General features: G+C 38.3%; 1 non-coding gene across 1 annotated transcript; it reads right to left on the bottom strand.

Moving 5' to 3' along the window:
- Positions 1–127,975: 127,975 nt before the first annotated feature.
- LOC124529480 (U6 spliceosomal RNA) lies at positions 127,976–128,084 on the bottom strand. The gene has a single exon (XR_006966372.1). It is a non-coding gene; the product is annotated as a U6 spliceosomal RNA (small nuclear RNA).
- Positions 128,085–144,179: the final 16,095 nt, after the last annotated feature.

Below are 144,179 nucleotides of genomic sequence, written 5' to 3'. Positions count from 1 at the left end.
ACTTGCCTTAAGAACCACCCCCTGCCCCGACAGCCTTGTTGAACTTCTCTTACAACTGCACTGCATCCTAAGATGCTTCCACTCAAACTTTCTTCCTTCCATCTCTCCTTCACCTTCATTGCAGTTTGATGGCTCTCCCATACTCTCCAAGCTCCTGCCCCATTTCTTTCATAGATATGTGTCTGAGCCTACTTTTTGGAGTGCCTAGACTAACATAAAATGATTATTTTGTGCATTGCAGACTCAATTGTTAAGGAATAGGTTGACACCTGCTATAATTTTGTAAACAGGAGGTGAAGGAAAACAACAGATGAAATGTCTAAAAAGTTTCTGAAGATGAAAAGTAGACAGCAGGATAGCCATTTACTTGGTAGGGCAGAGGAGGTTTCCACCTGAATCTGCAAACAGGATTTATGAAGCAAACTGCCACTTGACATGGAAGCTAGAAATGTGTCATAATCAGAGGTAAGCAAAAGACCAAGGTCAAAGTTCAAATGTGAGGAAGTCATATCCAAAAGTCTCTGGTTACGGGAAATTCCAGGTAGAGGGTGGGGGTGAAGTGATGGACTCAAGGGAATTAAGGGAGAATTTGCACACTGAATGATGAGACTTCTAGTCCCTGCTCTTTATTTTGCTCCCAGATTAGTGACTGCCAACCATCAACCTGAAGACTAGATAAAGCTAGAGAAGTGTGTTGGCCCTAAAGGGTTACTGATATTTGAGGATTATTCAATTGAAATCTGGTTTTGTGCCATTAAATATGTAGATGTTCAAAAGCCCTACCCATGTACCTTGAGTTTCCAATCAGTTTTCCCATGTATAAGTTGAAAATAAGACCTGACAGGCAAATGTCATCCTACATTTTGGGAAAGCTTCCACATGAAAGGCAGACAAAAGCAACTAACTATATAACTAAACAAAGGAAATCATTGGTCATCAAAATGTTGGGAATCAGTATGGCACTGAATTTTGCAACAGCAACTCTGATGCTAGAAGACAATTGAGTAGTGTTCTATCAAGGCGTCATGCCAACATAATCTTCCTAATACTTAAAATTGGTCATGACAGCCTTGCTTACAATTTTTCGGTCGTTTCCCATTATGTGAGGTTAAGGTCTAGGATCCTTGGAATGATGTATCAGATTATTCACAGACTGAATCAAGTATTTTTCTCATCACTTGTTGAACACATAAAAAACAGATTATTGTAGTAAACAAGTTATTTGTCCAATGTTTCCCTGAACATCTTCTACAGGTCCATACCTTCATCCTTAAATTAATCCTGAGAGAAAGTCCCAGAGCCTTACAGACCTTTTCTCATTATGCAACGCCCACTTCAAATGTCACCTCTTCCTTGAAGTTTTCAAAGTTAGGAATGTTCCATGTTTAGTAAGAGAACAAGGATATAAGAATGAGATCAGTTAAACTGAAAACAGGGTCAGTTTGAGGAATTTGTGCTCTTCTACCTATCCAAATCAGGCACAATTAATCACTCTGTCATGCCCCCATAATGTTAAAATAAAATAAGACAGTCTTTCCTATCTAATATCATCACATTACAATATAGTAACATGAACATGATTTTTATCCCCTTCTACAATTTTGAGCTCCTTGAGAATGTGGTTTGTGTTTGTCTTTTGTCATTATATCCCAGTACCTAGATTTGTGTTTGTACCCCCTTACCTGGATTTGTGCCTGTGTAAATTGATACTAAGTATCTATTAAATGGAAAGGAATTAGTAAACATTCTAAAGTAATAAAACAAAATAAAACCACTGCAGTAGGGCTTATAGGGAGTGTCTGATATCTTTCTCAGCCTGACCACTAGTGGTTGCTTGGTAGTTTGATATTAAAATTCAGGTTTTCTCTGGTCTGTGAACAGTATTATTTTTCCCTTATCCATTAGCCAGATGTGCTACATCAGCTAACTGGGATGAAGTGAAGTGTTGTACATCCCTTCTGATAGTTGTACATGTATTCCCTTCAATATAGGGAGCCAGAGATGTGATCATATTCTCCCCTTGTGTTTCTTTTTTTTGAAAAAAATTTTATTCTCTAACTTTGAGAGACAGAGAGACAGAGCATGAGTGGGGGACGAACAGAGAGAGAGGAAGACACAGAATCCAAAGCAAGTTCCAGGCTCTGTTCTGTCAGCACAGAGCCCAACGCAGGGCTTGAACCCATGAACCACGAGATCATGATCTGAACTGAAGTCGGATGCTCAGCCGACTGAGCCACCCAGGTGCCCCTCCCTTTGTGTTTCTTATTCTCCCAGGAAAGTTGCTGTAAGAAGAAAAAGAAAAGCATATAAGGATGAGGTTGCTTTGTGGAATTTAATAAAAATGATGTATCTTTATTTTTTTTCAATATATGAAATTTATTGTCAAATTGGTTTCCATACTACACCCAGTGCTCATCCCAAAAGGTGCCCTCCTCAATACCCATCACCCACCCGCCCCTCCCTCCCACCCCCCATCAACCCTCAGTTTGTTCTCAGTTTTTAACAGTCTCTTATGCTTTGGCTCTCTCCCACTCTAACCTCTTTTTTTTTTTCCTTCCCCTCCCCCATGGGTTTCTGTTAAGTTTCTCAGGATCCACATAACAGTGAAACCATACGGTATCTGTCTTTCTCTATATTGCTTATTTCACTTAGCATCACACTCTCCAGTTCCATCCACGTTGCTACAAAGAGCCATATTTCGTTCTTTCTCATTGCCATGTAGTACTCCATTGTGTATATAAACCACAATTTCTTTATCCATTCATCAGTTGATGGACATTTAGGCTCTTTCCATAATTTGGCTATTGTTGAGAGTGCTGCTATAAACATTGGGGTACAAGTGCCCCTATGCATCAGTACTCCTGTATCCCTTGTGTAAATTCCTAGCAGTGCTATTGCTGGGTCATAGGGTAGGTCTATTTTTAATTTTCTGAGGAACCTCCACACTGTTTTCCAGAGTGGCTGCACCAGTTTGCATTCCCAGCAACAGTGCAAGAGGGTTCCCGTTTCTCCACATCCTCTCCAGCATCTATAGTCTCCTGATTTGTTCATTTTGGCCACTCTGACTGGCGTGAGGTGATATCTGAGTGTGGTTTTGATTTGTATTTCCCTGATGAGGAGCGACGTTGAGCATCTTTTCATGTGCCTGTTGGCCATCTGGATGTCTTCTTTAGAGACATTTTTCTGCCCATTTCTTCACTGGGTTATTTGTTTTTCGGGTGTGGAGTTTGGTGAGCTCTTTATAGATTTTGGATACTAGCCCTTTGTCCGATATGTCATTTGCAAAATCTTTTCCCATTCCGTTGGTTGCCTTTTAGTTTTGTTGGTTGTTTCCTTTGCTGTGCAGAAGCTTTTTATCTTCATGAGGTCCCAGTAATTCATTTTTGCTTTTAATTCCCTTGCCTTTGGGGATGTGTCGAGGAAGAGATTGCTATGGCTGAGGTCAGAGAGGTCTTTTCCTGCTTTCTCCTCTAGGGTTTTGATGGTTTCCTGTCTCACATTCAGGCCCTTTATCCATTTTGAGTTTGTTTTTGTGAATGGTATGAGAAAGTGGTCTAGTTTCAACCTTCTGCATGTTGCTGTCCAGTTCTCCCAGCACCATTTGTTAAAGAGACTGTCTTTTTTCCATTGGATATTCTTTCCTGCTTTGTCAAAGATGAGTTGGCCATACGTTTGTGGGTCTAGTTCTGGGGTTTCTATTCTATTCCATTGGTCTATGTGTCTGTTTTTGTGCCAATACCATGCTGTCTTGATGATGACAGCTTTGTAGTAGAGGCTAAAGTCTAGGATTGCAATGCCTCCTACTTTGGTCTTCTTCTTCAAAATTACTTTGGCTATTTGGGGCCTTTTGTGTTTCCATATGAATTTTAGAATTACTTGTTCTAGCTTCGAGAAGAATGCTGGTGAAATTTTGATTGGGATTGCATTGAATGTGTAGATAGCTTTGGGTAGTATTGACATTTTGACAATATTTATTCTTCCAATCCATGAGCAGGATATGTCTTTCCATTTCTTTATATCTTCTTCAATTAGCTTCATAAGCTTTCTATAGTTTTCAGCATACAGATCTTTTACATCTTTGGTTAGATTTATTCCTAGGTATTTTATGCTTCTTGGTGCAATTGTGAATGGGATCAGTTTCTTTATTTGTCTTTCTGTTGCTTCATTGTTAGTGTATAAGAATGCAACTGATTTCTGTACATTGATTTTGTATCCTGCAACTTTGCTGAATTCATGTATCAGTTCTAGCAGACTTCTGGTGGAGTCTAAAGGATTTTCCATGTATAATATGTCATCTGCAAAAAGTGAACGCTTGACTTCATCTTTGCCAATATGGATGCCTTTGATTTCCTTTTGTTGTCTGATTGCTGATGCTAGAACTTCCAACACTATGTTAAACAACAGCGGTGAGAGTGGACTTCCCTGTCGTGTTCCTGATCTCAGGGGGAAAGCTTTCAGTTTTTCCCCATTGAGGCTGATATTAGCTGTGGGCTTTTCCTAAGTGGCTTTTATGATGTGTAAGTATGTTCCTTCTATCCCGACTTTCTCAAGGGTTTTTATTAAGAAAGGGTGCTGGATTTTATCAAAGGCCTTTTCTGCATCGATTGACAGGATCATATGGCTCTTATCTTTTCTTTTAGTAATGTGATGTATCACGTTGATTGACTTGTGAATGTTGAACCAGCCCTGAATCCCAGGAATGAATCCCACTTGATCATGGTGAATAATTCTTTTTATATGCCGTTGAATTCGATTTGCTAGTATCTTATTGAGAATTTTTGCATCCATATTCATCAGGGATATTGGCCTGTAGTTCTCTTTTTTTGCTGGGACTCTGTCTGGTTTAGGAATCAAAGTAATGCTGGCTTCATAGAATGAGTCTGGAAGTTTTCCTTCCCTTTCTATGTCTTGGAATAGTTTGAGAACGATAGGTATTATCTCTGCTTTAAATGTCTGGTAGAACTCCCCTGGGAAGCCATCTGGTCCTGGACTCTTATTTCTTGGGAGATTTTTGATAACCGATTCAATTTCTTCGCTGGTTATGGGTCTGTTCAAGCTTTCTATTTCCTCCTGATTGAGTTTTGGAAGAGTGTGGGTGTTTAAGAGTTTGTCCATTTCCTCCAGGTTGTCCAATTTGTTGGCATACAATTTTTCATAGTATTCCCTGATAATTGCTTGTATCTTTGAGAGATTGGTTGTAATAATTCCATTTTCATTCATGATTTTATCTATTTGGGTCATCTCCCTTTTCTTTTTGAGAAGCCTGGCTAGAGGTTTGTCAGTTTTGTTTATTTTTTCAAAAAACCAACTCTTGGTTTCATTGATCTGCTCTACCATTTTTTTAGATTCTATATTGTTTATTTTTGCTCTGATCTTTATTATTTCTCTTCTTCTGCTGGGTTTAGGCTGCCTTTGCTGTTCTGCTTCTATTTCCTTTAGGTGTGCTGTTAGATTTTGTATTTGGAATTTTTCTTGTTTCTTGAGATAGGCCTGCATTGCAATGTATTTTCTTCTCAGGACTGCCTTTGCTGCATCCCAAAGTGTTTGGATTGTTGTATTTTCATTTTCGTTTGTTTCCATATATTTTTTAATTTCTTCTCTAATTTCCTGTTTGACCCATTCATTCTTTAGTAGGGTGTTCTTAACCTCCATGCTTTTGGAGGTTTTCCAAACTTTTCCTGTGGTTGATTTCAAGCTTCATGGCATTGTGGTCTGAAAGTATGCATGGTATAATTTCAATTCTTGTATACTTGTGAAGGGCTGTTTTGTGACCCAGTATGTGATCTATCTGGGAGAATGTTCCATGTGCACTCGAGAAGAAAGTATATTCTGTTGCTTTGGGATGCAGAGTTCTAAATATATCTGTCAAGTCCATCTGATCCAGTGTATTATTCAGGGCCCTTGTTTCTTTATTGATCGTGTGTCTTGATGATCTATCCATTTCTGTAAGTGGAGTGTTAAAGTCCCCTGCAATTACCACATTCTTATCAATAAGGTTGCTTATGTTTATGAGTAATTGTTTTACATATTTGGGGGCTCCGGTATTCGGTGCATAGACATTTATAATTGTTAGCTCTTCCTGATGGATAGCCCCTGTAATTATATAATGCCCTTCTTCATCTCTTGTTACAGCCTTTAATTTAAAGTCTAGTTTGTCTGATATAAGTATGGCTACTCCAGCTTTCTTTTGGCTTCCAGTAGCATGATAAATAGTTCTCCATCCCCTCACTCTCAATCTGAAGGTGTCCTCAGGTCTGAAATGAGTCTCTTGTAGACAGCAAATAGATGGGTCTTGTGTTTTTATCCATTCTGATACCCTATGTCTTTTGGTTGTCGCATTTAATCCATTTACATTCAGTGTTATTATAGAAAGATACGGGTTTAGAGTCATTGTGATGTCTGTATGTTTTATGCTTGTAGTGATGTCTCTGGTACTTTGTCTCACAGGATCCCCCTTAGGATCTCTTGTACAGCTGGTTTAGTGGTGACAAATTCCTTCAGTTTTTGTTTGTTTGGGAAGACCTTTATCTCTCCTTCTATTCTAAATGACAGACTTGCTGGATAAAGGATTCTCAGCTGCATATTTTTCTGTTTAATACATTGAAGATCCCGTGCCAATCCTTTCTGGCCTGCCAAGTTTCAAGAGAGAGATCAGTCACGATTCTTATAGTTCTCCCTTTATATGTTACAGCACGTTTATCTCTAGCTGCTTTCAGAATTTTCTCTTTATCCTTGTATTTTGCCAGTTTGACTATGATATGCCGTGCAGAAGATCGATTCAAGTTACGTCTGAAGGGAGTTCTCTGTGCCTCTTGGATATCAATGCCTTTTTCCTTCCCCAGTTCAGGGAAGTTCTCAGCTATAATTTCTTCAAATACCCCTCCAGCACCTTTCCCTCTCTCTTCCTCCTTTGGGATACCAATTATGCGTAGATTATTTCTTTTTAGTGTGTCACTTAGTTCTCTAATTTTCCCCCCATACTCCTGGATTTTTTTATCTCTCTTTTTCTCAGCTTCCTCTTTTTCCATAACTTTATCTTCTAGTTCACCTATTCTCTCCTCTGCCTCTTCAATCCGAGCCATCGTTGTTTCCATTTTGTTTTGCATTTCGTTTAAAGCGTTTTTCAGCTCCTCCTGCCTGTTCCTTAGTCCCTTGATCTCTGTAGTAAGAGATTCTCTGCTGTCCTTTATACTGCTTTCAAGCCCAGAGATTAATTTTATGACTATTATTCTAAATTCACTTTCTGTTATATTATTTAAATCCTTTTTGATCAGTTCATTAGCTGTTGTTATTTCCTGGAGATTCTTCTGAGGGGAATTCTTCCGTTTGGTCATTTTGGATAGTCCCTGGAGTGGTGAGGAGCTGCAGGGCCCTTCCCCTGTTTTGTGGTGTATAACTGGAGTTGGTGGGCAGAGTCGCAGTCAGACCTGACGTCTGCCCCCAGCCCACCACTGGGGCCACAGTCAGACTGGTGTGTGCCTTCTCTTCCCCTCTCCTAGGGGCGGGATTCACTGTGGGGTGGTCTGGCCCTTCTGGGCTACTTGCACACTGCCAGGCTTGTGGAGCTGGGGATCTGGCGAATTAGCTGGAGTGGGTAGGCAAGGTGTCCGGGGGCAGGAGGGGCAGGCTTAACTCGCTTCTCCTTAGGTGATCCACTTCAGGAGGGGCCCTGTGGCAGCGGGAGGGAGTCAGACCCGCTGCTGGAGGGGTGGCTCCGCAGAAGCACAGCGTTGGGTGTTTGTGTGGACCAAGCAAATTTCCTGGCAGGAACTGGTTCCCTTTGGGATTTTGGTTGGGGATGGGCGAGGGAGATGGCGCTGGCGAGCGCCTTTGTTCCCGGCCAAACTGAGCTCTGTCGTCCTGGGGCTCAACAACTCTCCCTCCCTTTGTCCTCCAGCCTTCCCATTTCTGAGCAGAGCTGTTAACTTATGACCTCCCAGATGCTAAGTCCCGCTTGCTGTGGGAACACACTCCATCTGGCCCCTCCGCTTTTGGGAGCCAGACTTGGGGTCTCTGCTTGGCCGGCGGGCCGCCCCTCTGCCCCGGCTCTCTCCCGCCAGTCCGTGGAGCATACATCGCCTCTCCGCCCTTCCTACCCTCTTCCGTGGGCCTCTCATCTGCGCTTGGCTCCGGAGACTCCGTTCTGCTAGTTTCTGGTGGTTTTCTGGGTTAGTTAGGCAGGTGTAGGTGGAATCTAAGTGATCAGCAGGATGTGCGGTGAGCCCAGCGTCCTACTAAGCTGCCATCTTCCCAGTTCCAAAATGATGTATCTTTATAAAAACAATGTAATTTTCTTCTTCTTTGTATAGTTATAATTCTAACATCACAGGCATTATAGAATTTATAAAAGGACAGGTACATTTATTTTGGGGCAGTGTTCTGAAATTTCAAATGATAGGAAACATGCCAATTTCTAAAATGAATAACTTTTATAAAATGCAAATGAAAATGATTTCAGCTTCCTAAATCCAGAATAAAAAAAAATAAGGGCTATTTTCTTCAAATGTTGAACAGCATCATGTTTGAGAGAAGACAGTTAATTTAAAACATTAAGGAAAAATTGATGGAATTGTTAATGGAGAATGGAAGATTACAGCTTTTAGTGACATCTTAGACAAGCACATTTAAACAATTTAAAAGTACTTTCCCCCTGAAAGATCGTTTATGGCTTGTTTCTGAGTTGTCAGTGTCTTTAATTCTATCCAGCTGCTTCTGATTAGTTCATCTTTTTGAAGCAATGTAGTTTTATTGCGATGAGTGAAATATATCTTTTCTAATGCACATGAAAAACAGCTCTCAGTATCACCCATAAAGAGTCCTTATGATGATGTCTACCCCATTTTATTAATCTAAGCTACATTTCAGATGATGAGTCTGACCAAGTAATGAGGACAACAGGGATGAGATTTTCAAATGACTAAGTGTGTGTGTGTGTGTGTGTGTGTGTGTGTGTGTGTGTGTGTGTGAAAGCAAGGAATATATGTGCCATATCCTGGTTTATACATGTCACCCCAAACAATGGAAGAATGGTGCCAAGAAGCTGGAGTAGACCCATCCAAGGAGTGATGGTGGCAGCAATGCCTCCTCAGCTGGCACAAAACATGCTGGAGGCAGTGAGAATCTCACTCTCAAGTGTCCAAGTGTTGTAATGTGGGAGCTCTAGGACTAACTTTTACTGGGTGTTTATCACTATTGTCCTTATGGGACCGTTCCTGAAGGAAATATCAGGTGGCTTTCAGAAAGTGATTGTATTCCTGCACAATCTGACCTGAAGTTTTGGACAAAAGTTGGATTACCTTTGAAGAAGAAATATATACATGAGTGATTGTTTTTAAATGTTTTTTCATCTTTATTTTTATTTTTTTAACGTTTTCATTTATTTTTTAGACAGAGAGAGATAGAGCATGAGCAGGGGAGGGGCAGAGAGAGGGGGAGACAAAGAATCTGAAGCAGGCTCCAGGCTCCGAGCTGTCAGCACAGAGCCCAACATGGGGCTTGAACTCACGGAGTGTGAGATCATGACCTGAGCTGAAGTTGGACACTCAACCGACTGAGCCACCCAGGTGACCCTATACATGAGTGATTTTTAAAGGCAGTAGGAGTACCAAAAGCAACATCAGGTCCTCCAAAATATATCCAAATCATTGTCCTGTTCTGTCAATCTTTAGTGCTTCTATTGTACCTGAATAGAGGCAAACAATCTCTCAACATTTCAATACTTTTTTTCTTGCTTCCTTACAATCTACTCTCCCCATAGCAATCAGAGGGATATTCTTAAAAACAAAATTACATTACCTTCCTGCTTAAAATCCTTCATTGCCTTCTCATTTTACTTAGAATAAAACCCAAATTTCTTGTGATAGCCATTAAGCCCCCATGTGGCCTTATCCATACCTCTCCAACATCATCTGCTACAGTCTTCACTGGCCACAATGACTTTCTTGTAGTTCCTGCCTAGGGCTTTAGAATTTTCTGTTACCTCTGCCTGAAACATGCTTCTTGCAATCTTTCCTGTATCTGAGTCCCTCCTTCTTCTTGTCATTTAGGTCTTAACTCAAATATCTTAAACAAATCTAAATTACACATCCCCATCTCCTCAATCACATTATCCTCTTAATTCTTTTTCATAGTGTATATAATATTTGCTGTTATAGTTATCTATGTATCTATCAGTCATCTATGTATGATCTATCTATCATTCTAGCATCTGTCTCCGTCTGCAGTCTACTAGAATGTAAATTTTATTGAGTTGGTGGACTTGTCTGTCACTGTCCTTAGCTCCCAAACACTGCCAACTTCATAGTGACACTCAATAAAAATCATTAACTTGATTGTATGGGACAGTTTCATAGGATAATATACGTATCCTGTGGAGGCTTATCCATTCCCAAAATACTTAACAGAAAAAAACTCCCAGAAAACAATCAACAAACAAACAAAAAAAGTACTTAACATCACTGTCTGTCTCTGTTTCTGTATCAGTCTGTTTCTAACTCTCTCTTTCTTGTCTAAACTATGGTTATCACACCACCTACACTCTGTGAATGGAAATCCTGCTCTTCCTTTGATCCGATGAGGCTGACTCAATGCTTTTGGTTACCTAAAGCTACTAGACCAAGCCCACCTGTCTGTCCTCTGTCACACTAATGAATGATTCCTGCCCTCAATGAACTAGAGGAAAATGTGGACAAATGAATAGAAGGTTCAGGTAGAGGCAATTATAATCACTCCTGAGTCTCATAATCACTGCTGAGTGGAGTGAGCAAATGACCCAGGGAATGAAAGGAAGCCAGTAAAGAAAGCTGTCCTAAGTAGGCTATTACTGTGGGCAACTGGGACTTAAGCCCACTGGGATTCTGGAAGACAGTGTAAAACAGGTCTCAGAGTTGTCTCCTGAGGGGTGAGGAAATAAGTATTTTTACACCAACTCTCAGTTGTCATTGCTTGAGGGCTATGTGCAGTGTTTAACTTCCTGGTACCTGTGGCTACCAGGAGCCCTCAGGCAGCAGGGGGCAGATGCTAGCAGAAAGAAGCTCTCATGCCAGGTGAGTAGAGAGATGAACCCTAAGGGCATCATTGACAGGATCTGAGGCACCAAACTTCTGTTGCCTGGCTTTTCTTCTTGCTTCCATTTTTCTCCCTCCCTTATACTGAAAATATGTTTGTTGCAACCAACACAGGAATCCATTTAACCACAAATGTCAGTGCAACTTAAGAGCTGAAGGCTTAATACCCAGATGCTACCTATGCAATGTCTCATGCATCCACACCCTTGTACCTTCCCTTCTCAATTCAAGCCTCATGGCCTCTCACTGGACTATAGTAGCAGCCTCCTAATTATTTTCCCTGCTCCCAGTCTCTCTACTCCCAGTGCTCCACTTCCTTTACTTACTGTTGCCAGAGTAATGTTCCTAACACAGAGCTCACACTTGTGTTCACCTTGCACTCATTCACAAAACCTTTTGAAAGTATGGAATTGCTACTCAGTTTAGCATTTCAAATTCTTTAAAATACAGACCATATCTATATTTATAGCTTTGTTTTTCCACTGTTTCCCTAAAGGCTATACACATTCCCTACTAGTCCTAGTCCCTGAACTTGCCCTGTATTTCCTTATCTGCTTGTCTTTGTCCCATCTGAATTGCCAGCCTCACCTTACTCCTCCCACCATCTGTTTGTTGAAATTTTCACAATTTCCCTCAAACAGCAATTCTTCCATGAAGCTCTCTCTTCTTTGCCTCGGATGGTATTTTGTCTTCCCCCCATGGCCCTTGTCAAATTTTACCATGTATTATTGTCATTCCCCTGCTATGTGATAAGGCCCTAGTGGAAGAAAGAAACTAGCACACAGCACTTTGCACATAGAACATATTTGTTGAATTGAATTATATACATAATAACAATTTTTGCCAGAGGTGTATTTTCAAGTATATATTCGGCTTATCAGTAAATTTTTTAAAATATTTACTTATTTTTGAGAGAGAGAGAGAGAGAGAGAGGGAGCAAGTAAGTGGGGAGGGGCAGAGAAAGAGGGACAGAGGATCTGATGTGGACTCTGCACTGACAGCAGCAGGCCTCATGTGAGGCTCAAACTCACAAACTGTGTACTCAGATGTAAATGAGATGATCTGACTTGTCTCGCTTAGGTGATAGACATTTACACAATGGTGTTATTGTAAAGCACTAAGCAGAAGTCATAACATCATTAAATATGCTACAGATTCCAGATGCTATTTCAAATGTGTCATAGAAATGATTAGCTCATGGATAGGTAAAGGCTAATTTACTTCTTCTGAATTTAATCACAGGAATTAAAATACAGAACATCAGCTACACACAAACCCTTCTCCCCTACTCAGAGTGACCACAACCTTTAGCTGCCAACTGTAATCATATCAAGAAAGAGCAAAGGCCTAGCCAGGGACAACTCTGGATATGAGTAGGGCCTGTCTTGGGCACCTAAGACCACTCTTTCATTATCTTATTTTGGAGTCACCCTCTGCCTCCATGCCTGGTTTCTGGTGTCCCATTGATTGGTGCTCTGTATCCCCCCCAACAGTTTAACCACCCAGGTACTCATCACCCGCAGGCCACCCTACCTCTATAGGAATGTTAAATCAAGAAGGTGTGTTGTTGCCATTTAGGAAAAACGAGGTACCTTCTGTCTAACATCCCTTGCATGGGAGTTTCTGAAAGTGTAGTGTGCACCAGCATAATTTTTTTTTGTAGGAATACTCACAAAAAATTCAGATTCTCAGTCTCTACTGACATGACTACAAAATCAAAATCTTTGATGGTAGAAACCAGGGAATCTTTATTTGCAGAATATCCCTAGTGGTTTTTGCACACTAAAACTAGAAAACCACTTCTTTAAAGGTGTGTGACTTTGGGAATGAGACCACTATATATATATGCATATACATATGTATATATATATATATATATATATATATATATATATACACACATATATATGTATACATATATACGTGTGTGTGTATATATATATACATATACATATATATATACATATACACATACACATATACATATACATGTATATGTATATATGTATGTGTGTGTGTGTATATATATATGACTATGAGCAAGGTCTGTAATAAGCATATTTTCATTTTAGGAAAATCTCACAAAAATCTTTAAAGGAGTTTTTTTTTTTTTTATTATTTAAATCCAAGTTAGTTAACATACACTGTAATAATGGAGCGCCTGGGTGGCTCAGTCGGTTAAGTGTCCCACTTGGGCTCAGGTCATGATCTCACAGTTTGTGAGTTCAAGCCCCATGTCGGGCTCTATGCTGACAGCTCAGAGCCTGGAGCTTGCTTCGGATTCTGTGTCTCCCCCTTTCTCTGCCCCTCCCATGCTCATGCTCTGTCTCTCTCTCTCAATAATACATAAATGTTAAAAAAAAATTTAAACCATACAGTGTAATAATGATTTTAGTGTAGTGATTCATCACTTACATATAACACCCAGTGCTCATCCCTACAAATGGCCTCCTTAATTCCCATCATTCATTTAGCCCATCCTCCCACCCAAAATCCCTCCATCAACCCTCAGTTTGTTATATTTAAGAGTCTCTTATGGCTTGTCTCCCTCTCTGTTTTTATATGATTTTTACTTCCCTTCCCATATGTTCATCTGTTTTGTTTCTTAAATTCCATGTATGAGTGACATCATATTATATTTGTGTTTTTCTGACTAATTTTGTTTAGCATAATATACTCTAGTTCCATCCACTTTGTTGCAAATGGCAAGATTTCATCCTTTTTGATTGCCAAGTAATATTCCATTGTATATATATACCATGTCTTTTTCATCCATCCATCAGTCAATGACATTTGGGCTCTTTCTGTACTTTGGCAATTGTCGATCGTTGTTATAAACATTGCAGTACATGTGCCCCTTTGAATCAGTTTTTTTGTATCCTTTGGATAAATACCTAGTAGAACACTTGCTGGGTTGTAAGGTAGTTCTATTTTTCATTTTTTGAGGAACATTTCATACTATTTTCCAGAGTGGCTGCACCAGTTTGCATTCACACCAGCAGTGCAAAAGAGATCCTCTTTCCCCACATCCTTGCCAACATCTGTGGTTGCTTGAGTTGTTCATTTTAGCCATTCTGACTGGTATGAGATGGTATCTCATTGTGGTTTTGATTTTTACTTCCTTGCTGATGAGTGATGTTGAGCATCTTTTCATGTGTCTATTAGTCATCTGAATGTCTTCTTTATCCATTCATCAGTTGATAGACATTTGTGCTCTCTCCATAGTTTGGCTATTGCTGATAATGCTGCTATAAACATTGGGGTGCATGTACCCCTTTGAATCTGTATTTTTGTATCCTTTGGGTAAATACCTAACAGTACAATTGCTGGATTGTAGAGTAATTCTATTTTTAGTTTCTTGAGGAATTGCCATACTGTTCTTCAGAGTGGCTGCACCAGTTTGCATTTCAATCAACAGTGCAAGATGGTTCCCCCTTCTCTGCATCCTCGCCAACATCTGTTGTTTCTTGCATTGTTAATGTTAGCCATTCTGCCAAGTGTGAGGTGGTATCTAATTGTGGTTTGATTTGTATTTCCCTGATGAGGAGTGATGTTGAGCATCTTTTCATGTGTTAACCATCTCGATGTCTTCTTTGTAAAAGTGTCTATTCATGTCTTCTTCCCATTTCTTAACTGGGTTGTTTGTCTTTTGGGTGTTTAGTTTGATAAATTCTTTATAGATTTTGGATACTAACCCTTTATCAGATATGTGGTTTCTGAATCTCTTCTCCCATTCCATTGGATGCCTTTTAGTTTTGTTGATTATTTACTTTGCTGTGCAGGAGCTTTTTATCTTGGTGAAGTTCCAATAGTTTATGTTTGTTTAACTGGACACCTTTGTACAAGAGAAAAGAAGGAAACCTGAGTGCTAGTTATGACCCTTTTTAACTAGCTGTGTGAACTTAACCTTTATTTTCCTCAGTATTTCTTACCTGTAAGATTCTTTGATTTAATTGTGAGTTATCTATTGTTTCCAGTATTTCATGGTACAAAGATAGTCATTATATTTGCTACTCAATCCACCCAGCATATGGTAGGCACTTAGATATATGTCAAACACATGAATGAATGAATGAATGAATGCTATCAATGACATAGAAGGCATTTTTCCTTTGGGTACATAATTTAATTACGGGCAAACAGATATCTGAAGGGTGAGATATAGTCATTATATAATTAAGATAGTGTCCTCAGATCTATGATAACCCTCATGGTTTCCTCCCTAACAGGAAGGATGGAATTGTTATGACTGAAAATGAAGTGCTGTTGGCTTTATTGTTCTATTTTAAAATTTTCTCTTTAGTTCATATGTAGAAGTATAAATTCTACATAAATACTAGTATAATTAGTATTTCTTATAAGGTAGGTCTAGAGGTGATGAATTTCCTCAGTCTTTCTTGACCTCTGGTCTCTTGTCTAAAAAAATGAAGAAATGGATGAGTGAATAAGCTATTTTAAGATTTGGGTTGCAGCCAGGAATATATGGTTTCTGTTGAGAAGCAAAAACCACCAAACAGTAGTCACTGCTGCCTCTGATTTCAAAGCCTTCCATCTCTGCCAGAGTGAAGCTGGTACAGTCCCTGCTGCTGTGGCTTCTGAATGCCAACTACCAGTAGAGCAAGTTTCAGTGTCCTTTGGAGCTGCTTAATGGTCTCCATATGTCTCCTTCTATTAACCCCTTCTTACTTTACTCCAGTAAATCTCTAGCAGGTCTTTCATTAGATCCTCCATAACTCAAAAAACCTAACTAAGACTTTCTTTTCAGGAAGGAAGAATCAAGCCTAGGTTGTAACATTTTCTGAGCTGGGTTTAAACCAGGTTGGTAAACAAATTACAGAAAAGACTTCTGAGAAGCTAGTTATTCTCCAGGAAAGTAACCCCTTCTCTAAAGTAAACACTTAAAAAAATCAATTAGAGTGACTGAATATAGTTCCTGTTCCTTAGGTGCCTTATGTTTTATAGGAGCAATGTCTTTTGTAAGTATCATTTTGTTTTCTTACACTATATTCTAGATAGAGCCGTCAGGACCAAAAAGACTTCAGTGGTTCAATAGAACAGTTTGTTCTCATCAACATCTTGCATCCACTTAGTATAAATGGAGGAAAAAGATAATTCATTAGATTCTTACTCTATGGCTTCAATGTATGATTCATAAAAGAGCTTGAAAATTATTACAGTTTTCATAGCTCAGGTCTGTCCTGAGGGATGTACAGGCTAAACAGTAGGCAGTTAGAGTATAATCTCCAAGAGTTTTTGAGCTCTGACCTTGAAAGCATCTATGCTCTATGACACCTTAAGCTTTTTTGGGTGTTAGGTGTAGGAGAAACCTTCCCATGCTCAGACACACTCAGGCACAAATCCACAGCACCAGTTTGTTTGGTTGCTAAAACACTTTTGGTTATGTAGGCAAAAAATGTAGAACATAAGATGCAGAAACCTGAGACTCTCAGAACACCAGATTTGATTTTTTTTCCTTTTTGTTGGTGAGGAAAGTTTTAGAAGCTGGAGGGCATGGAGTCTCTGATGGGGAATGGTGCAGGGAGAGCAAAGGGATGCCCCTGTAAAAGAAAAGAGAAAAGCGGAGACCTCACAGTTCTGACTGTACCTGCTGGCTTATCCTCTGTGCCAAATGAGCTGCATAGCTGGAGAGGGGATAGATTGATTCCATCATTTAGGGAATCTAAATGAGACTGGGCCTGGCTACAATTGGCTCTAAATGAGAGCCTTTAAAGTCCAGTTTTGTAGCCCTGTCCTTTACTAAGTTATTTCTGAGGTAGATTTGGAGCTTAAAGTTTCTATCAGTTAAGCAATACATCAAGCACTTACTCCTTTTCTAAAATATTATTATATAAACTTTCAAACATATATCAACTTTGGAAGGACTTTAGAGTGAATATCACTACATCCATCTCCTGGATTTCACCATGAACACTTTGTACCATCTCATTCTAACCCATAAGTGTTATTCCTGGTTGCTAGAACCTGAGACCTATTAGCCAACCAACCTTGTCTCCTTTCCTTTCTGCAGAGGTTTCTCTTCTCACATAGGTGTCTGAAAGTGTATAGGACATGCAGGGAATCAGAACACAGAGTGAGAGGGCAGACAGCTCACCAAGTTCACGCTACTGGAGCCCAAGCTTAAAAAAGTATGTAGAGATATTTGAACGCACAGAAAGGAGCCAGTCTGACTTTTATGAAGGCGAGAGCACTGTCCGGTTCCTCAACAGGAGGAAAAAGATGAGATGCAAAAAAAAAAGGTCTTCCTATATTTCAGAACCTTTTGGTTTTTCTAACTGAACCTGTTTAGCTCCTCAAGATAAAACCTTAATAAGAACTTGTTTTCAGAGGAAAAAGTGGGTTTTTTTTAATGTTTATTTATTTTTGAGAGAGAGAGACAGAGCACAAGCAGAGGAGAGGCAGAGAGAGAAGGAGACACAAAATCCAAAGTAGGCTCCAGGCTCCAAGCCATCAACACAGAGCTGTGAGTTCATGACCTGAGCTGAAGTCTGAGACTTAACCAACTGAGCCACCCAGGCACCCCTCAGAGGAAAAAGTTTTGAAATTGGAATAAAAATCTAATTCAAATTAGCTAGATATCTCAAGTAAAGCACTGCTTCCATTTCTTAGTTTGTATTAGTAAGACAATTCAGAAGTAAAAAATTCTCACTGGAATGTAATCTTGCCTATAAATTACAGGAGGAGTTAGTGATGTGATATTTGCCATGTGTGCATGATCAGGTGTAACATCGCTACCTGTGTGAATGTTCTTTGTCCTTTGAGAGCCTGCCTGTTGAGTCAGCCACCTCCTGCACACGTGGCTTAGGAAAGATCAGCACAGGACCCAATGGTGGTCCTTCCACAGTATGCCCAAGAATGTCCCAGTGTGCCAGAGTTTGGACGAAAATGACAGAGGAAAGCGATGACCACTTCAGGGGTAACAAAGCATGTGCTGAGTTTATTTACTTGCTAGGTGAGGAAACAGAGTCCACTGAAACAATTCTCTGAGTTGTTCACTGAGTGGGAAAAAGTCAGGATGGTTTATGTGTTGGAAAATGATCGAAAAGTTTATACTCTGGAGAGGGCAGGATGGGTCCTAGAGTCTGTACATGGCTGATTCATCAAGTCCCATTGTACACTAGCTCTTCAGTTGGATCCAGGAGGATTCTGGCATATTCAGGGTATTATTTAAAGTCTTTAATCACTTGTCAACTTTGGTGGCTGGCTCAAATTTCATGGTGTTTAACAGCTTCAGTTGTGGTGAAACAAAGCATTCTGTTTTGTTACTGCCTAGATAACTGCTGTCATAAGTGCAATTCTTTCCTTTCAAAGTGTACAGATCTCCTAATTCAGAAGTTTTCTTTTTTTTTCTTTTTCTTTTTTTTTAATTTTAATGTTTATTTTATGCTTGAGACAGAGACAGATCATGAGCGGGGGAGGGGCAGAGAGAGAGGGAGACACAGAATCTGAAGCAGGCTCCAGGCTCCAAGCCGTCAGCACAGAGCCCGACACAGGGCTTGAATTCATGAGCTGTGAGTTCATGGCCCAAGCCGAAGTCCGACACTTAACCCACTGAGCTACTCAGGTGCCGCGCCCCCCCCCCTTATTTATTTATTTATTTATTTATTTATTTATTTATTTATTATTTTTTTTTAGAAGTTTTCAAGCACTATATCTACTTTTCTTTCTTTTTTTCTTCTTTCTCTTTCTTCTCTCTCTCTTTCTTTCTTCTCTCTCTCTTTCTTTCTTAGCAGTGGAAACTTTTCTCCAAATATATTCTTACACAGAAGTCCAGCATGTAAGACAGAAAACAAAGCTATCATGGTTATGGTGCAGACAGAGGTTTCTAAATCCCCTCCACTCAGCATCCAGCCTGGTCCCCTGCCCCCGCACCTTGAAGGGGACTGCTGGGTTGCGTGTAGTAGTGGCAGAACTAAGGAAACCAAGAAGTTAATGGACTTGCTGCCAAAAAACCTTGCCATTTTTATCATCATCACCGTCATCACCCTCAGAATCAAGGGGTCAAGAAAGTTCAGGCTTAAAGGGAGCCTTGAAGGTTCTTTATTCTCTCTCCCTTCAACCTTCCAGCTGAGCACAGATACAGCCTCTGCTTACATTCTCAGTGACAGGGTCCCCTTCTCTGAGGGTCCCTTGTCCTCAGTCAGCTCTGAGCATTAGCACTGTGAACAGGCAGTGCGTGTCAGTGGCAGCAGATGTCACCTGTCCCCCCTCATATTTAGTTCTTAAGGATCACACAGAATGAAATTCATTCTGCTTCCACAAGAAATCTTGGTATTATCGTTATCCTCCTCCTCCTCCTCCTCATCATCATCGCCACCATCATCATTATCACCAGATATGTCCTGTGTCAGAATTTAGTGGAAAGAGATGTATTTTTCAGTGAAAGAAATCCTAGTTTTGAATTCTGGTTCTCCGCTTAGAAGCTGTGTGACCTGGGGTTAGGTACTTACGTTTTTCTACTCTTTGCTTTGTTTTCTATAAAATGGGTAAGAAGGCCTGTGTCAGAGGATTGTCAGAGGATTATATGAGATGCCACTTATAAGGCATCAGCCACAGTGCCTACATGGAATGGACCCTTGGTCAGATGCAGCTGTTATTGGTTAAAGGGTTTAGACTGTGGTAGCTACACATCTGTGTCTAATTTGGTGACTATGTGCTGTCCCCAGGACTGAAGTGATTATGGTTTTCCTTTATTTTCACTGTGACATAATAAGGTATGAACATTAGAAATGATAATTCAATGGATTTTAGAAAACAAAGATATATACCTCTATGAAAATTTCCTTTTTCTTATCAGAGGGGATAGAATCTAAAATTTTAAATCTCTGGTTTTTCTCCTTTGGCTATGTTGTATGCACTGATAAGTCCTGCACTGAAGCAGTGTGCTGCAGTAGGAGCTTATGCTAGAGAAGCCAATGATAGAAAAGGGGAGCCGCTTTTCAGTCTTGTCTGCATGCTAAGCATTGGGATTGAGGCTGCTTCTTCCCTAACTTTTCTGCAAATCAGTACCTCTGCCAGGAATTCACAAATACTAGGCACTGCTCACATTCTTAGCTGAACAGTTATAGGAAAGCCCTTTGAAAGTGTGGTCAGGACTTGCTGCGACACTTTAGCCCATAGTGGGGCAAACACTGATTCTATTTTGTATTATGCTGGCTGCTGGTTTTCCATTTGAACAACATGTTCCTTCTACTAGCACTCCTGAAACTCTGGTTAAATGATTATGTTTAATAATAATACAAATATGCATATTTACATGTATTTTTTGTGTATATATATGTATATGTATATATAATTATGTACTTTGTGATTATACTTCACTTTGATGGTGAGATATTATTATAACAATATTATTCCAATTTTTAATGATTCCATTCTCTCTTCTATTATTTAGGGATACATAGGCTTTTACACAGTTGCAATTAGAATGTTCATGCAATTTTATGTGCTGATTTGCTTACATAAATATTTGCTATGTTGGCTGTGTTGCTTTCATGATGGTACTTTTAATAGAAGCATAATTATGCAACATCTTTTACTTAACATCTCTCCCACTGACATCTATTTAAGTTATTTTTTAATGCATTTCCTTTATAAAAATTCAAGCTTTAATAATTAGGGATCTGTGAGTTGTGATCGGCAGGAATTTTTCTTGAAATGGGTTGACTTCATGAATTGGATCCTGAGGCAATTCATGAAATTCAACAGGATTTTAGTAACCAAATCTTAAAAAAAAGGACAAAGATGAGGCTGAGTTTTAGAACCATTACAGGAGTTTGAGGTTTCTTTTCCCATTTCTGCATGTGCCTCTCTCTGTGCATCTGTCTAATTTTCCCCTCCTGCTTCAGCCAGATTTCCTAGTTGTTTTCAGCCAAATAACAGAAAACATGCCTGCCAACAAATTCCAGAATTTACACATTGCAGTTTGAGTCACTGATGAGAAACCACGTTTTTCTAGTTTTTAGTTGCAAACACCCAGTAAGGAAGGATGAAGGTGGCCATGGTGAAAGCACATATTTATCTTTGACTAACCCATGTGACCATAACCTGGTGTCTGGGTAAGGGTCAGGTACCCCCCTTGGCCATATTAGGGGTAGAGTCAGGTCTACATCTACACAAATATTGCTCCAATGGAAAGTTTATAAATGTGGGGGGGGGCAGCTGCCAGAAAGCAGAGGTATTGGAAAAATAAACTTATATGCTTAATATAGCAACAAAAACCTTAGTATTTATATTTTTTATTCTTTTGGTTAATTCATTTAGCAAAATAGAAGTTAAAAATTAATGGACTGAAGAGTATGACCCATCCAATGATTCTTTTTTTTTTAATTCTTTTTTTAAACATTTATTTGTTTTTTGAGAGACAGAGAGAGATAGAACATGAATGGGGGAGGAGCAGAGAGGGAGGGAGATACAGAATCTGGAGCAGGCTCCAGGCTCTGAGCTGTCAGCACAGAGCCCAACACCTGGCTCGAACCCGAGAGCTGCGAGATCATGACCTGAGCTGAAGTTGGACGCTTAACTGAGTGAGCCCAGCCCTTCCAATGATTCTTGAAATGATTTACCAATTTAGTTTGCCCAGACTCCCAATCAATCCAAGGGGTTCTTTCCTTTCAGTGCCACTCCTTCCCTGTCCTTCCTACTGACACAGAACACGTGGGTACAGCTCATGTTTTTTATGTTAGGAAGAGCAGTTAAGGTCAGAGTTTGAGTTTCTCTGTCCATTCTTTGAGCCCAAATACAGTTTGTGTGTGACTATTTGGGAAATACACAAGGGCTGCCCCTCTTCCTCCGCCCAACCTGCTGCCGCCAACCTGCCTGCCTTCTTTTCTGCTGCCATTACCTCATTTTACTTTCCGAACTTCCTTCTCTATCCAGCCTTGATACAAAAGTGAAGGCTTTTCACTCCTCCCTGCTGTTTCTGAAATAAGCAAAGAAATCTCACTTTGGCGATAAGCGTTCTTACTGCTGTGGTCACATCAAGGAAGCCAGCAGGGTTGGCCAAAATGACAAACACTGGTGAGGGCTTGGGAATAGTTTACAAATTCTGAAATTGTTTGAGGACTCCTCCGAAATGTTAAGGAACCTTAAAAGGAACAGTTTTATCCTCTTCCATAGATAATCTGATTCCCTTTCTTAGGTCACCTAACCAGTTCTATACTTTTAATTACATTTTAAAAGGCATTTAAAATATGCATGTATACGCTAATTGTAGAGAATTTAGAAAATATGAAAAGGAGTATAAAAATATCTCTATAACACCATTCAGAGTCTTTGCCTTGAAAATTAGCCCACTTGATCCTGTCTGGTGTATGCTGGTCTAAGGGACTGTCCTTAGACTGGGGTAGATTTGGTGCCGTAACCAAATCTTTCTCTGTGTGTGTATGTGGGTGTGTGTGCTGTGGATCGCTTTCAGAATCTACCTCCTGAGAGCCTGGAAAGACACCTTGACTATGAGAAGTGCTCATCTGCCTTCCCAGGGTCTTTTCCAGGCTGTCAGATCCCAGTATCCACCTCACAGTCCTCTGCACACATTGTGGCTATTTTTGTCCATATGTCCCTCTTCCTCTGTTCCCCTCATGAAGGGGACAGTACCTTCCGAGTTTCAGGCTGATCTGTAATGACCTAGCATTGCTTTCTTTCTCATTCCTAATGGTTTTCATGAGAAGTTGCTTGATCCTTATTGCTAGTTTATTGTTGACACTTTTAAAAAAGTTTTTATTTAAATTCCAGTTAGTTAACATATGGTGTAATATTAGTTCCAGTGTATGATTAGTGATTCAACACTTCCATACAACATCCTGTGCTCATCACAGCAAATACACCCTTTAATACCCATCACTTATTTAACCCATCCCCCTGCCCACCTCCCCTCAAAACCTCAGTTCTCTGTAGTTAAGAGTCTGTTTCTTGGTTTGTCTCCCTCTCTTTTTTTCTTTCCCTTTGCTCTTTTGTTTTGTTTCTTAAATTGCACATATGAGTGAAATCATATGGTATTTACCTTTCTCTGATTGATTTATTTCACTTAGCATAATACTCTCATGTTCCATCCATGTCGTGGAAATGTCAAGATTTCATTCTTTTGTTATGGCTCAGCAATATTCCATAGTGTATATATACCACATCTTCTTTATCCATTCATCAGTTGATGGACAGTTGGGCTCTTTCCATAATTTGGCTATTGTTGATAATGCTGCTATAAAAATCAGAGTACATGTATCCCTTCAAATCAGTATTTTTGCCTCGTTTGAGAAGATAACTAATCATGCGATTGTTGGATCATAGGGTAATTCTATTTTCAACTTGTTGAGGAACCTTCATATGGTTCTCCAGTGTGGCTGCATCAGTTTGCATTCCTACCAATGGTGCAAGGTCCTTTTTCTCCACATCCTCTCCAACACCTGTTGTTTCCTGTGTTGTTAATTTTAGCCATTCTGAAAGGTGTGAGGTGATATCTCATTGTAGTTTTGATTTGTATTTCCCTGATGATGACTGATGTTAAGCATATTTTCATGTGTCTGTTATTAGCTATCTGTATGTCCTCTTTGGGAAAATGTCTATTTATGTCTTCCACCCTTTAAACTGCATTATTTGTTTTATTAGGTGTTGAATTTGATAAGTTCTTTACAGATTTGGATACTAATCATTTACCACATGTGTCACTTGCAAATATCTTCTCCTGTTCCATACGTTTCCTTTTACTTTTGTTGATTGTTTCCTTTTCTGTGCAGAAGTTTTTATCTTGATGAGGTCCCAATAGTTTATTTTTGCTTTTGTTTCCCTTGCCTCAGTAGATATCTAGAAAGAAGTTACTATGGCTGATGTCAAAGTGGTTATTGTCTTTGCTCTCCTCTAGGATTCTGATGGTTTCTTGTCTCACATTTAGGTCTTTCAACCATTTTGAGTTTATTTTTGCATGGTGTAAGAAAGTGATCCAGTTTCATTCTTCTGCATGCTGTTGTCTACTTTTCCCAACATCATTTATTTTATTTTATTTTATTTTTTTAATTTAGATCCAAATTAGTTAGCATATAGTGAAACAATGATTTCAGGAGTAGATTCCTTAATGCCCCTTACCCATTTAGCCCATACTCATTCCCATAACCGCCTCCCCCAACATCATTTGTTGAAGTGCCTGTCTTTTTCCCATGGGACAGTCTTTCTTGTTTGTCAAAGATTAATTGACCATATAGTTGTGGGTCCATTTCTGGGTTTTCTATTCTGTTGTATTTATTTATTTATTTATTTATTTATTTATTTAGTTTAGTTTAAGGCTTATTTTTGAGACAGAGAGAGACAGAGCATGAATGGGGGAGGGTCAGAGAGAGGGAGACACAGAATCCGAAGCAGGCTCCAGGCTCTGAGCTGTCCACACAGAGCCCGACGCAGGGCTCGAACTCACAGACCATGAGATCATGACCTGAGCTGAAGTCGGACACTTAACTGAAGGAGCCACCCAGGCGCCCCTATTTATTTATTTTTTGAGAGCAGGGGATGGGCAGAGATAGGGAGAGAGAAGATTCCCAAGAAGGCTCTGCACTATCAGCACAGAGCCCAACATGAGTCTCGAACTCACTAACCATGATATCATGACCTGAGCAGAGATCAAGAATTGGACACTTAACTGACTGAGCCACCCAGGCACCCCTCTATTCTATTCTATTGATCTGTGTGTCCATTTTCGTGCCAGTACCATACTGTTTTCATCACTATTGGTTTGTAATATAACTTGAAGTCTGGAATTATGATGCCTTCAACTTTGGTTTTCTTTTTCAAAGTTGCTTTGGTTATTCATGATCTTTTGTGGTTCTATGAAAATTTTAGGATTGTTCTAGATCTGTTAAAAGTGCTGTTAGTATTTTGATAAGGATTGCATTAAGTGTATAGATTGCTTTGGTTAGTAGAGACATTTTAACAGTATTTGTTTTTCTGTTCTATGAGTATGGAATATTTTTCCATTTCTTTATTCATTTTCAATTTCTTTCATTAGTGGTTTATAGTTTTCAGAGTATAGGTCTTATACCTTTTTGTTTAGGTTTATTCCTAGGTATCTTATTGGTTTTGGTGCAATTGTAAATGGGGTTGATTATTTCTTTCTGCTGCTTTATTATTGGTGTATAGAAATGCAACAGATTTTTGTATGTTGATTTTATATCTTTCAACTTTACTGAATTTGTTTATCAGTTCTAGCAATTTTTAAGTGGAGTCTTTTGGGTTTTCTGTATTGAATATTATGTCATCTCTAAGTAGTGAAAGTTTTACTTTTTCCTTGCTGACTTGGATGCCCTTTATTTCTTTTTGTTGTCTGATTGCTGTTTTAAGACACCCAGTACTATGTTAAATACAGTGGTGAGAGTGAAAATCTCTGTCTTGTTTCTGACTGTAAAGAAAAAGTATCAGAGAAAATCTCCAGAAACAACAGCAAAACAAATACTAAAATGGCAATAAATTCATATCTATCAATAATTACTCTGAATGTAAATGGACTAAATGCTCCAATCAAAAGACATAGGGTGTCAGAATGGATTAAAAAACCCAAGACCCATCTATATGCTGTCTCCAAGAGACTCATTTCAGACCTAAAGACATCTGAAGATTGAGAGTGAGGGGGTAGAGAAACATATATCACACAGATGGATGTCAAAAAGAAAGCTGGAGTAGCAATACTTATAGTGGACAAAATAGACTTTAAAACCAAGACTGTAAAAAAAGAGGCAAAAAAAAGGCTTTATATAATCATAAAGGGGACAATCCAACAAGAAGATACAGTAATTGTAAATATTTATGAACATGAAAACACCCAAATATATAAAACAATTAATAACAAACATAAAGGAACTCATTGATAATAACCCAATAATAATAGGAGATTTTAACACCCCACTTACATCAATGGACAGATCATCTAAACAGAAACTCAATAAGGAAACAATGGCTTTGAATGACACACTGGATGAGCTGGACTTAACAGATATATTCAGAATATTCTATCTTAAAATAGCAGAACACATTCTTTTCAAGTGCACATGGAACACTCTCCAGAATAGATCACATATAGGTCAGAAATCAGGTCTCAACAAATAGATTGAAATTATACCATGCACCTTTTCTGACCACAAGCTATGAAATTAGAACTATAAGAAATTCAACTAAAAGAAAAATTTGGAAAGACCACAAAGACATGGAGGGTAAACAACATGCTACTAAACAATGAATGAGTCAACCAGGAAATCAAGGAAGAAGTAGAAACATACATGAAAACAAATGAACATGAAAACACAACCATCCAAAACCTTTGGGATGCAGCAAAAGCAGTCATAAGAGGGAAGTATATAGAAATACAGGTCCATCTCAAGAAGTAAGAAAAATCTCAAATACACAATCTAACTTTATACCTAAAGGAGCTAGAAAAAGAACTACAAATGATGCCTAAAGCCAACAGAAGGAAGGAAATAATAAACACTAGAGCAGAAATAAATGGTATATAAACTAAAAAAATAATAGAATAGATCAATGAAAGCAGAAGCTGGTTCTTTGAAAGAATTAATAAAATTGATAAACCCCTAGCCATACTTATCCAAAAGAAAAGAGTAAGGACCCAAATAAACAAAATCACAAATGAGAGAGGAAAAATAACAACCAATTCCACAGAATTACAATTATAAGGTAATATTATGAGACACTATATGCCACCAAATTGGACAATCTAGAAGAAACGGATAAGTTCCTAGAAACATATAAACTACCAAAACTGAAACAGGAAGAAATAGAAAACTTGAACAGCTCAATAACCAGCAGAGAAAAATGAATCTGCAATCAAAAGAACAAACAAAAGTCCAGGCCAAATAGCCTCCCAGGTGAATTCTACCAAACATTTAAAGAGTTAATACCTATTCTTCTCAAACTATCTCAATAAATAGAAAAAGAAGGAAAACTTCCAAATTCATCCTGTGAGGCAAGCATTATGCTGATACCAAAACCAAAGACTCTACTAAAAAACAAACTACAGGCAAATATCCCTGATGAACATTAATGCAAAATCCTCAATAAAATACTAGCAAACTGAATGCAACAGTACATTAAAAAAAAAACATTCACCAAAATCAAATGGGATTATTTCTGGACTGCAAATGTGGTTCAGTATTCATGAATAAATCAATGTTATACACCACATTAGTAAAAGAAAGGATAAGAACCATATACAGCTAATATAAACCTGGGGGGAAAACTGAGAGCTTTTCCTCTGTGGTCAGGAACAAGACAGGAATGCCCATTCTTACCACTGTTATTTAACATAGTACTGGAAGTCCTAACCACAACAACCAGATAACAGAAATAAAAGGCATCTAAATGAGCAAGGAAGAAATAAAACTTTCACTACTTACAGATGACACGATGCTCTATATAGAAAACCCAAAAGAATCCACTGAAAAATTTCTAGAACTGATAAACAAATGCAGTAAAGTCACAGGATATACAAAATCAACATACAAAAATCTGTTGCATTTCTATACACCAATAATAAAGCAGCAGAAAGAAATAAGGAATCAGCCCCACTTACAATTGCACCAAAACCAATAAGATACCTAGGAATAAACCTGACCAAAGAGGTGAAAGACCTGTACTCTGAAAACTATAAAAAACTAATAAAATAAGTTGGAGGATATAAGGAAATGGAAAAACATTCCATGCTTATGGATTAGAAGAACAAATATTTTTGACTCCTCTTATTTGCTGATAGCCAGGAGCCAATCATAAGCAAGTTTTTTTCTTCTCTGACTTTGGTTTCTCTGCAAATTATTCTAGTGAATTTTTTATCTTCTCCACTTAACATCATTTTGGTGTCTGTCTTCCTGGAAGTGACTCTCTTATGCCTTCATCTAACCCCTTTCTCTGTTTTTTCTTTCTTTCACTTCTATGAGATCCCCCACATGCTCTTGTACTCTCCTCTGCCACCCATCTGCAGAGGACCAGCAGTGAGCCCCTGAGACCCTATAGATTATCAAAGCTTCAGGATGGAAGGACCCTTGGGTCTCTATGTGATTGCACTGAGTGAGTTGTTTCCATCTTATCCCACCACTCACCCACAGTGGACTGTGATGTGAGAAATAAGTGTTTATTTTGGAAACTACTGAGTTTTGTTACTGTTGTTATTGTTTTAACAGTTAGACTGTCTAACTAATACTGATGTAGTAAGTCCAGGAAATTTCTACTTTTTTCCTTTGCTTCACAATAAATGCCCATTGCTGAGTCTGTTTTTGCTCTGAGTGACTGCTTTAGCTCTCTGTTCATTTTAGAGTTGAGGCAGTGGCCCACTGAGCTCAGTGATACCAACATGTGCCAGCCCTGCTCATTTCCCCCATCCTTTCTTCATTACCACCCCAGCTCTGCCTCCTATATCCACCTTCCCAGGTCTCCATTCCATTGCAGCCATCCTTCATAAAGCCAAACTAATTTGATACCATAAGAAATACTAATGCTAGCGTCATCTCCCTTGCCCATCCCCCAGCCAAAATCCCAAAGGGAACCGGTTCCTGCCAGGGAACTTGCTTGCACCGCCCAAACACCCAAAGCTGTGCTTCTGCGGATCCATCCCTCCGGCAGGTCTGACTCCCTCACAGTGCCACAGGGCCCCTCCTGAAGCGGATCTCCGAAGGAAAAGGGAGCTGAACTTGCCCCTCCCGCCCATGTGCACCTTGCTGATCCACCGCAGCTAATACGCTGGATCCCCAGCACCACAAGCCTGGCAGTGTGCAAGTAGCCCAGATGGGCCACGCCACTCCACAGTGAATCCTGCCCCTAGGAGAGGGGGAGAGAAGGTACACACCAGTCTGACTGCGCCCCACCCACCAATGCAAGTTATTCAAGACAGCACAGGGGAAGTGCCCCGAAGTCCCACACCACTCCAGGGACTATCCAAAATGACGAAATGGAAGAATTCCTCTCAGAAAAACGTCCAGGAAATAACAACAGCTAACGAACTGATCAAAAATGATTTAAACAATATAACAGAAACTGAATTTAGAATAATAGTCATAAAATTAATCTCTGGGCTTGAAAACAGTATGAAGAACAGCAAAGAATCTCTTGCTACAGAGATCAAGGGACTAAGGAACAGCCAGGAGGAACTAAAAAATGCTATCAATGAACTGCAAAATAAAATGGAGACAACTACGGCTCAGATTTAAGAGGCAGAGGAGAGAATAGGTGAACTAGAAGATAAAATTATGGAAAAAGAAGAAGCTGAGAAAAAGAGAGATAAAAAAATCCAGGAGTATGAGGGGAAAATTAGAGAACTAAGTGATGCACTAAAGAGAAGTAATATAGGTATAGTTGCTATTCCAGAGGAGGAAGAGAGAGGGAAAGGTGCTGAAAGTGTACTTGAAGAAATAATAGTTGAGAACTTCTTGGATCTGGGGAAGGAAAAAGGCATTGAAATCCAAGAGGCACAGAGAACTCCCTTCAGACGTAACTTGAATCGATCTTCTGCACGGCATATCATAGTCAAACTGGCAAAATACAAGGATAAAGAGAAAATTCTGAAAGCAGCTAGAGATAAACGTGCTGTAACATATAAAGGGAGAACTATAAGAATCGTGACTGATCTCTCTACTGAAACTTGGCAGGCCAGAAAGGAATGGCAGGATATCTTCCATGTGATGAACAGAAAAAATATGCAGCTGAGAATCCTTTATCCAGCAAGTCTGTCATTTAGAATAGAAGGAGAGATAAAGGTCTTCCCAAACAAACAAAAACTGAAGGAATTCGTCACCACTAAACCAGCCCTACAAGAGATCCTAACGGGGATCCTGTGAGACAAAGTACCAGAGACATCACTACAAGCATGAAACCTACGGACACCACAATGACTCTAAACCCATATCTTTTTAGAATAACACTGAATGTAAATGGACTAAATGCGCCAACCAAAAGACATAGGGTATCAGAATGGATAAAAACACAAGACCCATCTATTTGCTGTCTACAAGAGACTCATTTTAGACCTGAGGACACCTTCAGATTGAGAGTGAGGGGATGGAGAACTATTTATCATGTCACAGGAAGTCAAAAGAAAGCTGGAGTAGTCATACTTATATCAGACAAACTAGACTTTAAATTAAAGGCTGTAACAAGAGATGAAGAAGGGCATTATATAATAATCACAGGGTCTCTCCATCAGGAAGAGCTAACAATTATAAATGTCTATGCACCGAATACTGGAGCCCCCAAATATATAAAACAATTACTCACAAACATAAGCAACCTTACTGATAAGAATGTGGTAATTGCAGGGGACTTTAACACTCCACTTACAGAAATGGATAGATCATCTAGACACATGGTCAATAAAGAAACAACGGTCCTGAATGACACATTGGATCAGATGGACTTGACAGATATATTTAGAACTCTGCATCCCAAAGCAACAGAATATACTTTCTTCTCGAGTGCACATGGAACATTCTCCCAGATAGATCACATACTGGGTCACAAAACAGCCTTTCATAAGTATACAAGAATTGAAATCATACCATGCATACTTTCAGACCACAATGCTATGAAGCTTGAAATCAACCACAGAAAAAGTCTGGAAAACCGCCAAAAGCATGGAGGTTAAAGAACACCCTACTAAAGAATGAATGGGTCAAACAGGAAATTAGAGAAGAAATTAAAAAATATATAGAAACAAACGAAAATGAAAATACAATAATCCAAATGCTTTGGGATGCAGCGAAGGCAGTCCTGAGAGGAAAATACATTGCAATCCAGACCTATCTCAAGAAACAAGAAAAATCCCAAATACAAAATCTAACAGCACACCTAAAGGAAATAGAAGCAGAACAGCAAAGGCAGCCTAAACCCAGCAGAAGAAGAGAAATAATAAAGATCAGAGCAGAAATAAACAATATAGAATCTAAAAAAACGGTAGAGCAGATCAATGAAACCAAGAGTTGGTTTTTTGAAAAATAAACAAAACTGACAAACCTCTAGCCAGGCTTCTCAAAAAGAAAAGGGAGATGACCCAAATAGATAAAATCATGAATGAAAATGGAATTATTACAACCAATCCCTCAGAGATACAAGCAATTATCAGGGAATACTATGAAAAATTATATGCCAACAAATTGGACAACCTGGAGGAAATGGACAATTTCCTAAACACCCACACGCTTCCAAAACTCAATCAGGAGGAAATAGAAAGCTTGAACAGACCCATAACCAGCGAAGAAATTGAATCAGTCATCAAAAATCTCCCAACAAATAAGAGTCCAGGACCAGATGGCTTCCCAGGAGAGTTCTACCAGACGTTTAAAGCAGAGATAATACCTATCCTTCTCAAGCTATTCCAAGACATAGAAAGGAAGGAAAACTTCCAGACTCATTGTACAGGCTAATATCCCTGATGATCATGGATGCAAAAATTCTCAATAAGATACTAGCAAATCGAATTCAACGGCATATAAAAAGAATTATTCACCATGATCAAGTGGGATTCATTCCTGGGGTGCAGGGCTGGTTCAACATTTGCAAATCAATCAATGTGATACATCACATTAATAAAAGAAAAGATAAGAACCATATGATCCTGTCAATCAATGCAGAGAAGGCCTTTGACAAAATTCAGCAACCTTTCTAATAAAAACCCTCGAGAAAGTCAGGATAGAAGAAATATACTTAAACATCATAAAAGCCATTTATGAAAAGCCCACAGCTAATATCATCCTCAATGGGGAAAAACTGAGCGCTTTTTCCCTGAGATCAGGAACACGACAGGGATGCCCACTCTCACTGCTGTTGTTTAACATAGTGTTGGAAGTTCTAGCATCAGCAATCTGACAACAAAAGGAAATCAAAGGCATCCAAAGTGGCAAAGATGAAGTTAAGCTTTCACTTTTTGCAGATGACATGATATTATACATGGAAAATCCTATAGACTCCACCAGAAGTCTGCTAGAACTGATACATGAATTCAGCAAAGTTGCAGGATACAAAATCAATGTACAGAAATCAGTTGCATTCTTATATACTAATAATGAAGCAACAGAAAGACAAATAAAGAAACCGATCCCATTCACAATTGCACCAAGAAGCATAAAATACCTAGGAATAAATCTAACCAAAGATGTAAAAGATCTATATGCTGAAAACTATAGAAAGCTTATGAAGGAAATTGAAGAAGATATAAAGAAATGGAAAGACATATCCTGCTCATGGATTGGAAGAATAAATATTGTCAAAATGTCAATAGTACCCAACGCTATCTACACATTCAATGCAATCCCAATCAAAATTGCACCAGCATTCTTTTTGAAACTAGAACAAGCAACCCTAAAATTCGTATGGAACCACAAAAGGCCCCAAATAGCCAAAGTAATTTTGAAGAAGAAGACCAAAGCAGGAGGCATCACAATCCCAGACTTTAGCCTCTACTACAAAGCTGTCATCATCAAGACAGCATGGTATTGGCACAAAAACAGACACATAGACCAATGGAATAGAATAGAAACCCCAGAACTAGACCCACAAACGTATGGCCAACTCATCTTTGACAAAGCAGGAAAGCACATCCAATGGAAAAAAGACAGCCTCTTTAACAAATGGTGCTGGGAGAACTGGACAGCAACATGCAGAAGGTTGAAAGTAGACCACTTTCTCACACCATTCACAAAAACAAACTCAAAATGGATAAAGGGCCTGAATGTGAGACAGGAAACCATCAAAACCCTAGAGGAGAAAGCAGGAAAAGACCTCTCTGACCTCAGCCATAGCAATCTCTTCCTCGACACATCCCCAAAGGCAAGGGAATTAAAAGCAAAAATGAATTACTGGGACCTCATGAAGATAAAAAGCTTCTGCACAGCAAAGGAAACAACCAACAAAACTAAAAGGCAACCAACAGAATGGGAAAAGATATTTGCAAATGACATATCGGACAAAGGGCTAGTATCCAAAATCTATAAAGAGCTCACCAAACTCCACACCCGAAAAACAAATAACCCAGTGAAGAAATGGGCAGAAAACATGAATAGACACTTCTCTAAAGAAGACATCCAGATGGCCAACAGGCACATGAAAAGATGCTCAACATCGCTCCTCATCAAGGAAATACAAATCAAAACCACACTCAGATATCACCTCATGCCAGTCAGAGTGGCCAAAATGAACAAATCAGGAGACTATAGATGCTGGAGAGGATGTGGAGAAACGGGAACCCTCTTGCACTGTTGCTGGGAATGCAAACTGGTGCAGCCACTCTGGAAAACAGTGTGGAGGTTCCTCAGAAAATTAAAAATAGACCTACACTATGACCCAGCAATAGCACTGCTAGGAATTTACCCAAGGGATACAGGAGTACTGATGTATAGGGGCACTTGTACCCCAATGTTTATAGCAGCACTTTCAACAATAGCCAAATTATGGAAGAGCCTAAATGTCCATCAACTGATGAATGGATAAAGAAATTGTGGTTTATATACACAATGGAGTACTATGTGACAATGAGAAAGATTGAAATATGGCCCTTTGTAGCAACATGGATGGAACTGGAGAGTGTTATGCTAAGTGAAATAAGCCATACAGAGAAAGACAGATACCATATGGTTTCACTGTTATGTGGATCCTGAGAAACTTAACAGAAACCCATGGGGGAGGGGAAGGAAAAAAAAAGAGGTTAGAGTGGAAGAGAGCCAAAGCATAAGAGACTGTTAAAAACTGAGAACAAACTGAGGGTTGATGGGGGGGTAGGAAGGAGGGGAGGGTGGGTGATGGGTATTGAGGAGCGCACCTTTTGGGATGAGCACTGGGTGTAGTATGGAAACCAATTTGACAATAAACTTTATATATTGAAAAAAATAATAAAAATAAAAAAAATAAAATAAAATAAAAAAAGAAATACTAATGCTATTACTTCTATATGGAGAGGCAGGCATTGTTTCTTAATCTTTTGTCTAGATTTAAGAAAATTTGCCTCTTTGCTGATCTTTTACTGTCAATACTTAAAAACCACATTCTTTGTCCTCCTTAACATCATAATGGTACCTTCAGCTCATTAAGTAACTTCCATGTGATAGGTGCTATTCTTGATAATACATTATCCCTGTTAATTCTCTCAATCATCCTGAAATGTCAATATTATTGTCCTCCTTTTACAAAGAGGTTAAGTAACTGCCTAAAGTCATACAGCAAGAGAGAGGACCAAAATTATAACCTGGCTGGATCCGGGTCTTTCATTCCACTGTTCAACACTGTATTGTCCATTTTACCACTTGCTTCTGCAGATATAGGATGCTTTTTATTTGTTCAGGCTTCAACAAGGACTAGGGGGAAAAAACTTAACATAAATGTAAAAAAATTGGTAGCAGGAACTGTCTATACAGTTGTTCTTCAATATATTTAAAGGGAAAAAATATGTTGTATATTTGGGCTAATCATTTCCAAGATAGAGTATATCTTACCCAATAAATACCTATATAACTTGCAACCATATTCCTCTTCAATTCTTTCTTACAAAAGTAGTGTGAAAGATCTGTCTAAAATTTTATTTTTAAGAAAAATCATTCTTGGGGCGCCTGGGTGGCTCAGTCGGTAAAGCGTCCGACTTCAGCCAGGTCACGATCTCGCGGTCCGTGAGTTCGAGCCCCGCGTGGGGCTCTGGGCTGATGGCTCAGAGCCTGGAGCCTTTTTCTGATTCTGTGTCTCCCTCTCTCTCTGCCCCTCCCCCGTTCATGCTCTGTCTCTCTCTGTCCCAAAAATAAATAAACGTTGAAAAAAGAAAAATCATTCTAGATTTATAAGCTGTTTGGTGAAATTTCAGTAGAGCTGTTTGTTGGCCTCATGAGTTGAAAAACGGCACCATCTTATATCACTTTATGCATTACTGGAAGTTCTTCACAGTTTGGGGAGCAGCAGTGACCAGAATGTGAGCACACTTCAGCAAGGAAACTTCATTACTTCTAAAAATAACTGAACTCATTCTCTACCTTCTGGTAGTTTATGGCTGTCAATAACTCAAAGGCACAAATACTCCAGAAACACAGAGTTCCCTGGCAAAAATAATAATCATTCTTACCTACCTAACATAATCTTTAGTCACAAAGAATTATATGTATATTCTCTTTCTTATTTATCACATTGTTAGGATTTTTAGAAATGCATACTTGAAAATTCACTTGTCTCTGGAACAAGAATAGCAGATTTATGGCACAAGTAGGGCCACTTACCACTCCAGACCCATGGCAGACATAAATAAAAGCTCATGCAACTTCTTCCTACTCACTACAACTCTCTCCAGGCAGTTATCATGGTCAGTTGGTTAGAGTTGGTGCAATAGTTCATTCATTTGACAAATATTTATTAAGCATGTGCTATGTGCCATGTCGTGCTTTATGAGAAAAAAATCAATTTGTTCTTTTGGCCATTGTTTAAATTTATTCTGTGATTGCCAGGCACCCTGAATCTTTTCTAGTTGATAAATAATTCCATTCCATTTGCAGCCCACAGCTTAAACAATTTCAGGTTTCCATGACGTCTACTATAGTGGAAGATCCTACGTTATGCTGGGGCCTAGGATATGAAGTAAAAGCCAAAGAAATAAAGAATATGGGGCGCCTGGGTGGCTCAGTCGGTTAAGCATCCGACTTTGGCTGAGGGCATGATCTCTCAGTCTGTGAGTTCGAGCCCCCGTTGGGCTCTGTGCTGACAGCTCAGAGCCTGGAGCCTGTTTCAGATTCTGTGTCTCCCTCTCTCTGACTCTCCCCCCTGTTCATGTTCTGTCTCTCTCTGTCTCAAAAATAAATAAACGTTAAAAAAATTAAAAAAAAAGAATAGATAGACTTAGCAGCACCCAGAACACATTTTTTCTTGACCTGTATGACTTTTATGCCTTCAACTAAGTGCATGGGAATGGTTGACATGAATCAAAGGTATGCATTTCATGAGTAATTTAGCAGTAATGACTCCTATCCTTGAAGATTGGGTGACATCTTTAATCATTAGAAACCTAATTGGTTTGCCCACTATGTTCAATCTTCTTCTTTTAGGCATCCTTGGTTTTCAGCCTCATGCCAGACTGGATATTGGCTTTAGACTTACTAGTGACAGCTCAAATAAAGTGTCAGTATACACATTTCTTTAAAAAACACAGTTGATGCAAAGAGTGGCCTTTTGTCAGAGGGTGTCAGGCAATCAATCTAATTGTTCCACATGGTTGTGCAGGGCTGTGGTTGTGGTGCTAGATGTTTAATATCTGGCCAAAAGCTCTTTGAGGCATGTTGAGAAGAGTCCGGCAAAATTGTTACAGATCCCTGATGAAACTGTCTCCCATTCTACCTCTAATGAAATGGTAGTGCTGGGGGAAATTTCACAGAGCAATTTGATCATCGAGCATAACTTGCAGCTGATATTTTGGAGTGGGGGACCTCCAGATGAGTTTTGTACTAAGATGGCAGCCCAGTCTCCACAGAAAAGAGGAACTAAGTAAATTTGATGCTTGTAAAAAGCTAGAGTTCCTTGAGTAGTTTCTTTACTCTGTGTTTTCTCTGAATCAAGTGTAAGACATCAGCAAATCTTGATTTTTCCTCATCTATTGTGCAATTTAATCAAGCTGTAAAAACACAACAGGGAAGTTTTTTAAAAAAACTTTTTAAAGTGAAGCTTCCAAGCAGAGACAGTTCAAATAAACTTAGATTTCCAATAGGAAGTTGTTTAGGACATCAACTTTGATGCTACACTTCAAGTTTTGAGGATGAATATTTAAAGATGGTGGATGAACAAGGATGGCATTAACAACAGTGTAAGTTTTCATTATAACATGGTTCTTACCTTATAAATAGCTTGGGTACTGTCTATTTACCTGCAATGGATGGGGCACAAAAGTATTATTAATTTTTCTGTCTTTTGATATCATTCCAATCAATGTATAAACATACTCATTTTCCATAAGAAAAACAAATAGACATAGTTTTTCTTTACCTCATCCCTATCAACTTATTTCTCCATTTCTGCATTAGTAGCCAAATTTCTCTGATGAGTTGACTGTTTGTACTATATATCTACATCCTCCCTACCATTTATTTAGGATTTTTATGATTTGAAAAAATTATTCATGTGCATAATTTTACAATAACTTAAAATAGGACTTATGCTAATGCAAATCATCTTTATTTTGTCTTCCCGCTCTTCTCCTCCTCCACTCTTTTTAACTTATCCTACTTTGAATTATTTTGATGCTTATATTTATATCTGTAAATACTGACTTCCTGGAAGTATAGTTGATGATTTAGCTCATTTATGTTATCACCCATCTTGTCTTCTCCCAATATAGTTGTTATTACTACTTTTAGTTACTTTATTACTTCCTTTTGTAACTTTGCATAATAAACATACACATTATATCTTGTTTCAGCAATTTTAAATAATTATAGACTGTCTTTTGACTTTACTTCCTAATAAGGGGTGTGTGGGAGTTAACTTTCTGTATCTTTGCATGTCTGGATATATCATTATTGTGTCTTCATATTTGATTATGCCTTTATTTTATTTCCACATTTGATTGATTTATAATTCTGCTGGAAATCAACTTTCAGGTTTCAAATCCTTTCTCTCAGACCCTTGAAGATATTGGTCTGTTGTCCTCTCTTTTTAAATGCTTATTTATTTTGAGAGACAGGGAGAGAGAGAGAGTGTGTGTATGTGAGAGGGGGAGAGGCAGAAAGAGAGAGGGAGAGAAAGAATCCTAAGCAGGCTCCATACTCTTAGTGCAGAGCTCAACATGGGGCTCAATGCCAGGCTTAAACCCATGAACTTTGAGATCATGACCTAAGCTGAAATCGAGTGGGACACTCAAACAACTGAGCCACCCAGGCGCTCCTAGTCTCTATTTTTAGTTAGAATTATATATTTAGAACTTCTAAATTATTAAATAACTTCACAAATTATAATTTTAATAGTTGCATAATATTCCATTATATCGATATATGATTTGACTCATCCCGTATTATGGGAAATTAGGAAATATCTAGTTTTTTTACTATTAAGATAGTCTTCCAACAAAATTAAATATATATTGGTATTTGAGTACATCCTGATTATATTTTTTAGGATAATTTTTAAGAACTTAATTTAGTTGGCCACGGGCTATGAACCTACATCAGGCCTTTAATGTGTACTGACAAGTTTTTCCAGAAACATTTCACAAAATTATGAGGATTCCTGACTTATTACACTCTTCCCAACTCTAATATTAATTTTTAAAACATTAATAATTTTTGAAACATAAACAGTTTTACATTCCACTTATAAGTATCCTCAATATTATAATGTCTCATGAGTACTTTAAAGTTGGATATTATATTTTTATTTTTAGTGAAGGAGCTAAATCTATTTTTTTAAATTGTAACACAAAAAAATAATAAAAATTGTCATACATTTAGTATTTCCTCATTGTTTTCTTCTGGTTTTTTTTGTTATGTTTTTTTTCTTGGAGATTTGAAAGGTCATCTACTTTTAACTCTATGACCAATTACCTTGAAAGTGTTTAAAATATATTTATCTACATTTTTAGTACTGTAAAAATGAAGGATAAATGTTTGAACTCCTCTGTCACCCTTGGAGGATGAGGAAATTATTGTGTTTTTTTTTTCTTATCCCAACTAGTCCTTATCCTCCACATTCCAGCTTCTGTTAACGTCGTAGAATTTTTTCTTTTCATGTTTATGTATTTTTGAGACAGAGACAGAGTGTGAGTTGGGAGGGCCAGAGGAAGAGGGAGACACAATCCAAGGCAGGCTCCAGGCCCTGAGCTGGACGCAGGGCTTGAACCCACAAAACGTGAGATTATGACCTGAGCTGAAGTCGGTCACCTAACCAACTGAGCCACCCAGACACCCCTAGAATTTTTCTTTAAAATGATAATTCAAAAATTACTGTTTTTATATTATTTATATGCTGTTTCAGGAATTATTTTAAGCTTTGAATTTAGTTTTTGTTGCAACTAACAAAACTAGTTAATTTTGTTAAACTAACAAATGTTATAATAAAATTATTATTTTATTATAGATTTAACTTTATGGTTTCAGTGTTCATTAGAAGGCTTATTAAAAGCATAATTTCATATTGAATTATCATTAAATTAAATGATATTGAATTATATTGTAATTTTCATTCAAGTCTTAGCTGGAGAATAACTTCAATTTTTAAGAACTAAAAACCTATGAGTGGATTATACTCTTATATGTGACCATGCACATATAAGAATGACTTTTTTTTAAATTTCTTTACACATATGAATAACAAATTAATTGTGATTCAGGGCCCCTGGGTGGCTCAGTTGGATAAACTTCCGACTTCAGCCCAGGTCATGATCTCACGGTTTGTGGGTTGGAGCCTGGCGTGGGGCTCTGTGCTGACAGCTCAGAGCCTGGAGCTTGCTTTTTATTCTGTCTCCCTCTCTCTCTGCTCCTCCCCTGCTCCCTTTGTATTCTCTGTCTCCCTCTCTCTCTCTCTGCCCCTTCCACGGTCTCTCTCTCTCAAAAATAAATAAACATTAAAAAGAAAAAGCACAAAGTAGTTGTGATTCAAATTCTTTAGTCAAGAAAACTTTTCTTCCTGAAGCCTCTGTTGATGTTACTTCACAGTTTTCTGATATTTCACAAAAAAGAGGACACTTTCATAGGATTTTTTCATAGGATTTTTTTTTACCAAGTCTCTATAATTCAACAGTACAGGAGATATCTTGTGTAGGTGTTTTATCATTACTTTGCCTGGTACTTTATTTTATTTTTTTTTTTTTTTGGGGACAGAGAGAGACAGAGCATGAACGAGGGAGGGGCAGAGAGAGAGGGAGACACAGAATCGGAAACAGGCTCCAGGCTCTGAGCCATCAGCCCAGAGCCTGACGCGGGGCTCGAACTCACGGACCGCGAGATCGTGACCTGGCTGAAGTCGGACGCTTAACTGACTGCGCCACCCAGGCGCCCCTGCCTGGTACTTTAAATACAAGTCTTTGCATATTATTTTTGTAGTGATTTCTTCTTTAGATATACCTATAATTCTCATGAGCGATTTATCTTCTCTTTTACTTCTTTATTCCCATTATTTGAATATCTTTGTCCTTTTCCTAATATTCTTGGAAAGCTTCTTAGGTTTGTCCTTCATAATCAAAGATTGTGTTTTTAATCACAGTGCTAACCCTCTCTTTTTACTTTCAATGAAGATTTCAATTCTGCTATTGCCATTTGCTTCCTTGCAATCTTTATCTCACATAACGAGTTTCCATCTCATGATACTTTTTAATCTCATTATTTCATTTTTCTCTTTTCATAGAGGCATGTCTGCTCATTCATCGTTTCTGATCTCTGATGGATACAGAAGGGGCCCCGGCACCAATGTAATTTCCAGGGACACCTTATTCTCAGGGGACTAGCAGGGGCTTTCACAGGTGAGTCTTGGTTGCATGTTGTAACACTAAAGGTTTGAATATTTGATAACTTTGAATAGATATTATCTATTTCTCAACCTTGACACTATTGACATTTGGGCCTCATAATTCTTTGTTGGAGGGGTTATACTGTGCATTGTGTGATGTTTAGCAGCACCCCTGACCCAACCCCCAAGATGCCAGTAGCAGGCAGGCTGCATGCCCCACCCCACTCTTTAACCCCCATGTCTCCAGACATTGCCACTCGTTTCTTGGGAGCAAAACTGTACCTGGTTGAGAACTACTGCTCTAAAGGAACTTTGCAAAATTAACTCAATTTAAGAAAGAAAAAAGATTGTTAAATAGGATGGAGATCAAAGGAAGTAAAGAAATCATGAAAAGACATCCTTAAAAAGATTTTAAAGCAGAACTTCTGTTCACAGAAATAGTTTGGTGTTTCTAAGAATGGCAGTAAGCCATAAATGCTCAAAGTGGTAGATAATTTTGTGAATAATGCAATTAGTCACATAATTACATGACAGCTGAGACAGCAAAAGCTGAGAAGTAACAGCCAGGTCGCTGTTCCTATCTTCGGTGTGGAACTGACATGGACCTAAAAACCAAAAGGACAACAGTCCTATAGCTATATCAATATTCTGTCCCACGACATGAGTTCTAAGACCAAGACAGTACAGTACATTTCATTGTTTCCAGATAGTCTGAAATTTAGGGACTGAAAGAAAGAGGTGGGTGGAGGTGATTTTTAATGAGCAATGCAACATAATGAGTCATTTATATCATTTGATGCAAGTTGATGTTTTTTCTAATAAGAAGTTTTATGTCTTCATAGCAATGTAATCTGAAGCTCACCCTATTTGAAATTGCTTTCACCATCTAGAAAAATGTTTATTATTTAAATTCAACCAAACAATGTGACAAAACTCCTATAATTACATAATTTTTGGCAAGTATTTTGCATTTTCTTCTTTTAAATTTAAAGGCAGTATTTGGCACAGAATTAATTATACTGTCATTTAAATAAATGTATATCTATATTGGAATAAGTTCAATATGCCACTATGAAATGCATTTTGCCATTGTCTTCTTTACTGTCCTTGTTCAGAAAGAAAATGACTAATGTCTTCTGGTAATAGCAATTGCAGGAAAAGATGGTTCATGTAGCAACAGAATCCTTCATGCACAGCCACTCAACTTTGTCTGGACAACATTTTTTCCTTCCAAAGTCTGTTTTGCTTGAGTAGCTAATTGTGTGTAAAACGTCCAAATTTTAGATTTGGGACAAATTAATCAAAATACCGCATACTGGTTGTTATGCCCATAATGAGTGCCTACGTATTTGTCATCAGCCAGAATGTACCTGGGAATGCAAAGAAACTATGAATCTTAAAACACTAAAAGGGAATTCAGACAAAATGTTATTTCCTATTTGAAACTGTGTTTTGAATAATGTAAATTGTCAATATTCTTACCATGAACAAAAGCCTTTGAATTTTTGGCAGGCTTAAGAGTATAAGACAATGAACCTGAGGAAAAATTCTATGGCCTCCTTTATTCCCTCTTTCTCCCATCAAGAAGCAAAGCCAGGTGGTGCAGGAGTCTGGGGCATCAACTGTGGAGGTGCTACTGGCTTCTGCTTGCCTGCGAAGTATTTTGGTCTTTGACCAAAGGGTATATTAAATAGGCCTATTCTCCCCACCCCCATTCCCACCCCATATAGTATAGTTTCTCTTATAGCACCCCTTTCCCATTCCTCTGGGAGAAGTTTGCCAGAAAAAATACACTCTAAGTTTTGGAGTCAGTTTCTAGCCAAGTCCTTATTGAAGAGCCACATAGTCCACTGTGCACCTGCAGAGAGGTGAGGGTTAGAGACCTCTCTATTAATAGCAAATGCAGTCTGTGATGTGTCTTTGGCTTTTCGAAGGCACTGTGATGACTGGACAGAGCCTGCATGATTGAAAAGGCACCTTTTTACCTTAAAATTGAGAGCTTCTTTTCTCAGAATTACTAGATTCTCATTGTAATGAAAGACTTTTCTTCCATCTTGGTTTTGACAATCGCCAAACATAAGAGTTATTCATGAATGAAATACAGTAATTCATGAAACCTCAAAAAGATTCTAGGAGAGAACAGTCCCTGGGAGGAGTGAACTTACATTCTTCCTGAGAGATTCCCACAGGCAGAAGTAAAACCCCAGATTAAAGGGTTTGGCTGAATCATGATGTTTAAGACTTTTCTGATAGTATTACTTATGAAAACACTATACTTATGAAAACTATACTTATGAAAACACTTTTTATTGACTTTAGTCTTTAAATTAAAAAAAATTTAGTGTTTTTATTTATTTATCATGAAAGAGAGACACAGAGAACATGAGTGGAGGAGGGACAGAGAGAGAGACACACAGAATCTGAAGCAGGCTTCAGGCTCTGAGCTGTCAGTACAGAGTCCAATGCGGGGCTCGAACTCACCAACTGTGAGGTCATGACCTGAGCCAAAGTCAGACACTTAACCTACTGAGCTACCCAGGAGCCCTGAGTCTTTAAATTTTTTTTTAAATCAAAGAATATACTTTTTACTTTGTCAATCCTTATTATACCTTTTCTCTCTTTTTCATTCATTTCTACTTATCTTTATTAGTTCTTTCTATTTATTTAGGTTTAAATGTCTTTTTATCTCTATGAATAAGCTACACTAATTTTCTAGGGAAAGTGTGTAAACTATATGAATGTCTTATAAAAGGGGTTCTACTAAGTAGAAATGTTCCTATGTTTGGCTCTTCTCTTATACATTTGAGACTCAACATAAAAAGGGATGTTCCAAGAATTAATTATGACTTATGTACTTAATAAGGAAGTTAGAATTAAGGATTATTATTAAACTATTATACATTAACATTTTCAGAAAGAAATATAATTAAATAAGCAGCATTAAAAAACTTTTTTTTTCCTAAAGAAGAAAAATATGACCTAAGAATCTGTTAGAAGCTGAGAAATGCCTTCAGATGCTTTCAGTTAAGTACAGTTTCATACACATGCACATACTTCTGACTCCTCCATCCAGTTTCTCGTGTGTTAATTTCTAGGTGTGTTCAAAGAAATATATCCAAGTGGATGCATATCTAAACATCTATCTATTATACTTGCTTGTTCTCTTTGGTTTATAACTCAACATTACCCCAGTCTTTAGCTTTCTGACTCTCCCTAGAGTTGTTCTTTGTGCCTCATTTTAAAGATTAGTAACTTGTCTATCACCTTTTTAAAATGCCACCTTATAGATTCTGAAGGTCATTAGTGATCATGTGGAAGTCTAGTTTTAGTCAAATGTCCAGTATCTATTCTCATTCCTTCCTTTGGTTGTCTCAGTGCAAAGGGATGGGGAGACCAGAGTAGAAGCAGAATACGCCTGCCATTATTGTAATTCCCATCCCTCTTTCACTGGTGATTAAGTTTTCTTGCTTTTCAACCAAAGTCCTTTCCAGAAAACAATGCCAATGTGTAAAAATGAAAAAAAAAATCAAACATTGTACGTCCACAAACATGAAGATATTTTCTCAGACCATTACCACAATAGGGAAAAATGAATACAAGATATGTATTCAATACTTGATATGCAGGCCCAGTTTAACACCTTTAACCACATAATTCAAGTTCTTAATTTACTACTTTATCAATTACTGACTGTTTGAACTCTTCACTTTATGCTCCAAAGATCTCCTGTTAAGGGAGAGCTAGCTATTCTATGAACTACTTTGCCCCTAACTACTGTTTATTTACATGCCATTTCTCTCAGTATGTTGTTATTAACATTAAAAGGGGACACAATTCTGAGGTAACCTAGAGTGTGAATGGTCAGTTTAATCTCAGTGGTACCTTCTGCTGCATTTCGTTAAATTCTAAATGTGTTTTATTTTCATCTCACACCATTCTATGGACACTAATAAGGACATATATACTAGTTGAACTTTATGCTTTTCCTTAAAATTATTATAACCTCATTTTATTTCTATTAACTAGCCAATATATTTTCTCTTACAATAAATATAATACCATACCATACCATACCATACCATACCATACCATACCATACCATACAAATGTCTTTTAATCGATATTGCCCACTTAACAAATTGGGGAAGGTAAAGTTCTAGAAGAAGAAGGTTAAGGAAAAATAGTAATAAGAATAGAGGTATAAGGGTTAATCTTGAAAAGGAAGATGTTTGTCTTTCTCTGAGGCTGGAAGAAAGCTTTCTGTGTTATTTTTGATGCTCTTGTTTGAGATAGCCTCATTAGACTACAACTGAATTGTGACTGTAGGCTCCTTTCATTTTAACTGCTACCCAACACAGAGTGGAATCTGACCTGGTTAATTTTAGTAAAAATCTTTCTTTTCATGTTGTATTTCACCCAAATGACCCCACAGAATGCCCTTTGGGATACGTTGTGACTGTTGTCATGCCTTGAGCACAGACTCGCTATGTGATTAATTTAGCAACAACCCCTGACATCTTTGAAGACATCTAAGCTTGTTAATATAAAAGAATCTGCATTTTAGGACTCTTTGGGGGAACTACACCATAAAACAAAGCACTCTACATGGATGTTCAATGACAGTGGTAAAATAATGAGTTTAAAAGCAATAATTCATCAGGAAGGTAATGAAGTTATTAAGCAAGTCAGAAGCATATCCTTTTCAATTGGAACATGATTGCTGTATCATTTTTAATCAGTAAAGAAGTTTTGGGCCACCTCCAAGTACAGTCATTGATTTCTTTCCTTGTGGAATTGTGTAAAGATTCTGTCCTTTTATTTTTTCCAGTTGGGGTAACAGCTACCATTCTTTTAATACTCTCTTTCTTTTCTTTCCTGAAATCTGACACAACCAACTTTTCTAGATTCCTTACTAAAAGGGATTGCATTTACTCAATTTGTCCAACATGAAATTAGCATCAAGAGCTGTCTTAGCAATTACAAGGGTGTGATTTACTTATCAAAGGGTTTTTTCCATTTGGGTTCCTTGAACCAGAAAAAAGGGATAAAACGTTTGCTGATTGGATTGAGATGCACTGCCTTCTTCTGCACTGCATCTGACTGGAATCCTCAAGGGGAAAGGCTGGGAGTTGCAAAACCAGGAAGGTTATAGTGATGCATGAAGGGAGCATGAAAGGCTGTGACATGGCTGACATTCTGAAAAATTTTAGCAAGTATTTCATAGACAAAGACAAACTCATCTTTATTCTCTCAAAATCTGCTCATGTTTCCATGACCTCATCTCCCTGTATGACTTCATTTTGCTCCCCATCACTCAGGCGCAATGATGATGCTTACTAAGAGCTGTGGATTCCTCCTCTCTAATTCCTTCACTTCTCCTTTATTTCCCTTAGTACTGCTCTAGAATTTCAAGGTTGCATAACCTCATCCTTGAACTATAGCTTCTAACTCTATGTCTCTCCATATTAATCACTCCCAACTGGTGTGTCTTTGGCCTGTCCTCATGCCAATATATCTTCCACACTGTCACCCTATAATTTTTCTTATTGCTTTTGTGCTCTTCTTGAAAACTCCCAGTGTCTCTCTGTTGCCAACAGAATAAAGTATAAATCCCTTAGCAAGTACTCAAAGCCCTTTGTGATCTGACTTCAGTTTAACGGTGTTTTAATTTTTTATCTATCAAACAAACAGTCCACTTTCTTGCACTAAACTATTGTCAATGCTTTAACATTTTTTTCTTCCACAAAGAAAAGTCTTGTCTTTCTGTTGAAATTATACACAGCGCATGAGTTTCAGCTCAAATGATATCTTCTCTATGAAACATTGTTTAATTCCCCTGGTTGAACTTGGTCTCCCTCTCCATGGTTCTCTGAGAGCTCTTCAAAGTGCCATTACAGCAGCATTTCTTGGACTTTACTGTGTTAGGTCCCTTGGGATCTTGTTAAAATGCAAATTCAGATTCAGTAGTTCTGGAATGAATCTGAGATTCTGAATTTCTAATAAGCTCCCAGTGGATGCTTTGCTGCTGGTCCTTGGACCTACTTTGAGGAACAGAATTTCAGTGTTTATAGAGGTGCAGTACCTGTCACCATTTTGCCTGTATTGGAGTCTGCTGGAAACAAAGCTTCCTTCCCATTAAGACTGTGCTCTTTCAAAGCAAGCTGTTGGTTTTCCTGTATCTTACACTCTTCCCTGCTGGCATTTCTGGTTTAAGATACAGCCAATGAAGCAATTGAAACAAAATTCCAAATCAAAATCAATATTGTTGTTCATCTGAAAATTTATTTCCCATTATCTTCAATGGCAGGGAACATTCTAATAGTGCAGAAAGCATACACCTTGCTGAGTTGGCACTCTTATTCATCATCTGATTTCTTGCCCTATCATTCATGAGATATGCAAAGCAGCTCTTACAGTAGCATGATTTGATCTTCTGAGGGATATCATTTGCTGGCCTGATGTCCTGTGTTAATGTTTCTGTTTGTCTCAACACTGAATGCCTCAGGTAGGAATCCAATTGAAGGAATCTCTGCTATTTTTTCAATTGTTACCACCTCGCTCTGTACAGTATATTAGCTTTTAGCATCACCTTTCTCCCTATCATCTTTATTCTGTTACCTCTAATAACTTGAACCAAACTTTTCTTGGGAAACCCATCGAAACCTGTAAAATAAGTTAGCATAATTTTTTTAAACATTTTTCAAGTTAATTTGGCTTTTTCTATAGGTTTGAGGGCAACTCCATCTGTTTGTCAATAAGGGAAAAGCCTTTGGAACATCTGTTTCCTTTGCTGTTCCTTTTGTAGACCTTAGCTTTTAACATTATATCCCAAATGGCTGAATCTACTGGAATTCCAATGGCTAGATCTGTGTGTGTGTGGTAGGTGGGCTCTATAATGGTTCCTAATGACCCCCACCTTTTGCTTATTTATGTCCTGTATAATCCTCCCCCCTTGAGTATAGCTGGACTTAGTGACTTGCTTCTAACAAATAAAATATGACAAAAGTGAATGGGTGCCACTTCTGAGATTAGAAAAAGATTGTCATTTCTATTTTGCTTGCATACTTTCTCTCTTTGACTTTTCTTACACACTTTGATGAAGTAACTTTCTGTGTTGGGGAAGGCTCATGATAAGGAACTGAGAGTGGTTTCTTGCTGCTATCCAGTCAAACTGAAGCCTTCCATCCAATAACCAGTGAAGTACTGAGTCCTGCCAACTGCAACATGAGTGAGTTTGGAAGTGGATCTGTACCTAGTCAAGTTATAAGATGAGGCAGCCCTGTTTGTCACCTTGACTGCAGCCATCTGACTAAGATGCATCTGGATTTTTGACCCAAGAAACTGTGAGATAATAAATATTTGTTGTTTTAAGCCACTAAGTTTTGAGGTGATTTGTTATGCAGCAATAATTAGTGAATACAGTGGTCTCATTCCTTACCCATTTGTAATAGATTGATCTCTTTATCAACATAATGTTCACTATGCTATTTTTAATGATATTAAAATTTTTACCTAGGAACCCCATAATAATAATAAAATACATTTAAAAACTTGTCATGCTAAACATGATTGGTTGAAAGGTAAAAGGGACATACATACAGGCATACTTTGGATATATGGTAGTTTCAGTTCCAGACTACTGCAATAAAGTGAATATTGCAAAAAAAAAGCAAGCTAAATGAATTTTTTGGTTTCCCAGTGCATATAAAAGTTATGTTAACAGTATAATGTAGTCCATTAAATGTGCAATACCATTCTGTCTAAAAAACAACGTATATGCCTTAATTAAAAATATTTTATTGATAAAAATGCTATCATTTGAGCTTTCAGTAAGTTGGAATCTTTTTACTGGTGCAAGGTCTTGCCTCAGTGTTGATGGCTGCTGACTGATCAAGGTGGTGGTTGCTGAATGGCTGTGGCAATTTCTTAAAATAGGACAACAATAAAGTTTGCCACCTCAATTGACTCTTCCTTTCATGAACAATTTCTCTGATAGCATTTTGCCTACAGTAGAACTTCTTTCAAAATTAGAATCCATTGTCTCAAACCCTGCCACTGCTGTATCAGTTAGGTTTATGTAATATTCTAAGTCCTTTCCTGTCACCTCAACAATTTTTACATCATCTTCACCAGGAGTAGTTTCCTTTTCAAGAAACTACTTTCTTTGCTCATCCATGAGAAAGAAGCAACTCCTCATCTGTTAAAGTTTTATCAAGAGATTGCAGCAATTCAGTCACATCTTCAAGTTCCACTTCTAACTCTAATTCTCTTGCTGTTTCCACCACATCTTAGTTACTTCCTCCACCAAAGTCTTGAACCCCTCAAAGTCATCCATGACTGTTGGTATCAGTGTCTTCAAACTATTATTAGTGTTGCTATTTTGACCTTTCCCCATGAATTGTGAATGTTCTCAATAGTATCTAGAATGGTGAATCCTTTTCTTATAGGTTTTTAATTTACTTTGCCAGATGCATTGGAGGAATCACTAATTATGGAAGCTATAGCCTTATGAAATGTATTTTTTAAAATAAGAACACTTAAAAGTCAAAATGACTCTTTGGTTCATGGGTTTCAGAATGGATGTGCAGGCATGCAAATCATTAATGTCATTGCATATCTCCATCAGAGTTCTTGGGTGACCAGGTGCATTGTCACTGAGTAATAGTTTGAAAGGACTATTTCTTTCTGAGAAGTAGGTCTCCACATTGGGCTTAAAATATTCAGTAAACCATGCTGTATACAGATGTGCTACCATCCATGTTTGCTGTTCCATTTATAGAGCACCAGCAAAGTAGCAACATAATTGTAACAAGAGAGTCAGCTTGCACTCTGAAGCCAGGCATTGACTTTTCCTCTATAGCTATGAAAGTCCTAGATGTCCATTTTCTTCCAATAGGAGACTGCTTCATCTACATTGAAAATACGTTGTTTAGTATAGCTAGATTCATTATTTATCTTCGCTGGATCTTCTGGAGAACTTTCTGCAGCTTCTACATCAGTACTTGCTGCTTCACCTTGCATTTTTATGCTATTAAGACAGCTTCTTTCCTTAAACCTCATGAATCAACCTCTGCTAGCTTCAAACTTTTCTGCTGCAGCTTCCTCACCTCTATCAGCCTTCTTAGATTGAAGGGAGTTAGGGTCTTGTTCTGGATTGGGCTTTGGTTTAAGTGAATGCTGTAGCTAGTTAGATCTTCTATCTAGACCACTAAAGCAATAAGGCTGTTTTCCTTTCTTATCATTCATGGAGTTCACTGGAGTAGCACTTTAAATTTCCTTCAAGAACTTTCCCTTTGCATTCACAACTGGGCTCTTTGGTGCAAGAAACCTAGCTTTCTGCTGCTCCTGGCTATCTATATGCTTTCCTCACTAAGCTTAATAATTTTATTTAACATGAGAGACATGTGACTCTTCCTTTCACATGAGTATTTAGAGGCCATTGTAGGGCTAATAATTGGCTTAATTTCAGTACTGTTGTGTCTCAGGGAATAGGGAAGTCCAAGGAGAGGGGGAGAGATGGGGAGAAGATAGATGGTGGAGCAGTCAGAACACATACATTTATTGATTAAGTTTGTTGCCTAAGGGTGCAGTTCATGGCACTCCAAACCAATTACAATAGTAACATCCAAGACCACTGATTGCAGGTCACCATGTAATAATAATACAAATGTAATGATAATGAAAAAATTCAAAATATTGTGAGAATTACCAAAAAGTGACACAGACACAAACTGAGCAAATGCTGTTGGAAAACTGGTGCTGGTGGCTTGATGCAAGATTGCTAAAATCTTCCAATTTGTAAAAAAAAAAAAAAAAAAAAAAAAAGGAATATTTGCAAAGTGCAAAAATGCAAAGCACAATAAAATGTTATGCCAATAAAACGATAGTTATGTGAATTAACTGTCCAGAAAAATTCTGCTTTCTAGTCTCTGTTAAATCTGAAAATGCAGAAAAGAAAAATGGATGACTCTGTGGGGTTTTTGAATGGATATTTGTAGTGCACAAATAAAGAGACCCACAGATGTGAGAAGAGGGCTGGGTGCTTAAAGAAGACTAAAGGCTGAGACAAATGGTACTTTTCATGAGACAGATTCATAGCAAGGTTGACATTTGAAATTGACATCTGAATCACTGAGTCTTATTTCCCTACCCAGAGTTATATTTTTTGTTAAATAAACTATTGCCTTTTGGAACACTATGATGCCTCTTCAGTATAAGTGAGACCAAATGTCCTTGAAATTTCTATTAAAATGCAAACTATTGCTAATATAGCCAAGACCTCTAAACAATATTATTCAGCTGAAGTCTTTTCATATCAGATTCCAATCTAGTCAGAATACATTTGACTGCTAGCTATGTCTTATTCAAGTAAATATTAAATAAAAATAGAAGTCACTACCAAATCCGAACTAAATATACAGTAGATATCAGGAATGCTATATGCTGTCATGTTTGGTATTCTGGAACAATTTAAAAAGGTGACATGGTAGCATTTAAACAAATAATCGTCTTTATGCTGCAGTCCATGAGTCTTAAAACTGCTTAAGTGGTGTTAACCTTCTCTTGGATAGGGAGAAAAAGGCAATTAGAGGTATTCTTAGGGTCACTTAGGTCAACTACAGAGTGATCCACTTGTTGACAAAAATCGGAAATCTGGTTTATGGACTGGTGTCTCAGGTCCTAAAAGTCCATCTTCTCAATTTGGTATAATGGGTCACATATAGGTCCTCAGTGTCTGCCTTTTTTACTTATCTGTTGACCATTCATAGGATTTGTTATTTGATTTGGACTTGCTTACAATATTTCTTGTATGCCTTGATTTAAGTGTCTCAGTTATCACATCTTATAGCAAATTTTTTTTTTGTCTCACATTTTTATTTGGCTGAGAGAGACCATTATCAGATTCTTACAAATGTGGGTTATGTCCAGCACTGATGTGTGCTTCTAATCATGGATTTTTGACATCTCTGACAATGGGAACCAAGCCTTGAAATAATTAAAATGTGTGTGGAAAATAGTACAGTTATGAGGTGTCTCGCCAATCACAAGGCAAGGTCTAACTCTTGAAAGAAATCCAATGTTAGGGGTGGGCACCTGGGTGACTCAGTCAGTTAAGCATCTGACTTCGGCTCAGGTCATGGCTTCACAGTTTGTGAGTTTTAACCCCGCGTTGGACTCTGCTGACAGTTCAGAGCTTGGAGCCTGCCTCAGATTCTCAATCTCTCTCTCTCTCTCTCTCTCTCTCTCTCTCTCTCTCTCTATCTCTCTCTCTCTGCTCCTCTCTGGCTTGTGTATGTTCTCTCAAAAATAAATAAATAAATGTTTTTAAAAATTTTTTAAAAAATACAGATGCTATAGTGAAATCAAGAGACCTTGCCCTCCCTCCTCTCTTACCCCTTATAAGCTGAGGGATAAACTAAGAACCCAATGCTTGTGTGAGTAAGTGATCTAAAAGCAGTACTAGTTTCACATTCTAATAAACCAATGCTGCGTGCCTTAAACATGGACTCTTTTTTTCCTTCTTTTGGAAGTATGGAAATAGGAGTGCACCATAATAACAGAAGGTCAAATGTTCCACTCTATCTTTGCAATCTATTTTCTCACCACAACCCTGTAAGATAAGATAGTGTACCAACTTAATCCTCAGTCTCACGAAGGACAAAACTAGTTGAAATCATATGAATATAATGACAATTGAAGCAAGCTACTATCCAGCGCTCCTCACATTGTACCCCAGGCACTTTTAATAGGCTGTTCTCAAAAAATCTGCTATAGCCTTCTATGCATTAAAGTGGGAACTGAAAGATAAGAGGTCCAACCTTGTAAGGCTTCTTGCAGGATACTACAAAATCCAAATATACTTAAAGAATATCGAACTGAGTGTCAAGAGCACTGGATTTGTCCTGGCTTTATTGGAAGTTGCTTGCATGGTCATTCAAATTCCATGGGTCTGTAAAATAATTTGGATGACCTTAAAAGTTTTTCTCAGTTCTAAGGATCTTTAAATCTCCGAGGAGGTTTTAAAGAGTTTGTCTGCATCTTAAACAACATTAGCATTTCTGGAAAGTATTCTGGATAAATCATAAACATTTATCTCAGAGAAGAACTGATGGTTTTATTTTCTGAGAGCACAGGTCCTGGAGGAGACAGCACACATTCAAAATGTCAGCAGATACCTGCACACAAACCCACTAACATCTGTGACATTCTTGTTGCCTTCTGGCATTGCAGCTGGCAGGGATGTTCCTCTGCACCAGAGAGAAAGGGCCAGTATAGTCACAAAGGATACTCCATGTCAATGCTTCTTTCCAAGAAACAGAATTAAATGAACCCTTATTGAAACCAAATTGGCTTCTGGAATTGATTACAAAATGGAAGTGGTATTTACTGGTTTCTGGTCACATATACAAAATCAAGTGAGAAAAAAATCACTAGGCGTGTAGGAGATACATTTTCAGGCTTTCCTTGGCTATAGAAAGTTGCAGGGAAGAACAAGCTAGTAACTTTTGTTTTTCAGGTTTGGGTACACACAGTGTGATGGCAAAATGCTTCATAGCTCTTCATAATGAAATGTGATTTATAAGTTGCCAATCAGATTCCTTCGTGCCTCAGGGTGGGCATTATTCTTACTTTTCTTAGATCTCTCTCCACAATTTAGTGAACTCTTGGCCAGTGGGGCTTAGTCAGGACCATTTAAATAGGTGGAGGCTGAGGGAAATGTAAGGATTAAGTACTAAACAAATTAAAGACCCCAATAAACTGCTTCATGTACCCAGGGGAAGGCACCCTCTAGGGACTTCTAGAGGAATTGGGAGGGCTGGAGTCACAGAAATGATCTTTGGGTTACACTAAACACACCCGAATTTTTACCCTAACTGCTGAGGTTACATAAGCAAGGAACAGACAACCTTTATGCAAGTTTATGAATTGTTTCCTCTATGCTGCCATAATCCTGTTGCTTTTTTCAGCAAGCTAATAAAACAGTTTTAATGAAACCAATAAAAATGATTCCCCCTGCAAAAGGCTGGTAATTCTTAGCTTGCAACATAAGGCCCTGTGGTTCCGGACTACTGAGCAAGGGAATTAATTGGTGTTATGTTAGATGCAAGGGAGATTCCCTAGTGTTCTGTGATGGTGACAGAAGCATATTAAGAACCACAAATAAAAACAGCAGCATAATTAAAATATAATGTGAAAGCTAAGAAGTTCAAACCTCAGACTGTTCCATTGTCCATCCTCTGGCCCCTTGACAAGGAGAGTGTCAAAATTTTGCTTTTTGAAAAAAATTTCATTTTGATATTTTAAATTAAATGCAGATAATTTTTATGGAATTAGCACCACAACTTTGAGGTAGTAAGAACTATGCTACTTTGATTTGCTTCTTCCCTGAAAATTGATCTGCATTATGTTACCGGCACCAGGTCATTTGCCTCTTGCTAGTGGCTTGTGGGGACCCTGGAGTGATTCAAAGGGACACAGAGACCTCAGCGTGTATCATATTAGGTGCTTTTGTGAACAACATGATGGTAGTGTAACTATTTTGTGGAATCCAGTCAGGACCCTGCTAAAACTTGACTTACAAATTTCACAGGATTTATTGGCCTCAATATTAGAATATCGTCTTTGATCTCTTCTCAGGTTGATCTACTTCTTCCCATCAGTGCCACACATACTGGGAAAGAGGAGGTGCCCCGATACTTACCTGGGTTAGGGGTCTTGCCTTGTTGGATGTGTCATGATTTACACCACCAGTAAGTTTAGCATTCTGCATTTCTCCTTATTTTTTTTTAACTGAAGCATAAAATGCATACAGTGAGGTACATAAATGGAAGTGTAGAGCTTAATGATTTTTTATATGTGTATGCACTTGTGTAACTACTACCCAGATTAAGATAAAAAAAACATTTCCGGGAAGTTTTCTCATGCCACTTGCCAGTTAACACCACAGTCCCAGAGGTAACCATTATTCCTTGGTATCTGGCTTCTTTATTTCAGAATCACGTTGTGAGATTTAACCAAGTTGTTGCATGTATTAGTCATTTGATCTTTTTGTTGCAATGCTATATTTCACCACATGAATCCACCACATTTTGCTTATTTATTCTCCAGTTGATAGATTGTCTCTAGTTTATGACTTTTATGATAAACCTATTCTGAATGCATATCTTGTTGGTGGACATTCTCTTCTCTTTGGAACCTGGCTAACACTGGGATTGCTAGATCATAGGACAGGTAGGGGTTTAGTTTACTAGCTACTGAAAGTTTCAAAAGTGTTTGAAACTTTTAATTGATCCCTCTAATCAGCAACATTTAGTACTTTCCTTTTTTAATTTTTAATTTTAAAGTCATTATAGATTCACAGGATGTTGAAAAAACCATGCAGAGGAGTCACTTTAACTAGTTTCCCTCAGTGTTTACATAACACATAACCATAGTACAATATTGCATCCAGGAGACTGACATTGATACAATGTGTGATATGGTTCTATATCATCTTATTGCATAGATATATTTGTATAACCAATACTCCAGTTAAGACATAACTATTCTGGGGCACCTGGGTGACTCAGTCAGTTAAGCGTCTGGCTTTGGCTCAAGTCATGATCTCGCAGTTCATGGGTTTGAGCCCCGTGTCAGGCTCTGTGCTGACAGCTCGGAGCCTGGAGCCTGCTTCAGACTCTGTTTCTCTCTCTCTCTCTCTCTCTCTCTCTCTCTCTCTGTCCCTCCCCCACTCATGCTCTGTCTCTCTCTCTCTCAAGAATAAATAAACATTAATTTTTTTTTAAAGATACAGAGCTATTCCATCACCACATAGTTCTCCCTTCTGCTATCCCTTTATGGTCACACTCAGCCCTTTTTCCTCACCAACTCTAATTCTTGGGATCCACTAATCTGTTCTCCTACTTTATAAGTTTGTCACTTTAAGGATGTAATATAAATGGAATCATACTGTAGTAACCTTTTGAGATTAGCTTTTCTTCACTCAGGATAATGCCCTTGAGATCCACCCAATTTATTGCATATATCAATAGTGGTTCCTTTTTATTGTGGAATAGCATTCCATGACATGACATGACCTCAGGTTCTAGGGCATTTGTCCAGTGGAGGACAGAAGTGGTGATTGCACATGATAAATGTAGTCTGACTGGATAATTTTCATTAGAAACTTATAGAAGTCATGACAAATGAAAAAAAAGACAATGATGGCAATCAGAATATGCTCACTTGCAGGAAAATCTGTAACAAACTTCAGTTGAGTTGTTGCCATTGTCTTCATCAAGAAACAGGTCTGGGTCTAATTGCCATTCAAATTCCTTTAATAAATGTTTTTGACATTTTCTAGAAATAAAGCTAAAGAATGAGCAATGGAGACAGATCCCTTTACAGGAACTGGAGTTCCTGAGGGATCTTGAGATGTTTGAAGCAGAATTACTAAGAATTGGAACTGATTTTCAAAAACATAGTCAGAACTTAGTCACATAAATAGTACTGTTCCTACATAGATAATTATCTTGAAAGCTATACAATTATTCCAATGATACTGCCTCATTAAAAAATAATTTCTACAACTATTATTTTAGAATTGTTTTTGGAGTCTGCATCATTTACTTTGAAAATCCTAGACAATTATCTTTTTTATTCTTAAAAAAAACTTTATTGAGATATAATTCATGCACCATGCAACTCAGTTATGTAACGTGTACGATTAAATCATTTTTAGTAAATTCACCAATATGTGCAACCATCACCACTGTCAATTTTAGAATATTTTCATTACCTTAAGAAAGCCCCATACACTTTGACTATTACTCCTCTAGGTCCTCTTCTTCCTTCCCCAGTCCTTAGCAATCACTAATCTACTTTATGTCTCTATAATTTCTCTGTTCTGGATTTTGATATGAGTGGAATCATGTAATATGTGGACTTTTGTGTCTGGCTTCTTGCACTTAGCATAATGTTTTCAAGGTCCACCAGTACTGTAGCATTCTTTTTTGTGGCTGAATAATATTCCATTGCTCAAATGTGCATTTTAGCCTGTTTCCGATTCTGTGTCTCCCTCTCTCTCTGCCCCTCCCCCGTTCATGCTCTGTCTCTCTCTGTCTTAAAAATAAATAAACGTTGGAAAAAAAAAAAAAGAAAAAAAAAAGAAAAAAAATTAAAAAAAAATCTGTCCATCTCTTAATGGACATTTGGGTTGTTTTCACCTTTTTGCTATTATGAATCATACTTCTATAAACATTCATGCAAAAGTTTTTGTGTGCACATATGTTTTCATTTCTCTTAGGTGTGCATCTAGGATTGGAATTGCTGATTAAACCTTATGTTTAACCATCTGAAGAACTACCAGCCTGTTTTCCAAAACAGATGCACCATTTTACATTCCCACCAGCCATATGAGAATTCCAATTTTGCCACATCCTCAACAACCATTGCTATTATCTATGGCTTTTTATTAAAGCCGTCCTGGTGGGTTGAAATGTTAGGTCATTGTGATTTTTTTTTAACTTTATTTTTTATTTTTTAAAATTTACATCCAAATTAGTTAGTATATAGTGAAACAATGATTTCAGGAGTAGATTTCTTAATGCCCCTTACCCATTTAGCCCATCCCCCCTCCCACAACCCCTCCAGCAACCCTCAGTTTGTTCTCCATATTTATGTCTCTTTTGTTTTGTCCTGCTCCCTGTTTTTACATTATTTTTGTTTCCCTTCTTTTATGTTCATCTGTTTTGTCTCTTAAAGTCCTCATATGAGTGAAGTCATAGGATTTTTGTCTTTCTATGACTGACTAATTTCACTTAGCATAATTCCCTCCAGTTCCATCCATGTAATTGCAAATGGCAAGATTTCATTCTTTTTGATTGCTGAGTAATACTCCATTGTATATATACACCACATCTTCTTTATCCATTCATCCATTGATGGACATTTGGGCTCTTTCCATACTTTGGCTATTGTTGATAGTGCTGCTATAAACATGGGGGTGCATGTGTCCCTTTGAAACAGCACACCTGTATCCTGTGGATCAATGCCTAGTAGTGCAATTGCTGGGTCATAGGGTAGTTCTATTTTTAGTTTTTTGAGGAGCCTCCATACTGTTTTCCAGAGTAGCTGCACCAGCTTGCATTCCCACCAACAATGCAAAAGAGGACAATTATCTTTTTTGAGTGTGACTGATTTTTTATTTTTATTTAAAAAATTTTTTTAACGTTTATTCATTTTTGAGAGAGAAAAACAGAGAGAGCACTGGTGGGGGAGGAGCAGAGAGAGAGGGAGACAGAATCCAAAGCAGGCTCCAGGTTCTGAGCTGTCAGCACAGAGCCCAACAGAGTTTGAACTCACAAACTGTGAGATCATGACCTGAGCCTAAGTTGGATGCTTAACTGACTGAGCCATCCAGGTGCTCCTAGTGTGACTAATTTTTTAAAGTGACATGAACCAAATAGAAATAAATCTTATGAGTGTGTTTTGGGATCAAACTAGGAATACTGGTTTTGGTGCTAAACAAGATTTAATGACAAATTAATTAGGTTTGATTTTCTTGTTGCTGGTTTCTGATAGCAGTTTAAAGAAATAAATTCAAACATGTTTTGAGCTGTAGCATCATTTAAATAAGTGCCTCTCAAGGTGTCTACTGTAAAAAAAGGTAGCATATATTTGGATGTAAGTTCTGGTATATTTACTTAAAAAAAACCAGATTGATTACTTTTCATTGCCTTGTATCACTTATAGTCTAATTTCATGGTTTTCTCATGTTTTTCATGTTTATACTATGTATGTAATATTAATATTTTATATATATGTTATACTTTTAACTTTTAAAGGTATTAAACTCTTATTAACTTTTAAATCTTCACAATAAAGTCACAGACATATTATTTCATAAACATTCAGCTTAGAAATGAGGAAATGAAATGCAGAGAATTTAAGGGACTTTTTTAAAAAAGGAATATTAGGTGGTAAATGCTAGACCTGCAATAAAAATCAATGGTTTTTGTTTTGTTTTATTTTTGTTTTTTGGGGGTTTTTTGCTCTGTATTGCAGTGATTGTCTTTTTATGACATGGTATCAGAAATGGTAGAAGGCAGCTATTTTATAAAGATGTTTGGATCTAAAAGATTAAAGTAAAATAATGTTTTTGTAGAGCAGCATTTTTAAAAAAGTATTTGCATGCTGATCTAAACCATCATTAAAAAAATAATAATCTCATTTGATTTAGTCAATAATTGTACTTCTATCACTTTGGGTTACATGGATTTACCCCTTGTTTCTAACTCTGGTATTTTAAGCAGTATGCTTTTGTGGCACTTTAAACCAGCACTTCTGATTTTTCTAAGCATTACTCACAGAATCAATATAGTATCTGCAACCTATGCCAGCCTGTGAACATGCTGTTGTTCAATAAATGCCTATGGAAAAAGAGATCCACACCCCTGACGTAATCCCCAGGAACAATAAATACGTTCCTTCCTCAGGAGAAGAAAGGGCCTCTCACTGTGACTGGCTTTGCCGCTGTGTCTCACAATCTCTAGGTTTGTCCTAAGTACTTCAGCAGCTCCTTGCTCTCACTTCTCTGCGTGTTCTCAGCACAGTGAAGAATACGGAGTTCACTATAAGCCCTAGCCCAGAAGCTGTCCCTGTAGTCACGGGTGTAGCAGCTCTTCTCCTTGCACTGTTTGCAGTGTTTTGCCTTAATTAAAGGATAAGAGTGTCCTATTAACATTAGCCTAGAAGAACTACAGTTAGAGAACTTCAAGTCTCTCTCTGTCTCTCTGTCTCTTTCTCTCTCTTATGTTCAGCTGTATATCCATCTTACAGATAACCCAAGACTGACTTCTTAAAATTCTGCAGGGCTTTGCTTTTCCTTCTGGCATGAATTACCAATTTCTGTCTTCAGTCTTCACCAATATCAGTCTCCGACTTTGTGTTCAGTCCAGCAATGTTGGGGTTTTAGGTGTAGTAAAGTGGGGATGACTGGAGGAGATGATCTTTTATTTCTCAATGAAAATTTTCCAGAGGTGGAAAACTTTTACAGAATCACTGGTTTATTTATTTATTTATTTATTTATTTATTTATTTATTTAAAGAGTATTCATATCCAAGTTAGTTAACATACAGCAGTGTAATAATTATTCAAGAGTAGACTTCTTTTTATTTTTAAACAACGAGCAAAATTCTTATATTATAAATCCGAGTTTTCAGATTTTAAACAGTAGGGGGAGGCTTCTTAGGTTGCTTGACAGCAGAAACATGTATGTGGGCTTCTTCTCTATGAAGAAAAGAGTAGAATGGTTCCCAAAATAAGAAAAATGCTTGTAGACTGTGGCCAGTGTTCCAAATTTATCAGATTTCTTTTCCTAAGCCCCTTGAAAGGCCAGTGCTCTAAAACTTTATTGAGACAAACCCATAATCAGTTAAACCAAGACTCAGAGGAACCAGGATTCTTACAATAGGGTTTGTGATATTATTTTGTGTAGATCAGAGGGTATCTGCTCTCCAAATATGGGAACATATATTTGTTAGTGTGTACCTGCTATGTGTACATAGACAAGGGTTCAGAAAGGAAGGTTATTAAGATGTAAAGATATATTTCTTCTAAGCCTTTAGTTGATCATGTAAAGATTAATGTGTGACTGGAGGCATTGTACAAAATAATCACACAGAGTAAATCCCATAATCCTGAGATTCAAGTGAATAAGGACTCTTTTCACATGTATCCAGGATTTTTATCAAAATGAAGTGTTGTTTTTAAGGGAAACATTTTTGCTTTTTGAGAAATATAATGAGAACAGTGTGGAAGAAATAAGAGTGGTGACCTAAGGTTCTATGGTTGTATTAACCCTATTTTTCAAATAAATTGAAAGAAGCCAAAAAGAAAAAAAGAGAGAGAGAGAGAAAAGAGAAAATTAGTGGGGACTGGCATATGTAAGTATATTAAGTAGTAGGAAGGTAGAAGATGAAGAAAAGGAGAAGTCAGTGCCTAGGAATAGGTCCTGCTCCTGTCATACATTCAGTAACAATTGGCCAGAGTTCTGGATCAAGACAGCAGTCCTTCTGAAACGTGAAGTCATGGGCCTCAGTCATTCCCAAAGCGTCTCTCATTGAGGCTGCTGATAAAAGTTTTTAGCATTCAGAGATTAATAATTCCATTTTGTGTTTTTTAGGAGAGTAGGTAACCAGTTAGGTAGGGCTAACTTTTCTCATTAGTTCTGTTACACCATGCCTACAGAGAGGTGATGGAACCATGATGCTGGTCCTTAAAGGACTCCTATGACACCACACTTTATTTCACTTTTTAAAAAACTAGTTTTAATATTTAGGCATATGTAGGTCAAAATGACAGAGACTAATGAGAAAATATGCAATACTCTCCAAACAGTGTGGGGTCTCTTCTTCCTCTCCTTCATTCTTCTCTTTTTTTACCTTTATTGGTGGGAAGGGGGATTCTTTTAGCATAACACATTGCAGGATTTGCCTGGTAGTTCCTAAAATGACTGTGACCTTGGCACCTGCAGACATTTGGGCAACAAACCTTTGTTCTAGGTCTGAAGTTCTAACCTCAGGGAAGTATGTGAATCAGGCTGTATAGACGTGGAAAGCCTGCAGAGGATCAATGGGGACCAGGTGCATGTCTGAAGCTCTGTGTTCATGTGTACAACCCCAAGACTGATAATGTGTACCTGGTTCAGGTGGGGTTGTTTTTTGCACATATCCAGACTATATTACATGAAGAACTGTTCCAGCCTTATATGTTCATGTTTTGTTGTACATATCTTTGGCCTTGAAGGAAGACAGTTGGGCTTCCACAAGGTCTGATGTGGCACTCTCTCCCTTAGATATTAGCTTCCAGAACTACATACTGACTTCTTTCTCTCTCCTTTTGTAAGTGCACTTTGTATGATTTATCCAAGGCTGTGTGTCTGCTCCTTCAATCAATCCAATCGTACTCCTGATAGTTGTCAATGTGCTAGTTACTCACATATCTGAATTTCTTTAAGAAAGGCAATAAACATTAGCCAGAGAGAGGTTGGCTTCTCTTGTTGGTATTCTGTTTTGAAGAATATGAGGATCCACATTCTTTTCCAGGATAAAGTCAGGAATATATCTCCCCAGCCAGGATCATACCAGGAAATGGGTCTTCTGGAATATAAAAATTAAGGGCACTATGGAGTAGAAACTCTGTATGGAAGTTTGAGTTGTGAAAAAGCAGAGGGAAACAAGGTCAAAGGGGAGGGAATTCCAGGTGTCCATGAAAGGCTGACTCTGTGAATACATCTGATGGAAATGGTAAGAGAATATTTTGAATCAACCCCAAATCCCTCTCTATGTTCACATTAAGCTATAGATTATCTTTCCCACAAGTCACTGAGACAGTGATTTCAAGATATTGGAGATCAAAATTAAATTAGAAAATCATGTTCAGTTCTGTGTACTCTACTGGTTGCCTTTTTTTTTCCCAAAATAACTTTTTCAGAATGTGGAAATTTTCAAGGGTTTTGAGGGGCCATCCATATAGTTCAGAATTTAGATCATCATCCAAATATCAACATTAGTTTTTACCTTATAAATAAATGACACTTTATAAACCAGCATCTACACTCATTGTGACAGGCTTAGCCAGCATTTAGCTTCATTCTTTACTTTAGATACTCTCTGTTGGTTGTTTCCCTTTTCATATAATGACTTGTCCAGATATCTGAGGCTCATTCAATTTTTTGGTGCAATTCAGTACCTGGCTTTAATTTGCCACTTGGTCTTTAATATGCTAAGTCTCCAGCCTTTTTGCAGAAACACATATTGCTACTATTTGGAGTTGTTCCCAATTAGTAGATTCCAGAAGACTAGAGTTAGGCTTTTGCTGAGAAATAGTACTACTCAAAATATCATTTTTTTGACAGTGCCCAAAATGTGGAACCCAAAGAGTATCCTCCCACAGTATCTTAGAATTATTGCTCTGCCCGAAGGAATATTTGGGTGGGCTTTTAAAATGTTGACACTCTGGCAAATCTGGATAATCCCAACAGAAGAGGTAGGGAGTGTTGCTTCTCAGACTAGTCCTTGAGATGATTCTCAGAGGTAGCCAACCTGCTGCTTCCTCTGAATATATATGTATATAAGTGGTGAGCAAATTCTTGATTATTACCATTTTTCTTTTTTTTTTAATTTTTTTGTTTACATTTATTTATTTTTGAGAAACAGAGTGAGACAAAGCGTGAGTGGGGGAGGGGCAGAGAGAGAAGAAGACACAGAATCTGGAGCAGGCTCCAGGCTCTGAGCTGTCAATGCAAAGCCTGATGCAGGACTCAAACCCACGAACTGTGAGATCATGACCTGAGCTGAAGTCGGACGCTCAACCGACTGAGCCACCCAGGTGCCCCTATTACCATTTTTCTTATTGTTATTCAGGATAACTACTTTACATCATTCTGGTATAAAACTCTCTCTACACATTTTTGAGGGCATGAAAGATAAACTGTATTTGTAAATTTCCAGTTTTCCACAGAGATGGATACCACAGTCAATTCATTTTTTTTTTGTTACTGTGTTCAATGCACACATGCAATGGGGTTGCAAAAGAATAAGTATCTTTACTTATTTAAAAACTCATAGTCTGGTGGGAAGAAGTTACATAGATGATATTAGAAGTGTCGAGGAAGATAAGTAAAGTGCTGGGGGAAAAACTCCATGGATTTTGTGTGTGTGTGTGCATGTGCACAGGCATTTAGATGTACATACATGTACTCCTGTGCTGGGGGCAGGCAGTTGGAGATGATATCGAAGGATGGATGAGATGATGCTTTAACAGATGAAGTTGGAGGAAAAGGGCTTTTCCAATGGAGAGCAGTATGAACTAAAACCAGGGAAGGGAGAAGTACAGTTCTAGAAATTTTATTTTATTTATCTTCATGATGTTGACATAACTGCCTTATAAATTGCAACACAGAGATGAAATGTCCTCATCAAACACACATGAGGAAGCTAATGACATGGAAGTGGAATTAGTTCTTCCAATTATTATACTACCTTCAAATCAAATTTCCAATAGGATCATGTGTGAGTGGTCCCAACAAAAATTTGATGGCAGTAATAAGACACATGCTGTGCTCTCTAGGGCCAGCCCTGGGCCAGTGGAGAAGGAAAGAGAAAAGTGAGGTATATTTATGGAGTATCTTTCCATCAGGTGCCAGATACTTACTGACAAACTTCCATTTAGTGCTCATAACAATTGATTATATAGACTTAAGGGCTATGATTCAAAAGATTATTTTTATGCTGTTCCATCCCACCACCAAAACCCACCAAATACCTCCAAGTAAGGATAAATGAACTTCATGTATTTATTTGTTCAAGTGAAGGGTAAATAGGATTCCCCTGAGAAAAAGGGTAAATGAATGCTTTGGGCCAAGAGAGTAGGCCATGGCCTCTTAGGCCAAGGGATTGGAAAGACATGATGCGATAAGATAGCTAGGGCCATATCAATGCACAATTGACACTAATTTATCAGTTCAATCATTGCACAAATATTTATTGAGCCTGTACAATGTGTACGATATATTGCCCTGTGGAATCAGTATATAACAATAACAAGATAGACCAGTTCTCACAGAGCTTACATTCTTGTGAGTGGAGGTACACAAATAAAAAACAAATGAACAAAGAGAAGAAAATATCAGATGGTGGTGAAAAGTGCTACCCAGAGAATTATAAAAGTTTAACCAGTTTATATGGATGGCTAGTTTAGATTGGATTAGATGATTGAATGGTCAAGGAAGGTAGTATTTAAGCTGAGATATAAATGACAAAAACAAACCCCATACACCCCCCAAACACCCCATCTTGCCATGTGAAAGCCAGGATAAATAGAATTCTGGGTGCAATGTCCCTGAAGTAAGAATCAGATTGATGTGCTCAAGGAACATAGAGAAGGCCAGGGTAGTTGGAGCATGGTGGAAAAGGGAAGAATGATATGAGCTGAGGCCAGATCATTTATGGCTTTGAGAGAAGTTTGTATTTTATTCTAAGGATAATGGAAGCCATTGAAGAGTTTTAAATAGGAAATGATCTTATATTACATTTTTAAAGATATTTAAAGACCTCTCTGCTGTGTTGAGAACAAGAATGGAATCAAGAACAGCTGGAGAACATTGTAGTATGAGAGACTATTTTCTTGGACATACATGGTTGCTTAGGAGGTTGTGAGAAGAGAATAGTTTAGAAGTGAGTCATTCATGCAATAAAGACAGGCAAAAACCTATAAGACATGATGATATAAAGAGTGACCAGTTGCCAAAAATTTGGAACACAAGCATTTGGGCAATGAGGTATTTCTTGTTTCCTAGCAAAGAGTTTTTTTTTTTTCAACTCCCACCTTTTCAAAGACACTGATAACCTTTGAAATTTTGAAAATTGAAAAATTTCCTTTGATGGTATCGATGTAAAAATAATAATTGAAAACTGGACACTATCCTCATAGATGAATAGCAAAGTTTCATCTAGATTCATGCTGAATGGAAAATGTGCAACAGTTTCTCCATGATACAACACAAAATATTAGAAGAAATAACAAAAACTCTGAGTATTTTATGGAATGCATAATGTTACTTGATGTAGGTGTAGCTTCAGTTTTCCTTTGCTGCTATCCCAAAGCCACAGAGCATTTGGACAATTGCAAGACGCATACAGCAATGGAAATAAATCAACAAAAGTCTAGGCCTCATTGGATTTTCTTTCAAATCTTCCATTTTAAGCTAAGGTAAGCTTGATATAAATCAAGACAACTATGATAACAACACACATTTTTATTAATCACTACCAATTCAAAATGATTTTAGACTTTAAAACATGAAGAAGATGATAACTGCATTTTACCTGTGTACAGTAGGATTTGATAACATCTCACAAACTTTTGTAGTGGAATAATACCTAATGCAGACTTTCATAAATTTTTTAAGAAGAAATTTTTTGATGCCTGATTCATATTTGACCCTCTTAGTAGATTGTTGTCAATAATTTACACCCTAGAGGGAGTTGGTAAGAACAAATTCCCTCATAACTATTAGCTTAAAGCCAGGGCACTCAGAAAATAGGAACTTTAGAATCAAGGAGGGAATAATTTGGGGGGAACTTTAAGGAAGATTCTCCGAAAGGATAACCATGGACCTCAGGTAGTTACTGGGTACATGTTGGAAAAATCTTAGAGAGCAGGACCAAAAAGGAAGGGGATGGCATCACTTGGATGGCGAAGATACAGCAAATTAGAGGCAGGAAGTTGTAGCATAACTAATGTGGGTGGTTGAGTCTGAGCTATCTCAATTACTGTTGTGAGGTTTGGGGGAATGTTTTATGTAAGAGAGGTTCTGGTAAAGAATTAATAATGATCATTAGTTTTTATTTTTGAGTAGATGCCAGGAAGAGAAGAGAATGTTTGCACGGATGCCTCACTAGAGTTTAAGGGCTGCTATTCTAGAGAAAGCATAACTACCATCACCTAGTTCAATACAGAGTAGGAGAATCTCTGACATCAATATAGACTCAGGGATACAGCTGGACCACAGTATTAGAGGATAGCATGTGGTAAGAAAGCAAGAAATACAAATGCACCTGGATTCTGGAGAAAGTCTTGTTAGCTTAGGTTTAGCTCCCTATATTTCCCTTCATCACCAGAGTGGCAAGTTCTCAAGGCCTAAGGTGAAACTGTAAACACAGGGTTAAGGTGAATTACAAAACTCACCACTTTAGTCTGGGCATTAACCTAAAAGTTGACCATCTGCCCAACAATTGTGTCCCATTTATTTACAAAAGGACCCTGATTTTCTTCAGAAACTGGATAGCTAAATACTTCTGGAGAGCTGATCATAACCACATACTCAAAAAATGACTCCCATTTGTTAGTCTAAACCAGTTGCAGTAATTCTGTTTTCCTTGCCAATAATTAGCTTAGAAATGGTAAGTAACCCAATTCTGTTAATAAAAGTAAAAGCTAATGCCAGAGGAATTTGAAGCTGGTGGTATACTGAAGGTAGCCATAGTAACAGTATAAAACAAATCCAGCCCTTAACTAAACTTACTTAAGTTTTTAGGCATCAATATTTATATACGACTAGACATACTATGTCTGAAAAATCACAAAATTATAAAATACATAGAGAGAGAGAGAGAGAGAGAAAGCCCACTCTTAAGAGACAAAAAATTCTAGACTCAGAGATGATCCAAATATTGGAATTAGCAGAGATTTTAAAATAAGTATGAGTAATTTATTAAATGTTCAAATATGGACAAGGTAGAAACATGCTATAGCGATCAGGAATTTTAGCAAAGAGATAGAAAGTATAAGAAAGAGTCAAATGGAAAGGTAGAAATAAACAATATGGAGATGAATAATGCCTTCAGCAGGCCTATCGGTCAGTAGCTTCCATATGGCTGAGACTGAAATTAATAAATTTAAAGAAATTACTCAAACTGAAATTCAAAGAAAAAAATGAAATAAATAAAAACAGACCATCTAAGAGCTTAGGGTAATATCAAACAGTCTAAAGTAGGTGTAATTGGACTCTCCCAAGGTGAAAAGAGAGAGAGAATGGGCACAATAATATACAAAGATATAATGGTTGATATTTCTCTAAGAATAATGAAATATGTCAAATCGCAGATCCAAGAATATTAGACAAGCACACTCTGGCTGAATATAAAAAAGAATCACTTTGACGCATCATATGCAAACATGGAACAACCAAAGAAAAACTCTTGAAAATAGCCAGAAATTAAAAACAAAAAACAAAAAACAGAGAAACACATTATATATAGAGGAACAATGAAAAACACAGCAGACTTCCTTCAGAAACTCTGCAAGCCAGAAGACAATGAATTAACATCTTTAAAATACTGAACAAAAACAAAACCCTGTAAACCCCAAAGTCTATACTCAGCAAAAATATCTTGTCTTTTTAAAAAAATTTTTTAATGTTTCTTTAATTTTGAGAAAGAGAGACAGAGTGTGAGCAGGGGAAGGACAGAAAGAGAGGGAGACACAGAATCTGAAGCAGGCTCCAGGCTCTGAGCTGTCAGCACAGAGCCTGATGCAGGGCTCGAACTCACAAACTGTGAGATCATGACCTGAGCTGGTCAGACATTTAACTGACTGAGCCACCTAGGTGCCCAGAAAAATTATTTTCAGTCTTGGTCATGATGTCACCACTCCTGCATAGACTGATTTTGAAATCTTTCCTGATTGTCCCAATAAATTCTGACCACTCCCTTCTCCGTATTTCTATAACTCTGATCTTCAAATCACATGTTAGGGTTTGATCTTCCCTGTCATATCTGTCTTCTAGGAATTACATATGTGGGCACCTCCAGAAAGTTGATCGCTTTCAGGAGGAGAAAAAATTCTGCCTCACCCTCCTGTCCCTGGCTTAGTGATGGATTTATGGTAGGATGGTGATATGTTTAAATCAAGCTTCTTGATCGGTTCCTTTTGACCAGGAGGTGGTACATTTTTTTCCATGTAATAATCTGAGAGGCAAGGAGTCTATCTGATAAGCAAAACAGAAAAAGAGAGGATTGATAAGGCAGTTACCTTTTTTCTATGGCAGGTGTTGCTCTTCATTTTCTTACAAGCAGAATCTCTCCCTGCTTCTTATCATTCCCTACCCCACTTCTTCCCCTCTACTTCCAAAAGGCCCTCTTTATTTGGTGACATCTTTGATAAATTTTGTGGACAGAAGTGCAAGAACCTTCTCTTACCACACCTGCCCCATTAACATTGATAATTCCGGAACTGCTTTCCTTGGAGCAAAGGGATGAGGCAGGTCGGCCGCAGAAAGCTTTGTTCTGTTGAATGGAGAATCCAAGTGGAGGACTGCATATGAGAATAGGGGTGGACTCAAGGAGGGCTGCAGGGGAAGGCAGAGGGGAGACATGAGGGTTCTGGTAGTAGGGGAAGAACTTTTGCAGAGAAGAGATTAGAGACCTACGGAGAGAGATTTTGAAGTGCGTTAAGTAAATCTATCCCCTGACATTGCTAACACTTTGGAAGTTGTATTTATTAGGAAGGGAGGGAAGAGGGTTATTTTGTAAAATACTGACTCTGGCCTCAAGGAGCGTGCTGGATAGAATGGGTGGCAACCATAGGAAGCCTAACCCTCATGGATTAATTAACATTGCCATGGTAAAAACAAACAAAACTGTGATTCTGATTGTTGTCAAGACCTTTCTGGACTTTACAGAAAAGCAGCACTTAAAAAAAATCATTTAATTTTTTAATTGGGCAGGTAGAAACCTTATTTTAGCAGCTCAGTAGGAATTACATTTTGAGCCGGGGAACAGATGCTAAATTTTTCGTATCAAAGTAAAACCTACAGGGGCGCCTGGGTGGCTCAGTGGGTTCAGCGGCCAACTTCAGCTCAGGTCATGATCTCGCAGTCCGTGAGTTCGAGCCCTGTGTCGGGCTCTGTGCTGACAGCTCAGAGCCTGGAGCCTGTTTCAGATTCTGTGTCTCCTTCTCTCTGACCCTCCCCTGTTCATGCTCTGTCTCTCCCTGTCTCAAAAATAAATAAAACGTTAAAAAAATTAAAAAAAAAAAAAAGTAAAACCTACAGATAGACCTGAAATGATTACTTTAGTAGTCAAATTGCTGGGTGTAATAAATCAAGAGGCCTCACAAATACAGATACTCTCTAAATACAATGTACTTTAAATATAAACAATAAACAACCATACAGAGAGACCACAGCTGCATTTGAATATATTTTACCAAGCCTGTGCTTCCTTTTCCAGCATCTTCCTTTAATGGGCAGTCTCCTTCCATAAGTAACCTGCCTGCACATATTAGGGCTGCTTCTCTCCAGGTGTGAGTCCTTTACTCCTAGCTATCAAAGATAGCCAATAAGCAGATGCTGTACGTTAGCTTTGATTGCTATTAACTAAATGAAGCTGGGGGACCCTGGGTGGCTCAGTCAGTTAAGCATCCCACTCTTGATTTCGGCTCAGGTCATGATCTTATGGTTGTGAGATCGAGCCCCGCATCGGGCTCTGCACTGACAACACAGAGCCTGCTTGGGGTTGTCTCTCTCCCTATCTCTCTGCCTCTCCCTCAGACTTGAACATGTGCGGGCTCTCTCTCTCTCTCTCTCTCTCTCTCTCTCTCTCTCTCAAAATAAATAATAAACTTAAGAAAAAACTAAATGAGGCTGCAATTGTGTTCATTATGAAACGATTCTCAAAGTCCACATCCAGAGCTACTCTTGCCAAGATGCAGCCAGCCCACCTGGACCCTGCTGTAGCACACAGGGAGGCCTTTGCTCAGATACTGCCACATAACTAGTTGAGTCAGTAGCTGATTTAGAAGGTATTTTCCAGATTTTCTTGTACAACGTTAAGATGGTTCTGTGCATAGTTACCTGAAACTATTTCCAAGGGAGTGTTTCCTCTGTCCTGCATGCAAATTTAAAGGAAAATGGGTGATGGGCACTGAGGATGGCACTTGTTGGGATGAGCACTGGGTGTTGTATGTAAATGATGAATCATGGGAATCTACTCCCAAAGCCAAGAGCACACTGTATACATTGTATGTTAGCTAACTTGACAATAAATTATATTTTTTAAACAAAGAAAAATATAAAGGAGACACAAATTGGTCATAATCTCACCATCCAGAAATAAACATTGTTAACAATTTTTTCAAAATGTGGTTTTGCCCTCTTCCATCAAGACATGGAATTTATTTTCTTTCCCTTAAATCTGCCTGGATTTAGTGACTCCCTTTGAATAACATGTGGCAGAAATGACATCCTGGGATTTCTAGGCCTAGGCCTTAAGAAACATTGTAGCTTCTGTTCTCCTCTTGGAGAGCAGAACAACCATTTAATGAAGTCTGCCTATCCTCTTAAAGAGGGAAGCCATGTCAAAAAAAAGCCCTGGATGATATGAGATTACAAAGAGGAGCTCAGCCTTGCCCTTGCCATTCCAGCCACCGTAGTGGAGAGCCTACCAGGAAACATGGCCGTGAAGCCATTGTGGGCTCTCCTGCCCATCTGAGCCACTCCAGCAGACAACATGGGAAGCAGAGCCTTGCCCCAGTGTAGAATCATGAGCATATAAATGCTTTTTGTTGTTTCCAGCCACACATTTTTGAAGTGGCTTCTTACATAACAATAAATAACCAATACTTAAGTAAACTAGCATTATAATAATAATGCTAATAACAATGGTGATCACAATGATGATGATGATAGCAGTTAGCATTTATATAGTACCTTATATTGTCACCAGCTAGACTCCAAGACCTGGCCTTTACTGCCCTCCTGCTTGTACTCATCGACCTCTGTCCCACATTTTTCCTTAAGCTCTTCTTTCCAGCTCATCTCTCAACTCAGGCAGACAGAAAGCAAAATTGGCCCTTGAGCAATAGAGCCTCCTCTAACGGCCTCCAGCCAGCCCAGACTACCCAGACCAGTTTGAGCTTAATCGCTGACTGACACTTGTGCAGATGGACCATGGAGTGACCTCTAGAATGACCAACAACTAGCTGTATCTTATTATAATACTAAAATCTCTATCCAAGGAGGAGTACAAGCCTCATTTACATAACATACAATGTATGTATAGACATGTTTCCTTAAGAGTGACCTTATGCCCACTTCTACATATGATGGTAAGACCTCCCTATCTAAATATTCATCCTCCCTATCTAAAAATGAACCCATCCACCCTTGCTTGGGAGTCCTGGCTTTGGAAGCCATTCCCTGTAATCTCCTTATTTGTTGCAAATAAAAGTTTTCTTTGTTTGACAACTCAACCTGGTGTACTTTCTGACTCACCAAGGAGGGAACTCATATTGGTTTGGTTACAGTATGTGCTAGCTCTCTTCTAAATATTCTGTTTAAATTGCTAATTTAATTAACTCCCCAAACAACCCTATGGAGTGGGTATTATAAATTACATTCATTTTAAAAGAGGAGAAACAAGGCACAGATCAGTTACAAAGTCACAAAGTAAGTGGTAGAAATGGGACTGACTGTATGAACACATCTCGGGTGTTCTTAGGTGCTGGACACTGTCTTAGTTTCTTTTCATACATTATCTCTTTCAAGTTTCGTGACAACCTGACTCATGACATAAGTATTAATTCCTGTATTTTACTGATGAGCAAACTAAGACTAGGAATCTGTAAGTGGGAGAAGCCAGCTTTTAAATACAACGTAGTAGCTGACTCCAAAATCCAGTCTCTTTTCACTCTACAAGGTGGAGCCACCTCCACTAACATTCATTTAGTTTTTTAAAATCATGACCAGGATATTTTCTTGAAAACCTTTATGAATGTTAAATGTGTAACAAGGCAAGGATGTCCACTCGTCCCACTCCTATGCAATATTGTATTGTAGGTCCTGACAATAGGCAAGAAAAAGAATAAAAGTCACGCAGATTATAAAGGAAGAAATAAAACTGTCCTAGTATGATTTCCTGTATAAAAAATTCCCAAATAATCTGAAAAATAAGCCAGTAGAATAAATGAACTTAACAAGGCTGTGAGATACAATGTCACTATGCAAAACTCAATCATATTGTCACAAAGTATCTATAAATAATTAAAAATTGAAATTAAAAAGTATCAGTTACAATAGCACCAACAAGGTGAAGTATTTAGGTGTAAATCTAACAAAATATGTGAAATATCTGTATGCAAAACTAAAAAAAAAAAACACTGATGAGAGAAATTAAAGACTTAAGAGATATATCATGTTCATAGATTGGAATATTGTTGGAATATCAACATTGTTATTTGGGTGGCATAGTTGGTTAAGCGTCTGACTTTGGTTCAGGTCATGATCTCACTGCCCATGTGTTAAAATGCTTCGGTGGGCTCTGTGCTGATAGCTTGGCGCCTGGAGCCTGCTTTGGATTCTGTGTCTCCCTCTCTCTCTGCCCCTCCCCTGCTTATACTCTCTCTCTTTCTCTCTCTCTCAAGAGTAAACATTACAAAAGTTTTTAAAAACTTGTAATTTATCTTATAATTTTCAAAGCTGTTTCCTACGTATTTTGGTAGATGAAAACATTTTATGCTACCATGGCTTTAGCTAACACCTCTATCATGTCACATAATTTTAATTTCTTTTTCGTGATGAGAACAATTAGGATCCAGTTTTTTAGTGACTTCATAATACAGTATTGTTGCTTATAATCACTATGCTATGCATTAGATGTCCATAACTTATTTATTTACTAGTTACAAGTATTCTTAAATGACATTTCTCTAGTTCTCCACCATGCAGAACCAGCATTCTATTTTCTGTTTTTACAACTTAGGCATTTTTAGATTTTAATATAAATGGTATCATACAGTATTTGTCTGTCTTTGTCTGACTTATCTCACTTAGCATATTGCCCTCAAGGTCCATCCATATTGTAGCAAATGGCACGATTTCCTTCTTCCTCCTGGCTGAATAAGATTGCATCCTGTGTGTATGTGTATGTGTGTGTGTGTCTGTGGTGTGTATGTGTGTGTGTATTACATCTTTATCAACTTATCTGTTGTCAGACATTTAGGTGGTTTCCATTTTTTGGCTATTGTGAATAATGCTGCAATGCCAGCAGGATTTATTATTTTATTTATTTATTTATTTATTTATTTATTTATTTATTTTTAGAAATCAACAAATTGATTCTAAAATTTGTAGGGAAAGGCAAAGAAAGTAGAATACTCAATGTGATTTTGAAAAAAAGACAACAGACACAGAAGACTCCCATTATCATATTTCAAGACTTACTAAAAAGCTATGGTAATCAAAATAGTGTGGGATGACTAAAAAATGTACATATAAATTAACAGAAGAGAATAGAATCCAGAAAATGAAACATACGTGGTCAATTGATTTTAAATAAGGGCAATTTGAAGGACATGGTTAGCTGACACTCCACAAAGAGTATATCCACACAGTTAGCAAGCATTTGAAAAAGTGTCCATTTTCATTAGTTGTCGATGAAATGGGCTAGCACTGGTCAACCTTCCGAAAGGCTAAAATTAAAGACTAAAAATAGTGATTGTCAATGAGGATATCAAGCAACTGGAACTCTTTTTTAATGTTTATTTATTTATTTTTGAAAGAGAGAGAGTGCACCCATGAGCAGGGGCGGGGTAAAGAAAGGGGGAGAGAGAATCCCAGGCAGGCTTCGCTCTGTCAGTACAGAGCCTGACCTAGGGCTCAATCTCACGAACTGTAAGATCATGCCCTAAGCCTAAATCAAGAGTTGGACACTCAACTGACTGAGCCACGCAGGCACCCCTGGAACTTCTATATATACTCTTGCTGAGAGCATAAACTGGTGCAACCAGTTTGGAGAACTATTTGTTTCTAATAAAACCAATATTTGCATACAGCGATTTGACTTCTAGAAATATCCCCCCAAAAATGCATGCCTCAGTGCCCTAAAATGCATGTTCAAGAATGTTTAGAGTAGTATTATTAGTTATAGCCCAAAGCAGGAGAGCTCCAAATGGCCATTGGTAGTAGAATGGATAAATAAATTAGAATATTATTACAGGGAATACTATATAGTAATTAAAAAGAGTAAACCACTGCTACATACTATATCATGAATGAATTTCACAAATGTAATGTTGTTGAAAAGAAGAGAGATATAAAAGAATATATACCATATGATTCTATTTACATAATGTTCAAAACAGAGAAATCTATATTTGAAATTATATAGTTGGTTACATCTAGGAAGAGAGAAGAATGACTGATTGGCATGGGGTAAAAGAAAAGACTTCTGAGATGCTAATAATATTTCATTTCTTAGCCTGTGTGCTGGCCGTGTTCACTTTGTGAAAATTCTTCAGATTGTATAGTTTTAATTTGCGTACTTTTCTCTATATAAACCTTTCTTTAATAATAAGTTTATTTAAAAAGAATATAATATATATGTATATATTTAGTTTTGCCTCTTGATCTTAAAATGGGATCAGACTGCACATATTCTTAAATGATTTGCTATTTTCATTTAATGTTCTTATTTTGGATTTATACATTATTTATATATTTATTTTATATGCTGATATATGCAAGTATAGTTCAGATTCCTGTATGATCATAATTGTGTTCTAGGAAAGTCACTCCTGCTATTATTTAGGGAATGGATTAGAGAGGGAAAAACTGTGGCAAGGAAATAAGTTAGGAAATGACTGCCAAAATTTTGGAGAAATTAGGGTGGCCTGGTCAAAGGCAGTGGAAATAACAATGACAATGGGGCCTGAAGTTTAAAAAATGTTCTTTTAGCATTTCCACAAAAGCCAGTAGCTAATTGGATATTGGAGATAGCAGAAAGTAAAAGCTCTAAGGTAATTTACACATTTTTTGCATGGATGATGGTATTCCAACCCTAAATTAGAATCACTTAGAGGGCTTTTAAAATAATAACAATGTGGTTTCCTGTTCAACAAAAATCAATTAAATTGGAATACCTGAGAGTAAGACCCATGCTTTGGTACTTTTTAAAGATTCCAGGCAATTTCATTCTGTGGCTCTGCTGAGAACTTTTGCACTAGACTTTAAATCTCTTGTGGACTGGGAACATCTAAATTGTTATGGAGTCCCCTGAACCTGGCAAATATTTGGTATTCAGTATATGTTTAACAGAATTACTAGGTGAATGAAGGAATATAGGAAAGAGGAACAGGTTCTGGTCAGAACAGGTTCTGGACATGTTGAGTTGGAGATGCTATTGATACATCCATGAGGTAATATGTAGTGGACATATAGAGAAGACTTTGGGTTGGAATGTAAACTTAGGAAACATGACAAAATGGCTGGTGGTTTAAGCCATGGGTGTAGATAGAAACATGGATCCAGCAGACTGGATAGACTGAGAAACAAGAGAAAGAGTAAATCTAGAGGAACAGATGAATGAATAATTCAGTCGCTTATTTAATGGCCCATAATCTTGGTCCAGGAATTGCATTATGTATGTTTTTTCCTCTTCTCCCCTCCTTCTAAGGGCTGGGACCCCAATTCCTACTAAAAGACATTCCAGATGCAGTTTCCTACTGCCTGACTATAAGTGCTTTGGACTGTCTCTACCTCAGAGTCCCAGTGGCTGCCTTACTCCACAATTGTGTCTAGTTCCAGTTCCCTGGCTTTCTAAGTCTTTGGTATGCAACTGCAATTATTTTGTTGTTGTTGACTCATAATATATAACATGATGGTTATAACTGAGAGAAATATTTTTGAGGCTTTTAAAGTTCTACTTTAAAAAAATATGCATATGTCTTCTTTTGGTTAATGAAATAAAAATTTTGGTTGATGAAAATCTTATTTAGATCATTTTAACCTTGCAATAATCATTTAAAACAGTAAATGTGTACATTTTATTATCTTTGAGAATGAAGGGTGAAAACATCCCATTTATACATAAGAATATTACCTATTCTAAGTGTGTTTACTAGTTTTTGTTCCATCACAAATATTTCTTTACAGTTTGAAATAATCACCACTAGCTGGGCGCAAACAGCTTCCTGTTTGTGCCATTAAAAATAACAAATGGGTGCCTGGGTGGTTCAGTTGGTTAAGCATCCAGCTTTGGCTCAGGTCATCTCACAGTTTGTGAGTTTGAGCCCCGCATCCTGCTTCATGCTGACAGCTCAGAGCCTGGAGCCTGCTTTAGATTCTCTGTCTCCCTCCACCGCCCCCTGCCCTCTCTCTGCCCCTCCATTGCTTGTGCTCTCTCTCTCTCAAAAATAAATAAATAACAGCAAATAAAACCCCAAGCCAGCAGAAGACAGGAAACAATAAAGATTAGAGCAGAAATTAATGCTATCAAAACCAAAACCAAAAACAAAACAGTGGAAAGATCGATGAAACCAGAAGCTAGTTCTTTGAAAGAATTAACAAAATTGATAAACCACTAGCCAGGATGGTCAAAAAGAAGAAGGAAAGGACCCAAAATAATAAAATCAAGAATGAAAGAGGAGAGATCACAACCAACACAGCAGAAATAAAAACAACAATAAGAGAATATTATAAGCAATTTTATGCCAATAATGGGCAACCTGGAAGAAATGGACAAATTCCTAGGAACATATATACACTACCAAAACTGAAACAGGAAGAAATAGAAAATTTGAACAGACCCATAACCAGTAAGGAAATCGAAAGAGTAATAAAAAATCTGCCAAAAAACAAGAGTCCAGGGCCAGATGGCTTTCTAGGGGAATTCTACCAAATATTTAAGAAAGAATTAACACCTATTCTCTTGAAGCTGTTGCAAAAAAATAGAAATGGAAAGAAAACTTCAAAACTCTTTCTATGAAGCCAGCATTACCTTGATTCCCAAACCAGACAGAGACCACACTAAAAAGGAGAACTATGGACCAATTTCCCTGATGATCATGGATGCAAATATCCTCAACAAGATATTAGCCAACCGGATCCAACAACACATTAAAAAAATATTCACGATGATCAAGTGAGGTTTATACATGGTTTGCAGGACTGGTTCAATATCTGCAAAACAACAAATGTGATACATCAATAAAAGAAAGGACAAGAACCATAAGATTCTCTCAATAGATGCAGAAAAGGCATTTGACAAAATATGGCATCCCTTTCTTGATAAAAACCCTCAAGAAAGTAGGGATGGAAGGAGCATACCTCGAGATCATAAAAACCATATATGAACGACCCAATGCTAATATCATCCTCAATGGGGAAAAACTGACAGCTTTCCCCCTTAGGTCAGGAACAACACAGGGATGTCCACTCTCACCACTGTTATTCAACATAGTATTGGAAGTCTTAGCCACTGCAATCAGACAACACAAAGAAATAAAAGGCATCCCTATCGACCAGGACAAGGTCAAACTTTCACTCTTTGCAGATGACATGATAGTGTATATGGAAAACCCAAAAGATTCCACCAAAAACTGCTAGAACTGATTCATGAATTCAGCAAAGTTGCAGGATATAAAATCAATGCACAGAAATCGGTTGCATTCCTGTTCACCAACAATGAAGTGACAGAAAGAGAAATCAAGGAATCGATCCCATTTACAGTTGCACAAAAACCATAAAATACCTAGCAATAAATCTAACCAAAGAGGTGAAAAATCTATACACTGAAAACTATAGAAAGCTGATGAAAGAAATTGAAGAAGACACAAAAAAATGGAAAAATATTCCATGCTCCTAGATAGGAAGAACAAATATTGTTAAAATGTCAATACTACCCAAAGCAATCTACATATTCCATGCAATCCCTATCAAAATAACACCAGCATTCTTTACAGAGCTATAACAAATAATCCTAAAATTTGTTTGGAACCAGAAAACACCCCGAATAGCCAAAGCAATCTTGAAAAAGAAAACCAAAGTAGGAGGCATCACAATCCCGGACTTCAAGCTATACTACAAATCTGTAATCATCAAGACAGTATGGTACTGGCACAAGAACAGACACTCAGATCAATGGAACACAATAGAGAACCTAGAAATGGACCCACAAATGTATGACCAACTCATCTTTGACAAAGCAGGAAAGAATATCCAATGGAATAAAGACAGTCTCTTCAGCAAATGGTGCTGGGAAAACTGGACAGCGACATGCAGAAGAATGAACCTGGACCACTTTCTTACACCAGACACAAAAATGAACTCAAAATGGATGAAAGACCTCAATGTAAGACAGGAAGCCATCAAAATCCTCAAGGAGAAAGCAGGCAAAAACCTCTCTGACCTTGGCCGCAGCAACTTCTTACTCAACATGTCTCCAGAGACAAGGGAAACAAAAGCAAAAATGAACTATTGGGACCTCTCAAAATAAAAAGCTTCTGCACAGCGAAGGAAACAATCAGCAAAACTAAAAGGCAACCGACAGAATGAGAGAAGATATTTGCAAACAACATATCAGATAAAGGGTTAGTATCCAAAATCTATAAAGAACCTATCAAACTCAGCACCCAAAAAACAAGTAATCCAGTGAAGAAATGGACAAAAGACATGAATAGACACTTCTCCAAGGAAGAATCCAGATGGCCAACCGACACATGAAAAAATGCTCAACATCACTCATCATCAGGGAAATACAAATCAAAACCACAATGAGATACCACCTTATACCTGTCAGAATGGCTAACATTAACAATTCAGGCAACAACAGATGTTGGTGAGGATGCAGAGAAAGAGGATCTCTTTTGAACTGTCGGTGGGAATGCAAGCTGGTGCAGCTACTCTGGAAAACAGTATGGAGGCTCCTCAAAAAACTAAAAATAGAACTACCCTATGACCCAGCAATTGCACTACTAGGTATTTATCCAAGGGTTATAGGTGTGCTGTTTCAAAGGGGCACATGCACCACAATGTTTATAGCAGCACTATCAACAATGGCCAAAATATGGAAAGAGCCCAAATGTCCATCGATGGATGAATGGATAAAGAAGATGTGGTATATATATACAATGGAGTATTACTCGGCAATCAAAAAGAATGAAATCTTGCCATTTGCAATGACGTGGATGGAACTGGAGGGTATTATGCTAAGTGAAATTAGTATGTCAGAGAAAGACAAATATCATGTAATTTCACTCATATGAGGACTTTAAGAGACAAAACAGATGAACATAAGGGAAGGGAAACAAAAATAATATAAAAATGGAGCAGGACAAAACATAAGAGACTCATAAATATGGAGAACAAACAGGGTTACTGGAGAGGTTGTGGGAGGGGGGATGGGCTAAATGGGTAAGGGACACCAAGGAATCTACTGCTGAAATCATTGTTGCACTATATGCTAACTAATTTGGAGGTAAATTAAAAGAAATAAAATTAAAAAATAATTTTAAAAAGGTGATACTGCTAATAGTTTTGAGTGGCAATAAAATATTTAGCATATATATCTTTAGCATGTTCAATGGAAATTATCAGGTGAAGGAGAAGTGGTGTTAATAAATAGAGTAATCCTCTAATAAATAAATAAATAATATAAACATGAAAATAACAGTGAATGAAAATGTTTCAAATTTAAATTTTATGAAGTTTAGTTGTAAGTTCATGTCAAGGGTCCAGACATGCAGAAATCTTACATATATATTGGTCTAATTGTATCAGAAAATATTTCTAGACAGCAATTCTTCTTAATGTTTAATCAAGAAACACCATACATTAGATACTTGATATTTTGTTTTGGTGATCACTGTATTAAAAAAAATACCTTATTTTTGTTTAATCTTGGAAGTTTGCCAAATAAATACTTTTAATATCATAATTTGTTGAGCACTTCCTATGTTGGGAATATTGAGTTAAAGAGCCCATGTTTTTAAGAATAGTATGTTGAATCAGTCAGTGTCCCACTAGAGAAGCAGAATCAATAGGACACACACACATCTGTCTCTATATCCATCTATCTCTATCTCTATCCCTATCCCTATCCCTATCCCTATCCCTATCCCTATCCCTATCCATTCCTATCCCTATCTACCTATACATCTATACCTATCATCTATCTACTTCTATTCATATAGTAAGGGATATATTATAGATATTTCACCTTATGCAGTTACAGGAGCCAAACAGTCCTTGGAGGCTATTTCTTCTGTATCTAAAGCTACATCCTGGAATCAGCAACCAGGATAGTCATTTGGGAAGGGAAGATGATGTGCAGGGGGGGAACCAAGGAACAGATGAACTGTAACCCCCAGGGATGAACTGGAACTCATCAGTGTCTCCCTGTCTCTAGGCCTAGATGGCAGGGTGCCTTGAAAGTGAAGTTGGGGCTCTATCATGAAGCTTACCAAGCTCCTGGCCCAGGAGTCAGAGAAGCTGAAGGAGCCAGCAGAAGCTGTGGCAGCTGGTGGCCTCATCACTGCCTTGCACTGCCCAAGGGAGCCTGCAGGGAACTAGCGCTGAGTGTGAGATGCAACAGTGTCTCATTCCCACACTGAGCTTCTATGTGTAAAAAGCAAAGGTGGTTGCTGTTTTGTTTCCATGTTTCAAATCTTGCCTAATGCCTCTTGCAGCTCAGACTAACCCAGAACTATGCAGGGAAGGGAATTCTGGAAAATGTAGTTCCAGTCCAGCTAAGTTGACACACTTGTAGATACATAGGCTTGTCCATTTTTCAGTCATTAGACACTGACAGTGACCTTGTGAAGAAGTTAGGAAAAATATATTCGTTTTACTGATAAGAAAGAACATTGAGGCTCTGAAAAGTCATGTGACTGCCAAGGCCCCAGGTAATGAGAGGAGGGTGGAGCCAAGGCCAGCATGTACATCTTCTGATTCTCAGCTTTGTGCTCTTCAAACTCTCCCACTGCCTGTAGAGACTGGTGCCACCTCCAAAGCTGATATTGCTCTCTAGTGGTATTTATGTGGATTTGATGCATTATTTTTCCAGTCTTACTTATATGAAATTCATATTGAAATCATTGAGCCCTTTGAGTAAATCTGAGAGGACTAGATAAGTTAGTTATACTCGATGAGGAAAACACTAACAAAACTTCAGAAGAACTTATTTAAATTTTAAAAATGGATTTGGGGGTGCCTGGGTGGCTCAGTCGGTTGAGTGTCTGACTTTGGCCCAGGTGATGATCTCAGAGTTTAGGAGTTTGAGCTCCACGTCTGGCTCTTTGCTGACAGCTCAGAGCCTGGAGCTTGCTTCAGATTCTGTCTCTCTCTCTCTCTCTCTCTCTCTCTTTCTCTCTCTGCCCCTCCCCCACTCATGCCCCTTCTCTCTCTCTCTCTCTCTCTCTCTCTCAAAAACATGAATAAATGTTTACAAAAATTTAAACAAATGGATTTTGCTTTCCTTGATTCTCTTTTTCTCCTCTCTTAGATTTTTCTTCTTTAATAGTTACAAGGACACCAGTTTCAGGAATGATTTGTATTACCTGAGTGGACTGCTTTCTAGATGGCATTATGTGACTTGGTGCCTTTGGTGCTAACTCATTCCACTGCAGCTGGATAATGTGCTATTACTTCAAAAGGTCAAGTCTGAAATTTCTCTAAAGATTACGTTGCGGGTAGAAGCAAAAAAGGAGGGATTGTGGGTGCATTTAACAAGTTAATCCTTGGTAATTGAGAACTAAAGACGTACAGATAGTCTAGTAAGAATTCATTTTCATGGTTGAAAATGGTAATATCCCAAAGCATAAATTCTTGAACCTTTAAGTCAGATTTAATTTGGTTATCAGCTACTGATCTTCTGTGGAAAGTTAAATAAAAATCATTTGGCCTCTTTTTATCTCTGCTTCTTTTTATATGAGTCGGCTCCATGCCCAATGTGGGGCTTGAACTCACAACCTTGAGATCAAGAGGTGGTCTATTGACTGAGCCAGCCAGGTGCTCCTATCTGCTTCTTTTTATATAAAATGGGACTAATTTTTTCCCACCACTTCCTACACAGACATAAGCTGAAAATTAATAGTTAGCAATATAACCATTTGGATGAGACAACAGGCTACAGCTCTGTAAATGCAATCTTATATTCATTCTTGGCTTCCCATCAAGATTTCTGATTCTGATGAAGATAAGTCCTCAATGCATTGAAAATCAACTGCTATCTCATCTCCAGCAGTTTTTCATATTGCAACCACTTCAAATCACTTTCTATTTCTTTTTAGCTTTATAATCAATAACTCATGGGAAAAAAAACATTATGTTAAATGATACTCTTTTTCAAGTTTCTAAAAATATATTAGCATTTTGGCTTGTCATATGTCTCATTCATCTTACTTGAACTCTGCTTTGTAGGAAATTTCTAGCTCAGTGCCTAAAACATAGAATATTAGATAAATATTAGTTTCCTTTTCTCTTTATCAGTCTGGGAAATATTACTGTCTAGCACAGCTTTTCAGTAGAATCTTCATTTATTCCAGGTAGAATCATAGGCTTTTTTTGGTGGGGGGTGGGGGTGGGGTTGGAAGCATCATATTGTCAAAACTAAACTTTGTCCTTATTTCATAATTAAAGAGTAATCAACATTTATTTTATTTTTATTTTTATTTTTGGGATAGATTTGGGGAACGAATATATTTAGTGCTGGGCAAGAGAAACCAAGGAAGAGAAGTACTCTATTTACACTGCACTCCTTGTGGATGTATTTTTAAAGAGTTGGGTTCTCTTATTCTAATGCCACTGAAAATATGTTGGGGATTTTGTTCTGGATCCAAGTTTTTAGGGACAGAGTATCCATGCTTGCTGTTTCCCTAGTTTATTAGATACATCTAGCCCTGAGTGTCACGGGTACAGAAGTTTCATTAAAGGTGCTAAAAATGTGCTTATATATTCCTTCTCAGTATGCAGATGGTAGGCTAGACACTTCACTAGCTACTTAACGACCAATTATACTGTCTGGAGAAACAACCCAACTTTTCCACACATTTGCTTCTCATCTGGACAAAAAAAAAATTCTTCTTAAGGAAAGGAAAAAAGAAAGCTAGGGAATCAGCAGTCTGAATGTGTTGGGGGCTTGTAGCATTAAAATGAATAGAAAATCCATGTCAGGGTTGGGGGAAAGACAATGACAAGTTAATTCTTAGACATGTTAGTTCCTGGCTTGGTGATCAATTAGTAGTGGAAAGACATTGAAATCAAACAGTTCTATCAATATCCTCTTCCACATCTGGTAGAAATTGCAGAACTAAAGACAATTTAAGAAGTCAACAAAAGGAGTTAAGGGTGGAGTGACACCAGGGGAGGGGGGTGTGGCCAGGCAGAGGAAAGTTTTGTTTTCCAGATATCACTGTATTTGAGCTGGAAGTTGTAACCTTTGAGAGATACACGTTGAGGGGCAATTAAAAGGCCAACTATATAGGAATGAGCAAGGATTTCAGAGCAGAAAGAAATGGCTTCCTAGTTTTGCATCATGGTTGAACAAAAAAGGTTGGAAGAGACATTTGCCCAGAGGAAATTGAGCTAGGGTTCGTGAGTATGACAAACAAGGATCTTTTAGTTTTCTTCTACCTCTAGGTTTCTCCAATTCTTTTATTTTCCAACTGAACACTTGTCTGACTCCAACATTCAAAACAGTATTTATTGTCTTCCCTTTCCTATCATTTAATCAGCTCTTCTCTCCTCAATTTTTTTTTTCATGAACACTATGAGGTTAGGGCTTTGTTTCTCTTGTTTTCAGTAATACCCCTGCATCCAGTGGAATGACACATATGAAGCACTTCACATATATCTACTGAATTTACTTCATGGCATCAGCAACCTCACTTCCACAAAACTAAGAGGTAGTCTTTGATATATGTCATGGATTCACACCTTCCTATATGTTCCTACTTCTTTCCCACTTCCCTACCCTGGATTCAGATACCTTGACTCTCTCCCGCTTGGATTATTATAATCGCCTTTAAGCTATTTTTCTTCCTTCTGGTGTTCTCTAGCCAACTGATGTTTTATTGCCTTTTTTTTCTTCTTCTTTTTTTTCTTAGCTTCAATTTATTTATTTATTTATTTATTTATTTATTTATTTATTTATTTAACATATAGTGTAATATTAGTTTCAGGAGTAGAATTTAGTGATTCATCACTTACATACAACACCCAGTACTCATTACAAGTACCCTCCCTAATTCCCATCACCAATTTAATCCATCCCCCTGCCCACCTCCCCTCCAGCAATCCTCAGTTTGTTCTCTATAGTTAAAAGTCTATTTTATAGTTTCCCTCTCTTTTTTCCCCCTGTGTTCATCTGTTTAATTTCTTAAATTGTACATATGAGTCAATTCATATGGTATTTGCCTTTCTCTGACTGACTTATTTCTCTTAGCATAATACATTCTAAGTCCATCCACATTCTTGCAAATGGCAAGATTAACATTTCTAAAGCACAATTTTAATTATGATACTTTCCTGAACAAAGAATGACTCTGTCAGTTGTCTTTTATCATTTACACTGCCCTAAATACTAAATTGGCCTTAATTCCTTCATTTATAAAACTGGAGGATTGAGCAAGATAATCTACAAAAATCCCATTCTGCATTCATACCCACGTAGTTCTATTTCACTTTATAATTTTTCGGAAGAAGGTGGTTTGGGACCCTTGAAGGTGTCTGGTTGATCATCTTGAAGAATAAGAGAACAGATACACAGACATCTATGTCTTTGACTTGATAGTCCCTGCTGAAGAACACAGGAGACAGCCCAGGGCAGGTGGTGGTCCTATGGAGGTAGTAGCAGACGGCACTAATAGGCATGGGTGTCCTAACAAGTGTCTGAGAAAAACCAGCCTGCTTTAGTCAATAGCTGGGAAAGCCAACAAGTTGCAGTTGGTCACCATATAATTAATAAAGGGGGCACCTGGGTGGCTCAGTCTGTTAGCGTCCAACTTTGGCTCAGGTCATGATCTCATGGTTCATGGGTTTGAGCCCTGCATCGGGCTCTGTGCTGACAGCTCAGAGTCTGGAGCCTGCTTCGGATTCTGTGTGTCCCTCCCCTGCTTGCACATGCATTCTCTCTCTCAAAAATAAATAAACATTAAAAAAAATTAAAAAAACAAAGCACATAATTTGAGTGTTGTGTTATAATTTTGAATAGTTACCTTTTACATATATTATAAACAGGGAGTGAGTAGTCGTTTTCACTCATCTCTGTGGTATTATTTTTAAGTTAAAGAAAAGCACACGACAGTATGTGAAGTGGCCAAAGTTTTCTGTAACGCATATTTGAAGTAAATCTGATAGAGCTGTCCTGAGGTACCACATAACTTCCAGCGAAGGACAGGAGCACAGAGAAATTTAGAATCAAAAGGGCATTTTGTAGTTCATCCTGAAATATTACCCACTCCAGTTTGAGAAATATGAATGGCTACTCTTTAAGTTTCTACATTATGTTGATCCTCAAATCCTTTTGGCTCATCTTCAGGCTCCTAGAACTAACTATATCTAGGGAACTGGGGTTCAGGGACCATACATGACTGACCTCCATGTGGCAGCACTTTATTTCCACAAATTTCTTTCCCTGGAATCCCTAGAATGAAGCGTATATTCCAAGCCAATTGGACTTCTGACTAGACCCTTGGTTTCTCTAAACCTAGATGGCAGACTGAATGTAAAGATGGCTTAGTGAGAGAACCATGGGACAAAGAATCAGATAGAAATCTCACAGGTCTATCAAGGAATCCAAACATAAACTATTAACTAGCATTATGGTTTTGAACAAGTAGTATCAAGTTCCTTATTTATCAAATGTGGACATTAAAAAGCCACAGATCTTAAGGGTTAAATGATACAGTATATAGACAAGTTCTTTACACTTTAAAGTAGTAGATTGCTCTGAGGTGTTATCCTATCTTGTGTTGTTCTCCAAGTTCATGTATTTCTCCAGGGAAGAGACTGTATCTTCTCAATTTGTCCTCCCTGACACCTCTTTCTTTCTCTAGATGCTATGGGACAGAGAGCAGAAATGAACAACTAAAATGTCATGTGCGTCCAGATTGGTGTCTAAAATTCAGGTTATGTGTCCCTTCCTCTTTTCAATTCACATATGCTTCCTGAAGCCATTTGGCAAATCTGACCTCTAGAAAATCTTATTTTGATAGCACATAGCTAATTAGAAATTGTTTGAAGGTAGGACCCTTAGGCTGTAAGGAAACTTAGAAAAGACAGACTTTCTAATGTGGAACTTAGAGTAGATTCACTGCAGATACACTCTTTTTGATGGGAAGCTTAGATTTTGTGGTTTTTTGGTCACTTGTATACAGCTGCTCAGGATATATTTTTCTTCAGGGGAAAACACAGCTGAAGGATGTACAATCTTCAGAAAACAGCTGGGACACAAAATCTCATGAGATTATGTCACTCTGCCTCTTAATATTTAAATTACATTATATAATTTGCTGTTTGTACAGTACAGGTTTCTTAACTCTTTTACATTTTTAAGTGTGCAAAACATTGTTGACTATAGGTTCAATATTGTATAACATATCTCTGGAGCTTATTCTTCTTGCTTAACTGAAATTCTCCTCTTATTGATAGGTAACTCCTCATTTCCCATCCCTCACCTCAGTCCCTGGCAACCACCATTCTACTCTTTGATTTTATGAATTTAACTATTTTATAAACCTAATGTAAGTGAAATCACACAGTATTTGTCTTTCTGTGACTGGCTTATTTCACTAGCATAATGTCCTCTGGCTTAATCCATGTTGTCACATATTGCAAACTTTCCCTTCTTTTTAAAGGCAGAATAATATTACATTGTGTGTAGGTACCACTTTTTGTCTATCCATTTATCCATCAGTGGATACTTAGGTTGTTTGCTTATCTTGGCTGTTGTGAATAATGCTACAATTGAATATAGAACTGCTAATAACTCTTCAAAATCTTGATTTCAATTCTTTTAGATAAATAGGTAGAAGTAGCATTGTTCAATTGTATGGTGTTTCTATTTTTAACATCTTAAGGAACTTTCATACTGTTTTTCATAAAGGCTACACCATTTTGAATTCTTAGCAACAGTTGTGCACTATATTTTAATGGCTGTTATATTCCCATAGTTCAGAGGTGCTTTGCCCTTGACTAATCACCTTCCAGAAGGAGGCACTGGAAGGTGCCTCTAAATGTGTTTATAACTTCATGCTTATAAGTTTTTTCTTTTCATTTTTCAGTTATAGACTCAGCTAGAAGCACCAAATACAAAGAAAAAGCCTTAGAAAGAATGAAATAATACTTTTTTCAGAGTCTCTGACCAAATCTGCTTAATATTAATTAAGATTGGGTGATCATACAATGTTAAAAGACAAAGTTGTTAAGAGCTCTGAATGTAGGAAATCTGATTTTACTCTTTCTTAAACACCATGGTAGATGGGCAATTTTAGCAGAAGAAGAAACACTTATAATGATAACTATCTAGAACTTACCCTTTACAAGGTACAGGTAGTTCTATATCCTCTATGTCCATTAACTCAACTCATTAATCCTCTCAACATCGTTCAAGGTAGGTATAATTATGATCTATATTTTATAGAAGTTGATTAATGGTGAAGTGAAGAAGCATGTCTTTGTCACACAGTAAATGGCAAAACTAGACTTTTCACCTAGGCCTGTCTCCATAGACAGTTTCCAGAACCACTGCTCCCTCTCATTTGTAATATGTAAGCAGATCTGCGGTAAAGGCTCTCAGCTCCCACTAGTTATGGTAACTAAAGATTCCTTTGCAGACTCATACCTATGTGACAACTGGGTCAATCCTGAGGAGGCAAGAAGCCCATTAGCAATTCAGCTGCAGAAGGTAGATCTGGAATTATTTGTGTTGACACAGACCCTGGAGTGAGTCCTTAGTGTCCCCTGCCATCAATTACAATCTTAGGTTTCCCCAATCTTTGCTCTGCTGGCCCTGGCTGTTGTATGAAGCTTCAACTCATTCTCCAACCCGCATCTTATATCGCTGAAACTGGGACTGCTTTGAATTCCAGCCAGCTTCTCTGCAGCTCTGGGTTTGGCCTGGCTTTTGCAAGTCATCTCAAGAGAGAAGAAGAGAAAGCCAGATCTTCCTCTCATTGCCCTCAGCCACTGACTGGGATTCTGTTATGAACACCTTAGAACTTTGGCCTTAGTGTTTGCTCACAACTCACCATCTTCATTTGGCCCTATGGATTGATCAATTAACTCTTACGCTCTGACAATACATAACAGATTAATGCCATTATAGGAGCCCCTTCTATAAGTGAGGTTAGATTTTCCAGCCCACTTCCTGTTCCCAGTCCCCCTCTTTCTTATCTGCTTTTGTCATAGCATGCCTCATGCCCTGGCCTGCTTGAATTAGGATATAATTCCCTTTATGCTGATCTCTGTGGCACAGCCATTATCAGTTCTGTGCAGCTACTCAAGTTTCATTGTCTCCACTATCAGAACCAACCTGGGGATACTGTGAAGCCAGTGGTCTTTGATGCCTCCTGGGCTATTTTAGAAGCTTACCTTGCCCTGAATCCTGATGCCCTCACTCTTTCTTTACCTATTCTTCCTCATATTTTAGGGCCTAGCTGGTGACATTAGTGAGAATGGATTATTCAGATAAACCATTCAGAGACATGGCATTTAACAGGTTATGAAGGACTCTCAGTGGCTAATGCAGCAGTGAAAGTATTTTTAAAGTTGGAAAAAAATCAAAAAATCAAAAAAATAGAATATTTGCAAGTGTACCAAATGTTAACAGTATTTCTTTAAAACTGTAATATACCTTACAACTTTCAGAGCTGTTTCCTATGTACTTTGGTAGATTGCAAAAATAGACACATATTCTTTGATGTTTTTCTTATCGAGCTCTTTCCTTGAGTTTGTTCTCAACCATGTGACTTGCTTTAGTCAACGGGACATTTTCAAACATGATGAAGAGGCTTAAAAGGCACATGTGCATTGGGGCTCCCTATTGCTTTTTGGAACCCTGAGATCACCCAGTGAAGAAGCCCAGGTTTGCCTCCAGGAGAATGAGAGACATGTGGAACAGAGATGAAGAGCCTCAGCTCAAGCCCCTAGATAAGTAGCCTGCCATCTCCCAGACATGTGAGTAAAGCCATCTTGGACCACCTAGCCCGAGCCAAGCCACCAACCAGCAGATTTTAGAGAGCAACTCTACTAACCCAGATTGGAAGAACCGTCCAATAGAATCCAACCTATAGAATCATGGAGAGAATTACAATTGTTATTTAAGCCACTAGGCTTTGGCATGGTCTGTTATACACCCAAAGCTGACTGATGGATGCATGTTATCTCATTTGATCCTCATGATTGCCCCACCATGAGGACAGCTTAAGTGACTTGACTAAGATGCTTAACTTGTAAGTGGCAGAGCCAGGACTAGGTCCTGGGTGGGCCCTGAACTCCCATTCCAATGCTCTGTCCACTGTATCCACCTGCCTCTCCATCTGCCAGAGGCATATCTAATGAGCTCATATAGAATAATGAAACATGAGAGTGGAAAAGAGCCTTAGACATAACCTTGTACTACTCTCTTAATGCACACTTGAGGAATCTGAGGCTCAGGAGGGTTTGCCTTAATTTTCAAAGCTCAGAAGGTACATAGCAGGTAACTTTCTCACTCACCTTCTCATGCTCTCTCCACATGGAGCTCTCTGCTCTGGCTGCAGGCCCCATAAAATTCAATGCCTTAAGGCAAGATGGTGACAGTAAGGTAGTGTGGTAGTGGGGACAGCATTTCAGGCCTTTGGTAAGCACATGTATGTGTTTGTATGTTTGGTTCAGGATGCTGATTTTAGAGCTCTCAAATAACAATAGGTGGCTAGGTGTCTCTCCACCTGCTTAAAGTTAACCATTAGTGATTCCTCTTCTCAGAGAGACCAGATGGCTTCCAGAAGGACATTACTGGTAGTTTTCTGCTGCTGTTTAGCAGCAGCTCTGGTAAAAGTCTGGTGTGAAGGAACCACTGGCAAAGAGCTGCTTCTACCTAGAAAAGGAAGGGGAGATAGATCCTGATTTTATTTTTTTATTTATTTATTTATTTTTTTATTTTTTTAAATTTTTTTTTTCAACGTTTATTTATTTTTGGGACAGAGAGAGACAGAGCATGAACGGGGGAGGGGCAGAGAGAGAGGGAGACACAGAATCGGAAACAGGCTCCAGGCTCTGAGCCATCAGCCCAGAGCCTGACGCGGGGCTCGAACTCACGGACCGTGAGATCGTGACCTGGCTGAAGTCGGACACTTAACCAACTGCGCCACCCAGGCGCCCCTAGATCCTGATTTTAGACAAGTCCAACATAGGTACACATAGAAGAACAGAACTTAATTCTGTTCTGGCTTCCTTAGCAGAGAGCTGCCACTTCTACATCTCGATTTCTTCTCATCCTCATAAAGCCCTTTCTTGGCCAATCTGTATGTATTCAAACAGCCATCCACCAAATTTTGGGGTGCAAGTAAAGCACCTTAATCTTGCCCCAAGCCTAAACAGAGGCCTGAAAATGAGGTCAAGGATCAGGGGCAGGGCTTAGTGGGAGTACCGTTAAAAACCAGCATTAAAAAAAAAAGTATTTTCTTCTAGTGTTGATTTGCAGACCTTCCCTCTCGGATGTAATATTTTAGGTATATTGTTTCTATTCTGTAAAACATCTTCCTTTAGAGAATTGTTCATAAGAAAGTAGTTAGATATACAGACACATAGGAGGTGTAGTAATGAGAGCTTACTGTACAATCCATGAAGATTTTTCATGCTTGTAATGGAGAGAAGGCAGGAGTCAGATTGCTTGTATTCAAGGGAAGTGAGAGGCACACTTGCTTTTTTTCTCTTATCTAATTACACCTCCCTTGTTATTCCATCTCCTGCCCTTGAGTTCTTTTATAAAGTTATGCTAACTGAAGAAATATCTTATCATTGCTACTTTTATGTGTAATATATATATTTAAATTTCTACTATATACATAAGGGGAAAATGTACTTGAATATTTGTGTTTTTTTTCTAGGGGGTTTCTTTTGTGGTAACTCTTTCTGAGTCCTAGATGCCTTATCTGTGTATCAGAAGCACAGCATGAGGGAGAAGGACAAAGAACATTCCTATGGGCATGGCCCTGGGGATACAAGCAGCAGAGAAATTCCTGCTGCCACAGAGGTGGAAACAGGAGGTGATGGTGATGGCCTGACTGTTTAGCTCCAAAGCAGCCTTTAAATCATTTGTTTGTACAAGGTGAATTCATTTAAATAATATAATTTGTTTAAATAATTTAAAAAGAATAATAACAAAAAGCAGCACTATACCCACTTCTTAAACAACACACTACTAATTTGGCTAAATATTAAATGAAGTGACCTGACAGCCCCAAGGAAAATTCAGATGCCTGCTTTCATCCAAATTGCCTATAAGTGCACAATAGTTCTCATTGTCATATTAGGAAAATTGGGGAGAAAAAAATAGATCTAATTTTATATTCTTGTCACCATATTGCTCAGAATCCCTGAGTAGCTTCTCAGTTTTACTCTAGATACCAGATGAAAACTTCTAGCCAAGGCCTTCAAAACTGCATATCTGACTTGCCTTTCTTGTCTTCTCTGAGCAACTTCAGCACCCCAGCGGGGGCCTGCCTCTTCTACAGCACAAACAACTTCCCTATAGCATCCTAAGGTCAGATTTTCCAATCTGTGCACTGGGTGCACACTCTGGCCAGGTATTCAAACAAGCCCAGAGTTTTGCCAAGGTGACATGCACACACTGGAGTCTCTTGATTTGTCTGCATGTCTGCTCCTTTCCTACCCAGGATTAGGTTAGTATTTGGGAAGATCATCCTGACAAGGGTTTTGTTAATGGAAGGCTGGGTAGGAGGTGACAGAGCAGAGGTTATTGGTAGGGGGAAATACAGGCAGTTGGGATGGAAAGGAGTGCCAGAAGTTGTTTCTCTACATCTTGGGAAATTAGAGGAAAGATAATTTAGATCTCAATTCAATATGAAAAGTGAAGGTGAAAGGCGATGTGTTTATTGGATTCCATGCATTTTCATGTACTCATATCAACTCTTGATTATCCAGATGTATTAATAGAAACAGTTCATCTTTTTTACTCTGGTCATCTTTTATAATAACTTAAAGAGTGTGTGTGTGTGTGTGTGTGTGTGTGTAGTCATATATATATTCATCTGTGTGTGTGTGTATATATATATATATGTATATATATATATATACATATATATATATATATACATATGTATATATATGAAGGTTATCTATAGTTACCAGAATTTCATTTTTAGAAGCACATGTATTATCATTGGATCATGTTTAACTACTGAAGTGGTCTTACCATAAAAATGAAAATTACTTGCAGATTATAATTTTCTTCTCTTTAAGGAATAAAAACCTATGTTACTGGGGTTAAGGACAGGAAATACTGTTACCCCCAAGGCACAGATGAAGATCCACTATAGTGAAGGAAAAGGGAGAAAGCTTTCTGCTCATGGAGAAGAGCAGGAAATCTTCCTGGGCTCAGACCTGGAGGATAGGACCACTGAGAAAGCACCCCCTTGCCCCAAGATCAGGGTCACAGGGTTTGTTTAAGTCTGAGGTTGACCCAGGATAGCAGAATTCCCAGCTTCCACCCCTTACCCCTCCAGGCCAACAAGCACCAAGAAGTAACAAACAACTGCAGACTATTTTTAGAGAAGTGACAAGAATATGGAGAGAGACCCTCTCAGAGGTGTAGGTGTGCAAGCAATGCTTAAAGCTGAGGGTGGAGCAGAATCATTGAAAAAACCTTCTGGCACCCCCACCCTAAACATATGGTCACACAAGAAGAATTTGAAGCAGTGCAGTAGAAGTAACCTTAGTGACAGCAATATTAAGTTCAACTCCTGGCTAGGTTGACTCAACCACACATGCTAATGGGCTGGTGGAAGAACAGGCATGACCATTTCTCAGCATGAATTTGATTAACCTAAGTCTCATGAAGTGCCTTGTTAGCGATTTGGCTTTTACTTTCACTCTGATGGGAAGCCATTGGAGGGCTTTCAGCATCATGAGTTTAAGGGGATATGTCTGGATTCTGAATTGGAAGCAGACAGAGGAAGGAAGGGTGAAAAAGCAGGAGATGAGTTAGGAGGCTTTTGCAGTCATCCAGGTGAGAGATGCTTTATGATTTCTGATACTAGCAATGGAGGTGGTGAGACAAGCTCAGTCTCAGATCTGTTTTGAAGGTAGAGCCAGTAGGCTTTGATAATGGGTTGAGAGGTAGAGGAGAACGAGAAATAGGAACAATAACTCCAAGATTTGTAGCCTAAACAGCCAGAAGAATAAGTTGACCATTAATACACGAGGGACTATGGAAGGAGGGACAGATGGGGAAAGTATAAGCAGGCATTTGGATTGGGCCATGTTGAACATGAGAAGCCTATTCAACATCACAATGAAGCTAATGAGTAGACAGTTGAAGATAGGAACCTGAGTTCAGGGGAGACAGTAGGCGGGGGATTAAATTTGGACAGTATCAGCAATTAGATGCTGTTTGAAGCAATGAGACTAGATGACATCGTCTAGGAAGTGTCAGTGGAGAAAAGAAAAAGCTTAAGGACCGAGCTCTGGGCTCTCCAACATTCAGAGGTAGCAGAAATGAGGAGAAGTCAGGAAAGAAAATAGAGAACAAGTAGACAGTGAGGTAGGAAGAAAACCAAGGGAACAATGTCCTTCTAGGCAGGTGAATAATGCTTCAAAAAGGGAGTGGTCATCTATATTAAATGCTGCCAAAAGATAGAGATGAGGACTGAAATTATATTTTATGGCTTTAGTTCTCTGTGATATTAGGGTAAATTTTTTTTCCAGTTTGTTGGTTTAAAATAAACTTTTTAGGGGTATCTGGGTGGCTCAGTTGGTTGAGCATCCTACTTTGGCTCAGGTCGTGATCTCACAGTTCATGAGTTCACACCCCACATTGGGCTCAGAGCCTACTTTGGATCCTCTTTTCCCCTCTCTGCTCCTACCCCGTTTTCTCTTTCTCTCAAAAATAACCATTAAAAATTCTTTAATAAGATAAATATATAATATTTTCAAAGATATTTTGACATAGGAAAGGTATCAATTTTATCTAATAAATTCCATTGAAAATTTTCTAATTTCTTTTGGTTTTTAACTTGGGACAAACTTTTTCATACAGAAATTAGAAATTATGTTTTATTCTAGTTTTTATAGATTACTATATTTCAATATTTGTAAGTAGCTTAAATTCCAACATCAGAGAGATATATCATGATTTAGTTAACAATTTGGTTAATGTTAAAAATTTATATTTCAAATTTTTGTTGATACAAAAAATACCATAAAGATATTTTTGTATGTCATTATACTTCTCTCCATCTTCCAGAGCATTATTTTTTAAAGGTTTATTTATTTATTTTTTGAGAGAGAGAAAGAGAGAGAGAGAAGTGGAGGAGGGGCAGAGAGAGAGGGAGAGAGAGAGAGATCCCAAGCAGGCTCTGCACTGTCAGCGTCAAGCCTGACGTGGGGCTTGAGCTCATAAACTGTGAGATCATTACCTGAGCCAAAACCAAGAGTCAGATGTTTAACTGACTGAGCCATCCAGGCACCCCAAAGAGCGTAATTTTTTTTAACATGACTCATCAGTACATAGATAAATAAAATTTTTCATTGTATATTATATCTAGAAAGTCACAGGTACTAAAATTTGAATATATGTCACAAGTATAGAATAATTTTGTCTTAATTTTTCTTGCATTAATGCCAAAGGAAACTATGCAGACAAAAAATCAAAAACAGCCTTCCCTCCATATAAATGCACCCCACGTATGTGATAACAATGCTTTTAACAATCAAAAATAGCACAACTTCATAACCAGTGATAAAAAATACCATAAACATTTAAAGGCAAGGAATATACTACCTACATTTTTAAAGATATCTTTTAGGAATATGCTTACATGCAAAAACTAGTAAACTATAAAATTAAACACTATAACATTCTGAGGTTGCATTCACATTCTGTGGAAAGGAAAAAAAAAGAAAAAAAAAGCATAACATTTAAAATACTTTCTTGGGGCGCCTGGGTGGCGCAGTCGGTTAAGCGTCCGACTTCAGCCAGGTCACGATCTCGCGGTCCGTGAGTTCGAGCCCCGCGTCAGGCTCTGGGCTGATGGCTCAGAGCCTGGAGCCTGTTTCTGATTCTGTGTCTCCCTCTCTCTCTGCCCCTCCCCCGTTCATGCTCTGTCTCTCTCTGTCCCAAAAATAAATAAACGTTGAAAAAAAAATTTAATAAAATACTTTCTTAATCCTTCAGACCTGAAGTTTAAGAAATTTATTCACTAATTCAAAAATTTTTGAGTACCTCTTTGTTCACCTATACATTCCAGGAAGTGTTCTAGGTGCTAGTGCTACAGTAAACAAACAGGGGGAAAAATCCCTGCCCTGGTGGAATTTACATTTTATCTGGGGGAGACAGAGCAATAAACAAATATCATAATACATAAGTAAATTATATAGTATAATATATAGTCATAATTTAAAAAGTAGGTTTTATAGTATTTTAAAAGGGGATATATATTATGGAAGGAAATAGAGCAGGATAAGGGAGATTGAGTGATGGTGGAAAGGCAGTGGTGATAATCTGAATGAGACACTCAAGGTAATCCCCATTGAGGTGCCATTGTTGAACAACTAGAAGGAGGCAAACAGGTGAAGGAGTGTGCCAAGTGGAGGAAGAGGGCTCCAGATAGAGTGAATAGCTGGTGCAAAGGTCCCTGGGGATACCATGTGTGATATGTGCGATGATATGAAGGAGGCCCATTTACTTGGATCAGAGTGAATGAAAGGGAGAGTAGTAGATTTGGCTGGAGAGATAATAGGAGACCAGATCATCTAGGGCTTTATAGGCTACTGTAGAGATTTTGCTTTTATTCTGAGTGACACTGGGAGCTACTGCAAAGTTTTTAACAGAGGGGAGACATCATCTGGCTTACATTTTAACAAGATCCTCACTCTCTGTGGAGAATAGACTATAAAGGGCAAAAGTAGAATAAGAGAGGTCAACAAGGATGCTTCAGTATTAATCCCATTGAGAGATAATAGCAAATTAGATTGATTTGGACTGAATTGCAGTAGATAAGAAGCAGATTCTGGCTATATTCCAGAGAAAGAAAAGACTGGTTTGTTTGTGTACCAAACATAGGATATGAGAGAAAGTAAGAAGACAAGGATGACTCCAAGTTTTGAAGCCTGAGCAACCAGAAGGCTGGAGTTGCTATGAACTGCCACAACATGAGAAGGCTGTGGGTAGAAGAGATTTGGGTGAAAAATCAGTTCAGTTTTGAACATATTAAGATTAAAATATCTATTAGATATCCAAGGGAGTTATTGAATAGGCAAGTGGACAATTGAACATTTAAGTCTTGGACAGAAGACAGGTCCAGATTGGAGAGACATACTTGTGAGTTGGTAACACAAGAAGATGGATCATAGCATTAAGAAAGTAAGTTTAAGTAGAGAAGAGTTCCCAGAACTGAGCACTGGGGCCACTCTGATGTTAGGAGGTTAAGGAGAAGAGCAGGAACCAGCAAAGGAGACTGAGAACGAGCAGCCAGAGAAGTAGGAGGAAATCCAGGTCAGAGTTTGCCTTGGTAATTAAGTGAGGAAAATACTTTTAAGAGGGAGAAAGAGATTTAACAGTGTTAAATTGTTTTTCCTCAAGCTTTACAGAAACATGTTCTCATACAATCAGAATTTACAAATCTGTTTAAAACAAAGCACTATTTGTTCATAGGGTTTTTTTTTTAATGTTCAGTTAAGTTAAAGACATTATTTTCTAGGGAGACTGTCAATTATATAATCTGTTGTCCAAGCATTATATTAATTTATGGCTGTGCTGTCATCATTACTCAACCATTTTCTCCAAAATAAACATTTATAAATTGGGCCTCTACACATTATTTCGATAGTAATATATGTCAAAGCAACCATCCCTTAAAATGATTGTTGGGAGGCAGTTATCATGGACCTTTTATGTTTCTGTGTATCTTTGAGTAAGACTGCCTTTGTTCCAGATTATTTTTTCAAGGATGTCTATATACCACACAATCTTGGAAGATTGAGATGGTGTCTGCCTCCAGAAGAGAGGGCAGGTTTTTTTACTGTCCAAAATAGTGAAGATAATGTCTTCTTGTGGAAGAAAGATCCTAGCAGTTCAGAGTAAGAAATGGAGGTTTTCCAAGTGTAGGTTCCTCAACTGTGATGTAAATCCACTGTGTAAATAGCCTCACATATGTTTAACTCCCTTGAAATTTTGGGGGCAAAGGAAACCATTGTGAATATAAAGTTTATCCTTCCTGCTGTGTTAATGAGTAACAACGCTCTTTGTCTCTGACCCAACAGTCTCATGTCTTTTGCCAACATCTCTGAAACTAAGCAAGCTAACTTTTTAGCTTGCAAGAGGAATAAAATCTCAGCTCTTTCACAATGATTACAGATAAATGAGTTTCAAATCTGTCAAATTTATTTAAACCTTTTTAGCCACCAGCAAGTTGACATGTAACACATTTTAAGGAGAAAATCTTGCAATTAGATCAAGTCAAATATTTACATGTCTCTCTATATATATTTATACATACACACACACATATAGACATGTCTATGCTTATATATCACCCAATAAGGGTTTATTATGATAAATAATTGAAGTGTTGAGTCTATTGAAAAGAGACAAAGAAGGTGAATTCATTTCTAGGGCTGCCATGACAGCCTATAAATATCACAGACAGGGTGGCTTAAATAACAGAAGTTTATTTTCTCATAGTTCTGGAGGCTAGAAGTTCAAGATCAAGGTGTCAGCAGATTTTAATTCTTCAGAGGCCTTTTTCCTCAGTTTGCAGATAGCTGACTTCTTGTGTCTTCACATGGTCACTCCATAGTCTGTGTGTTTTTTGTCCTAATCTTTTCTTATAAGGACACCAGTCATATTGGATTGGCCCATCCATATGATCTCATTTTACCTTGATTATCTCTTTAAAGCCCTAATTCACTTCCAGTTTCCAGTCTGGTGTGTAAGAAGCTTAGATGTTTCCATTCCACCCTAGCAACAAATAAAAAGCTGAATATTCAAAAAAATCAGCCACTCTTAGATCAGTAAGGGCAGTGAGGTCACAGGGCAAGCCACTGCCACTAAGACTGAAGAACTGACAGGCCAATACCGAGAATTGAATTTACCAGAGCTGAAACTGCTGTGAGAAGCAGTGCTGGGATAGGGAAATCTGAACTGTAATGGACAAATTGTTGGAGGCTTATTGTGGACAAGTCAGAGATGAAAACTCCAGGGGAGGCAAGGCATTGTGTCCCCCACCTTGCCTCACACACACACTTTTGTGAATTTTACCTTTCAGAGCTCTACCAATTTTCACACTTACTACCAGAGATAATTCCTCTCATTCTTCCAACAGAAGAGGAAATTGAATCATTTTGAAATACACCAGAGCATTCTGTTCTCCCTAACAAGATCTACCCTTGGGGGAAGGTATTTAACCAGAGCCTAAGCTCCAGGGGTTTTATCAGAGCCTAATTCACACAGGGAAGAGGAAATATCCAACCACATCTGACTCTAGCCTTCCATTGGAGAGGAGAAATACCCAACTCCAGCTCACTCTAGCCATCCTGGTCCACTTAGGGGAGAGGGTATGAGAAACATATGTGAAGCTCAAGTCTGAGTAGGACTTGTTCACTAAGACTGAGACCTAATCAAATGACTAATCCCTCTCCCCACACCTCACCACTGTAGCACTTCCTTTTATCCAGTACATCATGCCAGGCTATCGAGAGAAAATTATAAGGCCTAATTCTAAATACAGTCACATTCTGAAGTATGAGGAATTAGGACTTCAATATATGAATTTTAGGGGTAGGAGATACAATTCAGGCTATAAAAGAAAAGAAGTATCTGATTTAGTTTATGCTAATAAATAGACTTTTCATAAATTCTTTCATTAGAAAGATACTTATGGCTGGTGGACTCTTTTATTATTTACTAGAGACATCTTTAGTGTCCTTTCAATTGCACACTACAGACATGCTAATTAAATACATAATAGAAATATTAGTCACCATAATAATGGTGTGGGGGTGAGCAGAAACTGGAAAATGTGATCATGTTCTTTATTTAAGTTTACTTTGGTATATAAGCACATAGGAAATACAAATTTCTCTCTTCCAATCTTTCTGCTTCGTTAACTTTTCAAATGTCATATGTCATTGCCAATAATTGGATACAGGATATAAGTCTTTCAAACTAGCAGATTAAAAGTGGCAAGTGCAAAGTACTTCATTGTATTTTAATTCTCTTCTTCCTGAGGTCACACACTTTGGAAGAGGACTGTGAGAATCTGTTATGGTTTGAGGTTTTGGTAATTGGCTTGAACTGTTGGCTACTGGCAGGCTCTTTGCTTATTGGGGAGAAACTTTAACCTAACTTTAATTGGCCAACAGAAGCTTGCCCTTTTATTTGTAAATAGTGGCTTATGCTAGGAGAGATGGTAATTCAATAGGGTTCAGAACCTTCTCTTGCCTCAAGACAGGCTTGCTTGCAATTAGAAACTTAATTTTAAGTTGGACAGTACTAATAGTCCACCCTTTCTGCAGAGCTCTCCAGTGGCAAGCTGAGTGCCATACAGCTCTTTAAAAAAGTGGTTCTTAATAAGAAACTGACCCTACTCCTAGGTGGCTTTGTTAGGAAATGAGTTCTTGTAGATGAGAAGAATCCAGAAACACTCCTGCTAGGAGGAAGGAAGGCTGCATTCTGGAGGTTTTCAGTCTCTTCTGGAAGAACTGAACTCAGGTGTTTAAACAACTTGAAAACAGTCCCAAATTTCTTTACTTATTCTCTAAGACTCTCTCACCACCATTTCTTTCTTTTTAATGTTTTATTTATTTTTGAGAGACAGAGACAGAGTGTGAGCAGGGGAGGGGCAGAGAGAGGGAGACACAGAATCCAAAGCAGGCTCCAGGCTCTGAGCTGTCAGCACAGAGCCCAACGTGGGGCTCAAACCCACAAACCGTGAGATCATGACCTGAGCCAAAGTTGGATGCTTAACTGACTGAATCACTTAGGTGCCCCTACAATACCACCATTTCTACCTAAAACACAGGAATACAGATGTGACTCTGTGCCCTAAATTAGTCTTGGACATATTGGAGCCAGCTCTCCAAGTTAGATTTATAAATTAAATGCCAAGGGTGACCATGGGCTGCAACAATAAAACACTAATCAAGTTGATGAGGGAGCATAAGGCAAGCTGAGGGCAAAGCACAAACTAATAACAATCCCTGACTCCAACTGGAATATGTGTGATATTCCTCAGGCACTCCTGGATGCCCAAGAACAAACCAGATGGTTAATTGATAGAAATCACAGCCATGCAAGATATGAGTCTCCATCAGTTTACAAATATCTTAGTTATCAAAAGCCTAATCTCCAGAAACCAATAGACTCAGTTTCCTGAAGCCCCAACATCATTCCCCCCCCCCATAGTGATGTGGGGAACAAAGGCAAGAAGGAAATAGCAGATAAAGTTGAATTTCCTCATATCCTGCCACCCATTGACAAATAATTGAGACAAATACAGAGTATAACATTTCTCAAGGAACCCCCTACTATCCTAATGTTAATGCCTCACTAGAGGGGAAAATAACCTTAGCTTGACAATAGCAAGGCCCCTGACTTCTTCAGATTCCTCTTTAGCATATCAAAGTCCTTCTGGAGGCCATAAAAGTCCTTATGGAAGCCTCCCTTTTGCCTTTACCTCCCCCAACTCCATAGTATATAACCAGTCACTCTTCACAACCCCAGTGCAGCTCTTTCTGCCCATGGGTCCTGCCCCCATGCTTTAGTAAAATTACTTTTTTTAAAGCACCAAAGATATTAGCTCTGAAACCCTAACACTCCAAAACCCCATCAAAGTGCATATCTAAACATACTACTAGACTAAAATAATTAAATACAGTGAAATCTTGGATTGTGAGTCACTTGTTCTCAATAAATTTTAACTTGATAAAAAGTGATGTCTTGCAATACGAGTAGTATGTGATGCCAAATGTCACGTGATCACAACTGAGCCAATGGTTCTTGAAATTTGCTTTGATATATAAGTGCTACGGATTACAAGCAGGTTTCTGGAATGAATCATGCTCGCAAACCAAAGTTCTATTGTATATCATCTCACTTCCCTTTGGAAACAATGAGAATAAACGTGTCTGCTCAATTATAGGTACATAACCTATAGGTTATATAAGCAACCTAAGAGGGTATATAAGGCAGCCTTTTTAGGGAGTCTTGTAAGGAAAGTGATAAGTGTTGGTTTTGAGAACTTTCAGCAAGTGGTAGAATTGATAAATCAAATGGAGGAAAAACCCAGCTTGGTTGAGAGATGGGATTGGGATGGGTAAATATACATTAATAAATACCTATAGAATCAATTTGAAAAAAATTTAGTTTTCTTTTTGTTCTCTTCAACATTTTGAGTTATCATCTCTTCATGGAGGCAGATGATCTACAGCTGAGTTCTGCAAGTTCGCTGAGCTGCAGGGTCTTAGGTGAGGCACGTCCCTGTTTGTGTTCCTTTCCTTTATTGTTTGGCCTCCTTTATTTGGAGGCCAAGCTCCAGTACTCATGTCCACAGTACCTCACTGAGTGTCTTCTCAGGTATTTCACATGCACGATTTCTTAAGCATATCATTAATTCTTAACCCATAAGGTGATAGAAAAGATTTTATTATTGCACCCTGCAGATGATGTGGAGAATATTGGGGTATGGAGCTGATGGCCAAGAAAGAATTCTTGAGACAGCTTAGGTGCAAAAAGAGAGTTTTATTAAAGCACAGGGACAGGACCTGTGGTCAGAAAGAGCTGTACTTGGGTTGTGAGGAGTGACTGATTATATAAGATTTTCTATCCTGTGAAGGGGAGGGTGGTGTAAGGGTCCCAGGAAATTGAATCTATAGGTTTCTGGATGTTTGACCATTGATATAATTGCTTTTCTCTTGTAAATCATTAAGACAGTTGTAAACTGATAGAGACTCTGGCCTGCATGACCGTGATCTCTGTCAGTTAACCACCTGTTTTTCCTCTAGCAAAGCATTAACATTAAGACAATTGGGCATTCTGAAGGAATGTCACTCTGCTGTCTCAAGGACTTGACAATGGGCCGTAAGTTGTACAGAAATTTAATTTTTTTCTTTTGCCTTTGTTTCACACATCACAGATGAAGAAACAAAATCCCACATGTTACACAACTGTGTAAATTTTAAATCCACTGCTATTTCCATTTTTTTCATCTATAGCCTTTGCTTGATCCCTCCAGATATTTTTCATACTAGGGTCACTCTGAAACATACAGCTGATATGTTATCCCTCATGCCCAACAGCTGCATGTATTTTTAAATTTTTAAAATATTTATTTTTGAGAGAGAGAGACAGAGCGTGAGCAGGGGAGGGGCAGACAGAGAGGGAGACACAGAATCTGAAGCAGTCTCCAGTCTCTGAGCTGTCCGCACAGAGCCCAACACAGGGTTTGAGCCTATGAACCATGAGATCGTGACCTGAGCTGAAGTCTGACTCTTAACTGACTGTGCCACCCAGGCGCCCCAACAGTTGTATATTTAATAGGAATATTGGATATCTTTATGTAAAAGAAATGATTAGCAGTGAGATTGCTAGACCATCTGCATGTTAATGAAATTTTGGGGTATACTAGAATAGAAGTCTCCTTAGCTTGCTGCTTCAACATTAAAAATTGAGTTATTCCTGAGATTGTAAATAAAAGGCTAAATGTGGAATGCCCCATCCTCTCAGACCTTTGGTGGCAGGGTGCACTATTAACTGCAGAGGAAAGCCACAGGTAAAGCCATTATAATAAAACCTCATAGAAGGGCAGTGCTAGAAGGCACCTTAGCAGCCATCCAGCCTGGAGACTCACTCCAGGTCAAGGAAGCTGAAGCCAAGTGTGGGGGCTGAAGGTGGGGTGGAGAGCCTGCCCAAATCTAATGACTAGCTGAGGCTAGGGCCCGGGTGTCTCTCTTCATGTTTTATTGGAATATTCACAGCTGACACATTTGTACCTAAATCCAGAATAAATTTCTACCCTGTGAGATACTTGTACAAATAGAATTAGAAAGTAATGAAGATGTTAATAAAAACCAGAATCTGCCAAGGAGAGCTAACATAGCATTACTTCAGATACATGTGTACATTAACCTAGAAAGGCACATTCCATAGCTGAGTAAAAAGGATTTGCAAATGACAGAGTTCAAACAGCCTATTGTCTGAGCAAGAATATGGTGCACTATTTTGGGTCTTGCCTGCGGGCAGGATGCGTATTTCAATTAGTCAATCAGCAAGTGATTATCAAGCACTGTATGCGCCCAGTGCAGCCAAAGCCTCTTGAAGGATGTTAAGAAGGATTCCCGCCCACAGGGAGATTGTAATGTGGAATAATTAGAAGCAATTAAATACAACATAGAATGGTATTGACTCAAACTTCAACTGATGAAATCTGGATGTTCAGTCCTCCCCTACCCCTTTTCCTACAATCACAACTTTAGCTGTATTTGATAAATAAGCAAAATGGGGAAATGCCATCAATTTGTTGCACAGGTAGGATGACATTGTGTGGGGACAATTCTTGGCACAGAAAGTAAGATCCCTGGTCTAAACTCAGAACTAGCACTTTCTCCAGCCCAACCTTGTATATTTTTGATATTCTCCCTTCCCTTGCCCTTTTGCACTCCCACACACATAACCAAGCCCAAGCTCTTGCTGTAATCAAGGCCAACCTATTTATTTATTTATTTATTTATTTATTTATTTATTTATTTATTTATTATTTTTAAAAATGTTTATTTTTGAGAGAGAGAGAGAGAGAGAGAGAGACAGCATGTTCAAATGGGGGAGGGGCAGATAGAGAGGGAGAGAAAGAATCCCAGGCACAGAGAGAGACGTGGGGTTCGATCCCACAAACCATGAACTCACAACCTGAGCCAAAACCAAGAGTTGACACTCAACCCACTGAGCCACCCAGGCACACCCAGGTCAATCTTTTTAAAGGTTTGAACTTGTTTTGTCTTACAGTCTGCATCTGGCTTGTTCCTCTGGAGCTCTGGCCTTTCATCTCTTCTCCTCACTGGATTTCTGGCTTGGCCTTCTACTGGAGTCTCACTACTATTCTTCTGATTCTGATAGTGACCTCTTCAACAGGTACAGTTTACATCCATCCACTGGATGAGTTCTCTCCACTTATGGCAACAGTCAAGCCTCTAGCATGTCACCAAAATGCTTACCTGTGGGACTGGGATTTCTTTGCAAAAGGCATCTGACCATTCAATCCTTCATATTTTCATTTTTCAAACAATTTTTGAGGAATTACTAAGCTGGGTATTATGCTAGATGTCAGAGCTACAGAGACATTGAAACATGATTCCTGCCTTAAGGTGCTGGTTCTCAGTCTAGTGTGGGAGACTGATAACAATACAGGAAAGTACAATGCACTGAGAGCTTTGGGAGATGTAATCATAGGGCACTTTGAAAACACAGCTGTGGAAGGTGTGTGTGTCAGAGGTGGAGTGGGATGGGGTGTCAGAAAAGCTTCTGAGCAGAGCTGATCTAGCAAATAATATCCACTGAAATTGTTGAGTGACCATGAAGGTTATTATTTTTTTCTCATAGGGCCCTGGAAGGCCCACACACATCTTTGTATTTGGAGATGAGTCACTTTACTCCTTGAAATATCAACTGAATTGTTTTTGAGTAGATGCAGGGTTAACAGACACGACCCTATAAAATGTTAGCAAGAGGAATACATTTATAAAAAATGCCTAGCATTTTGATGGAAGTATCTCAGAAGCCACCAAGGAATGCTAATTCCCACTCAAGCCATTACCAGTGGGGAAGCAAAAAAGCATCTGAAGAGGTGCAGATGTGGTGAATATGTATACTTCTCTGAAGAGGCAATTAATACACACGGACAGTATTCAAAATGTACAAGAAGATATACGGTATGAGAGGAGCCTAATTCCCTCTCTGGCCCCCCATCCCCTAATACTCTACTGGGAAGTGTGAGAAATAAGCCCACTGTCCCAATCAAAGGAGGGACACAGAGACTCAGCACAGTAAAGTGAGGCTTTAAATCCACATTCTTGCCAAGAGTGGATGCTGATGGATAGGTGCACTCAGAGCAGTTACAGCAATTTATCTCCTAGCATGAGTCCCTCCCCTGGTTCCTCACTGGCTGAGTACTATGGAGGTTACAGCCTTACCTGGAGGTCGCCTATGCTGTGTAAGGCCAAAATGTAGCCTGATTGGAACAAATGTACATTCCTTGAGGTGATGCAGAGACTTCAGCTCTTTGGCACATGCTCATTGCAAAGCCCACAAAAAATAAGCCCATGAAATGGAGAGGGGAAGAAGAACCAGGAAGTGAAGTGTCTAAGGATTTGGGACTCCATTGTGTCAGGGGGAGGGGTTCATATATATTTCCAATAGATTGTAAACCTATTGTTAACTAGACAGCACAGCTTTTATTTGGTATTTCTGGAAATGAATCATCTCACTTACTTTTCACAGAGGGGATTTATGCACCCAAAGATTCTCGATGATTTAGAAATGTATATGAATATGTACATATTCATATTTCCCTACATATATTGTAGCACACCATTCTGTGCTTTGTCTTTTCTCACTTTGTTAGATCACCAAAGATTTATTACAAATTTAATATGTACTATACATTCTTCTATGTGCTAGGGATATAGTAGTAAACAAAACAAAAATCCATGCCTTCAGGAAGCTTATATTTTGAAAAATCTTTCCATATCGCAAGATTTGGTCCTGCTTCTCTGTAATAGGTTAATGATCTATCATTGTATGGATGTACCATAATTTATTTTGCCAGGCCTTTATTCCTGGGTACTTAAATTGTTTCTAATTTTCTCCTATCACAAAATATGTGCTATGTAGTGTATTTTTTTTTTTTTTTATAAAGAGTGCTTGGAAAAAAGTGCTTTAAGTAGAGCAGGCACTCATTTATTGAATGAATGGATAAATCCTTTCATATGTGTGGGAGTGTATTTGGGGATAAATAACTAGAGGTGGAATCAGGGAATCAAAGGGTATGTGTGTTTTTAATTTTAGAAGATATCACCAAATTTCCTTAACTTTTATTTGATATTCTTACTAATAACGTATGAGAGTACAGTCCTACTTCTCTTCACCACCATGGTATCTCAATTTGATGAGTTAAAATGCTCTGTCATTTAATTTTAATTTGTATTGGCCTAGTCATAAGTGAAATTAAGTACCATTTTCATATGCTTAGGAGACTTTTTTCTGTGACCCATCTGTTCACACCCTTTAATGCTCTGTAGTGTCAGTGGTCTTTTATTTATTTGTTGTAGAATATATTATATACATAAAGAAAGGTACCCTTTAGCTGTGGTATGACATGAAAATATTGTCCTCAGTTTGTTAGTTTTCTTTTGACTTGGATTATGCATTTTTGCCATGTTGTACACATTTTGTTTATTTTTTTAAAGCTTACTTATTTATTCTGAGAGAGAGAGAGTGAGGGAGAGAGCAGGGGAAGGCCGGAAGGAGAGGGAGAGAATCCGAAGCACGCTCTGTGCTGTTAGCACAGAGCCCAACACAGGGCTCAGTCTGGTGAACTGTGAGATCATGACCTGAGCTGAAATCAAGAGTTGGACATTTAAGCAACTGAGCCACCAAGGCACCCCTTACATAATTTAATTTTTCTGTCTTTTATGGATTTTCCATTTTGTGTCATACTTAGATCTTTTCCCCTCTGAGGTTCTTTTTAGAAGTGTTATGGTTTCTTCTTGCACTTTTATGGTATTATTTCCTACATTTTAATTTTTGATCCATATGAAATTTAGTTTGAACATGTGAAGAAGCATTTCCACTTATTTTTTTCCAGTGATATCCCATTTCCCAGTAACATTTATTGAAATGTCTACTTTTTCCTTACTGATTTGAAGTGTTACTATTATCATTTTTTATCACATATCCTCTTATCCAAATATTGTGTATATTTTTATCTGTTTTTTAGATTTTCTAGTCTGTTCTACTAATTTGTGATTCAGTAAAGGTTTAGTCTGGCTGCATATAAAATAAAACCCAAATAATAGTTGTTTAAACAAGATAGGTTTTATTTTTGTGTCATTTAACATAAAGTCATAAAGTCATTTAACATAAGCACTTAGCACTGTAGCGGTGGTACTACAGTATCATGAATATACCAAATTCTCTCCATTGTTCTGTTTTGGCAACCTTAATGCTGGCTTTCAGCTTCAGGTACTTCATGGTGGTAACATAGCTGCTGTAGTTCCACAAACCATATGTAAATTTTAAGCAGGAAGAGATAGGAAGAGGAAATTGCAAAATGACGAATGCCATCTAAATTTTTGCCTTTTAATTTTTATTTATTTGCATTCATTCCCCCCCCACACACACACCCACTTTCTTCCTTTCTCTTTCCCCTCTTCTCAGAGTAATCCTCATTGCAGTGTTAGTTCAGTATCACTACTAAGGCATGACCCACGTAGAGTCTCCACTGAATGAACTGGTGATCATCAGGATTTCTACTCTGCCTGGTTGGGGCTTGAAATCTCCATGCCCTGTGTGAGCTCTTTATTGTTCAAGTCACAGCTACCTTGTAGTTATTTGTCTACCTTTGTGAAGTTCATTCTAGCATGCATGACTTATTACCCAGCAAAGGTTCAAGATGACTGTCGTAAACATTTTTGAAGCTCATTTCCTGTGTAGCATCCTCATTTACAGAACTCTTCTTTGCTACTTCTGGCTAACTGAACCCCAAACTCTGGATCTTTAACTCAGAGTCTCCAAGGCTCTATATGGTTTCCTTTTCCTCCCAAGGTGTCTAGAAATTATCTCCGGAGAGAAAACTGGGGTGACTGTAGCACATACTTCATTTGTGTCCTTTATCACAGGGATCATAGTCCTGTGCTGCCTATTGTGCAATAACTAAAAATAACAGGATTTTTTTTCTTCTGGTTTTCTGGTTGTTTATGGCAGAAGGTTAAATCTGGCTTTTGTTTCTCCATCATGGCTGGCGGTCGAAGTCCTTAGCTTCCTTCCATCAAGGTTTTCAGAAAGGCCAGCTATGATGGGCAGAATAGTTCTCCCCCAAAGATGTCCATGTCCTATTCCCTGGAATCTGTGAATATGTTACCTTTCAATAGCAAAAGAGACTTTGCAGATATGATTAAGTTCTGGTCCTTAAAATGGGAAAATATTCTGGTGGATCTGGTGTAATCACTAACATCCATATAGGGAAACAGGAGTATCAAATTTAGAAAAGCATATATGATAACAGAGCAGAGGTTGGAATGATTTTCTTTGTTAGAAGAAGGAGACCATGAGCCAAGGGATGCAGGTGGCCTCTAGAAGTTGGAAAAGGCAAGGAAGCCGATTCTCCCCTGCAGAAAGAACACAGCCCTGTGACACCCTGATTTTAGCCTTGTAAATTTCATTTTAGACTTCTAACCTGCAGAACTATTTTGTTTTAAACAAGTTGTGGCTACTTGTTACAATAGAAGTAGGAAACTTGACACCCAGCCATGTCACAATGGTCAAAAATTGGTCATATGGCTACTCATTCTTTGCAAGAGAAAGTTGAAAAATGTATTTTTAAAATATGGGCACATTGAAACTTTGTCTTAGTCCATTCCAGCTGCTATAACAAAACACCATAGTATGGGTGGCTTATAAACAATGGAAATTTATTTCTTAGAGTTCTGAAGGCTGGAAGTCCATGATTAGGGTGCCATCATGGCTGGGTTTTGGCAAAGCTTCTCTTCTCAGTTCCAGACTGATGAATTCTTGCTGTGTCCTCACATATTAGAAGAGGCATGGAGCATCATTTATAAGGATGCTAATTCCATTAATGAAGACAGAGCCTTCACAACCGAATTATCTCCCAAAGCCCTACCTCCTAATACTGTCACCTTGGGAGTCAGGGGTTTAACATATGTATTTTGGGGGGACAAAAATGTTCAGACAATAACATACCTCCAGTAAAATTAAGGTTCTATTAAATTAAGAATTATTTGTGAAAAAATGAACAGTCTTTGCCACAATGATTTTTTTAGTTGTTTACTATTTTAATTATTTCAGCTGTTGCCAGGTGTTTTAATATCTAGTAACTCTTCCACTTCTTTTCTTTGTAGAATTCTTCTGACTATCCCTGCTTGTTTATTCTACCACATGTACTTTGCAGTCAACTTGTCTAATGAAAACTATCTTGTTGATATTACATTAAATTTATAGATTAATTTATAGAATACTGACATCTTTATGATACCGGGTTCTACTTAAATGAATGGTATGACTCCCCATTTGTGTTAGCCTTGTAAGACTCACTTTGGACTTCTGACCTTGGGAACTGTAAGATTTATTTCATTCTCTATGCAGATTTTTAATTTATAGAAAAAGGACTTGGTGGGAATATTTACACCAGGAACTCAACAAAGGCAACAAATCAGTTCACCCCATCCTCTCCTTCCTCTTAGTGCTCATTATTAAGCATTTACCAACTCTCACTGTAAAGAGCAAGATTGGCAGTTTGGAAGTGCTTTCCCACATACTATCAGAAGAAAAACCAAATTCTCCTGGAAGCATCAATACCTCTTATCTTTCCACAGAAATATTTGTTGAGACTAGAGCGGTTAAGGGATGCAGAGCCAAGTAAGCACATTACAGGCCAAGAGCACTAACAAAAGGAAACTCAAATTTCTATGCTTTCAGTGATGGTGCTACCTAATCTTGGTCCTCCTCCCTTCAGATGTAGTATAATACTAAATGGCAATAATGGTGACTTTTCTATTGATACAAGAATCTGAATAACAAAGTAGGAAACTCACCGAATTGAACTTAGAAGTCACAATGACTAGTACATCAGTTTTTGTTAAGTTGAAATATAATGGACATAATATCCTATTTTGACATTGCATAATTAATTGAGAGAGAAAGAGAGAGAGTGGGGGGAGAGAGAGAGAGAGAGAGAGAGAGAGAGAGAGAATGAGTGGGGGAGGGGCAGAGAGAAAGGGGGACAGAAGATCCAAAGAGCCTGAGCCCAAGATGGAGCTGAAGCCCATGAACCGTGAGATCATGACCTGAGCTGAAGTCAGAAGCTCAACCAACTGAGCCACCCTGACGCCCCTGCCCCCGTCCTTGTCCTTTTTAAATCAAGTGTTTTTAAAATATTAAGTGTGTAAGTTATTTACATATTTTGTATATTAACCCCTTATCAGATGTATGATCTGCAAATATCTCTCCCATTTAGTAGGTTGTCTTTTCATTTTGTCGATGTTTTCTTTTGCTATGAAAAAGGATTTTTTTCAATGTAATCCTATTTGCTTATTTTAGCTTTTGTTGTTCTTGCTTGAGACTGATCCAAAAAAATATTGCTAAGAGTCAAAGAGATTACTGCCTATGCATTCTTCTAGGAGTTTTATGATTTTAAGTCTTATATCTAAGTTTTTAATCTATTTTAAAGTTATTTTTGTGTATAGTATTATAAAGTGGTCCAGTTTCATTCTTTTATATGTAGCTGTCCAGTTTTTCCAATACCATTTGAAGTTTGAAGGGTTTGAAGAGACTGTCTTTTCATCGTTGTATATTCTTGCCTCCATTGTCATAGATTAATTGGTCATATATGTTTTTTTCTAGGCTCTCTATTCTATTCCATTAATCTATGTGTCTGTTTATGCCAGTACCATGAAATCTTTTGATTCCTATAGTTTTGTAGTATAGTTTGAAATCAGGGAGTGTGATACCTCCACGTTTGTTCTTCTTTGTCAGGATTGCTTTGGCTATTTGGGGTCATTTATGATTCCATAAAAACTTTGGGATTCTTTGTTCCAGTTCTCTGAAAAAATGCCATTGGTATTTTTCATGGGGATTTCATTGAATCTGTAGATTGGTTTGGGTAATATGGACATTTTAGCAATATTAATTTTTCTAACCTCTGAACACAATATGTCTTTCCATTTATTTTTGTGGTATTCAATTTATTTCAATTTATAATTTTTAGAGTACAGGTCTTTCACTTCCTTGGTTAAATTCATTCCTACATATTCTATGCTTTTTGATGCAATTATAAATGGGATTGTTTTCTTAATTTCTTTTTTCTGATAGTTCATTATTAGTGTATAGAAACACAATGATCATATCTTAATTTTGTATCCATTACTGAATTCATTTATTATTGCTAAGTTTTTTTGATGGAGTCAGGGCTTTCTATATATAGTACCATGTCATCTGCAAATAGTGACAGTTTTACCTCTTCCTTTTTAATTTGAATGCTCTTTCCTTCCTTCCTTTTCCTTCCTTCCTTCCTTCCTTCCTTCCTTCCTTCCTTCCTTCCTTCCTTCCTCTCTCTCTCTCTCTCTCTCTCTCTCCCTCTCTCTCTGCCCAAATTGCAACAGGTAGGGCTTCCAAAACTCTGTTGGATAAAAGTGGTAAGAGTGGGCATCTTGTCTTGTTCCTGATCTTAGAGGAAAAGCTTTTAGCTTTTCACCATTGAGTATGAAGTTAGCTGTGGGTTTGTTATATATGACCTTTATTATGTGGGAGTATACATTTTGTTGAGAATTTTTATTATAAGTGGATGTTAAATTTTGTCAAATGTTTTTCTGCATCTATTGCAATGATTAAATGACTTTTATTCTTTGTTTTGTTAATATGGTATATCACATTGATTGATTTATAGATACTGAACCATTCTTGCATCTCTGGAATAAATCCTACTTGATTGTAGTACGATCCTTTTAATGTATTGTTGAATTTAATTTGCAGATGCTTTGTTGAGAATTTTTGCATCTATGTTCATCAGGATAGTGGCCTTTAATTTTCTTTTTGTTTTTGTTGTGTCTTTGAGTTTGGAAGCAATCCTTCCTCTTCAATTTTTTAGAATAATTTCAGAAGGATAGATACTAACTCCTCTTTAAATGTTTGGTAGGATTTCCCTTTGAAGCCATATTGTCCTGAACTTTTGATTCTGGAAGTTTTTAAATTACTGGTTCAATTTCACTACTTGTAATCCATTTTTCAGGATTTAGGATATCAAGTTTCATAACACATGAGGGACTGTTGCTTCATGTTAATAATTTGTTTTTTTTTTTAATTTTTTTTTCAACGTTTATTTATTTTTGGGACAGAGAGAGAGCATGAACGGGCGAGGGGCAGAGAGAGAGGGAGACAAAGAATCAGAAACAGGCTCCAGGCTCTGAGCCATCAGCCCAGAGCCCGACGCGGGGCTCGAACTCACGGGACGCGAGATCGTGACCTGGCTGAAGTCGGACGCTTAACCGACTGCGCCACCCAGGTGCCCCAATTTGTTGTTTTTTTAAAAATAATTTTTTAAGGGTACCTGGGTGACTCAGTTGGTTGAATGTCTGACCCTTGATTTTAGCTCAGGTCATGATCCTATGGTCATGGGATTTAGCCCCGCATCAGGCTTCAAGCTAATCATGGAGTCTACTTGAGAGCCTCTCTCTCTCTCCCTCTCTGCCCCTCTTCCTGCCTCACGCATACTCTCTCTCTCTAAAATAAAATTTTAAAACATGAAAAAAATAATTTTTTATTTAATTGCTTACTTATAATTCTGTATTTTTGTACGTATTGCTTGTAAACTACGATGAACCAAGTACCCCACTCCAATGGAGGCCTGTACCTTACTATAGGGAGGCCTAAAGGCATACTCAGGTCCTCTTTTCTAGAATTTTTAGTCAGTGTTTTATAAATCAAATCATTTATTTATTATTTTTAGAGTGGTGGCAAAGTGTCCAGCTCACTTTTACAAAAAGAAAATAAAATTTAAACTTTTTGTATAATGTCCACAAGAATTTTAGATTAAAATCTGTTTAACTCATTGGGAACAGAAAAAGTACATATTAGAACAAAAAGAATTTAGGGGTGCTTAGGTGGTTCAGTCGGTTAAGTGTCCAATTTTGGCTTGGGTCATGATCTTGCCGTTTGTGAGTTTGAGCCCTGTGTCAGGATCTCCACTGTCAGCAAGGAGCCTGCTTCAGATCCTCTGTCTTCCTCTCTCTCTCTGCCTCTCCCCCACTGGTCCTTTCTCTCTCTCTCAAAAATAAATAAATATTTTTTAAAAAGAAATAAAAATATTGCATACTTTCTTGGGAAAAAAATGAGAGAATCAGAGAAAAAAAGACTTTATGTCGTAACTTTGCTTTTTGAATAATATTTTATTTGTGCAGAATAAATGAGTTGGCTTTATTTTATCAAATCCCATAAGGCAAATTCTCTAAGCTTCATTAGAAAAACACAGTAAACAGAATGGATGTAATATTTTTAGCACATCAACATCTTGTAAAAGAGCTTTCATTGTGTTGTAGAAAAAAAATACATGTAGCCCATGTGTCATGTTCAGTTAATGGTTCTGGCTGTTTATACTTGTGGTATACTTCTCTTGTAGAAAATGCCACGTGTGGTAAGAAATGGACGAAACCACCATGATTAAGCATAAAGCTATTCTTTAAGAACATAAAATGTTGGGGACCGATCCCCAAAGTATTCCCCAGACTTGTCCATTGACAATGTTCTTCTGAAATCTCATTCCTTCCTGTGATGTGACAGAAGGGAATTGTAGTATCTTCAACAGCGGGAATCTTCAACAGCAGGTTAAGGAGAAGGCTAAAAGAAGCTGAAAGACTCTTGGCTTGTCATCTGGATAAATAAGTGGTTGGGATGACAATTAGCAGTTAGAGGATAAGCTTAGCTTCACCTGTCTCTATACCTTTCGCTCTCCTTGTCGATCTCTCAGCCATGCATTTATTCTGTCATTCTTTCACTTACTCCTTCATTTATGCATTCATTCCAAAAGCCATTGTTGAACACTTACTAACATGCCCAGCTGGCCTCTAAGGACACAGCAAAGAGCAAGACAAAATGTCCATCTTTGTGGAACTTAATATTAAGCAGAGAAGATATGTTCTTAATTAACCAACTTACAGTAGAGTGTCTAGATGTGCCTACCCCATCTAGCTGTCATTCACCTCCCAATGTCCATATCTTTTTCCCCTCTCTCTGGGAGTATGGAAACTAGGAGTAAGGGGGGCTAAGCCAGGATCAGAAGATGTAGCTTTCTTCTTGTGTTCTCTGAACGATGCACTTTTGGGAGTAGAGAATTCACTTATCAATTTAATGTTAAAGATTTATTTTTTATTTCTAAACTCAGATCAAAAATAGTATTATAATATTATCTCACAAATTGTGTAGCATTTTAAGAGTTTGCAAAATACTTTCATAATCATTACTTCATTGGAATCTTAAAATAATACTGTGAGGTGAGTGATTCATTTTATGAAGGAGAAAACCAAGGCTTCTGAAGGCTAAGATACTTGGATCATCAGTGGCAGAGCTAAAACTTGAACTCTGCTGCCTGATTCATAATGGTTATTGTTACATGCTAGATTTAAACCTGTCTTTACCCCAATGATGCTTCACAGACCATCTGTTATGGTAGGAAAATGTTAAAAATCATAGTTTGTTATGTTATTTTAGTAAATCATACAGGCAGTGGCAGTTACAGAGGCAGTGATTAGATTTTATAGTAGCCATTTTTAGGAATTACACTACCTGTTACACACTAGAATGTTGAAACTCTGGAATTTATTTGCCAGGTGGATTCCCAGAAGCTGCTTGCTTTTGATTCTTTTGCCAACACCAGTGATGGGTGGCTGGAATTCTGCAAGAGGAGGAATAACAAAGTATCAGGAGAGTACTAGAGCTAGGACCCTGAGATACCCACACAGGTCAGAGTTCTATGATGTAAAACAGGTTAAAACCATGAGGACAGTAAGAGAAAGTATCAAAATGTAAAGATGCATTTGTTTTGTAAGTGAAGTACAATGGAGCAATGGAGATGCAACAAAAAGATGAGCAATGTGCAATATGCATGTCCTCAGTTACTTCCTCCTCATTTGCATATAGCGCTCACGACATCCCATGAGCACCAGATGCCCCATGAGCGCAGAATATCCATGAAAACAGGGTGCCCATAAAAATAAGGTGCCCATGAGCACAAGATGCCCCATGAGAATGGGGTGTCTATAAGCATGGGTGCCCATGAACACAGGCTGTGAACATAGGATTCTATGAGTGCAGGATACCCCATGAGCACAGGGTGCCCATGATTTCAGGGTGCATGGGAGATCAGTGAGGCTCAAAGTGAGTACAGGATAAACATATTACATCTATGATTAAGTAAGTGGAGGGGATGACAATCTTGGTAAGTCATGCTTTCTTGCTGCAAACACAGAAAGAAGGCAGTGGTATTCTAAGAAACACATGACCAAGGATCTTACTCTTGTACCTCCCTGCACTAGCCAACCACTTACGTTGAAAGTGATGATGCAGAAGGAAGAAAGGGCGACTGCTAGTTCTCTATTGTCTCTACCTTCCTTTCTTATGAGTAAGCCAGTGGTACAGAGTTTAGGCAGTAATATGTGCATGTATAAACAACTGAAAGAAAAACAGTGGATTTTATTTTGTGCAGCTTTCCTACCCTTCTGGTAAGAGCAAAATACATATGCTTTCATGATATACAAATAGCTTAATGTTGGTGACTCCACATATGAGTTAAATGCTCTTGCATTTGCATTTAAAGTTGGCTTTGCACAATATAAAGATGACTGGTAAAATTGAAGTTAGTAATTTAAATTTTTAATTTTTCTTTACTTAGAATGACATTATATATCAAATAGAAAACACCATGACAAAATGAAAGAGAGGGCATGCAAGAAAAAAAAGTTCTATATTTGAATACTTTTAATGACACTTTCCCTCTGCTTTTGGAACAGGGGTTCCTGCATTTCATTTTGCACTGAGCCCCACAATTTATGTAGCCAGGCCTGCTGCTCCTAGATAGAGCAGAGAAATCTTCAGCCACAGGGCAGGTCTGAAAAGATCAGGAAGAGCATGGACAGAATGATTTTGTGTTTGGGTCAAACAAGAAGATGCTAATCAAGGAGAGGTCCAGGCAAGTGCTTCTGGAGCTCAGGTGTGTGAAGGGACAGTCTAGGTCATGTTGATATAGATGCTAACCAGCCTCAGGGTCATGTGATCTCCAGTTAGGCTTCCTAATTTTCTGACCTCTGGAGAGTTTCTTTGAGGACCCCAAAAGGAAGGGGCCATGGAAGAGGTAATGGCAAGTTCCAGGAGCTGAAAGAACCAGGTGGTTGTGAGGTACAGTGTGTGAGCCAAGGTGTTCTGACATCCTATCAGTTTCTCACACTTTTATGCACTTGAGCTCTAAATGCTTGAGGTCAGCCAAATCATGTTTGTGAATTCTCAAGCAGCCCAGGGAAAAATTTCTCTTGTACCAGATGTCTAAATTATGAAAGATCATGAGCGCTTTTCTATGCCAACCCTGGGATACATGGGTACAATGAGAGGGAAGCAAAGATGTTACTGGAGATTGGATCTGAGCTCCATCTGGGCAACAGCTGAAAAGCATTACCACTAAATGCATCTAAACCCCATAGTTGTCTCTGCCCACATCTGGTGAATAGAGTGAGATTCATAGGCATTCACAGACAGAACACTTTTTGCTTCTCAGCATCAACTTCTGACTTTGAGCCTGGCCCCATGGAGGCTGATAGAAATACTGAGGCACACCCTTCCTCCTTCCTTCATGCTAACACATCACAGCAGGGAAAGGGATGTATATTCATGCAAAAACAACTGTTATGGCAAACTGTCCTTAACATCTTTTATATTGCTGTTGTACTTCACCATTGATGCTAACAGCCTACATATCATATAAGTACATACCATATAAGGATTTTCACCAAATATACGGACTCCAGAAATCTGAGTGACAGACCTTCTCTTCACCCTTATTGTACCCACATAGTGAATACTGCTTCTGGAAGATATAAGGACTCCTTTTAACCTTAGGAATAGCCAGAGGCAACAGTATGCTAAAGCAGGAAACACACTGTATTTAGTATCAGAACTTGCCACTAGGGCACCTGAAAATTACTTTACGTCAGTGAGCCTCCACTTTTAAATGAAAAAAAAAAATTCCCTGCCTCTGCAGACTGTATAGGTAATGGCTTTGTTAGCGGTTGAGTCTGTCCAAGTGTTAGTTATCATTGTTATAGTCAGTACTTAAACTTCTGTTGGATTGTTGAATCTTCCAGGAAACCTGCTGGAGAAGTCCCATGAGTCATTAGTCCAATTCAGTCTTAGACCTCTGCTTGGCACTGGATGTCACAAAGGAAAAAGGTGGCTGAGGTAGCCCAGTGATTGGAACATCCTGGCTAATTCTCAAAACATATTTACATACTCAAGACTGATTAAGAGGTGTGTTGGGACATGACCAGCAGCAAAAAATGAAATACTAAAGACAAATTTATAGCTTGAAGAAATTTCTTCATCTTGTATAGTTCACAAGTGTACTTCTAAAATCAGTTTGTCTTAACTTTGTGGGTGGCACAAAATTCTATTAAGTTTGATATGCAAAAAAATAGATAAACTCATTGTTAGAAAGAAGTAGCAATAATTAATGTTTGTAAAGGAAAAGCCTACTGTTTCTTCCTTTCTGTGTAGGGAAAAACCCACTTCTTCCCTACTGTATGTTTCTCTCCTGTGTGTCTCCTTTACTAGTCACACAGAACACTTCTAACATATCTGGTCACCAAATGTGAAGAAGCTTTTCCCCACACCAGGCAATTCTCTGTGACATCAGCTGGTGTCCAATATTTAATTCAATTTAGACATTCTCTACCTGAAGATAGCATCATATCTCACAAATTAAGGTCTCAGTCCCACAAGACTGCCTCCTGGCCCACACTTCAGATGCCTGTTGCAAGCTTGTATTGTCACCTGTGCTTCTGACCAAGCAGCTATAGAATGGAGGTTCCATCCTCCCCTAACTTGGGTTCAAGTGATTTGCTAGAGTGGCTCACAGAATTCAGAGAAACACTTACATTTACCAGTTTGTTTAAGGATGTAGTAGAGGATACGGATGAACAGCCACAGAGGGGATATTTAGGGTGAGGTTTGGGAGGGTCCTGAGCACAGGAGCTTCTGTCCCTGTGGAGTTGGGGTATGTCACCCTCACAGTGTGGATGTGTACACCAACCTGGAAACAATCTGAACCCCATAGTCTTGAGATTTTTATGGAGGCTAATTGTGTGGGCATGATTGATCATTGGCTCCATTTCCATCCCCTCCCTACTTTCTGGAGGATGGTGGGGTAAGGCTGAAAATTCCAAACTTCTAATTATGGCCTCGTCTTTCTGGGTCCACCCTCCATCCAGGAGACATCCAAGAGCCCACCTAGAGTCTCCTCGTTAGAACAAAAGATGCTCCTAGTGTTCTTATCACTTAGGAACTTATAAGAATTTTAGGAGTTCTATGTCAGAGTCAGAGCCAAAGACAAATAATAGAACAAGAGATTCCCCTAGCGTTCTTATCACTTAGAAGATTACAAGGGTTTTAGGAGCTCTGTGCCAGGAATGGGGGGAGGAGGGACTAATATATATATCTTCTATTATCTCACAATGTATATGATGTCTTATATAGAGTACTTCCTTTTTCATAGTGAATCTGTTTCTCACAAGACCATCGTGGGAGTAGTCATGATTGCTTTACGTGTTTTATAGAAACAATACTGGGCTCAGTTCAGTAGCTTATCAAGAAAAACTAAACATTGGTAGGTCTGTGTCTTTTGACGCCAAAGCCCATGAAGATTAATAAGAATACAATCAACAGTCATGTACTGCACCTTGAATATCAAACTGGCCCAATACACAGGAAGTGTAGATCCATTTCTGTCATCATCTAGAGTCACCTCACTCAATCCCTTCCTCTCTCTGGGTTTCAGTTTCTTCACTTCTTCAGCAAAATGAGATTCTGAAGAGCATCCTTAAGTCATCTCCCATTCCTCAATCACTTAATTGGTATAAAAAAAATTGCAGTTGAACAGCTATTGAAAAGAAATTGTACTTCAGTGCTGTTTTAGAAAATATGTTTTTTGTTTGGATTATGGAAAGCACAGGGTGGGGGCAGGGGGAAGCAAGTGGGAACACACAAGCAAGTGACAGGACTAGTCAAGGCAAACTTTCTCACTCAGCACTTACCCCGCAGGAAAATAAATCCCACTGGGCACTGAGTGTAGAGGCCCCTCCTGCAAGAATTCATGCAGTTCCACAGGGGAATGAGCTGTGCTTATGTACCCAGCACACACTCGGGTCTGTTGAGCCCAAAGATAGGGGGAGGCTCCATCAGGAAGGTAGGAGTTGATATCCAACTGATAAATGAGGATTTCAGAGGAGCCTGAACCTGCTCCACATGCATAATGCCTTTCCTAGAGAAGAATGTACTCATTAGTCATAAATAAGTCCTGTGGAATGCCTCCCACATCCCATGTGACTATTCAGACATTGTGCCTAGCCAAAAAAGAAAAAAAAAGGACAAAGAAAAAAGAAATCTTTACCTTTTTGTTTTTAACATTTGCTTATTTATTATCAGATTTAATCTCCTGCAAGAATTTGGGTTTGACATCTTTGAAACTTTCCCTCCCTGATATTTCCAAGTGAAACCCAAATATCCAGGACAAAGACGGGGGCTTCTTGGGTCCCATCAGCTCTTTTTTGTACTTCTTCTGCTCCCTACTACTGGAGGTCTTCCCATACTGGAGGTCAGCTGAAGTGCTGTGAGGGGAAATCTGTGGTAGGGAAATAGGTTTCCTTATGCCCCCAGCACGTAGCTGTGCAAGTTATCAGTATGTGCTTCTACAGTTGTTTTACTCCCTATTTATTCAAGCAGCAAAAATTTATTTAAGAGCCACTATGTATGAAGCACTGTTCTATATGTTCGTGGGAGAAAATTGAGTAAGACACAGTATCTATCTCAAGGAATCCTAGTTTAATGTGGCTAGATAGCCAGATAAGGCAATCTAATGAAACATAATATGTGCACTCAGAGGACATAAAGCATTTGCATAGACATACAGAAGAGAATAGGCAACCGTGCCTGAGAGGGGGATTCAGGAAAGCCTCAAAGAGCAAATGACATTTGAGCTGGGTTCTGAAGATGATTCACATAAATAGAAGGGGTGGGGGAGGAGAAGAACCTTTCTGGGAGAAAATAAAGCATGTACAGGGCAGGAAGGTGAAAGAACATAGTCCCTTCGGGGAGCCATGGCTTCTTTGGCAGGAGCCCAAAGACTGTGCGAAGAAGTGGTATGTTATTGGCCTGGAAGTTTGAACATCAGTCAGAAGGTGAAGGGGGCTTATATGCTATGGGGGTGGGGGTAGATTTTTTTCTGAGGCAATGAGAATCCTGTTTTCAGATTATCATCCTGGCAAAAACAGAAAGCATGGATTAGAGGGAAGAGAGACTAGAGGTAAGAAGTCCAGCCAAGAAACTGTTATGCAGTATGAAGGCAAAGGAAAGACATGTGAGAGGGATTTAGGAGGAGGCAGAATTGGTAAGACTTGACGGCCAGCTGGACAGACCCAATAAGTAATTGTGGTCATGAAGAATGATCATGGTAGAAGAGGGTGGTGAGCAATGTCTGTCCCTTACTGAGGTAACAAATATAACTAAGCTCTTAGTTGGTATGGGGGCCGAGGGTGGGGGTGGTGAGCAGGAAAGTGGATACAGCAGTGGATAAAGCTTCTTCCCTGTCTCCAGGAGCTTGCCCTCAATCTCACTGTTCAAGGAGTGGTCTGAGGTCTGTGGACCAGCAGCATCAGCATCATCTGGCAGCTTGTGCAGTCCCTCAGGTCCCACTCTGGATGACTAAATCAGATTCAACTTTCTAACAAGATCCCAAGGTCAATTATATGCACATTAAAGTTTGAGAAGCACAGGCCTAGGGTCACTCTTGGAACTTTTTACATGAGCAGGAGGATTACAGAGAGGGTAACAAGAGAGAAATTGCATAAAGCATAAATATAAGTGCTGAAGGCTCAAATTGTTAACCTCAAGACTGTGGAGATTGATGTTTCTCTTTGCCTTGAAGTTTGTACCTGATCAGAATTGTGTCTAAGTACTGATTTTGACTTTCTGATCTTTCTTCCATTTCATATTTCTATTTCTGCCTTTTGTGTACATGTGGCACTTAAAGATCCATAGGAAATCATAAATTAAGTAAAGCCATTTTGGGGCAACTAAGATAACAAAAAAATAAATAGAAAATAACCAACTTGGGGTGCCTGGGTGACTCAGTTGGTTGAACGTCTGACTTCGGCTCAGGTCATGATCTCACCGTTCGTGGGTTCAAGCCCCGCATCAGGCTCTGTACTGACAGCTCAGAGCCTGGAGCCTGCTTTGGATTCTATGTCTCCCTCTCTCTGCCCCTCCCCCATTCACACTCTCTCTTTCTCTCTCTCAAAAATAAATAAACATTAAGAAAAATAAAAAATAAACAACTTGTTCTCATTTCTCTGACATCTTCATGAACTCATTATTCCTGGAATACAAGAAGCGGGTGAGTATGGCTTTAATTAAGACTATGCTAAATTCTCTAGCTCCTAGGTCAGAGAAGAGACTTACAGGGATCAGGCAGGACATTTGGCCCTGAGGTTTGGTTTGGGAGCCAGGCAGCTCCAGGTGTAGAGCATGAGACTGGGTCATAGGCTGTTATGCCTCAGGAGCTGCCCTTTGCTCCAGACATGAACCCGGGTGGTTGTGTCTCTTACCTTGTCAGCCTGTCATCCATTTTGTTAGTATGTATTTGTATGAATGAAAACATGATGTGGATCTACACATCTACTATGGACAAATATTAATACTTTATTGAAATTATAAAGGCAAACCAGGCCATTAATAGAAAAGAAAAATTCTCTGCAAAATGCCTAAAACACACCAAGAAAAAGTACAGTGTATGTTGCCTTTTCACAAGCTTAAAATGGCATTCACCTCTAGAAAGAGGTTTAATTTACCTGTGACATGCACCATCAAACTCAAAACTTCCAAAATCTGATGATGTATTGGTTGCATCAAGAGCATAGTAGAAAGTAGATCACATTCTATTGCCCCTGTGATGACCAGAATGGCTATGAGTTCCAGCAAAGACATGACAGAGAAGAATGCATTAACTTCAGAAGCGCAAAAGTGATGTGGTCTAAACAAATCACAGACGACTTTAGTGACAGTGTTAAGTTGTTTTTCAACTACATAATAAATGATAGGGATATTCTGTTCTGAACTATTCTAGTTTCTATGAGCCACAGCTGTGAAGAGAATTTATTCCTCAGGGACAGGACAAAGACTTCAAAGCAGACAGAAACACAGCACACTCTGAAGGAATGGCTATTTTACATTACAGAAATCACTTTGGGGTGTTTTTTAAAATTTTTTGATGTTTATTTATTTTTGAGAGAGAGAGAGAGAGAGAGCGTGAATAGGGGAGGGGCAGAGACAGGGAGACACAGAATCTGAAGCAGGCCCCAGGCTCTGAGCTGTCAGCACAGAGCCCGATGTGGGGCTCGAAACTACAAACCATGAGATTATGACCTGGGCCGAAGTTGGATGCCTAACTGACTGAGGTTCACAGGCGCCCTGGGTGGTTTTTAATAATACTGTCCTGGGAGGCACTGACATGGACTCTTGTCCCAACTGCCACTAGATGTTTGGACTTAGACAAGTTATTTCACTCAATGTTCTCATCTGTAAAATGGGAAGCATCCAGAAGTGGACTTAATGGGTCCATCAAACCACCTGTAGTTATTTCTCTAGTTCCTGGGTATATAATAACTAGTTTGTCATCAGCTTGTAGAATTTCTATTTTAGTTCCTTGACCCATGGACTTTAGTATACTGTGTGTGGTAGTCAGGGTCAAATGGAAGTTCCTAATTGCCATCTCCATCCCTCCTATACCAAAATTGCAAAGATTTGGGAGGCTAGAGTGGAGGGGTGGTAACTGTCATCACATTCTCATTTTACCCACTTGTCTGACCTGTGCAGAAGATGTAGGGTTAGCAATGAATTACTCCAATTTAATTAGTGGGTGGCTTGAATTACAGTTGCTCCTCTAGATGTAATGTCTTTACTAGCATAAATAGATAAATTCTTTGACACCTGTTATATAGCTACAGATCTGTCTACCCCCAAACTGCTTTGTCTTTTCATGACTCATTTCAAAGCACTGGCCATCAGGGCTAACCATCAGCTTGTATTGCTTCTTTTTTTTATGTTTATTTATTTGAGAGAGAGAGAGAGAGAGAGAGAGAGAGAGTAACAAGCAAGCTCCATGCTGTCAGCACAGAGCCCAGTGCAGGGCTTGATCCCATGAACCATGGGTTCATGACTTGAACTGAAATCAAAAGACTCAGACACTTAACTGACTGAGCCACCCAGGCATCCCTTATATTGTTTCTAACCCTTCCCGGAATCACTTCTCTTTCCCTAACTCTTAGTCCCCAGGGATTAAGTCTCCTGTCCTGTTATTGATGTATTGACATGTTGAATGAAATATACTTTCCTTTGAGAAAATGCCTACCCTTGCCATTCTGTCAAAGTTGGAGGCAGGGGTTGGTGAATTAAGGAAAAGAACTGAAACATACATGCTGTTTGACAGCTCAAGATGTTGATTTAACACAATAAATGCTTATCATCTTGTATGCTTTTTATCAAGATATCTTCATTCATCTACATAATCTTTTGATTTTAGAGTGAGAAAGAAACTTATAGAATATGACAGTGGATCATAGATTGATGGTTAGAATTCTTTTAAAACAGGGTATTCATTTTATTTGAGTTGGGCAGAGACTGAAGAGAAAGCACCATATCTCACAGTGGAGGAGGAAGGAAAGTGGCAGGCAGTGACGCTCACAAGAAGTTTGTGTGTATTTAGGGGAAGGATGAAATCATAATGGGGGAGAGTCTTATGCCACTGATATCAAGCTTTTGCTCCTTAGTGCAGAGATTTCACATCTGTGCTGCTATATATCTTTTAAGTCTAAGCAAAGAACTCCTCCAGAAGGTTGGCTAAATCAAGATAATGAGCCTAGGAAGGGACATCTAAGAAGGTAGCACATGGAGATTTTTCAGGTGCACCTGGAACCATACTGCATTAATTGCCACTTATTTTGCTTACACTCGGGGTAACTGAGGGCAAGGAGCTGGCCTGGCCACTACAGGGGCAAGACCTTGGGACATCAAGACAGAAGGAATTCAAGAAGGAGGTGGTAGTGGTCAGTAGTTTCAGATACATAGAGGTAAACACTTATGAAGAGTGTTTACTTCAAACACTTATGAAGATGAAACTATTTACATGACTGGAGACAGAGACTGGGATCTCTGGGACTCCAAAATTATAACAAAAAGTGTCAAAGAAAGTGATGAAAAATTTCATGAGGCTCCCAGTGTTGGGAGGCCAGAACTTGTATCCCAGGAGTTTGTGTGGCTTGTGCTGCATTCTACGTGGGTCTCAAAGAGGCCAAGAGTTGGTGCTGGGGAAGTTAAGAAGCTCCATGGGAAAAGCAGTGTGATACCCAAAACATCATATTTGCATGTTTGATCAAGGCTCACACAAAATAGTGTACAATGGGATTGGGGGCTGGGAATATGCATTTCCTTAAGACCTAATCTCTTTTTTATTGATTACAACAAGTTGTAAAATTAAAATTGGCACCACACTTTGTCAGACCCAAAGTTGCTTAATGTTTATATACTAGAGGGCAGTTGTATTTCTTTCAGGATCATTGAAGTCCTACTGGTGAGGAACAAGAATACTAAAAAATAGACTAAAACATATTTTTGTGAAAAAAAAGGAGAGAACTCTAAATGCGGATATCTTGGCATTCAAGCTATTGTACCTTAGCCTAGTATCAAATATCTGGTAACACGTGGGAAATGGGCATTTCAAAGTATTCTGGTTCATTTTTAGTTTACTCTATTGCATTTTAATATTAATATGTAGCTATTTTAATGCCCTTTTTTTTTCTTGATTCAGCTGGTTCATGTATAGGCCTCTTCTACAGAAGCAAGATCCCACACTAATGTAGGTGCAAATGATTGCCTATAATATATGAATGGGCTTTATTATAAGTGTTATTGGCACTCAAAGGCTATCGCTGGTAGATAGCCTTCCAGATGAGGCCTCCAACATCTATTTAATCCATTTTTTAGCTACTGAAAGAGACCTGGTACGAGTGGAGATCACTTGGACATTAAGCCCGAGCTTCCTATGAGCCCCTAGAGCCCCTGGGCTGTATACCCCCGACAGCCTGGCCACCAAACCTGGGAGCTCTGACAGTGGGATGAGGAGGAAAGGACAGACTCAAACCCACAGGTAGGGAAAGGGATGGGGAGAGATGGGCAGTCAAGTACTGTCACTCCATGATGAAGCCTTGAAGGCTGAAGACTGCCTGAAAATCGTCAGTTGTCAACTTACTGCTGGTGCAGACCCAATAAAGCAGATGCCTGGTTTGTTCAAAAATAGAAAGATGGATGGGTGGGTGATATTCTAGAGTAAAGAAATCAGTGAAGTAGTGTTTTTTTATTCTTCTTCCCCTTGTTTTATCATATACCTGTCTCAATTTGACATTATTTTTAAACAGACTATCTACTCCTATGCTGGAAAGGGAGAGTGTTCAGATATGCAAATTTGAGCTATATTAAATGAATAGAAAGGAAGGCTGTGATCAAATGATAACATTTTCTCCCTACACATAGTTTCCATTTTTATCTATTCCCCAAGCTCCTCAAATTTTTAAGTTCATATTTTTGTTCTTATTTGAAGAAAGGTAACTATTTTCCTGGATAGACTTGTTACCTTTAGAAAAGGACCCATTGCAAGACATTGGGAATTTGCTGCTTCTTTTCACTGAAGAAAAAATATTGTATAAATTCATAGAACTTAAGCTTAAATATATATTTTTAGGTAGATACCAAAAGGAATGTTTAAGTTTTCCTCCTTTACCTGTCAAAGTGCATTCTTATTAGGGGTCTGTAGGGTTAAATAACAAAGGAACAGGCAAGGGATACACAGGGCTTGGGAAAAGTTATTTTTTGTTGGAAAAACTACATTGGGTTAACTCCAACCTACACTTAAACTAGGGTGGCACACAGCTACAGAACTTACTGCAAAGTCTGTGTCCTCATGCCCCTATTGTACATAACACTCCTTTTTTTTGTGGCTAACATATATCTTAACTTCTCAAGCTCCTTAGTTACAAAACCATTTGTATTTTATTTTTTTAAATTTTAAATGTTTACTTATTTATTTGAGAGAGAGAGAGAGAGCAAGCCAGGGTGAGGCAGAGAGAAAGGGAGAGAGAAATCCCAAGCAGGCACCACTCTGTTAGCACAGAGCCTGATGTGGGGCTCGAACTCACAAACTGTGAGATAATGACCTGAGAAGAAACCAAGAGTTGACTGCTTGACCAACTGAGCCACCCAAGGTGACCCTATTTCTATTTTATTTCAGTAAGAAAGCCTCCATTTGAGAACACGTGACACCCAGCTCAGAAGTGTTTCTTCCTTACTCTTATTGCTCTGATAAGTCCTCCAGAGGTAGAGCCCACAAATTAGTGGCAGCTGCCTGTTGAGAAGACACTCGGTCAAATTAAACAATTTAAAATTCTGCAGTATGACATGAAATTCCTATTCTTAATAGTTGTCACAAAGTTGCATCACGAACTACAGACAGGTACATGGTTCAGTCGTGAGTTGTCAGAGTTACACTGGTTAGAGACCTGACTTGAGGGACCAGACCTAGTGAGGGTTTTGATGAGAGACACTGTGGTTTTGATGGAATACCTGCATGGAGTTCCATATATGCAGAACTCAAGAGTGAGTTCCCTGAAGATCCCTGTCTATGTTGGTGTTTGATCATCTCAACTCCAATAGAATCTCTTGAGGTTATCAGTGAGTATTCTTTTGGCCAGGGATCTATGTCACATAATGTTTTATAGTTCTCAGGAGATTTGGTAACCTGCAAAAGCCTTTCTTTGAAGAAATGTTCTTGCAATCACAATTCTGTTTAAATTCCTTGGCAGTAATTTTCTATCATATACTCTTTTGTAAATGCAGACCCCAACCTACTCAATCTACTTCCTTATTGGCCTAATATAAAAGAATTTCCAAATTAAATATTAGAAAAGTTATCATCTTTAAGTCCTTGTTATATCACATTATCGCAATCGTAAAATTTATAGTATTATTTCAAATGTAATAAATAATTCATGACAATGAAAATAATCATTAATTACTACTTATTTCACAGCATCCCAAATTTCAAATGGTATTGCTATTGCTCAGGGGTAGGCTTAACATTATAGGGAGATGGGGAACAGAGGTGTCCTTAAGTGATCCTTCCCTGATCCAACATCTGGTTCATGGGCTGAGGATCTTGAGAAATAAATAAGAACTGGAGTTTGGGAAGAAAAGCAACACTCAGAGATTGAGACTGTGGAATGGGTCAGGCCAGATTTTTTGTTGTGTTGTTTGGCAACTACGGGTATCTGTATTGTGTTATGCTACCGATTTTTACAATTGTGGACAGAGTTGGGGATTGATGAAATGGGATTTTTGTTTAATTAGTAAGATGGGCTTTTAACTCATGTGGCCACAACAAATGGGTTTAGGTTTTCAAGTATAGGCTGCTTCAGTGTGTCTTGGTATTACAAGAAAGGCAGGATGGGATTAGACCTTTTAGGCATTGGTTAAGCAAACAATATTTGCTCCATTGACAGTGTTTTCCAGCCAGGTCAGTAGTCAGGAATTTTAATGTCAAAGGATCTACGTTCTGTACATCTTACAGAGCAGCCGTGGTGTTTGAGATTGCAGTTTTACCTGCCAGGTCTATGTAGGCTGTCCTGGACTGGCTGCCTCCATTCCACTTACATTGTAGACTAAGAGAGGACAAGAGAGGCTCTAGGCTACGTTTGAGTTAATGTGGTTTAACATAAGTGTGGGTTATTTGCTACCATATTACTTTAAATTGGCTCTGGATTTATCTTTTCTTTTCTTTTCTTTTTTTTTTTAAATATGGAAGCTTCATAGATTTGCAGGTCATCCTTGCACAGGGGCTGTGCTAATCCTCCCTGTATTGCTCCAATTTTCCAGTGTATGTGCTGCTGAAGCGAGCACTGGCTCTGACTTTCTTAATGACAGAATCTCTATCTTTGACCTTAGTTTTCAGAGAGCTAAGCTCAGGGTTGAACCAAAGAAGTGTGGTAGATTTCAGTAATGAAACAATACAAGGGTTTTTAAGCCCTTATTATGACAAAAACATGCCAAATTTTTCAATGGATATAAATGAATTAATAAAATTATTGCAGACCCAGAACCTAGGAAAATAATAAAAAAGGTGTTTTCCAGGAATTCCCTGATCAGATTTGCCCAGAAAATCAGTAAGGAACTGGAATAATCTGAAAATAATTCTTAAAATAGAGAAGTCCTATTCAGTCCAACAAAAGTTATAGAAAAAGTAAACATTTAAAAGGCTGATGAACAAAAAGAGAAAGAGAGAACCTTAAGTGGAGCACAGATATAAGAAGATAAGCAGGACAGGTATGAAGGGAAAAATGAGACTTTGAGGGCTTGAGGTCAGTCCTGACCATGTAAAAGGGAACATAAGATGTACCTACTGTTAAAGGTACTATTTGTAGAAGAGGGCTTGTAACTAGATCAGTTACTAGATCAATAAAGCTAAATAAACATCAAACAATAGAACAGAGAAAGAGGAGCAACATTTCAAGCACAGACTAGAATGATTGCCTGAGGGAACCAGTCCCCAGGACACAGTGAGAAAGGCCTTTTTTTTTTTTTAAGCTTTCATTTATATACTAGTTAGTTAGCTTACAGTGTAATGTTTTAGGTGTACAATATAGTGATTCAACACTTCCATACATCGCCTCGTGCTCTTCATGACAAGTGCACTCCTTAAATCCCCATTACCTATTTAACCCATCTCCCCACCTCCCCTCTGGTAACCATCAGTTTGTTCTCTAAGTTTCAGCTGTAGAGTCTAAACCAGGAGTGGGTGAGAGGCCACCATTATTCTTTATTGCTGATTGTCCTCTCATCTCCCAAGGTAGCATACTGCCTACATCCCAAATTCTGGTCACTACACCATCAAGAGGAGAGGATAAGATCTATGTACATAAAAACTCTTCAAACAGAGACTCTTCAACCAAGAAGATCTGAAAGATGAGAAATATTAACTTCTAACAGTGATGTGGTAGCATTCATAGAACACAATGGGTAAAAGCAGAAGAAATAATGATATAATTTATTTAACTAGTTGTTTAGTATTTTGTTGTTTAGAATTACTTTTATACACTCCATTTCCTTAGGGTCTCACAATGCCCTGTGATACAGGATTGGTTCCTTTCAGAATTATCAGTGATGGAACTGAAGCTCAGCAGGTTGTTACCTGCTAAAGGGCATTCAACTAGTAATTGAGTTACAGTCCATATTTCTGAGTTATGCCATTTACTTCATTCCTCTGAACCGCACTATTCTTCCCAACCTTAAGATGTGTTGCTGAGCCTGAAGAATGAGCAGTGGTCACATAGGATCTGGGTAGTATAGTAAGATAAAAATATTTTGCACTAACAGTATGAAAGAGAGCAAGTGATTAAATTTGATACTTTGAGCAAGTGATTAAACACTTTGGTGTTTTAAGAAATCATTGAAGAATGACTATTTGGTTTGAGGGACTAACAGTGTTTTAAACCAAGATTTTAAACATATTTGAGCAGATTCAGAAAATTCTTGCACATTCCTCCTCCAGTCAGCCTGCACAGTTATTATTATGAATAATTTATATTTCTCTAGGGGATTTTGCTATTTATTGCTCTTAATTATTTGCTTTTCAAGTGCCACTATAGATTCCCTGGGAAAACCCTTGAGAGAAGGAAATTGTCATGCTGGGGGAAGCATCAGCCTCATGACTCGCTGGCACTAAAGCCACAGGTCTGTGGGTGACAGCAATTACCCTTCATTAGCCCAGCAGAGCTGGTGGAGCAAAGTTCTGCTAAATGGGCACTTGACATGGGCATTAGCTTTATCTTTTCTGAAGAAAAATTACTTTGGGGGAGAGTGTACAAAAATAGAAATGGAACATTGAAAAGAGAGAAGAATCACAAGCTGTTTTTATTCTTTGTACTAAACCAAATAATGTTTTATTAAATAGCCTTAGAACAATGTGGGTACAGAAAGGATAAGTTGGGGGATGCTGATATCTGGGTTCTGTTACAAAGGTGCCATTAGCCCACTAGGATTTTTTATGCCATCGATTCTTAATTTGTAAAATGGTGCGGGAGGTGATTATGAGGAGGAATTGAGCCAACTATGGGAAGTCTTAGTTCAATACCAGGGAGGTGAGACTGAACAAAAGACAGTCTAACTACAGGAAAAGAAATGCCCTGAAGAGATTTGCTCAGGCAATCCTGGTTAAATCCCTAATCTCTCTAGTTATCCTTTTAGCATCCAGGGAAAACTGGTTAATACTTAAAGTTCTCTAGGATCATAGGAACTGAATGATTGTGAGTGACTCAGATCTGCTGCTACAGCTCTAGAGTCCTCCTTATAGGGCTGGGGGAATTGTGGAAGGGTGATTCTGAGATGCAAAGGAGTACCCATCTGGGTCATAGATGATACCCAGATGGCATGCATTAATATCAATCATCTGTGGCTTACAGACTTTTTGTCATTACCAGTTTCTGACCAGTTGTTAAATATTTTTAATATTTAGCCTAGTCTGGGGGTGACCTTAGAGTTCAAGAGAGCTATTGACCATCTGTTTGAACTTATTAGCCTCTAAGAACCTGAGTTTTTAATGAGAAGGTTATGCTACAGGACCTCTACATTTTTTACTAATGCGTGCCTTCTCTGGTGTTCTGAACTATACCTCAGACTCTCATCTCCTGGGGTTCTGGTCAAAAAGTTAGTTCCAAAAACACAGTATATAGATATAGATAGATAGATAGTAGATAGATAGATAGATAGATAGATAGATATAGATATAGATAGATATAGATGATATAGGTATAGATACATTACACCACTAAATACCCATAAACCACTATTCTAATGAACCGGAAGAGTCAAGCTGATAGTTCTCAAGAGAGTAGGTAATTTGGATACAAAGACACCAACATGATTCTCTGCACAAATCCAAGAGAAGTATATATGCAGGTTGACCTTAAAATCAACAGAAGATCATGCTGATATGCTATATTGCTTTTATAAAAAGCACAACATCGTAGGCAGCAATAGAGCTCTAAAATTAATTTGAATCATTAATGAGATAAGAGTAAATAAGACATTATTTCTATTCATTAAACCAAGCCTCACTCTGTTGATTTGGGAAGGAGTAAAGAATCAGCAAGTGCATGCTTATTTTTTTAAATTTTTTTAACATTTATTTATTTTTGAGACAGAGAATGAATGGCAGAGGGTCAGAGAGAGAGGGAGACACAGAATCCACAACAGGCTCCAGGCTCTGAGTTGCCAGCACAGAGCCCAACACGGGGCTCGAACTCATGGACCTCAAGATCATGACCTGAGCTTAAGTCAGACACCCAACTGACTGAGCCACACAGGCGCCCCAGCAAGTGCATATTTAGATAAGTATGTTGGCAATAGAGGAGTGTGTATGTGTATATATATACACACACATTGATAAATGAAGTCCTATTTTTCCTTCATGTTATAAGTTGCAGTACTATGTTCCTTTTGAAAGCTAAAGATTGCCGAGTGTGTGTGTGTGTGTGTGTGTGTGTGTGTGTGTGTGTGTACATTTCGAACAAGTAGAGGAACCTGCCTGGAAAAGCTAGGTCACTGGTCACATAGGTTCATGACTCATGGAAGGACACTGCCCTCCAGAGGCTGGCCTCACTCTCCTTCCTCCAGATTCTACTTGGTCTGCACAGGCGCCGATGCTGGCACATTAGTGAAGTCTGCACAAAGCAGGTGTAGCATCACTGTCATATTCAGGGTAGTGCTTCCAACCTGTTCCTCTGGGGTGCAAACTGAACTGCTATTTGTCACTCCCATGAACAAGTATGTAATACTTGGGTTAGAAATAAAATGATAATTGTCCTTGTTAAAACTCTAGAGTCAGATATGGAGGAATGAGCCCTAAAGTGAATAAAAAAACAGCTAAGACCCTTGCTTATCTCAGGATACTTGGGCACAAATGAATTGTCCCTGATAATATGGAGCTTTACCTCTGAAGAGATGCTGTGATGGTTGATTTTATGTGTCAATTTGACTATGTCACAGGGTGTGAGGATATTTGTTTAAACATTATTTCTGGGTGTGTCTCTGAGGGGTTTTCCTGGTGAGATTAGCATTTGAATTGGTAGACTGAGCAAAGCAAATTGCCCTCTCACACTGAATCATCTAATCCAGTGAGGGCCTAAATAGAACATAAAGGTAAAGGAAGTCAGAATTCACTCTCTCTGCCTGAGCTAAGACATTGACCTTCTCCTGTTTTCCTGTTCAGGCTTTACCATGAGTTCTGCTGGTTCTCATGTCTTTGGACTTGGACTGAAACTATAACCCTGGATTTTTTGGGTCATCAGCTTTCAGACAGCAGATTGTAGGACTTCTCAGCCTCCACAAGTGCTTGAGCCAATTCCTTATAATAAATCTCTTTATACTAAGAATCTCTTTCCAATAAAGTCTTTTTCCATATATTGATTCTATATCTTTGGACAACCCTGGCTAGCACAGGTGTACTATGCCTGTATTTCCAAAGTCACAACCAGGTGGGACAAGAGCCATTTGGTCAGTGGGAAGTAATGTTCCAGTAATGTCCATGGGTACCAATTGATACAGCCCCAAAGATAGTAAGTCTGCTTCTCTACTGCTAGCATTTGGTGATTGTCTCACTTCCATATTGAGTGTTGTGAACCAGGAGGTAGCACTTTCTTAGCTTTTCTGGCACTAGAGACAGCAGTTTGAAATTATGGGGAAGGATTGGCCTCTAATATTACATATGATTTTTGGCAGATCCTGACCTATTCTACTTTGTGTATATTAGGGGCAACAAACACTTTTTAATCCAGAAGCAATAAAGAAAAAACTTGTATAAAATTATGACAATAATAGACTGTCTGAATCCAGAAGTCAAAAGTGTCTGCAATCTTGGGTGGGAGGAGCTAGAAGTCTGTTTCTTGGGTGGGATGGTGAAGTATGTCTTCAGGAAAGACAGCAAAAGCTGGATCAGGACTAGGGATTGGCTGAGCACCCACCATGCCCCCTACACAGACCACAGTTCTCCAAGGAAGAATGAAAACCACTCATTTATGCACCTCATATTTATTAAGTGCCTACCTTGTGCCAGACACTATTCTGGGCACTAGCTGTGATCAGAGCACGTTAAAATCTTGCTTTCTTTCATTTATATTCCAGTGGTGCTCAACCAATATCTAAGAAATAGCTACTGAGAGACAGTATAGTGTATTGGAACAGGAATGGGCTTTGGAATCAGGCAAACCATTTAGATCCTGGGTATTGCTGGGATAGTTAAACAAATAAACAAAACAAAAAAACTTCTTTCAATCTCAATGTCCTAATGAGTAAAATGGGGACAATAATACTGTTCTGCATGATTCATGTTAAGAATTGGCAATAGCATATATAAAATCCTTGGCCCAGGTCTAGTATGTAGGTGAGACTCCACCCAAGGAATTTTTATTGCCATTGTTGGCAGATAGAATTGTTTAAAGACTGAGGGGAGGAAGAGTTAGTATTTATCTTTTCCCCAACTCCCATTTGCATTGCCCTATTTATTATTCCTTTTTCTTAGAGTATTTGGAAACCAGTTTTGCTGCCCTCAGTTTTGCTGCCCTTCTAGCTATTGAATGGGAAATGGGAAGCATTGAAGAGACATAAGACAAGAAGCATGATACAGATCATAAGATACAGAGCTAGTGAGTAGTGATTGCTAATGCATACCTGCCCAGAGGAGAAATGGCATCCCTTCAGTGTTACCCTCTTGCTGGTTTCCCTAGTTGAGTCTGTCAGAAAGTAGCACAACAGGTATGTTTCCAATACTTTCTTCAGAGAGTACAAGTGTTGGAAGCTCCTATTTCTAGGACTCAGGCGGGAACTTAAGGAAGAAAAGATTACTCTTATACTTAACTTACTCTTATTATCATTACTGTTGTTTGTTTTTCTGTCTGTTAATAGACAGACGGTCCTAATTCTCACTTAGAAGATCTCAAGAGATGTGTAGAATGCCTCCATAGAAGTCAGGGAGAAAATAAATACACTTTGAAAAGAAGCTCAAATCTCATATTCTTAGAGATTTATCTTTTTTCTCTGTCTCTCCATCTGTCTGCATGTCTGTGTCTCTTTGGCCACCCTGTGAATACTTTCATATATATTAATTATGAATGACACTACCCATTGGAGCTATTTACCTTCTCTGTTTGGCATTAAGACAACCTGAGTTCTCCACCCACCACCAGCACTAGGGCAACCTCCCTGGTACCGACAGTACCTTGCCTTTACTTGGCAGAATCATACTATTTTAATTACAGATGTTGTTTATGACATTCCTATAAGAGCAAAGAACCTTGTTTTTTCATGTGCTGGGTTTATTTATTCACTTGTTTTTTACCAGTAAAGAATCTCATTTGTCATTCTGGTTGCTTTTATTTTTTAATTTCTTAAAATAATGATGACCTGTGTTTAAATTATTAGAAAAATTTCTTCATCTGGAATGAGGAAATCCTTGTTCAAATAAAATTTTTCAAAACAAATCTTTCCCCTGACAATTTGTTATACTCTCCTGTAAATCCCAAGGATAAACTTTCTTTCTGTGCATGGGGAAAAAAAAAGATAGAAAAGATTTAATCTAAAGCATCAGTCTCAAAATTATGGGTGAACAGGGGGAGGCACCATTCCTGAGAGGCTATTGGGTAGGTAGTTAATTCCTACCCAACCAATCTCAGTTCACTGATTTATGATCTAATGCAAAATATGGGAAGGGAAGGGAGGCTACAGGAGGTTGAGAAGATTCATAAAAATTGATTTGTGTTGTGCTTGGAGGCAGGACTTCTGATTAGCATGTAAACGGTATGCTATTTCCTTACCTAATGGCCATACCTTTATTTGTACTATTCAATTACAAAAAGAAAATCAGTAGATGTGAAATAATCTTGGACCTGGCCTTTTGGAATTAAAAATATATAAATTAGGAAAGAGAGACTGAATTGAGGATCAATAGAAGCACCTGAGCCCACTCCATGAGGTTGACACAAATTCATGGGTTATTGTGGCGTCAGAAATAGGAGATGGTTCTTTGTACACTTGGGCAAATGGAAGCAAGGTAAAAGTAGCAGAACTGAAATGTGCAGACCATTCTCAGAAGCAATTAATCTACAGAGACTCTAGAGTTTGGATTTGTGAACTAGAATGCCCACAGGATCCAGGCAGGGATTATAAATGAATGAGACAGATAAAACTCTTGTAAACAGCAAAAGACATCAGGAAAGCTCCCATCAGGGAGCTCATGCCCCATGTGAAAAGATATTTGTGTTCAGTCTCTAGTGCTGCCATGTGAAGTTAGGTTGCAACCATGCCATGAGGGCACACACACAAATTGTGTCTTTCCACAATGTCAGGTTTATTCAATCGTAAAGCAAAGTTAACATAATTGTAAAGCAGTTTCAGGATTCCAAACTCAATGACATTTCACTGCACATTTAACTTGGCTTCCTACACGTCACACAAAACAAAGCATAATACAAAGTCACACAACAAACGATACAACAAGGGGTAGGAAGTTAATGAACAAAAAATGAAGTCAGTCCATGAATTTCCAATAGAGATGAGGCCTTTGTCTGGTCTGGGTCAGTTCTTGGCACTTGCTCTTATTATGTTTAAGCAGTGGAGAATCTCTGTTATGTTCAGAGATCAATTGGGCAGAGCCTTCAGCAGCAGTTGCTGTTTTGGTGTGGTCAGACATGAGAAGGTCATTGTCCAGAAAGTCTGACAGTTTGCTGCAAATATCCTTCCTTTTTAAAAGAGCTTAATCAGTCTTGGGCCTTTGCAGACTGCCAGTTACCAGTTCTGGGTGTGATCATTCTGTCTGGTTTTGGTAATATCTGATCTTACCTGCAACACTATTGCCTGCTTATGTCACTGCCTGACATAAGTCACTGCTTGACATGAGTAACTCCATCTTACTCTCTACAGGTTATAAGCCCAGTAGTGCAAGATCCTGCAAGATTTTAAAGAATTTATTTAAAGAGGATTTCATGTGCAGTCTCTCAATTCTAAATGCTGTCAACTAATTTAAATTTTAAAAAGTTTTGCAGGTTAGACAATATTTCTATGACTTGAATTTAGGCCATAGGCCACTCTGCTGTCTGATCAGGAATGATGGAGGTTTATTTGAGCAAGGGAAGTAACAATTATTCTTTTATTCTTCCATTTAACATCTATCTGTTGGGTGCTTGCTATATTCTAGATTCTGTGTCATAGTACAAGCCTTCATAAAACTTTCATCCTAGTGAGGAGACAGAGGATGAATGAAAAAAGAAATCAGGGACATAATTCAGGTAGTGATAAGTTTTATGGAGAATATAAATCAGGCTAAGGGGACAGAGGAGGGTGGAGGGTGCTATCTTAAATATCATTGGCAAAGATCTTTATGAGTAAATTCTATCAGAACACAGACCTACATAAAGTAAGGGGGTATGTTGTGCAGTGTGTGTATATGGAGTGGGAGGTGGAAGGGGGAAGCCTCAGGCAGAATGCAAAGGCCCTGAGGGAAAAGTGTGCTTTAGTGTATTGTATTTGGAGGAGGGAGGCCAGGAGCACTGTAGCAAAGTGACCAGCAGGACAGTCAGAATCAGAAGTAACAAGAAGTCATGTCACATGGGCCACATAGAACTTCTGTTAAATTCTGCCCTTCTTTCAAGTCCATTTGAAGTAGGGATATTTGAAACAATAGGGAAAATATTGATAGTTTTGAAGCTAGATGATGCGTACATGGGTTACCAGGGGGATTGTTGTATTTTCTACTTTTGTGTAAGTTGGGTAATTTTTTTAAAAAAATTTGAAAAAGTTCCAGCTCATGTTCTATATTTCCGTTTCTTGTTCTGGTTGTGTATCTGAACTTCCAAAATACCTTTTTTTTTAAAATACTTCAACCAAAATGGTGCCTTGATTTTATAATTTATTCATTGTCCTTTGTGTGTCTTCTCAATTAATTTGTAAGTACCTGAAATCATGACCATGATTTATATTTCTTTTTTGTCTTAGCATTTAGCAAATTGCCAGACTCACAGAATTCACTCAATAAATATTAATTGATGGGTGAATTCATCCAATATTTGAGTGTCTACTTTATGCCCTGCTGTGTGATAGATGAGGGTGAGAGAAGATACTAAGATATGATTCTTGCACTCTAGGAACTTCCAATATTCAGGCAGACCCCTATGATACAGGGCAGAATTTGTTAGGGTGGATGTAGAAAATGTAAAGGGGGAATCAAAGGGCTAGAATGCAGAGAAAATGTTGACTATTTCATGTAAAACTGCTCTCTTCATCCTCACAGTCTTCACATGCTGGATACCAGATGAAAGCAAAATGAAACAAAAAAATAAAAACTTGTATTCCGATATGGTGATCTTAATTTGATGTGATAAACTTTTAACAGTTCCTTTGGGCTATACTCAATGTCTTTAAGAAAAAAAACCCCACTAGTTTCTTAGATATATTTTTTTCTTTTTCTCTCTCCATGATCAAAGCAAAAATTGCACTGGACAAAGTTTAACTGGTAAGGAAGATTTTATTTAAGGCTATTGCAATAGAGGTGAGAGATCAGAACTCAGTCTGAACTCAACTCTGCTGAAACAAAGAATGTGAGGATTTTTAAGTATCAGCATTAAAGGGAGAACAAAGGTCACCTGTGTTTGCCTCTTGGCTTTACCCAAAGGAAAAGTAAGCTTTCTCATGTCTTTGAGGCAGAAGGTAGTTTTATAACTGGAATCCCTGCGGAAGTTAGGCTCACAGGAACCAGGAGATAGGGGTGCTATCTCCCCCAGTGCTTACATTTCAAAATGATGGCTCCTAAATCCTTGAAAAAGACATTTCTATGTTGTAAAACCAGCAAGAAAAAGATTTACATATATCTCAAAAAGGCAGAAAAAGAATTTATGATAATAAATTTTCTTAAGTAAATGCTATAGGGAAAGGGAGGTCAGGGCTTAGAGTCCGGAAGAAGCCTGTCTAATGTTTAGTCAGGCTGAGGGCTATCTTGGTCACTACCCTTTCCTCTCCAACATGGCATCTAGGGTTATGGGAAGGTATGTGGCTTGTGTAGTAACTTGGTGACTGGGAAGATGTGTTCCTTAGATCTTCAAGTTTTTCTGTCTCCATGGTAATATCTCTCATCTGCCTGACTGCTGATCATCCCACTGGCCCTTATGACTGAAGTGTACAACATATGTGACTTATTTTCCAGTCTTTCTCTTGGCTTGATAAGAGTCTAGAGCAGTGTCTCTCAACCATGAGTGATCCTCCCATCCCCAACCAAGTAGGGAGGGTAGAGGTGAGGTGGACATGGGCAGTATATAGGATAAGGTCTTCCATGAGTAAAAACATGAACTGGAACAGAATCCTTTGCTTTTAGGATCTTTTTCAATGTATCTAACATTCCTTCTTTTTCCTAAGCATACATCTGAAGAGGAGAATGGAACATCCATGCTAATTCTAACTCTACTCCTCTATTTCCTCTTTCTTGTCTCTCTTCCTCCTGTAATACTCTGGGACTGGCTGGACTGGGCTCTCTTTTGTCTCCCCTATTGATGTCTCATCTTTCCAGAGGGCAGAAGAGTTGGGGTTTAGCCTGTATAGGAGGAAGGGAGTAAGTCCTTAGAGGAGACAACTCAAGTTGTCTCAAGGCTTAGTTCTTGATGAGCCAAAGGAATTTGGAAAATCTGTCTAGTCTTCTATTTAAGCTTACTATTTTATCCTGGAACTTAAATCTCGAGCTGTGGCCTCAGAGGGTAGAAGGCTACAAGGCAATAGGATATAAAAAGAAAGTTAAATTGCATCAGTTTAATTGCAAATTTGATCTCCATTGCAAATGTCTACTTCTATTTTAGAAGGTGCTAGGAGAGTATCCTGGTGTGGGTGAACTGTGAGCTTAAAGAAGAGTACAGCAAGAGATAAGGAAGTTTCAATATAGACTGGGTAAAGAAGGAAAGCCAAGAGGGAAATAAATATTTAAGTAAATAAGATCAGATTTGAAATCTGAAAATATCACTTACTGGAGTGGAGAAGTGGGAGACTCCTCAGGAGACTTTAAAATTCTGACCTTGAGCAGGTCCAGGTGACATAATTTCTCAGAAATATCCTTCAGCTATTGGGTGAATTCTAGTTTTCATTCTGGAGAATCTATGTTATATTCCTAACATGGTAATATTTAATAAAACTGGGCAACCAAGACTAGCATCATCGCCAGGCCAAGGAAATCCTGTTGGAACATCACATGGCTTAACACTTCAAAAAGTTGCCCTAAGTTGTAAGTTTCCTCTCCTCTCCTTCTCTCTGTTAATCTCCCACTCACACCACACCCATACCTGTTCTCTTAATTAAGCTCAGCCTATAGGTAACTAAGGTATATGCAAAACATGTGTGTGTGTGTGTGTGTGTGTGTGTGTGTGTATGAAACTATCTCAGCAACTTATTTTTGAGAAACTATGGAAATGTCTACACATCAGTATGTTGAATTTTCATGAAATAGTGTGATGAGAAGCCCAAGGATACAAATTTCCTTAAATAGCTTACAATCACCATGGGTCTCTACACACAGAGTCCATGTGGTTTTCCATCTGTACAAACAGCCCATAATTAAGTTATTCATACCACACTTCTCTTTGATATGCCTTTTAATGCACAGGGATCAATAAATGTGAACCAGTACTTCTATTTAAATGTCATCTCCTAAAGACAGGCAACACAGATAACCTTTTCCCAGAGTGAGTCTATTCTAAAGCACTCCTCACAGATGGCAAAACCTTCTCTTCATCCCAGTCACTTAACCAAATCTGCTCACATTTATTACCCTAAAAGTTATTTATTGCCCATTGAAAAAAGGAAACACGCAGAAACAATTCTATAAGGAAAAAAGACACTTTGGAATACACAAAAAATCAAGTTGTTTTTTTTTCCCTCAGCTGCCTTCTTCTCAAGAGTTTATCTCTTGGTCTTTGACTAGTGGTCTGTTGGTGGGACAGGTGGAAGTAGAGCCACATGTCCACATTGTGAGGTGAATGTGAATAGTGAGGGGGAAAAGAGAACTTTTTAGAAATTTTATACTTCATTCTCTTTTTTTTCTGATGGCTTTTCAAAAACTGGCCCTGAAAACTAATTTTCTCTCTCTCTTTTTTTTCTTTTTCTGTATTTTTAGACCAAGTAGGGTGAAGGACAATGAAACAAAATAACAAAGGCACCAATCATGAAAATTAATATCTTCAACACCCTGCTTACCATTATTTGCCATTTGAAAACATCTGTCTACAGCATTTCTTTCCACTTATCATGGGCGTGTCTGATCAATGTTTTGCATGTAATGCAGACAATTTGATTATCTGAAAACTCACAAAATAGAATTTCTCCTTTTTATAATTGTTGTCCTAATATATGTCAGAGGTAGAATCCTGAAGTTGTGCATGTTCACAGTTTTGGGATTTTTCTCCTTACCTCCATCTCTCTTTCCTCACCCCTCTTGCTCCCTCTTCTTTTTCTCTATAGTTGAAATAAGGGCACTTTGGCATTAGGCTGAATTCATTTTAAGTCCCTACTTACACTAGCTGTTTATTCTCAAGTTAGTTAATTTTTTAAATGCCTCAGTTGGAAATGGGTATGATATTGCTTTACTTGCATGATTTCTTAAGATCATAATTTATTTAACAAGTATATTTTTGCATACCACATATTGAGATGCTTATCATCATGTTTTGACAAGGGTATCAAAACACTATCGAACAAATTGTTGAATTATTAGGCATTACAAATAGACTTTATCATGGCCAAAACCAGGGCAAGTTGCTACTTATGACTTGTGATCTAACTCTGTGATGCAATGGGGGCAGGTTTATCCCAGGACTGTTGACCATGTTAGTTATTGTTCATGGAAAGGGTGTAGCTTCAACCGTGAGCACTCTAATCCTGTAACAGTCCAAACCAACTGTCATCATGGCAAGAGATTTGGTTTAGAGAATGGACAATGGGTGACACAATGTACTTCTGTATATTATTTATTTAATACACAAATACACATGGCCTTTACTTCTATTCCTTGAGAGAGGACATATGTGGAAGACTTTCTTATCAAAAATCTGTGCTTAAAAAATTAGTGGGATTGAGTTAAAAAGACTTGAACACCTTTCTTCTCCTTCTTTATATAGGCATTTCCCACCAGCCCAGTCTTTCCTTTTCCCACCCCACAGTTAAATTTTAATATTTCATTAATATTTATCTTCTTTGGAACAATGGAGCTGTTTACTTTGCAGCTATCAGGAAAAATAATGGGTCAGAACCCCTTTTATGGGCTAAAGAGATTATATATTTATGTATATATTATATATAAAAGATTATATATGAGGTGTGTTGTAGAGGTTAAGAGTGCTGGAGCCAGGCTGCTGGCACTCAAATTCCAGCTTCATTAATTCCTGGTATTGTGTCCTTGTGAAAGTTATTTATCCTCACTGAATCTTGAGTCCTTGTCAGTAAAATAGGGTTTGTTGAGAGAATCAAACAGAATCATGACCTATAATACTTAATATAGTGCCTGCATATAACAGACACTTGAAAAATTGTAGATATTATTGTTACAATTGCATAGGACTTTAATCTAAATTATAGCTAGGTACATTGCAGTGAACCCTCCCATATGTCAAATTTTTATTGGCCATTCATATACTATGCTTATTCAGAGGACCTTCTTATTTAAGACAGATTTACAAATGTATGGATTTCAGGACTGGACTTCTCAGTATGTTGAGTGTCTGACTCTTGATATCTGCTCAGGTTGTGATCTCTTGGTTGTGAGATCAAGCCCTGCATGAGGCTGTGTGCTGAGCATGAAACCTACTTGAGATTCTCTCTCTCCCTCTCTCTCTGCCCCTCACCAGCTCATTCTCTCTCTTTCAATAAATAAATAAAATAAATAAATAAATAATATTTAAAAATAATAAAAAGTTTAGTGTACTTCAGGGTATTGTGGGGAATTAGGGAATGCCTCTTAGAAGAATTGATTCCCAAGCTGAGGCTTAAAAGCTGAGTAGAAGTCATACAGGTGAGAATTAAGGGGAGAAGCATTCAGGGCAGAAGTAACAACATACACTTAAGCCTGAGGATGATGGTAAACAAGGCAAATTCAAAAAGACAAAAGGCATTCAGTATGTTGTCACATAGCATGCTGCATTTGGAGAATGTTAGAAATGAGTCACTTCAGGTCTCAAAGGGTTGTGCAAGCCATAGTAAGTATTTTGGACTTTATTCTAAGGCAAAGGCAGAGAGTGATGGGTATTTAAAAAAGGAGAGAAATAATTTGGTCTGTATTTATAAAAATGTATATGGGCCAGGATGTGGAAAATAAATGGCAGGTCAAGATGGGAAGCATGGAGAGGATTAAGAGGGTGCTTCAGTTGTCCAAGTTAGTGAAAACAGTGACCTGGAAAGGGAGAATGATGGTGACAATGGAGAAAGTGAATGTGGGCATAGATTCAGTAGGATATGATGATTGATTAGATATAAGTGATTAAGAAAAATAGGAAATGATGACAACTGTCAGGTATCTTGTTAAGACACTGGCATTACCACTAGAGAACACAAGAGAACAGTATGTTTCAGGTATGAGATAATGAGTTCAGTTCAGTTTTGGACAAATTAGTAGCATGTGTGGTACCTCTAAGTGAAGATACCCAAGTAGCAAGATGTGTTGAGTTAGAAGCTCAAGAGAAAAGCCTGAGATGCAAACATATATTTTTTAATCATCAGCATAAACATGACAATTGAAACCATGGGAGTAGCTATGATGGCCCAAAAATAGGAGGAGATCATAACTTTGAGGAACAGGGTTCTAACCTTTAATGTTTACATGATAAAGAGAGAAAAGGCTGGAAAAGAGACTAAGTATGAGACCAAGAAAGAGGGAAATCATGAGAAGGTGCTGGTATAGAAACCCATAGTGGGCAGGGAACACTTCAGGGAGGGTGAAGTGGTCTCCAAAGTCAACATGACTACTGAGAAATCATAGAAAAGTGAAGGAGAATGGAAGCCCTTTTGCAGTGAGTAGGAATGGGTAGGAAAGAGAATGTGGAGACACGAAGGGAGGGTAATTCTTTCAAGAAGTTTGATTATGAATGGGTGACTGGAGAAGTGGAGAGAAGATTGATTGATTGATTGATTGATTGATTTTGGAGATGGAGCACTTGAGCAGGTTAATTGCAATGGGAAGGAGGCACTAGAGTGAGAGACTGAAGATACAGGGGTGAGAAGACACCTGAAAGATCCAAGTTCTTGAGAAAGTGGGAGGACAAAATTCAGGCAGAGCAGAGGTGTGATTTTAGATAAGGGAAGAGATTTTTTTCCTGAATGGGAAGGAAGGAAAGGGGATGGATGCAGGTAAGTTTGTAGGTTTATTCTAGGAACTGAGAAATTCTATTTTCTCTGAGAATGAGAAGAAACCAACTGCTGTGAACAAAGGCATAAGGTAGCAGGACTGGAGGGGCACCTGGGTGGCTCAGTTGGTTAAGCATCTGACTGTTGGTTTTGGCTCAGGTCATGATCTCACAGGTCATAAGATCGAGCCTTGGGTCAGGCTCTATACTGACAGTGTGGAGCCTGCTTGGGATTCTCTCTCCCTCTTTCTCTGCCCCTCCCCAGCTCGCTCACTCTCTCTCTCTCTCAAAATAAATAAATAAATAAATAAATAAATAAATAAATAAATAAATATTTAAAAGTGTTTTTTTTTTTAAGTTATCAGGACTGGAGTTGTGAGAAGTGAAGGTCATAAGTAGTCCCCTGCAATGAATGGAAGAGAGAGAGCTTGCTTAGGGAAGGGCAGAAATTTTGCCTGTGACACTAAAAGGTCTGATTAAGTAGGAGTTCATGATTTTTAAGTGGAGCCCATTTTCACCTGAAGTGGGGGGACTATGTGATTTTTCTCCAGCAGCCTAGTGTGGGTTCAGAGAACTGGGCACG

Source organism: Lynx rufus, unplaced genomic scaffold, assembly GCF_022079265.1.
Source record: "Lynx rufus isolate CCGP_SWC_20201006 ecotype Redwood Valley unplaced genomic scaffold, mLynRuf1.p SCAF_6, whole genome shotgun sequence".
In the NCBI taxonomy this organism is placed as follows: domain Eukaryota; kingdom Metazoa; phylum Chordata; class Mammalia; order Carnivora; family Felidae; genus Lynx; species Lynx rufus.
The sequence above is the reverse complement of the archived record's forward strand: the minus strand, read 5'-3'. Positions and strand labels throughout refer to the sequence as shown.